The 137,382-nt window shown below is 36.3% G+C and overlaps 5 protein-coding genes across 13 annotated transcripts; 1 reads left to right on the plus strand and 4 right to left on the minus strand.

Moving 5' to 3' along the window:
* Nucleotides 1-13,567: 13,567 nt before the first annotated feature.
* Nucleotides 13,568-24,213, minus strand: inab (internexin neuronal intermediate filament protein, alpha b). Its single transcript, XM_058768101.1, has 4 exons — nt 23,687-24,213; nt 17,513-18,685; nt 16,599-16,723; nt 13,568-16,345 (listed from the first exon to the last, which is right to left on the minus strand). Exons 2-4 carry the CDS (start codon nt 18,548-18,550, stop codon nt 16,090-16,092), a joined length of 1,419 nt encoding a protein of 472 aa, XP_058624084.1. The 5' UTR covers nt 18,551-18,685; nt 23,687-24,213; the 3' UTR covers nt 13,568-16,089.
* On the plus strand, nt 23,103-50,581 carry nt5c2b (5'-nucleotidase, cytosolic IIb). Of its 3 annotated transcripts, none has more exons than XM_058767929.1 (19): nt 23,103-23,202; nt 25,234-25,357; nt 28,167-28,240; nt 34,704-34,821; nt 34,944-35,039; nt 35,145-35,236; nt 36,822-36,879; nt 37,530-37,623; nt 37,822-37,875; nt 37,974-38,057; nt 39,202-39,243; nt 39,335-39,442; nt 40,239-40,305; nt 41,178-41,348; nt 41,995-42,046; nt 43,224-43,430; nt 46,006-46,066; nt 46,462-46,638; nt 47,730-50,581. In XM_058767929.1, the coding sequence occupies exons 2-19, from the start codon at nt 25,254-25,256 to the stop codon at nt 47,964-47,966; spliced, it is 1,896 nt and encodes a 631-aa protein (XP_058623912.1). In that variant the 5' UTR covers nt 23,103-23,202; nt 25,234-25,253; the 3' UTR covers nt 47,967-50,581. The 3 variants fall into 3 exon arrangements, with proteins under 3 accessions (XP_058623912.1, XP_058623827.1, XP_058623984.1); XM_058767844.1 differs by having other exon boundaries at nt 23,136-23,328; XM_058768001.1 differs by lacking the exon at nt 43,224-43,430 and having other exon boundaries at nt 23,137-23,328.
* A 2,649-nt stretch (nt 50,582-53,230) lies between these two features.
* On the minus strand, nt 53,231-94,038 carry cnnm2b (cyclin and CBS domain divalent metal cation transport mediator 2b). Of its 3 annotated transcripts, XM_058791107.1 has the most exons (8): nt 92,374-94,034; nt 63,752-63,895; nt 61,564-61,701; nt 59,339-59,508; nt 58,974-59,067; nt 56,970-57,032; nt 55,206-55,384; nt 53,231-53,901 (listed from the first exon to the last, which is right to left on the minus strand). In XM_058791107.1, exons 1-8 carry the CDS (start codon nt 93,857-93,859, stop codon nt 53,689-53,691), a joined length of 2,487 nt encoding a protein of 828 aa, XP_058647090.1. In that variant the 5' UTR covers nt 93,860-94,034; the 3' UTR covers nt 53,231-53,688. The 3 variants fall into 3 exon arrangements, with proteins under 3 accessions (XP_058647090.1, XP_058647099.1, XP_058647109.1); XM_058791116.1 differs by lacking the exon at nt 56,970-57,032 and having other exon boundaries at nt 92,374-94,033; XM_058791126.1 differs by lacking the exons at nt 53,231-53,901; nt 55,206-55,384; nt 56,970-57,032; ... (2 more) ...; nt 61,564-61,701; nt 63,752-63,895 and adding an exon at nt 70,322-71,492 and having other exon boundaries at nt 92,374-94,038.
* A 1,431-nt stretch (nt 94,039-95,469) lies between these two features.
* On the minus strand, nt 95,470-105,559 carry as3mt (arsenite methyltransferase). The gene is made up of 11 exons (XM_058790714.1): nt 104,056-105,559; nt 103,806-103,842; nt 103,438-103,565; nt 102,787-102,937; nt 102,305-102,441; nt 102,107-102,176; nt 101,812-101,893; nt 100,956-101,087; nt 100,023-100,165; nt 99,100-99,231; nt 95,470-95,975 (listed from the first exon to the last, which is right to left on the minus strand). The coding sequence occupies exons 1-11, from the start codon at nt 104,079-104,081 to the stop codon at nt 95,871-95,873; spliced, it is 1,143 nt and encodes a 380-aa protein (XP_058646697.1). The 5' UTR covers nt 104,082-105,559; the 3' UTR covers nt 95,470-95,870.
* Nucleotides 105,560-106,205: 646 nt separating this feature from the next.
* Nucleotides 106,206-120,871, minus strand: wbp1lb (WW domain binding protein 1-like b). 5 transcript variants are annotated; one of them, XM_058786474.1, is made up of 5 exons: nt 120,560-120,871; nt 113,330-113,478; nt 111,941-112,040; nt 111,337-111,498; nt 106,206-109,146 (listed from the first exon to the last, which is right to left on the minus strand). In XM_058786474.1, exons 2-5 carry the CDS (start codon nt 113,357-113,359, stop codon nt 108,452-108,454), a joined length of 987 nt encoding a protein of 328 aa, XP_058642457.1. In that variant the 5' UTR covers nt 113,360-113,478; nt 120,560-120,871; the 3' UTR covers nt 106,206-108,451. The 5 variants fall into 5 exon arrangements, with proteins under 5 accessions (XP_058642457.1, XP_058642438.1, XP_058642447.1 ...); XM_058786455.1 differs by having other exon boundaries at nt 111,941-112,043; XM_058786464.1 differs by lacking the exon at nt 120,560-120,871 and adding an exon at nt 114,177-115,671 and having other exon boundaries at nt 111,941-112,043.
* Nucleotides 120,872-137,382: the final 16,511 nt, after the last annotated feature.

The raw sequence follows: 137,382 nt of genomic DNA on the forward strand, positions 1-137,382 counted from the left end.
AATAAGAAATGTTTTGTTACTGAGCAAATCTGAGTATTCAAGCAGAAGTACAGTATATAAGTAATGACTGAAAGTGCCTGTCAAAGTCAATGACGTCATTTGCATTAACCAATCAGGGGTGTGTTTTCTGGACAGCGATGGAACTCGCTGATTAATTACTATAGATGCATTGTTGGAAAAGCTATCCAGTTAGTCACAACTGATTCCCGAAACCATAGTAACATGGTCACACCTCTGTCATTTGAAACACATTGGTTCATCAATATTGGACTGTTATTAATTATGTGACGTGCAGATGGTTAATAACTTCTACTAATGTGCATTGATTCTTTATTTGATGTTTGATTCACTGCTGCATCCCACTTATGTCATACAACGGGATTCCCTTACGCATTTATGCACATGCACACTCTTTAAAAACATTGGTTGTTTGGTAAAATAATGAAAATATGTTTACATTAATACATTGATTGATTGCAATGATTGCTTACATGCTAAATAGATTGAAATCATACTAACAAGAAACAATTCCTCTAAACACAACTTTGTTGGAACTTCCAAAACACAGAATCGTTGATCTGTTGGTAACGACAGAACATGTGATCACAGCTGGTTAACGACGCTTAAGGAAACGCACCCGAGGTCAGATATGGAAATATCATGTCTCTATGGAAAGAATCAAAGAGAATATAGTGAAAGAATTCTGCTCACCACTTGAAAGACGTGTCTGCTTCTGCGAAGAACCGAGTGTAACATCTGACCTTTTCATCTAAGATGAAAAGGGCATAAGCAGATACCTCACTTATACAAACTGCTATACAATTAACATGAACTATATTAGAAATATTAACAAAGAAGCACTTCCTCATATAAGAAACGTTGCATTTGAATACACAAATCAACTAAAGACAAAGTTCCACCGGCATGTAATTGACAATGCCATTAAATGGTTGTTTCCTTTGCAAGCCTCTGCTCTGGGGACCTCAGAAGTCTTATGGCAGAGCTGCATATTGCTTATTTAATTACGTCTGGATCAGAGTAATGTGAAGAGTGGTTTCTGGGCTAATCAATATCTGTTTATGTTCACAGACGATTCTCCCAGCAGCCCTTCAGCTGCTGTCAGCAAATCAGCATTGGTGGCGAAGGAGACCTGGTGGGTGAGTTAAAGGTAGTGTGATGCTAGAACTGAACACGTGTGTGTGGGTCAGTTTTAACCAGCATTTGGTCCCCATAAGGATAGTAAAAACCTGAAATCACTTGCAGAGGATGTGGACATGCCAGCAGTTCGCTCAAAAACAAAAACAGCTTATATAATAGATATAATAAATAATGTTTAATGAAAATCTAAAAAGGTAGAAAATGGGATATAGAAAGTATCATTAGCTCAGTATAAAAACAGTGTAAATCAGAAAGTCCCACCATGATTGTAAAATACACATGTGCGCTTTTATGGAGGTTTTGGGCAGATTTATTATGCCTTTGCCTGCACATGTGAGCACACTTTGCACTTAAACATTATCTAATGCACCCACTTAAAATGGTGCCTAGAAGCAATTCTACTTTAAAAAATACTTCTCTGCATTGCTGAAATGTTTTTCTATGATCTGAAACCCTGTGAGCCAAGATAACAAGATATCTAGTGTAGCCAAACGGAGAATAAAATGAATCTTTTGCAGAGAAGGCAATCTCAAAATGCAATTAAATTCAATATATTTCTTTTAGTATATATATAAGTTCTTACATACAATTACTCATAAAAATAGTTCAGTGAAATTAAAAGTTGATTACTGTGGATTATTTTATCCAATTTTTGAATGTTCTATACATTTATGCTCTTTAAAGTATTAGAGGATTGTTAGCTTAGCAACATACTAATAGCAACGTCTGTTGCAAGCCAAGTCGATTCTCCCATTTAAAGCACTATTTGTGTAATGCACAGATTTGTGTGAAGAAATCCAAAATAATAGTAATCCAAAGATTAGTAATCATTTAGTAAGATTAGTAATCCACCCTTTTTTACTATAAAGAAACCTTTAATGCAATGGAAAGGTTCCATGCATGGATGTTAAACCATCATACCTTTATTTTTAAGAGTATATTCTGCCTCATATCATAAGCAATTCATATATTACTTCGTAACATCACAATTAAGAGCTTTAATTACCAATCTTGTGTCATTAATCATGTGTTTAAGCATCATGGGATGTGTCTGTATGTCTCCACAGCGTCCCACAGAGACAATTCAAATGTGTTTACTATGCAAACTTGAAAATTCACATTGTGACAGGACTAAGTTAATATTTAAAATTCACAGTGTCACACATGATAACAACAACATCCATCATTTTTTCCTGTTGATTTAAATATTAGATGACATGTCTGTGCCATGTTAAAGCAATAGTTAGCCCAAAAATGAAACATTTCTGAAAATGTGCATGTGATGTAATGTCAGATTTCTCCAAATCTGTTCCCAAGAGGAAACAAACTCATCTACATCTTGGATGGCCTGAGGGTGAGTATGTTTTCAGCAAATTGAGTATAGCATTCTGCCCACATATATATCCACTGCAGCAATAAAGTTTGAGGGATTCATGTGTGTCTATGAGCACCTGCAGTGAAGGGCTGCCGCTCTCCCCTCCCTCTCTGCTGCGGTGTGACATGTATGCATCACGGGTGGGATGTGCTGGTGTGTGCTAAACACTCTCTGCCCTGCTCCCTTCATGCATCACATCACATCCCCCAACCACACACACACACACACACACACACAATCACACATTTCACAGGGTGTGGCACTCCAACACTTTTGTCACCACATTACCATCTTAATCTCTGATCCTGTCTAGCCTATGTTGCTTTCCCAACCTTATCTTTGTCTCTGCCACATGTTTTCACCCTATTAGCATTCATAAATATTCTTCACATAATTTTTTTTTTTTTTAAATCCTTGGTAGAGGACATGGGGCTGAGCTGTACCACCCAAACAGCAATCAGGATTGTTTTTAAATCTAACATTTATTCAAATACACTGAAAATTGGTAACCTAAAATAATAGCATCTATATTAACTGGTTTTATTCAAGTCAACAATATTATTTAACATCACTGAATCAACAGAAATACCAACAAAACTAATTTGTGTGGGTTAGCTCTTTAAGGCAACAATTACAGTTGTTTTAATAATATTTATATACCATTCTAGTTTTTATTATCATTTTAAATTAGCAATTATTTTTACTTTTTTTTTTTGTTTAGTCCTTTTGATATGTGCCATTTTTATTTGTTTTTGTTATTTTAAAATATTATGTTTTTTAATTCATTTTAAAGTTTTCATTGATTTCCAGTTAATGCTTTTAGTGCTTGAACTTCAGTTAGTTGCCAAGGCAACCTTTTATATATTTTTTTATTTATTTTAGTTTAGTTTTATCTAATATTTATGTTTTATTTTATTTAAATTAACAAAAATGTTTTTAACAGTTTTAGTTGACAATAACCCTGCTTTACAATAAAAATTAAAAAATTGAAACATAGTTAATGCATATTATATTAAAAACTAATCATAAAAAGCAATATTTTACAGCTCATTTACTGATAGGTTATAGGTTACATTATTTATTCATCATACATTTAATAATGTAATAACTTATTGTTAACTTAATAATGTGAACATTCAAATGCAGTAGTAGGGAGAAATTAACATTAAGCAATATTGGTAAGTGCTGTAAAAGTATTGTTCAATGTTCTTTCATGTAAGCTATTGCAGTACTGTGTTATGGTGTCTGGTGGTTCTTTCCATTTTGTTATCTAAACTTCACCTGAAATTGTTTTGGATCATCAGACATGACATAATTATGGTGCCTTGATTGTCTGAAACTAGTTTCCTTTAGCAGTGCCGTCAGACTAAAATGCAGTCTGGTAAGCCATTGAGTGACTGGGCAGTGATGCAGTAAGGCAGCTGCCTTAGGTTTTGGACACAACCGACAACAAAGATATGACTCCTGATTTTTGCAGTGCGACATGTCAGTTTTAGTTAGTGTCTTACTGCACTTTTTTACTCTGCATTTCTGGTGTTTTATTAAGGTGTTCAGTTTTTCAATTGTCACCTTCCTGCAAGATGCTATTAGCAGAAGTAAAGGTGTGAGATTTCTCTGTATAGCTTAAAATATATGCAGCTTGAGGATATGGAGGCCATCTGTTGTGAGTGAATGTTTTCACTAAAGGACGCATCCACAACCATAGTGCATTTGAGGAGAGGTCACAAAGGAAAAGCTTGTTGTCTGGTGCCACTGCAGCCAAAATAATGAGCCTCCTCTGAATAGACAAGTACCTTTGAAAGCCATTATCTAAAAGGCTTGACTGTCAAAGGCTTGTTTCAACAACACGCAAAGCTTGAATAGTTTGGAGAGAGAAGAAAACTTGCAAATCTCTCTAGAATTGCAGCATGAATGTGAAGTACAATTTCTGTTGGTTGAAAATGTTGCTGCAAGGAATGTCAGATCTAAACTCTACATCCATTTTTTTTCCACCAAAAAGTCCTACTGGGGCATCTTTGAATTTTTTTTAGATGGCTCATATAATTATAATATACATACTAACACACACACACAATTTAAAAAAGTATTATTATTATTATTTTTTATTTTTTTTTAATTGTGTGTGTGTGTGTGTGTGTGTGTGTGTGTGTGTATATACATATAATAAAAAAATAAGTATTAATAGCATTATTGAAATTTAGCACATCTTTGAAATTTCTGTGGATGACTTTACAAAAAAAAAAAGAAATTATATAAAATATAAATACAAATGCAAATGATAATCATTGATATGTATTTTCATTTATTGCATTATTTTTAGTCATATTGTTTTTTACATAATTACACAAAAATGAACATGTTAAAATAATACACCTAATCATAATACATATTAAAATGTATTATAAAATGACTTTGAAAAGACCTATGATGATGACTGAGAAAGTAGGAAAATCCTATAGACCCTTAACATTCACATAACAAAGTGTAGCATCTCTTGTGACCATTCTTTTGTATTTGGCTCTGTGTGTGTGTGTGTGTGTGTGTGCAGTATTTTGTGAGGCATCAAGTAGACTGGTGTCAATGTCTCTCTGTATACAGTCGCTGTGTCTGTCTCACTCTGTTGTGTCTGTTCTATTTTTAGCCTATACTTCTCTCTCACGTTCACACACACACACACACACAGCCAATCCAGAAAAAAAGACAGCATCATCGTGCATTCTTCCAAAGCAAAGTGCATTTCCACATTTCCAATACGTTTCCTTCATAACTCCCAGTATCATTGAACAATAGCTTTGTTTCACCTCAGTTTTCTCAGTATTTTTGCATACAACAGATATTTCTGTTCAAGAACTCTCCTGCCCTCTCTCCCCAGGATACCCATAAGCTGATGACTCATGGTAGACTCCATACAGCCTCATTACACTGTATTCAGTGATTTCCCTCAGGAAAGCCCTGCAGGTTACTAATGCTGATGAGAACTCAGTTCAGCTGCATCATGGGGCCTGTATTATTTATCATCCATAAGGATGCTATATAACCCTCATTTTGTGTTCCAGTCATTTTGACCTGGAGAGGATTTCCTTTTTTCCCAAAAATGCTAGTTAAAGGGAATAGTTCACTCAAAAATAAAAAATACCCCATGATTTAATCACCCTCAAGCCATCCTAGGTGTACACGACTTTCTTCTTTCAGATGAACACAGTAGGAGTTCTATTAAAAAAAAAAAATGTCCTGGCTCTTCCAAGCTTTATAAAGGCAGTGAATGCTGGTCAAGATTTTGAAGGCCAAAAAAGTGCACCCATTCATCATGAAAAGTGCTCCACATGGCTCCGGGGGATGAATAAAGCCCTCATGAAGTGAAGCAATGTGTTTGTGTAAGAATAATTTCCATATTTATTTAAAAATGTATAAACCATAATCTCTAGCTTCCGCTAACTGTCGTACGTGAGTTCACAATAGAGTGGCATTCCAGCAGATAACAGGACGCAGGTGTTACACTTGTGGTGTTCCTGGGGTCGGTTGCATAAACTGCTTATACTGTATGTAAGGGATAATCAACGGCTAGCTGTGCATTAAACGATTTGAAAGCATGACGTGGAGGTGAAGAACCACCCGACGCACAGTGTGCATTCAAATCGTTTAATGCACAGCTAGCTGTTGATTATCCTGTTTATGCCATGGTCATTTGCCAGCATTCACATATTAAAGATGTTAATATTTGCGCTGCAATATTTGACCGGAACGATAAAAATGACGGTTATTTTCTTCTGTATTACTATTCAACTGTAACTGTATGTTACTATGGTTACCAATGTTTATAGGAAGCGCATTGATATAGAACTTGATTAAACTGACCTGGAACTACCTGTGCAGTTCAACGAATTTAATCAACACCTGCCAGCCAATCAGAATCAAGTATTCAGACAGACCATGGCATAAACTATATTATACTGCTTAGACTAGTCTTGGTCTATTTTGAATCTGTAAAAAAAAAAAAAGACTGATTAATATTTGGCTTACTGCTAGTTGGTCAAACTACTTTTTAGTGGCTATGTTTAGGCAACAGGAAAAAAATGACTGGCCTACAAAAAAAAAAAAAAAAAGAAATTGCTAATGAATTTTAAATAAATTTGCTATTATTGCCAAATATGGGATTCAGTTTCTTTGGCAACTTGTTTTCTTTCAGTTAGCACAAGTTTTGTATTGTCCGCAACCGATCAGTCCTAAAAAAAGAAGCTGACAAAAAGATTGAATCCAAGATTTGTTCATAATATAGCATAATGAAAGATTTACAAGCAATCATTTTTATACCAGTTTTTTTTACCAGGTACACCAAATTAGGATTTTCAGCACAGAATAAGGTCTAAACTAACCAGATTCGATCTGGGTTTTTTTTCATTTGAAAATTGAAAAGATTGTTTAATGTACAATAATAGCAATAGTATCCACTCTGTGGTCTACAGAAAATAGCTTGTAGGATTAAAACACGTCCATTTCCCTCGTCCTATTTTTAAGATCCATTTCTAACCACATTTGAAGGGGTTTTAGGGGTGACACTGGAACGCATCACTGGAAGCACTTTAAGTGACTATGATGTACTTATTGAGAACAATTGAAAGTCTTATTTTGTGCAGAACTTCAGGCTGTTCTTTCATCTGTCGCTTTATAAATCCATTTTCTGTTGATTACTCAGTGTCTGTAGGGTGGGCTTGTGAAGTGTGCGTGCGGCTTCCCACAAGCATCTCTCAGTGCTGCAAGGGCACAGTGGGTTGTGGCTTGGCAACAGTATCCACGGCAACAGCTGCTGCAGCAGGCCGATTAACACTTTACCTGCAGGTAGCATCACTGACCTTCTGTTTCATCTCTCTGTCATTTTGAGGGACATTTATAAAGATCAAATTGATTGGTTCAGTGAGCCTGTGGACATGACTGAAGAACTGATAAAGTCAGCTCTTATTTAATGACTGATGTTTTAGATTGTGTCTTATCGTATAGACAGTTACTTTTTTTTTTTTTTTTTTGATATAAGTGGTGATTAGATTAGGTGGCATCAGCTGGATTGTTATCAGCAGCCTTTTTCCTTAAGAACTTCAAGAACAGATTGCCATTATGTGCAAAATGTAATAATAAAATCTCTTTTGTTTGAGAAAATTGTTCTGACCATGTGCAAGATGACCGCTCTGTGATAGGAGAAGGTCATGGTGAGGACACCACTGAGATTTTCCCTCTGTTGCCTCATCCAGTCATTGTCCTTCCACCAGGAGAAAAACATGAATAATTCAGCAGTGTCTGTGTGCATATGCATGCTTGATTATGTTAAAGGGACAGTTCATCCAAAAATGAAAATCCTGTCATTATTTACTCACCCTCACGTCGTTCCATACCTGTACAATATCCCTTTTTTATGTGGAACACAAAGGAAGATATTTTGAAGAATGTTGATATCCAAACAGTTTTGGTGACTGTTGACTTCCATTGTATTTTTGTCCACACAATAAAAGTCAAAAGGAACCGAAACTTCATGTCATACCAAACCTACGTGTTATTTTCTGTGGAGCCCAACATTTTTTTTATTTTTTTTTAAGAATCTCTCTCACAAGAATTTTTCTCACACAGTGATGACCACAGTGAAACAAAGACCAAAAAAGCACCATAAAAGCGTGACTTTTATACCACTTGTGCGCTATAGTCCAGGTTTTTCTTACAGGATAGGTTTATATAATGACAATCATACAAAAGGCATTATTATCTGATCATCTTCTCTGACTTTTATACCACTTGTGCTCTATAGTCCAGGTTTTTCATACAGGTTTGTGTAATGACAGTCATATAAAAGGCATTATTCTCTGATCATCTTCTCCTCTACTGCAGCTCTTAAATTACATATGCGGAGTAGATTGGACATCAACAACATCATGGGCTGGTTTCACAGACAGGGCTTAGACTAAACCAGGATTAGGCCATAGTTCAATTAGGACATTTAAGTAACGGAGTGTCTATTTACACTAAGCGCAAATAGCCCGCCTTGCTGACAAAGGCTATATATACACTAACTCTGCCCACCAACGTGTGATTGGGTTAGTCAACACTGTAAAAAGACGTTTGTTCAACATCAGTTTCAGTGGCGTTGATGGTAAGGCTCGTGCTTTTTGATGCGATCGACCCGAATTCGAACCCGCCTTTTGCCGAACTTTCTCCCTTTTCAAATCTCATACCGCATCGGAAAGGCATTTATTTTCAATAAAAATTAAGGAAATAATCAAAAAGTTGAAAATAAATATCGGGTTAGGTATAGGTGTAGGGAGGGCTTTATTGTCCCAATAAGGTGGCATCCATTTATTAGCCTAATTTGAATTAAAACTATAATTTACACTCAATACGTTATTATTGTGTACTGTTTTTGTAATGTAGGCTACTACAATACTGAGGTGCAGATAATTGCTGACGAGACGTGAGACGTGCAGATCCATGTGCAAGCTTTTATTTAAAGCCATGGTCATAAATACAGGCAGGGTCGAGCAATGGCAAACAGGTCTATCATAAGTAAGGCAAAGTGTAATCCAAAACGGGCCTGGGTCGGTCGACAGCGAACAGTATCCAAAGGGGCTTGACGAGAGAGGTTATCAGAAAACGAAGCAATAGTCCAGGCAGGGGAAAACACAATCCAAAACAGGCAGGGCAAGACTAGGAAAACGATCAGGGGCTCTGTAGAGTAACTACAGCTAGGGGAGCGGTAAACGCATACAATACTCGGCAGCGAGGGAAAGAAAGTCCAGGGTTTAAGTAGGGATCAGGTGTGCTTGTGATAGTGCCATCAGCTGTGTGTGCAATCAGTGCAATGGATGATGGGAAATTGAGTCCAGTGTGATGTGTGCTGTGAGAGTCAGTGTGGTGAGCAGCTTTTCGTGTTTTGGACCCACTTCTGTTGCCTACTTGTGCGCCACTCGTAACAGAAGTGGGTCCAAATGCAGTTTAAGATCCTTTAATGATAATCCACAGATAAAATAGATCTGAAATACATGACTGAACCAAGAAGGGTTCACCAGAAACACAGGAGGTAACACTTAACAACAACTCTCCCAGACAATAGCAAACCGGGGCTTGATATACACAAACACAAGACCAAACGGGAAATGGAACACAGCTGAACCAGATAAACACTAATGAAAACACAGCATGATGGGAAATGGAGTCCATGACCAGAACAACAGGCAGAAACACAAAACAGAAATGCCCTCTAATGCCTCACAGTGGTGCCGGCAACTGGGCGTGACACTATTATTTGATCATTGTGTCTTGCTACACCTTGCTCCTGGATTATCTGTTTCTTGTTTGGATTTTTATTAAAAGACTCTGGTTTTGTGGACATTCCTTCGTGCGCTTTATTTAGCAAGCACACGTAACCGGTATACAGATGTAACTTATTTTTGAGGAATTTTTTGATGCATTTTCATTCCAGTTTTTTATGATTGTTAGATTTATAAAAGTAAGGTTAAACTGTTTTGTATGACCATGTAGATGTATTTTGTGTGAACTATAATAAAATTTAAGTCTTGCTAGTTTTTATAAATCCTGTCTTTATTTGAGGTATACATTACATGCTTCATAGTGAAAATGAGTTCTTTGTTGGTTTGCAGTTGCTATATTAATAAAAATGCTGTCATATCACATTTCTGGGGCTTTGTTTTATAGTTAAGTGCAAAAAATAATTCCAAAAATTCTAATTTTGTCCTGTGTCGTGCCCCATACATGTCACAAACTGTTTTGCACCCTGTGGATAGCTAAACATTTCAGATGCCATCTATTGCTGACTGAATAACAGAATTCCCTTTTTTATAGAACCATTTCCACTTGACAAATTAAGTGCAGGTAATCTAGGTATACCTGATCTAAATCTCTGTTTAACACACATGCATTCACACAACGTCTATCATTCTTTCTTTAGGGCATGTCTCTTATCTTGTGATGTCTGGCTGCTCATGTCAGTCTGGTCTCTACAGGATAGTTGAGGAGGTTATTTAGAGTCTATGTGCACTGAGGAGTGGATAACACGTCCAAGTGACTTCAAGTAAGTCCATTTCTACTTTATCTCTCTCACAGGAAGGAAAACTAAATAGAGATGTGTGTCCAAGATAAACAACTGTATGCCTGTCCATGCTGACACTATACAGTATGAAGTCAGTAATAGCATCAAAATTACAGTCTCTAATGATGTTAGTGTGGTAGAGACCAATGTACCAGATGATACAGAGAATGGCAATGGAATATGAGCTAAATAAAGTCTCTGTTTAGGCTTGAGGTGTGAGATGTGGCTCTCAATGCGCATTTGTCACAATGGGACGTTTACAGCTTGTTGGCAGCATTGCAGGGATATAAATCTTTGTATAACTGCAGTGTATGTTATTGCCCACACAGCACAGAGGTCCAGTCACGAGTGTTACCTATCACACACCATATGTGGGCTTGGTACAAGCAAAGGTTGGTTGTTGTGTGTGTGTTCACATACAACAGTAATGTAGCTTATTTCTGTGTGTCCTTTGTACAACAAAATTGTTTACAATTATTTTAGAATTCATATCATACAATATCTCTATTGCTTTTCACTGAGAGAGAAAAAAAAGCACAATGTAATTATCCTTGTCCTCTTGACTCCTGATCCCTAAAGACTCACATAAACTAGAACATGATGGATTATGGGGTCGCTGGATCCAGTGTTGCCAAGTCCGTGGTTTTCCCGTGGAATTGGGCTACTTTAACACTCTATCCGCGGGATGGTTTCATGTCCGTGGGTTGAAGTGATCCCAATAACGTGATATTTAGCCCCTGGAATGTGACTTTTATCAGGGGAACTCCACCAAAAATTTGTATTTTACCCCCCGGAATATGATTTTTACCGGGGGAATCCCCCCCCTGAAAAGTGATTGGGCTAGTTTTGGGCTAGTTTTGAGTAGAAATTGGGCGGGTTTTGTTATGAAAACCTGGCAACCCTGGCTGGATCACAACAGGCACAAAGTTGCTTCCTGCTGTGTTCTTACGTTCCATCCAAAAAAAGGGCACATTGTTCAGATTAACATTGTTAAGACATTTGCTAATACATTTTTAAGATCAAAAGTTGTATTTGTTATCATTAGTTAATACACTCTTAATTAACTTGAACCTGAATATTTTTACTAACATTTACAAAGTTTAATAAATGCTGTAAAAAATATATTTCTCATTGTTAGTTTATGTTACTTAATGCATTAACCAGTGTTAATGAGAGCTAAGTGTTACCATTTAGTTTAGCTTGATGTACAAAAACAACTAAACTAAAGCTGAAATAAAAATGAATAAAATCTATATAGACATGTATGTGATAAAATAAAATAACATAAATATTGATAAAACTAATAAAACTAACAAAAACACAAAACATTAAAAAAACTTTAACTAAAACTGAAATGAAATCAGAAAATCTACATATATAATATTATATCAGTGGTACTAAATCAACACTAATATACAAAATTATTAGCCCCCTATAAAATTGTAATTCTTTTTCAGATATTTCCCAAGCGATGTTTAACAGAGCAAGGGAATTTTAACACAGTATTTCTTATTATGTTTTTCATCTGGAGAAAGCCTTATTTATTTCAATTTGCCTGGAATAAAATAATGCTAAGGTAAATATTATTAGCCCCCTTAATAAATGATCCGTTTGATTGGCTACGGAACAAACCACTGTTGTCCAATGACTTGCCTAACTAACCTAACTTGACTAATTAACCAAATTAATCCTTTAAGCCTTTAAATTGCACTGTAAGATGAGGATTAGAATCTTGCAAACAACTAGTGAAATAATATGTACTGTCATTATGGCAAAGACAAAAGAAAATTAGTTTAGGCTGGAGAAAAAGAATTGCTAATGCTCACAAAGGAGGAGAAGCATATACACGTTCATCTAAGCTTTTTCAGGTGTCAAGAATTGGCGTGAGAAGTATTCTCAAGAAGTTTGAAGAGACCCGCACAGTGGAGAATAGAGGCAGGAAGCGAAAGATTTCAAAAACGTTGGAAAGAAAACTAGTGAGGGAGGTTTCTAAAGACCCAAGAACAACTGCAAAGACACTAGTGAATGATTTAGCTAGATTTGGGACTGATGTTTCAACAAAGACAGTCACTAGAGGCCTACACAGGAATGGACTGCGAGGTTGCCAACCAAGAAAAACTCCATTTCTGAAGAAGAGACACCTCCAAGCTAGACTGACGTTTGAAGGACAACCTGGAGAAAAATTGTGACCCTGGACCACAAAACCAGTCTTAAGTCGCATGGGTATATTTGTAGCAATAGCCAAAAATACAAATGGGTCAAAATTATTGATTTTTCTTAGAAGTAAAGATCATGTTATATGAAGATATTTTGTGAATTTGTTACCATAAATATATGAAAACTTAATTTTTGAATTTCTAAGGACTTCATTTGGACAACTTTAAAGGCGATTTTCTCAATATTTAGATTTTCACTGTTCGGTTTTACAGTACTTTGCATTAGCTGCTGGCTATATCAATAACATCACATCCACCACACATTGCAAATAGTGATAACCTGTACTTGTTACCTTAACGATCTTTTTCTACTTGATTCAACCTGTATTTCTTAACATATTTAGATTCAGTGATATTAAATAACAAGTTATGGAGAGTTATATAGGTTACCTTTTTTTTCAGTGCACTTAGGTCAAGAAATGTAAGACAGTAATATCTCATCACCTTTCAGGTAGACTGGAAAGTTGGCCAAATTGATTATTGCTCATATTTCAGGTGGCCTACCTTAATAGAAATGCATCAGCTGTTTAGTTTTAAACCACAAAATCTTCAAATATTATGGATATTGACAGTTAATGTCTTGAGTTCTACTGCAAAAGCAAATTAATTGTTATAATGCTTGATACAAAAAACATGTCTGTCATTAATTTGGTAACAGTTTCACCAGCCATTTTGGGAGAGATTTCAGAAATCACATTAAATTTAACAAGGACAGAAACATTAAGGTGGGCTTCATAATGTCAAGTCTTTATTGGTCATGTGCCATACAGCAGTAAGATAATGACTAAATAGAAATTACATCAACTACATTCAGCTCCTAAAGTTTTCAGTCATCCAGTACACAGTGGCCCCTACACACTAAATAGCAAACAAAGTCACATTCTTAGCAGAAATAACAGGTTAATGCACATCCTGCCAGATTCAGAAAGCTGCTGGTGGCTTAAGGCATTTTTTTTATAACCGAGAGCATTCATACATAAACAGTAGCATGTTTTAGATGGATTGTTTTATATTGGTGTAAAAGCAGTTTTTATGGTGGGATGTTGATTGCACATGCATTACAAAAGTTTGGCAGTGCAGGTTTGAAATTCTCCTTCTTCAAACTGCATTGTGTCACTATGCTTTCTGCAATCATCTTTCGCTCTCCCAAAACCGGCAGAGCAATCCCAAAATGTTCAGATTTACCAGGATACCAGGCCTAAGGAGCATCTGTGAGAACGTAAAGACAAAATTCCAGATTTGCCTGACATTCCCTCGCAGCTAAGCATGCCGATGTCACAGTGTTCATCGGAAAAATGAATTCCGATAGAGAAAGAAATCCATTCACTTCATTTCCCATCATATAGTACTTAAAGTGAGCCCAACTTTATCAATCTGTTCAAACTGTCTATAGAAAGAGTGCAGCAAGTCAGGCTTAACAAAGCCATGACATAGAGGCAAGTGGTATCAAAACCTGGCAGTGTAGCAGAAGTGTTATGAAGATATTTCACTAGCATTACCTTTTAATATACGTAAGTTAACCAAAGGGATTCATTGTTGACCCATGGTTAACGGAGGTTCACTGTGACAGTGCACTTCTTTGTATGAGAGTACACTAGATTCAAGTATGATGTTTAGGTGTTTGAGATGCATTGTGAATAGTTGTGCTAATGATAGCATTTCCACTCTGTAAATGTGCTTCAGGCATCCACAAGTAAAATGTTGAAATATTAATGCATTTTCTAACTTCTAAGTATATACTGTTACTTTTCTTAACAAATTCATAATATTTGTATCAGCCGCCCAAACGCAACCAATTCTGGACTCAGAAGCAGCAAGGTAAACTGAACTTAATGCTGGCTCAAACAAGCCCTTTCTTTCTATTTCTTGTTTCACACTCACACTATATTTCTATTGACCATGTTTTTACAATGTATTCCCAATCATTCCATATTCCTTCATTCTGACAGTTGATATGGATGAGATGCTGTTTACATACAATTAAGTGCCCTGACTCGATTGGCTATAAAGTATTTGTCAGAATTTGTATTAATCACAAGCATTTAGCAGCATGTGAAAGGCTTCAGCAGTACTGTGTAACATTTTGCTCTCAGTCTTGCCCATTGGCTGGTGAACTAATGCAGCCTTAAGTACTGAGAGGAATGGCAGGCACACCGCTATGAAAGTATAGGTAAACTTCTCTTGGACCCACATACAGTCACCATGCAAACAGCAGAAACACCTCATGCAGTGAGGACTTGCTATTAGGCTCAAATCCTTGTTGCTTTTTAAGGGCAAGTGGGTAGAATGTGTTTAAAAATGGAATCAAGAGCAGTCTTGGAGAGGAATTTGGCTGGGTGGAGTGTTTTCGAAACTATACATGTCTAGTTTCAGATTTTTATTCATTTAATTTTTGGCAAGAATGCATTATGAGCATGCTGAGAAGTTAACTGGAGATGCAATTCTGATGCAGATACTCCTAGATGCCATTATTACTAGGGCTGGCATGATTCAAAGACAACAATAACTGCTTTGTTTTCAGCTTATATTGTAAAACAGAAAATATTATTGCAAGTCAAGTTTTGTGCAGGCTTTGCACTGCAGCACAATAAGCTACCTTCACCAAAGCTAAACACACAGACATTTTGTTTAACGCAATGTGCTGAGAGAAGCCTGTTTTAGTGCAGTTAAAAGTGGCGATAAGACTCACAGTGCAGCCCTGGAAACAGAGAACATACAGTATGCATCGAAGAGTGTGTATTGAGTAGTAAGTGGTTTGCTACAGAAGGACTGCTGCCTGTGACTGAGTGGGAGGTGAACGATAACTATAAAGATAACGATATTAGCGTCCACACCAGCGAACGATATCGTCTGTTTATTTTATACACTCGCGCATCTGCCGCTTTAAATTCGCGAGCTTGTTATAGCAGGATGGATTCTGATTGGGTGTCAATGTTTTTATCGTTCATCAGCTGGAAAAAGTGCTTCTGAAAGTGATTCCAACAATATCGTTTCTCTGTGCTTTTATCGTTATAGTTGTGGTGTGGACTCTGCTATTCTTTAATATTGAGAACGATTTTTAGAACCGTATCTTTATCATTATCTTTATAGCTACTGTGCTTGGTGTGAACGGGGCTTTAGTGGAGAATAAGTTGAAATATGGTAGATTCCTCTCTGAGACCCCCTTTGTGGAGGGGGGTTGCTCGGGAAAAGGGAAAAGAGGGTAATGGAGAAGGCAGAGGGAGGAGAGGAAGAAAGAAAGAGGGTTGAGATGTTTAGTTTTTCTGGTTGGTGGGGTTCACGTCTCCAGAGTCGATCTTGTCACTCTTCTTGGAGTCGTCGGACTGGGACGAGCCTTTGCCGGGTTTGCTGCTCTGCTGATGTTTGTCGTCATCATCCTTGACCTCCTTCTTTCCACTAACGCTAGAGCTGCCGTACATACGGGACTGGTAGCTGTAGCTGGACATTGAGGCGGGGGTGGGGTAGCTTATCCCAGTGGTGATACGTGTCTCCTCCCCTTCCAACAGTTTCCTGAGATGGATAATAAATGAGAGGGTGAACAAAGAGAAGGTGGTGAGGCAGGGTGTGGTGGATTTGTGGTGTTAAACAGAATGAATAGAGAGAACAATGGAATACATTTCCATAACATTAGCTAATTCCATTAAAGCAGTTCTCGTGATTTTCATTTTAGTTAGTCAAGTCAGTTATGTTGACAAAGCATAGCCAAAATGCACATTTCACTACCATTCACCTTCACATATCAATAACAAACATTGTTTATTACCTGTAAGCAGCTATCTCTATGTCAAGCGCCATCTTGACATTCAGCAGGTCTTGGTACTCCCTAAGGTGACGGGCCATCTCACTCTTAGTCGCCCTCAGCTCATTCTCCATCTGCCCAATTGTATCCTGGGTGATGTTACATGATATAGTTATGATACAATCCTGCTGCATTTAGACTGAATTGTTTGATTTGACACTAGAAATGTTTCCATACACTCTTAAAAATAACGGATATTCGTAACAATGCAATAAAAGAGCCATTCTCTGTTCCCCAAAGAACAATTCTTATAAGAACCATTTTTTTCTTAATGTAAAGAACTAAAATCTAATAATCCTTAAAAATCTAAAGAACCCTCTTCCCACTATTAAGAATCTTTTGTGGAATGGAAAGTTTTCACGGATGTTAAAGGTTCTTCATGAAACCACTGATGCCAATGAAGAACTTTTATTTTTGAAACCCTGCACAAAGAAATAAAAAAAATAAAAAATAACATTTATTTTTGAAACCCTGAACAAAGAAAGCACTTACATTCATTATTTAGTGACATGTCATCATTATTTGATGGTAGCTGATTTATTAAAAGGTTTGGAAAACCTTATGAATAAAATATCGAATATAGCCTGTTCATTTAACTGTCAAAAAGTAATTTTAGCACCATGGACAGAGGAGCAGTAACATTCACAGTCGCTTGCTGTGGTCACGCCCATTTCACGGGGCTCTTTTGTCTGCTGTCTGGTTAACAGAAACACAAATTTCAAACACTAGTTATTATATTTTTAAACAAAATTGATATCGATTGGTTGTTTTAAGAAAACGCGGAAATTCTCAATAATTGTGATCATTTTAAAGAAGTGAATCTCTTTACCGACATCCATTCCTTTTTAACTTAGTTGATCAAAATTGAGGGAACCAACCTGGTAGCCCATGGCCTCAGCGTTGTGCCTGTCCTCCATCTCATTAATCTGCCTTTCCAGCGATTCGTTGGTGCCCTTTAGGCTCTCGATCTCGATGGTCTTGGATTGCAGCTGCCTCCTGAACTCGTTGAGCTCTTCCCTGCTGGCGCGAATGACCTCGTTGCTCTTGGTGGCCTGATCGCTGAGATCGGCGAACTTGGACTTGTACCACTCTTCGGCGGACTGCAAGTTCTTGTTCGCCATGACCTCGTACTGACCGCGGATCTCCTTGAGGGCGGAGGTGAGGTCGGGTTTGGCCACTTCCATCTCCACGGACACCTGGGCAGCCTGGATCATGTTCATGAGCTCAGTCACCTCCTCCTCGTGCACCTTTCTCATAAAGTTGATCTCGTCCAGAAGGGCTTCGACCTTCTTCTCCAGGTCTAGGCGCACCATGGTGGCGTTGTCCACGTCCTTCTTGAAAGCTCTAAGCGTTTGCTCAGCCTCCTCGCGCATTCTCATCTCCTCCTCGAACTTCTCCTGGAGTTTCTGGAGGTCTTCCTCAATGTTGTCGCGCTCGAACATCATCTGGTTCTTCTCCGCGTTAAGTTCCTCGAGCTGGGAGCGCAGTTCTCGGATCTCCTGCTGGTAGAGCTCGGCCAGACGGGACGGTTCTGTCTGGCGCTGGCGCAGGGTCACGAGCTCGGTTTCCAGCACTTTGTTGTGCTGCTCCAAATTGCGAACTTTCTCGATGAACATCGCGAAACGGTCATTGAGCCCTTGCATCTGCTCCTTCTCGTTGGTGCGGATGATTTTGAACTCATTATTAAGCGCTGTGCTCTGGGTGAAGTCGAAGCTTTCCAGAGTCAAGGATGAAGATGGGAAGGCAGATCGGGTGGTGCGCTTGTAGGAGCTTGGGGTGCTGGAGCGGGTCGTGGGCTGGGACTTAAAGCCGCTCCGGGAGCTGCTCAGCCGGGATGGAGAGGCTGAGTAGCGGGTGGAGTCCCCGAAGATCTTCCGGTAGGAAGAGGCGGAGTAGATGTCGGATCCGTAGCTCATCTTGGCGTTTTGAAGACAAGGAGCAGAACCCAGGCGGCGTCTCCTTTTATAGCAGGACTGTCCCAATCAATAATTTACCCGTGCTGCTCCTCGCATTCAACCTCCCTTACTGCAGATGTTTCAGATGGACAGACCCTGAAAAAAATACGACAAATAAGCTGATTTATAGGTTATTTTAACTTTTAAAGGCGCAAAGAGTGCTTTTTTCCCGTGGAAGGTGTTGTGTTCACTGGAGACTCGGGTCGGCAGCAGCGAGCGGATGGAACTGTCCTTTTTGGCGCAGTGCTGATGTCAGCAAAATATCATATCGTTTATTTACGCTCTCATACACCATCACGTCACATCTGTGAAAAATAGGCCTACCTACTGCCACCCCACCTTTCAAAATAACACACAACTCTGTCAAGAACACATGTCATTGTGATAAACTTTGTATTATTATTATTATTATCATTATTATTATTAGAAAAAGTTTTTGCTGTGATGGTGTTCAAATAAAATTAAGTGATGGTGTTACAAACATTACGTAGGCTATGGCAGTTATATTTCACAATTCTGCACATGTAGTGATTAAATTATACAGTTAAGTTATGTTAAATTTGCTATTAAGATCTGTTCATAAAAAATTGATTGTGTGAAATGCCAAAAGTGTAATGACGAGTTCATTAGGTTCAACTGCGATGGGTGGTGCAGGGAATTCTGGGAATGCTCCTTTTTCTGTAAATGTATAAACCAATGATTTGTAGCATTTTTTTTTTTTTTTTTTAATGGCCAATAGGTTAATATAAATCTTTATCTGTAAATGTGTAGGTAATTCATAGTTTGTATTACTGTGGAATTATTATTTTTTTATTTAGACTATTTACTACCAAATTATTAACATGTGTACAGTGTAGATAGTAATAATTTAATTTTGTCCGTTTTGAGTTATAAAAATATTAATGCAAAAGGAACTTAGGCTAGATTCTCACATATCAAACAAAATTCACAAACAGCCTATAGAATTATTTTTCTATAATCCGTGAATGTAATATAGTCATAATAATATGTTAATTTGACAAGACTGTAAAAGCTCTGTAAGATAGGGTTACACAGTAAATATAGGCCTATGTCTATGACAAGGGGACAGTTATACAGTGCTGCCATCTGTTGGGCGCTTCGAGATCCCAACAGATTGCAGGCAAACAAGCAAAGCAAGGTTTAGCCCAGCTGACGCTTGTGATACCTTTTCTTTTCTTTTCTTTTCTTTTCTTCCTTATTTATTTATTTTTATTTTATAGTTTTTCTCTTTTTTTTTGATACAATATGAGAACAAAAGTTTAGAACTGTCACTGTGGGGGTACCTTTTCAAAAGGTATATAAATACTTACAAATATGAATAAGTATACGTACTTTAAAGTACTAAATAATGGTACAAAAATGTACCTTTTAGCTTTTGTACCTATAATATACCACCCCAATGACAGCTTTGTACCATGAGGTACATTTTTAGTTTAATACACTCTAAAACATCCAAAATAACTGGTTTTACTAAAATAATAAATATATTATTTAATTTGATTAAACCAACCTCACATCATTTCACATCATTCATAAAATCAGACATTTTTGTGTAACAGCTTACTAAATGGAGACAGCGCAATTTACAGTTTAATGACATACAATACTCAAGAGCATTGAGGATTATATAAATATCTAAATATGTGGTGAACATATAATGCACAGGGCAGGTGGTGAAATGGTATTCTGTAAATGTGGTATAATCTGAGGAGCAGACATTGTGGCAGCAGGCAGAAAAGACAACAAGACCCACATCTTGGTGGTACTGTATAAACGGATAGCATTTGGATTGCTTTACATTTTGAAATCATATTCAAAAACCACTATGAAACACTAAATTGATAACTCAAACAACCATAATGTTAGATATTCTTTCATTAGTCAGCATTAGTTATCTATTTTAGTTAACATGAACTAACGATCAACAATGCTTCAACAGCATTTATTAATTTTAATTAATATGAATTTTTTACTATAACGTTTACTTTTTCCACTTTGGTGATATTTTCACATGAAAGATGTACATTTTCAAAACTATTGGTGCAAATATCCAAACTGATCACACTTGTAAGACTGCCATTGGTCAATCTTTCAAAACTCAAGTTATACAGAATTTCAGTCCACACAACCACTGTTTCAAAACACAGGATTATTGCAATATGTGATTAGAACATTTGGTTTAATCACCGAAACACAATAGTAGGCCTATAATCTACTTTAAATTTAGTACTTTTAACAATCAGTCATTTCACTAGCAAACAATGTGTAATACATGTTTCAAATCACCTTTGTTAGTGAATTAAAGATGTTTCAGTAATACAGATTACAGTTGTTACAAAATACACTCAAAGTATACCTAACTAACATAAACTCTATAATGTCTGTATAATAGTATCTATTCAGTGTGTTATCAAAAGGTGTGATGAAGGTATGACAGGGAACACTAGAACAGAGTATGCTACCGATACAGTAGATGTTCTCAATATGCAATATGACCGAATCTACTGACTTCTCAGATGAAGGGTGAGTTACGGTAATTTGACAGTCTTCACCCAAGCATCTCTGCTCAGTCTAGATTCACAGTCATTGTTTCTTCTCCTTTACTCTGTCTGGTTCAATGTTCACAAAATGCAAATGTTTTTTTCTCTCTCTCTAACTCTCTTTCTATCGCAAACACACACACACACACACACACGCATGCACGTGCGCACACACACACACATGCTTTGAATATTGTGGTTTTTATCTGAGAAAAATAGCTTAAGCTTTTAACGAGAATTCATGAATGAATTAATGAATGAGGCATTTATATAGCGCCCAAAGCAATTTACAATCATGTGGGGGGTCTCTCCTCAACCACCACCAGTGTGCAGCATCCACTTGGATGATGCGACGGCAGCCACAGGACAACGGCGCCAGTGCGCTCACCACACACCAGCTACAGGTGGAGAGGAGAGAGTGTCATAGAGCCAATCAAGTGGATGGGGATTATTGGGAAGCCATGATAGACAAGGGCCAGTGGAGGGAATTTGGCCAGGACACCGGGGTTACACCCCTACTCTTTACGATGAGTGTCATGGGATTTTTAATGACCACAGAGAGTCAGGACCTCGGTTTAACGTCTCATCCGAAAGACAGTCATTATCATTATATTGTTATCCATTTCAGAAACTCCAAACAAGTTCCATATGATCTATAGAATCTAGAAATCTATGGCTGTACCAATGATTCATTGACTAACAAGATCAGACAGGTTAAATGATGTGATAGGTTAAATAAAACACAGAAAAGAGATGCAAATGGAAAGTTTGATAGTAATAGCATTATGAAAGGCAATTACTGTGAATGAAAGTTTTATGTAGATAAAACATGATGTTTAGTGAAAATTAAATGAAAATGATTTTGTGTTTTGCAATAATATAATCAAAAATATGCTGAAATGTTTGAAAAGAGTGCATTTTTTGATGGTCTTAAATTAGTACTAAGAGTTTTGAAAATGTATCACTTGCTTGTGAAAACTGTAGGTCTATGAAAAGCTGTATTTTTATTACAGTTTTTTTTTTCAACTGCTTACACACAAAAACGTTACTCATCACAGTTTCTGAAACCTGACACTCAAACACCAGAACTACACACTGAATCCGCAAAACTAATTCTCAGCCTTTGACTTTCATAAAACGTTTTGCAAAACACAACTCACAATTCTCTAACACACAAAAATCTAACAGGAACTGATATTATCGCAAAGGTGTTTGCAAATGTTTGCTTTTGAGATGTGTTTGTGATATTTTGTGCTTCATTATTCAAGCGATGTGAGGCATTTTGCATTTTGTGTGTGCAATTCTTGGATTTGTGTGTAAAGTTTTAAAAAAGTTTAAAGTGTAAAGTTTTTTTTTTTGTTTTGTTTTTTTAAAGAGGCAAAGTTTTGGAAATGTGTGTAAACAGTTGAAAAAAACTGTAACCAGCATTAACAAAGATGAAAAAATATTGTATTGATCATTATTAGTTAATTTTAGCTAGTTCATAAACCAATGTTAACAAATGAGACCGAAATTTGTCAACAAGTGTTACCTAAATTTCTATAGTTCTAAAATTAGTCATGAAATAATGAACAATATTTTTAACACAATCTTGGTTAATGTTAATTTCTAAATAATTCTTTAGTTCATAACAGTTCAACATACAATGTTCAATTTGTATGTTCAATTGAATGTTCAATTATATATTTTATTTCTTTTTTACACATTTCTTCTCTAAACTTTTCCCCGGACCCCAGTTTGAAAACTCCTTATATGTTCAACAGGCTACATTGGTCAAAATGCTGGAACATGTTTGTTAGTTCATTTTAACTGTTGCATTAACTAATGTTAACAAATACTGCAATACCTTATGGCAAAGTCCTATAAACAATGAGCTGTCAGTAGACCAACCATCTTCAAGAGGCATGACACATTTCTCCGTCTCTGATGTCATGACAGGTTTTGCTCCACCTCCTCTGGATGTAGCCACATCGGAAGCGCCGCCTCGTCCTGCCCCTCAACAACTGCTTACAGCACGGTTATGAAAAGACGAGCTTTTGATTCACGTTAACAGTAAGACTTGCTGCTTCACTTGAGTAGCTACTGCAGTGCATTCAGTCTTATTGATATCTGATATATTGATACTGTATACAAAGCGCTGCCTGTGCACTTGAGCTTTTGTGTACTGACGGAAGCAAGGTAAGTGAGCGAATATGGTTGAACTTACAGTTGTTGTTGTTGTTGTTAGTGTCAGTGGTTTGTTTGTTTGCTTGTCTCTTTGCCTGTGTTCAGCTTGAATAGATTGGTGATGTTTGATGTTTTGCGCGAAGCTCACAGTGATATTTATCAATGCGCTGTGTTCAGCCAGGCTCTGACGAACTCCAGTGAAAATATATTTTACACTAGCGTAAATAAAAAAGATAGCCTACCAGGCGCAATACTGAACACCGTGGATGCTTAATGCTAATACATCCTTTACATATCAAAACTGTCTAAAAATGCTTGATTGTCAAGCTCTGTTTCAGCCATTTTCGTGGGAAATTCTGTTGCTGCTTACCAGCGAGCTCTTCTACCGTCTTCGAGGCTTTGTCCTTGTTTTTCAACAGCTGAATGTAACTTTTTGTGGTTATGACCTGGAAAAGGCATCTAAATAGAGCAAGTCAACAAATTAGTTCAGTTTATAGGAGTACGTTTTAGTCACAAGCGTTTAGTCTCTTACTGCTGCTGTCATTAAGTTATTGCGAGGAGGCAATGGCTTGTAAGATTTTGAAGCTAAATGTGGTTCAAACCATGTTTAGGTATTAGTTAATATCTAATTTCCACTGTTTGTTAAGTGTGTATAGTGTTAAATATTGCTAAATATAGAGATACATGCTGAAAAGTTACCAAAACCCATCAACCTTCAACTTCTCCCATGATAGCTGAACATCCTGCCAATATAAACAAAGATATTTTTTTTTTGTGTGTGTGTGTGTGTGTGTGTGTGTCTATTTGGTGTTCAAGGACCAAATGCACTCAAAAGAAAGAAAACCCTTTTCTCTTTCTGGTTTTCCCAAAAATTTATATGCAAATCAGCCTGACAGACCACAGTGAGTGAACCATTATATCTGCCTGCTTGGGGTATTTATTTGCGTATTAAATGAAAGCATTGTTTTGTTTTGTTTCTTTTGCAAGGAGGCCTGTTTTTTTCTGGTGTTTGTCCTAGGGGGCATGTCTGAATATTTCAAAAAGAGTGAGCGTGTTTTTTTATATTATTATTATTATTATTATATTACAGAAGAGAATGATGTCAGCACTGCCTGAAGTTCTTTTCAAACTCTACTGTCTCACATCCCCTTTTCCCTCAGCATACCGATCATAAAATAGACGGCTGGTGGGAAAATCTCCTTCCTTTGCCCTTAAGGTCTCCAGCTTGTTTGTGCAAGTCAGCCTTTGTGAAGGCCACTGGCCCCAGTTTGCTGACTCAAGCTTTTATGCTGCATGTCATTCATCTTGCTTCAATAGTTTGGATGGTGCTTACATTTTTTTGTAAGGTGTAATTTAACTTCTTTCAAGAGGAAGAGAGGTTTTTCTGTTTTCTGGTTGCTTGCCTTTATTTTGTTCACATACTTGAACCATTTCCACACCAGAAACCAAGTATTTCAAACACAGAGGTTGTTTGAGTTGGAAAGCTCATTTGGAACGCATAGTATCTTTACCAGGAGTTGTGAAAATGTAATAGAGGACTTAATGTTTGTCAAACATTTCAGTCAGCAGTACGAAATTGGTTTCAAAATGCCTGGGTGGGCTTTTCTTGGATGAGAAACAATCAGACAAAGTGTTTAAAGACTATCTGTTTAAATTACTCAGATAATCATATCAAGTTGTTACGTTTGTCTTTCTTGATTCTGATGCAATTAGATTAGAGGTTGGCACATAAACAGGCAGCAGTTGTGTATTGGCTTGTTTAGTAGGTGATAAAATCTACAGAAAATTACTAATCCAATCTAGGAAATCTGAGTGCATTCATACTTTAATGGTGCCACTTAAAAAACATTAATCAAGGTTTTTCTGTTTCTTTCTCTTTTCTCAAAGTATTTAAGAGATTTTTCAATCTTTTTACAGATTCACAACTGAGAGATTTAATGATGACGACGTCATGGAGCGATCGACTTCAGGACTATGCAGATCTCCCGGCAAACATGGATGGCCTGGCGATGAAGAAATACAGGAGAGAGGCCTATCATAGGTATAGAATAAATTGACTGTATAATGACTGTTTTTGGGTGGCTTAGAAAGATATATTTGTCAGTTAGAATACAGAGACATCATCTCCTTAAAAGGAAATTGCATTTTGTGCTTAATCTTTAATTATTTCTATTTAGATAAAGTGTCATTTGTTTGCAGTCCACTGATTTTAAAAGAGCCGATTGAGTCTGAGTTTATAATAGTTTTCACTGAGCACACCATACTCCATGTTTTTACATTTTATGAGTCACGTTAAGAATGTAAGCAACTCTGTCAGGAAAAGATCCTATTATTTAGACAGCAGCTCCTCTGGTAAATTGGGATTTTAAATTAAAATAAAGAATGGAGTTCCTAATTATAGGCCAAACCCTGCAGCGATGTTTCAAACTACATAGAAAAAAACGGGCACATGGAACATGTGATTAGGGAATATAGAGGAGCTTGTGCAACCCCACAAGTATGGAATTTGCCATGCAGTGGCATTATGCAATCTTCAGTAGATAAGAGGTGTGCCATTCGGTTCTTCTCAATAATCTGCCCCTGTAGCACACCGTCACTTGTGGCATTAATCCAACCAAAGGTCACGTCTGAAATAGAGCGTAGTTTACTCTTCCTGCTATACGTGAACTTTGCCTTTACATTTCTCTGTGCTGAAGCCAAAAGTTCACTGCCTTGTTCCATTACCTAGATAAGTGGGTTTAGATAAGGAAAAGTAAATGTGAGCGTCATGGCAGGGATTCCACTCTCTGTTCAGTCTATTTGAGGTCCAAAGTCAGTGGTGTTATCTGGTGTGTAAGATATGCAGTGAAAAATTTGCTAACTCTGTGGAACGTAGTGGTGAAGCTGTAAAAAATAGAAGAAAAAAAAGAATATGGTCTTGATGTACATTAATGACCACAAAATCTGTGACTCTCATTGCTGTGTAGAAAAAAAAAAATCATGTTTCTTTTAAGTAAGTCTGTTTTTGCGACGTTCATCTTAGTATCACTCCCACCCAGACTATTTATGTACTGTTGGCAAAAAGCAAGAAACTGAAAACTATCACTCTGATGATCAAGAACTAAGGTGGAATTCATCCAACTTGTCAATATCTTCTATATCTTTTATTAATGACACAAAATCTGTGACCTTTATCGCTGTAGAGAACAATCAAAGTCCTTTTTACGTGGCAGCCATTTTGGTATACAAGGCTACATGGGACTGAAAACTTCCAATCTGTTTATGAAGATGGCATTTCAACTAGTGATACACAATTTCCGCAACCAAAATTAATCAGGTAAAAAAAAAAAAGACAATATTTGTCCAAAATAGTTTTGGAGGGTGATGATTGACCAAAAGGATGCTAAAACAGCAATATGTTAAGTTTATTCAGCTGAAATATCAAGAGACAGCTCGTTGTTGAACTTAATTTAGTTTATGACCTGAAAACATGACACCCAATACAGCATACCAATTCAATTACCCAATTACTCAATTAACCAAATTGAACTACCCAAATATATTATTTTCGGTTTCGATTTCTGTGTTTTGGTTAATTATTCATTTTGATAAGTCCCTATTTTCAACAAAACATTGGTAAACAAATATTATTATTAAGTAGACAAGCTCAAACTCACGCGTGTTTATAAAGTTTTATAATACTTTTAGCTGAAAGGTGGGACTTCCCATTTCTTCCATTCACCATATTTCTTCCATTTATTTTTATACGAGAGGTTTGTCTCCTCCCCTTTATAGTGTCTCTGGTACAGTATAAGTAGCCTATTACAGAATAGTGCAACAATGAGGATCCATTGGAGATACGAGAGTAATCTGTTTACCAGCTGTCTCTAACTAGTGATGCACACTCTGTTGTCTGAGCCGCTGCACCTGCCTGGTTCTTCCTGCTGTTGTTGATTGTTCTAGATGTCTTTGAAGGGAAGCAAACAACCCCTAACTCAACAACTGGCACAACAACAGAGAATGCTATAGAACTGGCACAATCATTTTTGCAACAAGTCAGAAATTCAATGACAAGAAAGCAGAGAGAGGGGGCTATTGTTTGCTGTGGGGTAACAGGGTGAACAGAGAAATGGGCTTGACAGACCAGCTAGAGCAGTGACATCCACTCAGAATGCAGTGCGCGGGTTCTACTTGGAAAAGTGAATCATGGGATGTAGTCCAGTGTTATGCCACCACAAGGTAGGGTTGATCAAAATAACTTTATTTTGGTAGTAATGATTTTCTTTTTAAAGTTTTGTCAATTTTTATAGGGTTGCAAATGCGTTTAATACTGTTCTGACATCTCTGATTAGCATTTCCACTTTTTATCTTTGTTTTATGTAATAAAAATATACTACATTACATGTATTCAGCTGCTGTTTGAAAGTTTAAAAACGCTATTTTATGTTGTTGATATTGTTTCTGGCTGCAACATAAACTTTGAATCTCTTGTAAAACTATGGATGCAATAGCAGTGCAAATATCTGTCAGTTATTGTTATTGTGGTTTATCTGTGTCAGTGTGAGATTATATGCATACACAGGGAGTGATTCAGAATTTCCTTTGTATTCATATCCCGACATTAGATATCATGGCTTGTGGACTAAAGCATAGAGCTGTCAGTGTTCAAAATAAATTCAGATCACTCTTAGCATGTTGGCCCAGGGATGGGACTTTATTTATTGCCGGGAATGCCATACTGTAGGTTTTTTTTTTTTTGTAAATTTTGTTTTCTGAACGCGAGCCATTTTATTTTATTTAATTTCTCAAAATTGAGAATTGCAGACTATTGCCATCAAACACACCTCTGACTGTTTCACCTTCTTCCCCAGAGTGTTTGTGAACAGAAGTCTGGCCATGGAGAAGATTAAATGCTTCGGCTTTGACATGGACTACACTTTAGCAGGTAAGTTGTTTCCTACTTCCTTTGATTATGCTTAAATGTTCACAGTCCCCTTTGCTTCTACAACCCTAGGAATGTACCAATTTCTAACAAAAAAAACAAACATAATATTTGTCCTTATGTTTGGGCGTCTCTTAGAGCCAGTAACACTCTTGCTTAGAATCTCAGGGTAAACATTAGAATTCTTACAGTAGAATTCTTGGGTATATTTAGCCACTCCTCGTCTGGTTTTGGAATCTGGAAAATTGAGGTGATGTCTCGTATACACAAACTGCCTCATTTTATATGATCTAAATCCTAGAGTTTGTCTTTGGCTAGGGGCTTAGTTTGTTGGAACGACCATCAAAATAAACAAGTAACCTTATTTACAGCTTAATTTATTTATGACATTTAGGTCAGCCAAGAACCTGAAATAAGAGAGGGTTTGATTCTTATGGTGCAACAGTTTAACATGGATCAGATGCATTGGGTTTCTGAAATCCCTTTGCTTTCTGTTATTGGTCCCAGGGACTCAGCTGCTAGTGGTGGATGGAGGTCCTCACTAAATCCGGGCTGTGGGCCCTGCGAAAGTAGATCAGCTCTTTGACAGTTAGAATGGATGACTCTTTAGATGTGGATAGCGTGTATCGTAGCCAGCAGCTAATATGGCTTAAGCTAAATTCTGAGGCTGCTCAGCTGTTGACATCCTCCACATTACAGCCGGCTGTAACCAAGTGCAAATGTTTACAAGTACGAAGCTATATTGTTTCTTATCCTCTGATCAAGTTGCAACCACAGTTTAGAGGTCCTCAAAGATCCACAATCAATAAGAGGAAACAGACACAAATGCTTACAATCTTACAATATGTCATTCTTGATAGATAGCAAAAATGAAAATTTTGTCATCATTTACTCCCTCTCATGACTTCATAAAAAAGGTATAATAAATAAAAAGGTATAATAAATTACACACAATTCTTTAATTCTTAGCAATCTTTTATTTATTCCGAAATTACGGTATGTTATGCTCATAAGACTCTCAAGACAAATTTTTACTTTTCACTCTTGGTGGAGACCAATTTTCTTTTTCTGTGGCTCTAAAATAGAATATTAATAGATGTTAGCATTTATTGTTGATATTAAATCCAGGCTTTGAGATCAAGAATGCATTAAATCAAACCATGCAGGGTTTTAAGACCACTTTCCAAGCCCTGATTAATATTTCCTGTTGCTTATTGAGTCCATTCCATAACCAAATCCCCATTGTGATTGGGACCAGCGTGCCAGATAATACCCTGCACGTGGAAAGAGCTGTTGCACAAACTCTCCATCTAAGCTTGGTGTTGACAGCTCTTCAACCTGACAGTCCATTAAATCACTGATGAAATCCGCCACCTCTGCATTCTTTGTATAGACCAGAGGGTTTTTCACAGGACAGAGAAAAAAACCGCTGTTTAAATGGCGGAGCAATTTCAGAACACTTCAGATTTTTAATCAGTTTAGTAAATTAAAGACAGTCTTTAAGGGTGCATCTGCAAAACCTGACAGAATAATCCAAAGTCAACCAGAGCCTTAATGCAGCTAAAGCATGTTAGTCAGGGAGAGCTTGATAAATGGACTGAGGGGTTGGGGGAGTTTGTGTACCTTGCAAGATGATACAAATTTTATTTTCTTGCTGAAGGTAACCTGATCTATGAACTCCAGCCTGACATCATGCCCTCGTTCTGAACACACATGTAATAATCTGTCCAGGAGTGTATAGTGAAAGAAACATGAATCTACATGGCCTTGGTGGCTCTATGCTGACACACAGGTCAATGCAAATAGTCGTGAAAAATACGTTTTCTTCACTATTGACTAATAATCAGTTTGCCTCAATGTAATAGAGTGGACAAGTAGAACGCTTGTTTGTGTCATGTATACAGAAGATTAATGCATAATTTAGCTGGTGTCATCTTACTGCCTTCAGTAATACTGGAGATGAAAGCTCTCTGGCGTCAGTTTAAATTGGTGATGATGAAGATTCGATCTTGCCCATGGAAACTCATATCCCTGTTGAAAAGGGAATTTACTGGTCTTAGCTGATCACCAGGAAAGGTTTTGGTCACAGACCAGATAAACCAGCTGAACAACAGCTTTGCCAGGTTAGCAAACCATGTTTGGTTTAGGGCAGGGTTCCCAGTAGGGGTGTGCGATATTGACAAAAAATGATATCTCAATATTTATTGGAATTTTGTTTTATTTTTATATGGTAATTAAGCTATATTTTCCTGAGTGTGTATTCGTGCTTGTACCTTGGCTGGTTTAGAGCTGTCATGGATAAATATATATGACACTAAAGCCGCTAGTAGGTGACAGCAAGTCCGTGTTTTAATGAGTGATTAATTGAATCGTTCATTCAAACGACTCATTCAAACGAATAAGTCACTGAATCAATGACTCAAACAATTTGTTCAAAAACAGATTAATTCAGGAACGAATTTTAAATTCCTATTACTTAAAGTGCCCCTATTATGGATTTTTGAAAATTACCTTTCAAGCAGTGTGTAACGCAGCTTTAAGTGAATGAAAACATCCTGCAAAGTTTTAAATCTGAAAGTTCACCGTGTATAAAGTTATTGTCTCTCAAAAGAAAGAGTTGACTCTGAATCATTGAAATGAGTCGTTTTTAAAACAAATCCCAAGCCTTTCCTGTTGACGTCAACATGAAACAGCCCGCCCACTTGTTGCACCTGCAGATCTGGGTAAACTTGATTTTCAAGTTGGTCTGAATGAAAATGCAAATTAATTCTTTGCCACTAGGTGCTGCTTTTGGAGCGTAAAAAGCTCACATACCCTGCTTTAAATGAAATCGACCAATCGCCTTATATTAGCGTCACGCAAAGGAGGGGTTTGAAAAAATGAATCGTTGAGCGAATCGTTTGGGAGTCGTTGAGCAAATAAGGTAAAAATAAATGCATATTATAAGAAAGTGAAAGTGTTTTTTGACCTTGCATGCATGTCAACCTGTTGTTGGGGACTCCCAAAACCAAAATACGAACCTTTCATAACCCATAATAGGGGTACTTTAACTATATCATATCTTGTAAATATAACAAAGCAAAAACCCATACAGGGATATTTTTTCTTTCAAACCTTGAATTATAATAGCTCTCTAACTGCATTCTAATAGGCTTCATCACACAGTAAATGCTTTTGGACTCTCAAGATGTGTTTTTATTTGTTTTTTGCAAAATGAGTGAACGATAAATATTGCACAGCCCTAGTTCCCAGGGTTTGAAAACTACTGAGGAAGCTAAGGAATAACTGCGATTATTTAATAAAAGGTTATAATGTAATTAAAGAACGAAATAGTCTGTTGCACTGCGTGTTTCAGAGTGAAGAGCGGCACTGTTTTCATTTACACTTTTGCAGTTTGCCATGTTTTTGCTCGATAAATGCCACTTCTCACAAACTTTTAGCTTAATGTGCATTTGTGCTCTATAGGTTCACTTAATTAACATTCATATTTACATAATTTTTAACATGTTTGTGCAAAGAAGTTTGCAGCATTTAACCAATTTCCTACCAAAATAAACGCTTGAGGATTTGAACGTTTGAAGACGTTTGAATTGGGAAGTGTTAGATGGTTTTTGTAAAGAGTGAACCCAAATGTGAACACCCTAAAAGTAACTATTTACATTAGCATTAAGTATGTTGTTGAATTATTGAAATCTCAAATGCCACTTCAAGTAGATATTTTAAGTATAAGGAGTATTTTCCCAGCTTATTTATTTAAGCTTATTTTTATGTATAAGGAGAAACGGATTTCATAATGTTAACTAGCTGTTGGCTAATAGTTGATCAAATCTTTCTGAGGCTCCTTTACTTCACTTGAACTGTAAATACATTAATGGTCATGTTAACTGAGGTTTGACCTGTATTTCACAGCAATGCATACCTGTCTTTTTGTCAATATGTTTGTAAACTAATTTCACCTCTCAAACCTTTACCTATTCTTAATGTAGGCCATATAATGGGGTATAGATTTTCTGTCTGCAAGCCTCAGTAAAACTGCCAAAAATATTTTCTTTTCACCCTAGCAGGAGTATGCTAGCTCAAGGCCAACATTGTCCAAGGTCAACACTGGTGTATGCAGTTAAGCAAAGAGTGATGATGGGAATAGTGACTGAGAGGGAAAAAGAGGCTCAAAATAGGTTTCACTGTAGCTTCGTGGAACATCGTGGAGAGGAGAGAGAGACAGAAAGGGAAGGGGCAGTTGAGTTTGTGTACAGCTGCTATCTGGGTGGAAGAATCTGGCCTGAGTTAGTGACTCTGTTGGGGTTTGCTTGCCTTTATGTGCCTGTACTTCTGGCCATGGCTCTGTGGGGAATTCATTTCTATCCGCCTCCCCCTCCACAGCCTGTCTATCATACATCTGTAGAGACACAAGCCTACAACAGGCCATGAAACTCACTGGAGGCAATCCTCCAACACAAGTCTCATGTAACTCAAAGATTGGTAAATTGTGAAGTCATTTAGATGGAACTGAAAAAACTAGGCTTTGGTAGGCTGTATGGATTAGTAAAATACCAAAGAAATTAGTAGCTGTGGAAAAAATAGAAAAACTCTTTACACTGTTGCGGCTTATACAAAATAACACAGCATTTTGGTCAAAGGTCAACAAAGGTCTTTGACAGTGTGGAACCATTGCTATTTTTTCTGTTATATCAAATGTCTCACAGCTGTCAATGACTATCAAGGAATTTATTTATTTGTTTATTGAGAGTAATGGCTTTGAAAGAGAGAGACTGCACAAAGTAGAACAATTGCAGATACAAAGGTGTTCTCAAGTACCATAACAGAATAAAGCTAGTCCTTTTAGTGAACTTATCTTTACAAACAATGTTCAGACTTGTACAAACACAAGCCTATTACAGAAAAACAACATTCCGGCAAAAAAACAAGCAGGTTGTTGTGGTCAAACATGTCTCAGCCTTCATTAGCAATGGATCTAGGAGTTCACCCTGAGGCACTCCTCTTCTTCTCATTCCATACTCTCAAGAGATCCTACTGGGTTTCTGCCCTTTGACCTGCCACCTCATCAACAACAAGCATAACACATTTCCAGCTCTTCCACAACAACATGTGATGTGAGCTTAAGCGTGTCGTTATACAGTTTAGTAACCCCCATCTTTGCTGAAGCCGTTGTTCTATACATGTCTGTCTAATTTTAATTTCTTCTTCAGTTGGGTGTCAGGATGGAACAACAGATTTTGTGGTTAGGGTCTCACGAAATGCCTTTTGTTGCTGAAATACCACCCAAATCCCTTTGCAGAGGCTTGGGATCTAATTGGGTTTAAATCTTTTAGGGCAAGTGGGTCTGGTTTCATATTGGATTAGATCACGGAGCATACATGGCCCTGCTAAGCCTTTGTAATGTGAATGTTCTGGTACCCTTTGCTCGCTCTGTGAAAGGACAAGGTTGGGGTCGACACGGATCACAGAGCGCTCCCAGAGTGTCTTTAAATACAACACTTACGCCGCCATGTATGCATCTTTACATTTTATTTTGGGTCAGTTGCTATTGAGATCCCTTCCAGAATAAACTTAGCTTGAAGGGATTTTACAGTAATTTCAGCCAAAAATTTTAATCATTGCGCCAACAGTTTGTAAATGGGAGAATTGTTTGGGCAACAAATATTTTAGCATGTAACAAAATATAGAACCCTGCACATTTTGAGGAAAATAAGGTACAAAACTCTGGGAGGGTACCTTTCGAAAAGGTACTAATATACACCTTTAAAGTACTAATATGTACCATTTAATTGTAAACTTAAAATGTACCTTTTAGGTTTAGTGTTTAGGAGTGTACTTGGCATGCAGGGAAACATGGGGGATCACAAAGGGGATTCTTGTTTTAGTTAAAGCTGCAGTCCGTAACTTTTGGCGCTCTAGCGGTTAATAAACGGAACTGCGTGAGTCTTGCGGAAGAACATTGTAGCTGGAGCTACTTCTCTCTGTTTATCTCTATGACGAGTCACGCAGGCTCTGGGCTACTCCGCAGCGGTGCCTACCCGAACCAGTCTAAAATAGTCCGAATATAAACACTTATTATAGGTGTACCAAAGTGATTCAGGACAAGCCAAAAACACGGTTTGGAAAATGGATTCATGGTGCACTCGCTTATTGTTTAAATTTTGAACACAAAAAGGTTACGGACTACAGCTACAATGGCCATGTTGCAGTAATTTATTCCCTTTTATACTAATTCAAAAGCCACAACTGAGGTAAATTAAACCTAAAGAACTAATTAGTAAAAAGGGGCCACAATGAAACTAAAACGAGGGAACTAATTAGAACAATGTGGCCACAACTGAACTAAAATGGGGAACAAAATGTTAATTTTATAAGACCCTACATGATCTAACAGATGTAATTTTATAGTAGTCTGTTTATTTTAATTGTTCTGTTCAATATATCTTACTGAATATCTCTCTATCAATAGTATACAAGTCACCTGAATACGAATCTTTGGGCTTTGATCTGACTGTGGAGCGGCTGGTCTCCATCGGCTACCCGCAGGAACTGCTCGGATTTGTTTATGACCCCACTTTCCCTACAAGGTAATGAACTCTCATTGACAGACCATATTTGAGACAGTTGTCAGTACCAAGACTATCATTTTATATTATGTTTATAGGATAAATAACACATTTAACCCTTTATTTCCTTTTTGTATTTACAGAGGTCTGGTGTTTGACACCATGTATGGCAACCTCCTGAAGGTAGATGCTTATGGAAACATCCTGGTCTGTGTCCATGGCTTTAACTTCCTGCGAGGGTGAGTAATCCCGGCCACCATCAAGCCCTGCCTGGATGGTCTTGGTCACTGAACTCTGATGAAACCTATGGAGTATGCTCATAATGTTCCTGTGTTCCCTGCCAGCCCTGACACCCGAGAGCTCTATCCCAACAAGTTTATCCAGCGTGATGACACAGAACGCTTCTACATCCTCAACACACTCTTTAACCTTCCAGGTAGGCACTTAATCACTGTCCTACATAGCCCTGTCACTGCCTGCCATTCAGAGACGCATTGACAGTGACTTTTTTGATTCGTAATACTTACGTATGAGGAGTAACTATCTGAGAATCTTTGTTCTAAAATTGACTAACTGCCCTAATGTATATATTCATCAGAAACAGGTTCCAATTGTATTTGTGTGCAGTTATTCTCCGGATTTTGTATTTTTTGTATATTTTTTGGTATATTGTAGAAAAGAGTGAGTAATGATGTGATTAATTCAGAGATTCATTTTGGTTTGAAATTTAAGGTCATATTTGCAACACATTAATTACATTTAAAGCAGTTTTTTTTTCCATTCATAATTTGAAATGTAACTTTTAATAAACTGTTACGATCCAACTGAACTTGATCCATAATCATTAAGCAATATGAGAACATATGGAAAAAAGCAGCTTTGCTATTTCGTTTAGAAAAAAGGCCATGTTTTTGGAATGACATTAGGTGAGTAGATATGACCAGAATTTTCCATTTAAAGCAAATTGTGACTTGAACTGATCAAATGACGTGAGAGTTTTAGACAAATACCTTCTTACCTGCAATAAGTGCATTGTTTTCAAGAATAAATAGCTAATGTTCTGTTGCTTTTTCAAATGCACTTTCATCAAAAATGCTTGTGATTGCTGTCAGGCTGCATTTATTTGCTCAAAATATAGTGAAAATAGTCATATTGTGTTAAATATTATTACAATTTAAAATAACTGTTCTCTATTTGATTATATTTTAAAATGTAATTAATTCCTGATGTGAAGTGGAACTTTCAGCAGCCATTACTCCAATCTTCAGTGCCACATGGTCCTTCAGAAATCATTATACTATTTTGATTTGCTGCTCAATAAACATTTATTATTATTACCAATGTTGAAAATAGATTTTGCAGATTAATGTTTTTGTGGAAACCGTAATAATTTTTTGTATTATTATTATTATTCTTTTTTTTTTAGAATTCTTTAAATTAATTGAAAGTACTAAAGCACAGCATTTATTTAAAGTGGACATTTTTTTTCAATGTTTTTTTACTGTCATTGGTCTTTCAAATAAATTGTAAAAAATTCTTACTGACCCCAAATATTTGAACAGTTGTATATAATTGAATTTATATACAAAAATAATCTGGATCTGAGAACAACTTTCACACTCTCCTTCTTTCTATATCTGTTTCTCTCTCTCTCTCTCTCTCTCTCTCTCTCAATTCAATTCAATTCAGATTAGCTTTATTGGCATGACTGTGTAACATCACAATGTTGCCAAAGCAATACATGCATTATACAGATAAATAAAATCATGGGGAAACACATATACATGTCCATATTATACATGTAGGTAAAAAAAAAATAATAATAATAAAATAAATAAATAAATGATTAAATGAATACAGAGAGCAGTTATAAATGGAAAGGAGGGATCAGCCTTTGTCCCTCATTGATGGCAGGAGGACACATACTGTGCTGCCAGGTGGATACATTTTTCCTTTTCTCCCAGAATATAACAGAATTTGTCTAAGTTACTCTCTCTCTCTCTCTCTCTCTCTCTTCACAGAAACATACCTTTTAGCCTGCCTGGTTGACTTCTTCTCAAACTGTGACCGATATTCAAGGTAGGAGTTCCAGTGACTATGATTCTGTTACTCTGTTGCCTTGGACACTGCATACAGCCATACCACTGATTCAGTATCAGTAAATCAGTATAATTTACTGGGTGAGGACTATTTGAAGCTCTCTATATCAGTTCACCAGCAAACACGTTATGTCTTGATAAGAAAATCCTAATACAGCATAAAAAAATTTACAACGATGCTATAAAACAGGATGACACAAGCAGATTGTAGTCTGTGGTTGGATTCATGTTCGTGCATGACATAATTTATCATCCGTTTACTGTAACTGGCTAATGACTAACCATAATGCATGTAAAATAAAAAGTTTCAATTTATAACTTTTAAATGGCATGGAAATAATTCTACTCATCCTCTGAAAAAAAAAAAAAAAAAAAAAACAGCCAGACCTATTTAGTCTAGATAAAATCTGTTAAAACGTAATAGTCTGTGATTTGTGTTTTGGTATGGATGCATGTCCTCTGAAACACCTGTTGGTCCTTTTAGGGGGAGAGAGCTTTCCTGTTTGGCTCGGACAACCTCAAACAAGGGAAGACTGTCCCATTTAAACATGTCTGACTGTCGATAAAGTGTGTCAGAGCTGGAGCTCAGCCTCTTACTCTGCTGTCCCTTTGTTCTTTTTAAACCTTTAGCTGTGAAACAGGCTTTAAGGATGGAGACCTCTTCATGTCCTTCAAGAGCATGTTCCAAGATGTCCGAGATGCTGTAGACTGGGTACATTTTAAGGTAAAAAGGTTCTCTGTTTCTCTTTCTGTCAGAGAAATCTGCCAAAGGAACATTGCTGTGTACATTAATAGCAGGAAGCTATGATTAACTGTGAAATGGATGTAAATGCTACAGGTAGGTACTGGATTCCTGATTTAAGTGTTTTAGATGTGTATCATAAACTTGCTCTGTTGTTAAAGGTTTTATTTATTTTCTCAGGGAACGTTGAAGGAGAAAACCGTGGAAAACCTGGAGAAGTATGTTGTGAAAGATGTAAGTATTTCTTTTAATTTCTGAAGTTACTGACATGCCTTGTTGTGTTTGTGTTGTATTTCTGAGAATAACTGATTTTTTTAAATTATTATTTAAAGGCCAAGTTGCCATTGCTGCTGAGCCGCATGAATGAAGTTTCTAAAGTTTTCTTAGCCACCAACAGTGACTACAAATACACAGACGTGAGTTTACTGATGCAAATACATACATAAGATTTGTTTCAGGACTAGCTGCATATTGAGAACATGAATCATGAACATGAAACATGATCCAGAGATTTGGATCGCTTTACACTGGCTGATTTGCGTAAGCGAACAGTTCAGCACTCCAATAACATACCACACACAAAGGTTGGTTATGATAATAAATTTTAATAGACCTTAATCAGGGTTGACAGATTATGTAATTCTTACACCAACAGCTTTCAAAACTCTTGGTCTACTGAAAGGTTTCATAAGCTGAATAATCAGTCTCTTGTTAAATAATCCATTAAATACATTGTACTTCTGTCCCTAAGCCTTGTTTTCATTCCTGTCAAATTTTAAATATGGTGCTACACTCAACTAACTTTTTTATCAAAATTTCTGGCTTTTATTTTTTTGTTGTTAAAAATAGCAATTTACTAAAAATAAATTAAAAAAACTACTAAATTTATTTATTAATTATTATAATTTTTATAGCTTTGTATAATTTTTGAAGATGATTATTTAATTTTCTTTCTAGAAAATACACTTTTAAAATGTCCTTATTTTCATATTTTCACATCTTCTAACCCTGGTTCATAAATAAAAATGACAGTTGTTTGTTGGGAACAAAATAAAATAAGAAATACAGTGTCCGCTTGCATTACAATTTTTAGCTTTTAGCAGTTTGAGAAATCTTTTTTTTTTTTTTTTTTTACCCACAAATAGCAATATCTATCCAATACAGTTTTTAGAGCTTCTTTTTTCATTTCAATTATTTTTTTCTTGTCTACAAAACACACTTTTAAACTTTGAGAGCTAAAAAATAATAATTGTTGAAAAAATAAGAGTTTTTTTCTTGGGTGCATATTAAAATGCGAAAAACTGTACACTTACATCTTGATTTTAAGTTTTTAGCAATTTGCTAAATTTAATTTATTAAATCATTTACTAAATAAATCTAAATCTAAGTAAGCAGCATAGTTAAGCTATGATTTCTGAACAGTTTGTGCCTTTAAAAATCCCTTTGTATGCAGCTCACTAGGTTTTAAATCGGAGCAATAGACAATTGCACACACAACTGTTTTTTTTAAAACTTGGACACATACAAACCATCATCTTTGTGTTTTGATTTGTTTTACAGAAAATTATGACATACTTGTTTGACTTCCCCCATGGCCCAAAGGTATTGACATTGTTTTTCCAGCCTGTCATTAAACCTTTCAAAAGAGTTTCCTGTCATATAGTGTTGCTCATAATAATGTTTTATTTCATAGCATGGCACTCCACACCGTCCATGGCAGTCATACTTCGACCTCATCCTAGTGGATGCTCGAAAGCCTTTATTTTTTGGAGAGGGAACTGTTCTAAGACAGGTGGATACGGTGAGTACATCAAACGAAAAGCTCTACTATTACAAAAACAGAAGCAGAATCTCAAAGTCAGCAGGTGCAGTATTGCACATTCTGGAACATTTTATCCTGCTGAACAACACGGTCAAACAGAAGGTTAGTTAGCGCTGAGTATTGAGCGTTTATACTGATGTCTGCTGAGCACTATAGAACTAATTAGAGAGGAAAATTCCCTTTTCAGTGTAAAGCAGCTAAACAGTTCACTGAACAGTTTTGCCATTTCTAAGAAAGATATTTTAGAGCTAAAACCTGTCTGTAACCCCACAATCCAGTTTAACCTCCAAGATGCAAAACGAGCAGTGCAAAATGCAAAATTGCTCTAAGTTCTTGTTTTGTGGGTGGATTTGAACCTTTCCTTGATTTGCATAGTTAATTTAGTGAGACGGACAGGCACAATTTATTCTTTGTGAGTTGTTATTTATTTGTGCTGGCAAAAATAGCCAACAGTAATGATGTTTGTCAGTGTTTCTCAACATTTTTGACTCCAAGACCCCCATCATTTAAGACAATATTCAATATAGGCCACCAGAGATTTGTTTGGTATTTCTACACAATAAAATATTTTAGAGCTTTCTTGACTTTTTATTATTATTATTATTATTTTAAATTGCACAACCTTTCATGTTTTTACTTATTTTAAAGCTTGTTTTTCCTATTTTTTTCCATCTTGTGGGCCCTGGAGCCCTGTACCCCTGGTTGAGAACCACTGAAGTACATGGAATGAATATACAGACAGTCTGATTATTAATCAATATATTCTCTGTCACAGACTACAGGGCGGCTGAAAATAGGAACATACACTGGACCTTTACAACATGGCATTGTTTACTCTGGAGGTACTGGAAATTATTGAATAAAGATGCAAATGACACACTCGTATGGACACACACACACACACACACACACACGGATGTATCTCCTCAAGGCCTTGAAACACAGATCACAAGGACATCTGGTTTACTATACTTTGTACACGTGCAGTGATAAATCGTGTGATAGTCACTTAGTCCAGTAATACTCGCATTAGTTAACATGAAAAATACTTCTGAAGCACTGAATAATCTTAGTTAATGTTCATTTCAACATTTGCTGATATATTATTAAAATAAAAAGTTCTCTTAACATTATTTAATAAAGCTGAGCTGACATGAACTAACAATAAAGACTTGTATTTTTATTAACTAACTTTAACAAAGGTTAAAGTTGCATTTTATTTTACAGAATGTGTACTTACCAAAGAAAGCACTGGGTAATGAAAGGTAATTACATGGGTTAAGGTTAGGTTTAGGTTCATGGCTAGTGCCTAGATATTACCCAGTTATTGTAAAGTGACTGTAAAGTGCTTCCGATATTTATAATTACTGTAACAAATGAATTGATCCTTGTTAGTTGATGCATCAAACTAGAATGAATATGATTAGTGTAACGTGTTAACCTTAGTTCTGGTTCACTAAAATCAGCAATAGCATTGATATTCATAATAAAACAAGTCATACTGATTTAAGTTGTGTTATGATAAATATTTAACATCTCGTATTGCTGTTGCTTGGACATCAAGGCTGAAAGAACAAAAGCATAACGTCACATTGGAAGAGCAAATATTGTAATAAAAGGAGTTCATTATGCAGCTTTTTCTGTATATTGAGTATGCCCTATGTATATGTGAAAATCAGTTATTTCTGACAAATTTGTTTTCATCTCCGCCCAGGTTCTTCAGACATTGTGTGTGACCTGCTTGGAGCAAAAGGGAAGGATATTTTGTACATTGGGGATCACATTTTTGGAGATATTCTTAAGTCCAAGAAGCGTCAGGGTTGGCGGACGTTCCTGGTGATTCCTGAATTGGCTCAGGAGCTGCATGTGTGGACGGACAAAAGCTGTGAGTGTTGCCATATATCAGTAAAATCAGCCATTGGCCTGTTTCACACTGCACGTAAGCAGCACACATTTATTTTGGGTGCCCATAATAACAGGTTACAGCATTGTTGCTGTAAGCACACTGGTGATGCATAACTGCCTGCAAGTAGGTGCTGAACTCTGCTGAAAATATGGTGAATATTCTGTGTAAACCTATTCATCAATGCAGTCTTCTGCAACATAGGCTTTTATAGCAGTTTATGGTGTTCCATGTAGATTTATTACCATTTAGATGTAAATGTAATCCATTTTCACATATAAATTATATTTTATTATCACCAGTTTTGTAATAATTATAAATGGCCAATATCCAATAACCATTTTATAAAGTATGGGCATTACTACAGGAAATATTACTGTTGTAACCTATAACTTACTTTATATTCTGGATAGAGCTGCAGTTCTGTCACTGAAAGCACAATACTGTATGTGCCTGCTGTCACAGTTACGCTTGTGTGTGTAGTATGAAAAAGGCCACCTTGTGAGAATCTCAGTAAAGAAACGAATGCTCACACAGAGAAAGAATGAGATGAGTTGTCACACTTGAAAGGCTAAGGAAAAGAGATGTGAAACCCAATCATGACAGGGTTCTGCCCTCTCATTCACAGCTCTGTTCGAGGAACTGCAGGGCTTGGACATTTTCTTGGCAGAACTATACAAGTGAGTAAAGCTGCCTCTGTTCCTTCCTCAGCACAGGTGTGTGTGTGTGTGTGTACAGTATGTGTGTGTACATTCAGAATTAAAAATGCACTCCCTTTTATCTCATTGGCCATGCCCTGCTAGGTTTTGGCATGAAGTGGACTTGGCTGAATTGCAATTGTAAAAAAATCAAGTCACACAGCCATCAATACAGATTTACCATTCACAAAATGTCCATCATGCTGTTTTTAGATGACTTTATAAAAATAAATGTTGACTTCACAGTTTGAATATTGACTATAATAAAGGTTCAGCAGTAAAATATGGTTTTACGGAGTAAACAATACGGTCACAATACGGAGTAGTTATCTCATAATATATCAGGGTAATAATTCCTAGAATTGTCTGACTGTATAATTGTCAATTCTGATGTTTTAATAATGCAAGATTAATCTGAAAATAAAACGCATACAGTGCAGTTTTAAAATAGCTAGTACAGAGCCGGATAACTAATGCATAATGTCCTGCATGATAAACTAATAAAACTAAATATAAAAAAGTCATTTCCATATAGACTGTTATGTGTTATATTGTGGTTTTGTTTGTTCATTTTATTTGTCATTCAAATTACACCAATTCATATTGGCGTTAATAGTGTTGACATAGAAATGCATAATTCTGAGTCAGAGTAGACTACGTGAACAGCTCTGAGTAGATTTTTTGAGTCATCCAGTAATTACAGCAATTATACACCATAACACACATTAATAGTATTCACTAAATTAGAGGATTCTGGGAGTTTCCTTCTGTCATAATGAACAACAAAAGTTTTTAATTAAAAAATAGTATAAGGTTCTATAGTTTTTTTTTTTTTTTTTTTAAATACTGATAATTAATATAATCTAATGTTTCTAGAAATAATCCATTTGTTGTGTGTGTAATAATGTATATGGGAAATTAGTGACAAGTTACATCACTTACACTTACAGCGGCTGTATTCATTTAATTTCATTTTCATGCTCCCTTTATTTAACGATTTTCATTGTATTTCTACATAAGTTCAAATTGGTGCAATAGGTGATTTTCTTCCGAAACATTTTTTGTTATGCTGGTTGAAAGTCTCTTCATGATTGCTATCCCGATAGCAATCATTAAGTGGTCTAAATGTATTTATCTGTATTTATATATTCTGTGGAAGGCGTAGGACCAAGAAATGTTGGTCCAATCAAAACGCTCGGTCCGAGCGTTTTATTTGTCTCTCCTACCTGCCTGTCAACGTATGTATTTGCATACCTCTGCGCACCCGGTTCGCGCAGACAGGATACGTCATCAGCGCGATCACGCACACTATTGCAGACAGAGCCAGAATGGCAGGCAAACATCAACAACCCGATCTTCTTTCCTGGTATTGTAGTACTTTTACTAACTGTGCTATAAAGTTTTCTCACCGGTGAATGACGCATGATGTAGCCCAGCGGTTCCCAATTCCTGTCCTCGCGCCCCTGTCTCTGTGTATTTTGCATGTTTCGCTTAGTTAACACACCTGAATCAGATAACCAATATTAATATAATGTACCACATGCATCAGAGGGATGTAATCCCAGAGTAAAGTAAAGCCACTACAGATCTTTTTCTATCTGCTGAATATAAGCTTTTCCATATTCCAAGCTTGCCTGATGCACTGCGGACAGAGTCATGCATCACATGCATGTGCGAGTCATGAAATTGATAAAAATAAATCTAGGAATTGTTTGATTGTTAGATTTTAAATCAGCAGGGTTGAGGCATCAAAAGTAACTAAGCTGTTTTATGGAAAGTAACTGTAATATTATTACTGAAATCTTATTAGTAAGTAGTTACACTACTAATTACTGCAAAAAAGTAATATTATTACAGTAACTAAATTACTAGTAACTAGTTGCTGCCCAACACTGGACATAATATACCTCTGTAAATAAATACGATTTAAATTGACGTTTCGCACATGTCCACTTCGCAGGGCACTTACGGTTGAATAGATCAAACGCCGCACGTGATAATAGATACATATGCAGGGTTTCCGCGGGGTCTTAAAAAGTCTTAAATTTAGTTGTATCAAATTTAAAGCCTTAAAAAGTCTTAAAATTGTACAAGAAAGTCTTAATTATGATTTCAAGAGGTCTTAAATTTGGAGATGGAAAGACCAGAATTGCGATATGGGTGAATGTGACGATTAAACTTCAAAAGGCTATGATTTAATTAAATAAACATGAGCGCTGCTGGTTCAAAGTCCGGTGCTGCGCTGCTTTGTGTACTGCCTTTACTGGGAAACCGTTATATTTCTGCCAAACATGACACCTGCTGGCAGAGAATGAATCAGTTAACATAGGTTAAACTAGTGCACGTATGAGTGCCTTCTTTCACTGCACGATTCAGTCTATTATTAAAATGCGTTTAGAATGATCACATAATTGAAGATACTGAAGCAGAAAATGTATAGCCTGTATTTATATAATTTCATATAGTTAATATCACACGAAGAGTGTTGTTTTTTTTCTCCAAATGTCAGCATGATTACAAATGTGATATTGATTTTATGCAACAGTTCAATAAACAAGAAGTTAAGTTTTAGACACCATATTTCCTGCTTTTGCTCTATTTTGCCAACAAAAATCATTCCAAACGCAGCACTGTTTTGCGTCTCTGAGCAACAGGATGGTGTTTCGTTCCTGAATGAATCAACTGTTTAAATGATTCGGTGCAATCGCAATGACTCACTTATTAACAGTGACTTGCTGCCACCTGCTGGCGGATTTAATTTAACATTTAAAGTATCTTTATTTTCAAACATCAGTTTTCAACGTTTTATGTTTTAAATATCAAAACATTATTTATGCATTTGTAACTGCAGGTTAGCATTCTATGTCCCTCTGAGCTGCATTAAACAGTGTGTAAATACTTTTAAATGCTACTTCAGATGCATTGCAAAGATACATTTTGTTGAAACTGATTTAATTTGCTTGGTAACAGCCCAAATGCAAGAATTTGACTCAAAAGATGATGCACACTTTTAGGAAAAATGGCTTAAAGGTAAAAATGCCCATAAAACTTATTGGAAAAGATTAATTTCTATCACTGCTGTGAACTGACCACACAGAATATGAAGAATATCAAAAAAATTCAGGAGTCAGCTGTCCACGGTAATCTTTAAGATACCAGCACAATAACACACTCAGCAAAATATCATTATCGATAAAATCCCAGAAAATATCAAGATATAGTTTTTTGCCAATATCGCATACCCCTAATTCCTGTTATTTAATCTATATAATAATTTATTGATAATAATTGTTTAAATCAATATAATAATTCATACTTTTCTTAAAAATGGTTTAAAGACTGAAATGTAAAGTTTATCATTTTATAAAACTTTTTGTTTTTGTGAAAACCTGTATCTGAATTGTACATTATGCTTTTTACAGTCATTTTACAGTTTAATATGGTACTATAGACATTGTCCTACCCTGCTCATATGGTATTAATTTTATTTGTGCATGTCTTTAAAAAAACCCTGATATGAAATGTGAAAGGTGAGGTGAGGTGGGGGGCGCGAGGACTGGAATTGGGAACCGCTGATGTAGTAATGAGCGTATGCGTTCAGGAGGCGTGGCTTTGGACGGCGATTGCAGGGAGGATGGGACGTTCGCTTTCAGTGCTATCAGGCTAAAGTTAGCATTTTCCAAGGTCTCCTAGTGCACCTTTAAAGTCAAATTTAAGAATTAAATTAGAATATAAAAGGGTTTCACAGTTTGCTCAATTCTGAGCCCGCTGTACAGGGTACAGATTGAGAGAATTCACCTGTTGATAAGCAAAGAGTTTAACTCAGTGACCTCTCCATGTCTGACTCCAGCTGATGTCTGTCCCTTCTCCCTCTTCACTTCTTTTTCATTTTAAATCCATCAAATCTGCTTTTCTCTCACTCGCATTCTTTCTTCCTTTAGGCATTTGGACAGCAGCAGCAATGAGAGACCAGATATCAGTGCCATCCAGAGAAGAATGAAGGTACACACACTAAATCACACACTTGCATTCCTAACATTTCAGTTATGTCTGATTTTACTAGATGTGGGAAAAACTAGATTTTACTAGAGTTTACAGTATGGAGTTTGAAGTTTAGAAATATTCTGGGTTAGTTTATTTTTATGAACAGCATATGTGACATGCTCTCGAGAAATGTGTTTACAGTAAATAAGCTTGTAATGGTAGCTTATAAGTCTTTTAAATTTAGTTCCATGGTAATCAACAGCCCTCCACATATGCTGTACATAACATTAAAAGGCTACTAGAGTGATGTTATACTGTGTATTAAATGTTACAGGGTTATTAGTGTCAACTAAAACTAAAACCAACACCTTAAAAAAGTAACATGTTGATTTAGTGATTTTCTCTGTCATCAGAAAGTGACTCATGACATGGACATGTGCTACGGGATGATGGGAAGTCTGTTCCGCAGCGGCTCTCGGCAGACTCTGTTTGCGTCTCAGGTGATGCGTTACGCTGACCTGTATGCTGCCTCATTCATCAACCTGCTCTACTACCCCTTCAGCTACCTGTTCAGAGCCGCTCACGTGCTGGTGAGGACACACACCCATAAACACAGGGCTGGACTGATACAAATACCAGTGCAAGTTCACAATAGCTGATACCAATTTCAAAATATTATAGAAACAATTCATGTATTTAAAAGGTTAAATATAAATGGGTTTCACTTTATTTTAAGGTGTCCTTGTTACAGTGTAATTATACATTTAAGTACTGAGTAATATTAATTAACTACATGTGCTTACTGTATGGTTAGGGTTAGGATGAGGGTTTGGTTAAGGGTCACTCGCATGTAATTATGCAAAATGTATTGTTATTATAATAGTAAATACATGTAACTTGTGTAACAAGGACACCTTAAAATATTTATTTTATTTTTAAAATGTTATATTTCTCAATCAGTTAAACATGGCTAGACATGTTGATATTTTAAATACAATGATTTAATACAAAACATGGCTAGATATATTGATATTTTTCAATGCAGTGATTTTTATTCCTGTTTCACCAGACTGACAGTTTATGTTAATATCTTTTGGCATTTTAACCATGAATATGCATTTAAGTTTGTTTTTTTTTGGTTAGAATTTAATTCCTTTATTCAGTGAGGATGCATCAAACAGTGACAAGACTTTTACATTATTACAATCATTTTCTGTTCTTTTGAACATTCTGTTAATCAAAAAAAAAAAAAACTTTTCCACAAAAATATTAGAATGATTTATGAAGGATCATGTGACACTGAAGACTGGCTGCTGAAAATTTGACTGCATCACAGGAATACATTACATTTTTACTATATATTCACAAAAAAAAAAGGTTTATTTTAAATTGTTATAATATTCCACAATATTACTGATTTTACTGTATTTTGATCACATAAATGCAGCCCTGGTGAGCATAAGAGACTTCTTTCACAAACAAAAACAAGAGCCAAATTGAGTACTCAGTACTAACAAAAGAGTAGTGTTGGTACATTATTTTAAAATGAGTACCAAAATACTACCTACAGGATACACACCCACATTTGTCCTGTTCACTTGGTTCTCTCTTCTGTGCCAAGCGCCCTATTTAACATACCTGTTTACATATTTGTTTCTGTCTCCTCTTCTCTATGTCCCAGATGCCCCATGAGTCCACAGTGGAGCACACTCACGTAGACACAGAGACTGAGTCTCCTCTGGCCACACGCAACCGCCACTGTGTGGACTGCAAGGACATCGACTGTAAAAGAAACCAGCTCACACGCTCCATCAGCGAAATCAAACCGCCCCACCTGTTCGCTCATCCGCCGCAGGAAATCACACACTGCCACGACGAAGACGACGACGAAGAGGAGGAGGAAGAGGAGGAAGAGTAGATGTTTTTGACCTATTCTAGGGTAAAGATCTGTAGGGTGATGGTGATAGAGTGATGAGGATATCGTGTGAGGTGGATGTATGAAGTAGACCATAATTGCCAAACCAAGCTCAAAAAGCTTACCAGACTTCAGTTCACCCAAACTGACAGTTTCCTCCATTAAAGAAAGCTAAACTAATACATAAGTTTGTTAAAAAAAAAAAAAAAAATGGGATCTGGAATTGTTTATCAGTCACTATAAAAGCACATAATGTCATGATAAACATCCAATGGAAACAGTGGAAGGGATACTTACTTTACTGTGAACTGATGGTAAAACTCATGAGTTTACATGCATCATTCAGGCGGCATGCTGGCAAAGACTCAGAAAATGAAAACCTGTTAGGACAAGTGGTTATTGGATCCTTACAGATACAAATTATAGTCATATCTTACTATTGTTTTACTGTTTTTATCAGTAACTTTTCAAGTAGCCAGTCCATTCACTCAGATTAGCTTGGTTACTACCTCCTGCAAAGACTGTTGCTTTAAAAAAAAAAACTCTTGTGTGTGTGTTAAAGCTGTGTATGTTGGCAGGGTGTTTGTGTTGAAGTCCTGCGTGTGTTGGGAATCTGAATGAAGCACAGAAAACCGAAGCACGGTTCATGACGTGAGCATGGAAGTGCAGCCAACACAAGAATCCAGTTACTTGGCAACAGCATGCAGCTGCTTTTTTTAGAGGTTTGTTGTTAACCTCTTGGTTTTCATCTTTTTTATTGCAGACGTTTTGGTTAGCGCTAATGCTATAGAGTAGCAAACAGATGCCTCGTGTATTAGGGCGCAAAATGAGTCCAAACACACACAGAGACATCATGTCAGTACCTGCTCTAATTTTGGCAACCATGTCACATTGAACAATGACATACTGTATTTTTATACTCTTATATAAGCGAAACAGAACGCTCTAATTTTGTCTCAAACATTGCGTGCCATTAATATCTGCCTCACATAAGAAAACTATTCAAATATCATACAGTAAGTGACCTTGATATGCAAAAAAATATTTATAAAACTTGTGTTTTATGGCCTGAGCTGCTGAAAAAGTCACTGAGAGAAAAAGTACAATGAAGTAAACAGCTGGACATTGTGAAGCTGATAGGTTGAGAAAGAAAGTGCTGTTGCTTTGGTAAATGTTTTAATGGAAATTAATGTAGTCCTGGATAATGTTTGAACTCTGTTGATGGTTTACTCTCATGTGGACCAAACGGTGTTGAGAAATTGTGTTCGATTTAGCTTCAAGGGTCCCGTTAGAGACTTTTAGGTGTCTCCACAGCAAGTATGTGGAGTTTTTAAAGAAATAAACATTATTTTTGAGTATAATGGTGGTTCACGGTTTAGAGAGGAAGCGGTTTTAGCTGTGGGAAGTGTTTCAAGTGCATGAAACATGTAGATTAGGACGGTTAGTGTGACTTTTATATGCATTACTCAAAGATAGTATGTAGGATCTGATTGAATAAAGCTACCCAATCCATAGCGCAACATGTATTACTCATATGCATATTGTAACTGTATGTTGTTTTTTAATTTATGAGAATGTAGTTTTGTTTTTTTCCATGGGTCTGACTGTCAGTTTTTAAAAGGGATGACGGTTTCTAGGTTTTCAAAAGTCTGTTTTCAAGGAATCAGTTAAAAAGATATTTTTAAACATACAGTGCATATTTCATGTCAGTTTTTGGTTTAAAATTAACTGGACATCCTAAAATGGGGCAGCTCTTTCAAAATATACTTGTTCTTGGTTCTTTAGAGACCACAGTATAGAGAAAGTGTCTTTTTATGTCCTAAAAAAGATCCAGTATCTCTCTTTCCTCTGTTTTCATTAGCTTTTTATATAAAAACTCAGTTGGGTGTGTGTATATATGCATATGTGTATATATGCATAATAAATATAATATGCATAATAAAGCCAGCTCCCTGGACATGGATTAAAACTAGTCCTGGGCTAATTTGCACTAGTGTTGGCAGTTGTCCTTTTTAGTTGTCTATGCAAGGGAAACTGGCTTAGATTATATTTAAAAATAATATAATAGAAAATGCATCGAGTTTGAACAGTATTCGTCCAATTTTCCCAGTAGTGTATCCTAGATACATCTTTAACGGGTGAAGGTCTCATCCGTATAGTCATAGGTAGCATTGCATATATCTCTGTTTGAACCAGTGTTTTCATATTATATTTTGGCATAGTTTACAGTATACAGCAGTAGCGTGCCAATAACTTACTAATATACTGAATATCTGTTCCTTTCTGTTTTTTTTACCTTTTTCCTAATTTCAGATTTTTATTTTTTTTTTAATTCATGTTTAATACAAACGCTATTTTTTTGTGACTTTTATTAGTTTTCAGTTTAGCAAAAGGAAAGGTGCAAAACTGTTCCGTCTGTAAAAGAGATCTAGCAAAATAGACATGGCATTTATTAATCCAATTTTTTGTTTTGTTTTTTGTTCTTTGTTTAGGGCATGTGATTTCATGTCTCCGATTTCATTGTTCCTTGAATTATGATAGTTTCTGATTTATAGAGTTCTAAACTTATACATATGGGAAATTGAATTGCAATGTCAAATAAAAATAATTTTCCATAACTATTGGTCTCCTGTCTTGTTTACTTTTAATTAGCATTTAACTATATTTATACGCCATATCAGGTTTTGTGTTTTAGAATAAAGAAGAACATGGCATCCTAACTAGCCTAAACCAGGACAGTATGCTGGCCATTCAGATTTCTGATTTCCACAGTGAGTTTTGTCATTTGTCTAAAATACCGCTTCATATGTGTATGCTGCATATTACAACATAAATATGTTGGAACATGATGTGAAACATTCAAACAAACCAGTTTCTTGAGCAACATGAGCCGTACACTATCCTAACCAGTCCTGACAGATCAGCCTTTTCAAACTGAAAGCAAAAATGTGATGTAACAATCACAGTAAGTCAGAATATATTTGATATTTAATATGCAGATAAAATAATGGACAGTTACCAGTGTGATGTGATGACCGAAATATCCTGTTGTCAGGACAAAAAAAAAAAAAAAAAAATGCGAATAGTAGATTTTTATGAAAGAACAACACAAAGAACACAGTACCACAGTGAAACTGATGAATGTTTAATAGCACTTTCTAGAACCGTTTTTCTCCCTAGGGTTTACATTTTAGTTGCAAAGTAGCTACAATTCATTAACAAAGCAAATTAGAAAAAAAATGTAAAAAGCCAGAACCTGTATTTAAACCCACAAGAGCATCTGTCTAGGAAAAAAAAAAAAAAAAGTTGGCTTTAATTGACTAAATAAAGCCCAACATTCTCTGATCTCACCTCTTAAGTAAAATCTTTGGTATAAAGAGCATCAGTTTTAAGATTTCAACCTTGTCAAGGTTTAGGCTAAATTGTTAGACCGTAGTGCCAAGCAGTGGCTGCCTGTGGTACTGACCCATGTATAAATAATGCAAGTAATGCTTTACTGTTGTTTATCTATTGTGATTCAAATAAGCATTTGAACACATGAAAACATCTAGGGCAATATCTTAAAAGCTGCCTGAATCAGATTTACCACAAAGTCTGACATTGTAGAAACAGGGTCACGCAGCTGCCACCTATAACAACATATAGCAATAGTTATAGGAATAAGTTGTATGCTGTTTGATGATCTTGGCAGTTGGGTCAAAAAAAAAAGAAAAAAAAAGTATGGCAAGGGAGAAAATATAAGTAGTTTATAATTCATAATCCCCCACCCCAGATAAAAATTTACTGAAAATGTACTTACCCTCATGCTATCCAATATGTAGATGAGTTTGTTTCTTCCCGAGAACAGATTTGGAGAAATGAAGATTTACATCAAATGGATCCTCTGCAGTGAATGGGTGCCGTCAGAATTAGAATCCAAACAGCTGATAAAAACATCACAATAATCCACAAGTATGTCCACATCCACAATTATCCACATCTTGTGAACTGCAAAGCTGCGTGTTTGTAAGAAACAAATCCATCAAGATGTTTTTACTTTAAACCACTGCTTCTGGCCAAAATATTAGTTTATAATCCATAATATTGCTGTCTCCAGTAAAATTCACCCCCCATTGTACTCTCACATCAAAATCCACCAACATATTTGCTTAGAGCTGTAAAGAGTGCTTGATCTGTGCATATTTCTCTCCTGATTCAGACAATAATTTTTTTTTTTTACTGCAGAAAGCAATATTATATTATACGAATAATATTTTGGACTCTCATTCTGACGGCACCCATTCACTGCAGAGAATCCATTGGACAATTTCTTTAAATCGGTTTCCATAAAGAAATAAACTCATCTACATCCTTGGATGGCCTGAGGGTAAGTATATTTTCAGCAAATGTTCATTGTGAGTGTATAATTTTAAATACATATGCATAGCAGGAGTTTCCAGCATTCATATAAATAAAAATTAAAGTCAACATTATATACATAAAGGTGATACACACAAGTACAGCCATTTAAATACTATGACACCTTTCTTAGAGATGCATGGTGGGTAGAACAATGTAATGTAGTAGTTGTTTTAATGATGTGATATTCAGTTAGGAATCGCACGGATGCATATTGATTCTCCCTTGCATAAAGTCCTGACAGGTCTGTCGTTTAATTTAAATAAGACTGCCTTCAGCTTTAAATGTTAAGTTATTGTGCCTTTGATAGAATTAAAATTTTAAAGCAGACAAAAAGGACCTGTTCATCCTTGAAAGTGAATCCAAAATATCTCAGAACAAATATACAAATGTGATACAATACATGCATACAAATAGAACTATAATTTACAATACAGTAATCATGATAAATCATCTTTTAAATAAAATGTGTGTTCATTGCACTTGTTAAAAAATTAATATGATTTTTTTAAAGGCAATATAGTGATTCATTTTTTAAAAAGGTGTAAAAGGTACTATGGGATATACCAGATTTAGAACAATAAAAATAACCATTTCTGAAATATACATGTAAAAGACCCTCACCGGTACATATACAATGATGCATTTTTAACTATTTATATATATATATATATATATATATATATATATATATATATATATATATATATATATATATATATATATATATATATATATATATATATATATATATATATATATATATATATATATATATATATATATATATATATATATATATATATATATATATATATATATATATAGCATGTGCATGATATCAGTGACACTCATAGAGGCACACACATACACATGCACAATTTACAGACTGGTGTTTGCATGTGCCGACAATTATATCCTCAGACATGCACGTATGTACAAACGCATACAAAATAAATAAATATGTGAGTAGAATGCTCTTGGTTCACGTTTTCCTTCAAAGCAGTATTTGGAACAGTCTTCGTTTTACCCTATCACAGCATCTGCCTGGAGTATTTCTTTTGTGTTTGTGAAGCTGGAGTGTAGCTGGAGGGGCTCGTCAGAGCACAAAAACGTCCATCCTCCAAACTCTTTGGTCTGGGGGACATAAACGTGGTTTATCTGAATGAATGGGACCAGACCGGGTCACTGGAGTATCCCATTTTGCCTTGGGTCAGCCCAAGCTCAGGTCCTTGTAGTAGTACTGCACTACCAGAGTGGAGTGGTTTGGGGTGGGGAGCAGCTCCAGGGTTCTGCTATCCGCTTTGCTCCACCACCCCACTGAGGGCTAGATGGCCCCCTCGCTGTGGCCTGTGTGGTTCGTCTTGTTGTGGGCCACGCAGTTCTGTGTCTGGTTGAACAGAGTGGTGGTTTCATCGGTCACTCCATCATGGAGGTCTGTCAAAGTCATTTCGATTTTGGTGTACTCGCTTTCTGAGGACTGTGGCGTCTTGTCCATGCGTGACGCCATGACGGCGTTCTGATACTGCTGGCGCGTTACCTGTCAATAACACAGAAAAGGGGGTTACAAAAAAAAGAAGAATTTAGATTGTACATTCTACAATGTAGCCATTCTCGCAATGCATTTTTCCCTCTTTTGCAAAGTCATAGAAATACTATTATGGATTTTTTTTCATTTGCTATTGGGACAGTTGGAAACGCAAAAGTTATATTTGTTGTAGTTTCCATTCACCACTATAGAAGTTTACCGAACTATGATGACTTGCACTTTTGAGGTCCATTGGAAATTGGTCTTTTATTTTGGAATTTCAAAATGATCTGTTCATCATCCACTCTTCTCTTTTATCCTCAAAAAGAAACATGCCCACATAAAGTGTTTGCTGTATATCAGACTGAAATTATAAAGGGCCTTATTAAAAATAAACTACATTGTGCCTCTGTAAAGCCACTTTATGCCATGTTTCTGATCCAACTAAGCATTTAAATATCGTCTTACTAAGATATTATTTGGAGATATAGAGTGACAACTGATATTTATATCATTTTAAGCAAGCAGTCTGGATTAAAACAGCAGAAGTAAATGAGAATGTGTCACCCTCGTCTACTTGTGATCCTATCAACCAAAGTGCATCTTAATACCAGGTGTAAACAGGGCCTACAGTATGTTTCCATAGCACGAAAGGTTCAATAGAGGGGAAGGATTCTTCAGATTATTAAAGTGTTCTACACACTAAGAAAAAAAAAATAAATTTTCATTGAAAGGTTCTTTGGGGAGCCTAAAATGGTTCTTTCATGCAATCGCTGTGAAAACCCTCTTATGGAACGTTCATTCCATTGCCACACAAGAACCCATGTGTCCATCTGCCACAGACCCCTACCCAGTCCATATCTATCCCAGTGCTAACACTCAAATCCACATTTGTCTTTGAGCCAAAGCCATTGGTTTGTAACTGAGCCACAGTCCATGTTCACCACTCAGCCATAGCCACAGTCTGCCACTGGACTACAGCCATTGGGCCACAGTATAGACCTGGAGTCCTCAACTCTGGACCTCAAGATCCAGTTTCCTGCAGAGTTTAGTTCCTGACTGGATTAAACACACCTACCTACAACTTTGATCAGCTTGTTCAGGTGATGAAAGTGGATCTTGAGGTCCAGAGTTGAGGAGCCATGGTTTAAAGTCTGAACCCCAAGCCACACAATGGGTGCCACAATGGTATCAAAAATGTGCAATTAATGGCTTCTGTAGAATTACATGATTTTGTTTTGGGTATTTCGGTTGTAATGACAAGAAAATGTGCAGAAACTGCAAGTGAGCTGGCATGTTTATGCAATTCTGTTTACCTTGATATACTGTATGTCTGACAAAGCTCTGACAGAATAGTCCGGCACATATATCTGCAGGAAGGCATTGAGCTGGTGGTTACTGCTGCCCAGTGACGGTGTGATAGCTTCAATCCGCTCGCTACGATTTAACGAGTCAGAATGGTTCAGTCCAAATGACCGAGGGGGGGATTTGTTTTCTACACAGGAAAAAGAAAAGCATCATTTTATTAATTATGAAAAACAAACACATACAATGAGGGGTGCAGAAATGATCTCGAAAGGCAATGTAAAACTTATCCCCCTTGCTCATGAATATTAATTATCCGACTTGTTTGACTAGCCTGATGTAGCAACAATGTTTCAACCAGTGGCGGGACTATCTGTTTGTCTGTGTTTCGAATCTGTTTAAAAGTACACCATTTGGTTCAAAAGTTTGGGGTCTTTTTTTAAAGTAATACTTTAATTTATACTTTTATTCAGCAAGTATGCACTTAATTAATCAAAAGTGACAGTAAATACATTTATAATGTTACACACACACACAGTTATTCTGAAGTGTCTATTCATCAAAGAATCCTGAAAAAATTGTGTCATGGCTTCCACAAAAATATGAACTGTTTTCAACATTGATAATAAAATGTTTCTTGAGCTACAAATCAGCATATTCAAATATATTCACATAGAAAACAGATAGAATAATATTTCACAATAGTACTGTATTTTTGATCAGATAAATGCATTTGGTGAGCATAATGGACTTCTTTCAAAAATATTCAAAAATCGCACCACTATGACTCAAAATATTTGAACAGTAGTGTATGTTTGTAGATATTCATGGCTTTTTTAGTATACTAAATCCTTCAGTGACTAGACCCTCAAATCTAACTTTATAGAGACACTAAGTAGCACATGGTATATTATTATTTTATAATAGCTTGTAACAGCTTTTTAGAACTCAATAATAGTGTCGCTAGTTATGAAGGGGGTGTTTCATGTATGTAAAGTGTTGCCGCTGGCAAGAGTATGATAAAAAGCCTAAGAGCTTTCAAAGTGAAGACTGGCTTTGTTTTTAATTAAACACAGCTTATGTTTTCCACTTCATAAAGAGGGGGGAAATTTACAAGTGCACACACACAAACATTCTCTTAACTCGCACACACTAACGCTTGCTAACAGACATTTAATTTTGCCCACTTGCACACTTCAGCACATACATTTGTTCTTTCTTTCTTGCTCTTACACATAAACACGCATACGCATGTATACACACACTGGTTTCAAAAGCGGGGGTGTGTTAATGCCACAATTTGGTTGGAATGTATGTAATCCGTGTTTGGATGTGTGAGCGGAGTGAGGGAGCCACCGCGTCTTTAGTTCAAGGCTCCAATGCTGGCCTGAAGGGGCCCAACTATGAACCCTACATGCTGGTAGTCAGCATGAGGTATGTGAGAACAGGGAACAGTATGCGTGTGCATGTGTGTGTGTGTGTGTGTGTGTGTGTGTGTGGGCGACTATGTACAGAGGTGTGTATGTGTGTGTGTGTATGGCCTCGCTGTCGCCCTTTACTCCAGGAGGCCTGTGAAGTAAGAATGTGTGGGAGGGATTCTGTGGGTTTACTGTAACATACGGCACGGTTTACAATGAGTCACAGACAGATGTCTGACCTTCACATTGTTTGATTAGTCAGTCACAAACGATTCAGTCATTGCTTCAACTGGACAATAAGCATCGAAACTGAATTTAGGACAATATGACTTGTCAAGTTTGTTGGTTTAACTATACCTGGAGATCCAGCAACAGACTCAGCCCTACTGACCACAAAGGTACGAGACAGGGAGAGAGGAACTGCAGAGAAGAATAAAGAGTAGGAGGAAGAGGAAAGCATCAAAAAAGGTGGGAAACAAAACTAAAAGGTAGAACTGAAGGGAAAAGGACTGAAAGATGAAGGATCAGAGAAAAATCACTAAATACCACTTATTTTAATCTGAAAAAATAATAAGGCACTCTTAAGTTTTACTGTAGGCCCATGTTGTCACCACCAGAGGTCACCTATGTTCTGTGGTATTCCCTAAACTAGCACATGGTTACACTTTGGTAGAAGATTCAACTCCTGCAAATTTCGGATTGATCTAAAACTGTTCATAATCATTTGAAAACACTCCAGCATCATTTCAAAATAATCAGTGGATGCTTCTCCCCAAAGACTTTCATGTATTTTTATGTTCTGTCTGATAAATGAAATATTATGGTTTCTATTGTAACTTTTATAATAACTAGTATATAATATAACTATGATTTATAATAGCAAAAAGTCAGCAGTCGCAGGACTACTGGAGCTATTTTATATCATGTCAACATATTTTGGCAGCATATAAGTATATATATTTTTTTTTTCGTTTTTGTTGTTTAATATAATGAAAATTGGTTTATTATATGGATAATCAAGTGTTTATTTAAAAAAAAAATTATAATGCTGGCATCATTCTATAAACATTAGCTTATAAAAACTGTAAAAACATTATAAAATGCACAAGATGGGCCACATTTGATATAGAAATACAGCAAGTTGCTTGACAATATAGAGTATGTCTAATAAACTATAATAGTTAGCAAAATAATTGTTTATTATAATTAATAGCAACAACAATTCCATCCATCCAGTCACACCACTTTTTTTTATTCTTAAAAAGCATTAAAAAAAAGACATATCTCACTCTGTATTGCTGGTGATTACTTTTAAAAAGATACAAGACCAATGACAATCCTAAATTCTCTTGCCATCTGACCTCTGGAATGAGACCTCCTGAAATATGCTGTTATTTTTTGGAATGTCGGAATCACAATCTTCATACAATAATGCCTGACTGGGAATAGTGCAAAGTATGTTGAAGATCTACAGGAAGCGGAGCCTCATTCTTGCACCTTTGACATACTATTTTCAAAGTATGTATCCCCGCATACTTTCTGGACTAATACAGCCTACAACCTTCTGCACTATTGCAGGGTATGTGGGTGTATCATGTGGTATCAAGATAATTTTGCATTGCAGTATTATTTCTTAAAGGAACAGTTCACTTAAAAATTTAAATTTGCTGAAAATGTACCCATCCAGAATGTACATAGTTAAGCTTGTTGCTCACCAATGGATCCTCTGAAGTGAATGGGTGCCATCAGAATGAAAATCCAAACAGGTGATAAAAACAGTAATCCACATGACTCCAGTCCAGATGCTAAAAACTGTGTTTGTAAGAAACAAATTAATCATAAAAGTTGTTTTAACTTCAAACCATTGCTTTTGGCAAAAATACGAGCTTCCTCCAATGAAAAAGTCCAACCTCTCTTGTCCTCTCACATCAAAATCCACCAACATATTTGTTTAGAACTGTTTTGAACTTGTAAATGAACTTGATCTGTGCATATTTATCTCCTGATTCAAACAACAAAAGCAATATTATGGATAGATGACTTCAACTGGATGCAAGGATATAAAGTTTAAAATATCTTAATTATGGTTTTGTTTCAAACACACAGCTTTTCATGTGCATTACTTGTGGATTATTGTGATGTTTTTATCAGCTGTGTTTGGACTCACATTCTGACGGCACCCATTTACTGCAGAGGATCCATTAGTGAGGAAGTGATGTAATGCTAAATTTCTCCAAATTTAGTTCCACGAAGAAACAAACTCATCTAAATCTTGGATGGCCTGAGGATGAGTACATTTTCATTTTTGGGTGAACTATTTCTTTAAAACAAAAAAAGATATTTGTATTTAGTTTTGCTTACCTGGAGAAGCGGTGAGAGCCATCATCCCATACGAGGAGAAAGCTCCAGCTTCAAACTTCATTCCCTCCTTCCCTGCCTCCACTTCCACCTTCCCCTTAGAGAACAGATTACATTGAAAACCAGACGTTCAATATAGCTAGGAACTGCTTTTAAGCAACTTCAAGTAGATTTTTAGTTTCGGTTTTTCCCTTTAGAAGGAAGGTTGTCTTTCGCAATACTCACTACAATATTTTTCTTTCACATAGGGACATTAGTTGAAACGTTTCATACAGAGCGTGTTAAATACTTGCGAAAATCCCAGCTTGTTCTAGGCTAATAAGCTCAATCCCTTCTCTCTATACCCTGGACCAAACAACCAAGCTGACCTGAAGAATGAGGATGAAATAGTCCACAGGCTTGTTGCGGTGGAAGAGGTAATGTTCAATGGCCTTCTTATTCTTCTCATTATATTTGAGCTCCTGGATGACATTGGGGTGCTTGAGGAGACGTAGAAGGATCTTCTCGGACATCTGGCTTGGACTAAATGCTTCTACTTCTGTAAAGCAAAAGGAGAAATGATCATCATCTTTCTGCTCCTGTGGGTTGTTTGCCCTTGAAAATGTTAACTCGGGGCCATTTTAAACCATGGGTAAAGGTAATATCACATTTCCTGGTTTCAAAACATCACACTTTTATTAGTAAACCTCGGGATAATGGTATTCTAGCATTTTTTGGACAGATAATAAGTTTCAATAACCGCTTATCCATCTGTGAAAATATTGCCTTGTGAATCTTCTAAAACATACAGAGCAAACTTTTTATTATTATTATTATTATTCCACTTAATGTCTTCAATTGTGTGCATGAATGTTTCTGTGAATATTTAATGATGTATGCAGTGTTTTGTCCATTATGATGGTTGTCTGTTGCTAAATAACTCATTGTAACATTGTTCTGTTTATAAGTATCTGTGTAATCTGGCAGCTGGTCCCTCCTTGACCAGGAAACGCTAATAGTATTGTATTTGTTAATCAATGATTAGCGTAAGCCACAACGGGAAAGTTCTCACCAAATCCTGGTATTAGGTTTAAAGGGGAACTCCAGTCAGAACATGTTTGGCATGCCCTTTTTGTCTCTATTATACACAACCACCCTTGGGACCTTTTAGCAGCGGCTTGATCGACAGTAAAGCAAAGGGAAATGACTCGTAGGAGATTGTGCCAAATGCCTGAACAATTCGGCAAGAATGCAAGAATCAGCAGTTATACAAAAATACAATGTACATTACCATTAATACGTTTTCGCCTATGCTCTTCAAGCCTGCATTTATTTGATCAAAAATACAGTAAAAACATTATGAATGTTGAAAACAGTTGTGCTGCTTCATATTTGTGTGGAAATGATAGATAGATAGATAGATAGATAGATAGATAGATAGATAGATAGATAGATAGATAGATAGATAGATAGATAGATAGATAGATAGATAGATAGATAGATAGATAGATAGATAGATAGATAGATAGATAGATAGATAGATAGATAGATATAACCACTACAAAAGCGGCACCTAGTGGCAAAGAATGAATTTGCATTTTCATTCAGACTAACACGAAAAGACTAACAAGTGGGCGGGCAATATGCTAATGTTTCATGTTGACATCAACAGGAAACGGCTTGGGATTCATTTAAAACGACTCGTTTCAATGATTCAGAGTCGACTGTTTCTTTTGAGAGACAATGACTTTACACACGCTGCACTTTCAGATTTAAAACTGTGCAGGATATTTTCATTCACTTAGAGCTGTTACACACTGCATGAAAAGTAAGTTGCAAAAATCCATAATAGGGGCACTTTAAATAGTGGATAATAAGAAAAGTTTATTGAGCAGCAAATCAGCATATTAGAATGATTTCTGAAGGATCATGTGACACTGAAGACTGGAGTAAGGATGCTGAAAATTCAGCTTTGCATCGCAAGAATTAATTACATTTTACCATATATTACAATAGAAAACACTGTAATAATATTTTTCAGTATTACTGTTTTTACTGTATTTCTATTGTATAAATGCAGCCTTTGTGAAGAGACCGACCCTACCAACCCTATCAACTTTTGAACTGTAGCGTATGTTATTTATCTAATATGATATTTCATGTTTAATCAAATTGTTTCCACAGCCTGGCTTTTGAAAAAAAAAAATATCTATCAAAGCAGAACAGCAACATAACCTTTGACAAAACAAAACCATAACAACAATCCTTCTGTGGCTTCTACACAAAACCTTTTTCCTTTCTTAGAGAAACACACATTATGAAACTGAAAAGTGAAAGAGAAAGCTCTCTTGCCAGTTTCAAAGATGTTTTTAATTCTTTCTCTCAGCTGTTTGCTCAAAGACATTCTTTTATAAGCTAACCCAAACAAGCTGCCCCTCTTTAAATGCAAAACCTTAGAATGCAAACAAAACAAAAATAAATAAAGCACATCAACATCATAGCACAACTTTCACCAAAACCCAGAGGCCAAGCTCCTCCTCTTTGTGAGCAGCCTAACCATACTACAGTCACAGGACACACTGGGGTAAATCAAGCAGCAATGCAGAACACTTGCCTGTTGCTAGGAAACGTAGAGTAGCCAGTAGAAGCTGAGGTGATATTTTAACCTTCATTTCATTGTCCATGTGCTTGAAAGCCGAGAAATCCTGCTTCCTCTCTCGATGGGTGATTTTCTTTTTTGTTTTGTTGTCGGCTGTTGGAAAAGTGGGATGACGGGAAGAAAGTTCAATGCTGTGTAAAACGCCGTTCCTCGTATGTTTGCAAATGTATATTTACAATGATACCTAAAAAAGTTTCTGGTATGTTAAGTGAAACTTAAAAGCAGAGGTGTAAAAAGTACTCAAAAATTTTACTCAAGTGAAAGTACAAATACTGAGTGAAAATTGTACTCAATTAAAAGTACAAGTATCTGGCCAAAAACATACTTGAGTAAAAGTAAAAAAGTACAACTTTAAATTATACTCAAGTATTAAAAAAGTAGAAGTACTTTCTTTTCTGACAGAAATTCAGAAGTTTGGTTAAAGGGAGAAAACGAAACAAAATGCAACGCTACAGGTCAAACACGTATATCTAGTGCAACAACAACAATTAAAATGCAGCACAGCGGAACACCGGAGAAAAAAATACAGGGAAAGGGATTAAAAGGAAACTCCATCCTTTCCACACTCATGCCATCCCATGTGACTTTCATTTATCAGATGAACACAAACTAAGAGTTTTAGGGAAAAAAAATAACGTGTATGGGACATCCAAAAATGACACTTCAAAAACTACACAAAGTGAATATGACAGTAACGCATGCAACCCCTGTTAATGAATCAGTGTCTTCTTAAGTGAAATGATAGGCATATGTAAGAAGGATACAAATAGGCCTACTAATATTTTAAGCTTGACTGTCGTGTTCACTTTGTGTGGGTTCTGAAGTGGTTCTGTTTTGCATTATCTGGACTAAAAATCTTTGCTTGTGTTCATCTGAAGAAAGTCATAAACATCTGGGATGACATGAGGGTCAGTAAATGATGAGAGAATTATAATTTTTGGGTGAACTATCCCTTTGAAGAGCAAGATGTGATGCAGAGGCTAGGAACATATTCCACACAGAATACTACAATGTGTTGAATTAATGAGGAGAGTCATAGAATTAAAACATACAACACTAACGTTTTGAAAGGCCACTTTTTTGCGTGTTGTCTATTCAACGTCACTGTCTGACAGGATAATTAATCTTTTCATTATTTATTTGGGGCTTTTAGAGGGTTTTTTTTCTCAGCAAATATTGATAAATAATTATTTGTTACTAATTAGATTAATTAATGAGCAAATCATGTAATTATTAAGATTTAAAAAAAAAAAAAAAAAAAATTGACAGTCCTGATTCCAACTCAATGTGTCATATAAATGACATATTATAAATACAACTTATCCACTACCTGGTGAGAACGTCACTAAACATGAATTACAATTCATTTAACAAACAATGCTTATTTAAACACTTTTGGAGATTTTTAATTAATTAAGAAAATATTTCCACAAAAATATTAATGGTATTTAAATTCTCATCACTGATTTTATTTGCACTCAATCTTGTGCATTCAGCCAATATATTACACAGCTAATGGCTCTATCAAAACAGAACAAATAACGAATAAACATTTTTTGGGAAAATGCAACTTTGCTACCTCAATATGCTTCCTCGGATTTGATGGTGAACTTTTGAAGTCAGACATTTACCTGATGAAAGTCATAAATGAAGTAGAAATATGTGTGCTTGATGCATGAAACAATGATCATTGGTTCTCACGTCAAGCACGCACGTTTGAGCTTCCGTTTACCATATTTAATGTGCATAAGATCAAATAAAAATATAATGTACTTTTCAAGATGAAATAAAATTGTAAGGAGTAAAAAGTACAGTTTTTTTCTTCAGAAATGTAATCAAGTAAAAGTACAAGTAGTCAGTTTAAATTGCACTTGAATAAAGTACAAATCCCCTAAAATAATACTTAAGTAAAGTAATCAAGTAAAATTACTCAAGTATTTTACACCTCTGCTTAAAAGTGAAAGCTAAAAGAAATTTCACTTCTTAAAACCATGCCATAGCAAGAGACCGGGGAAATTGTGAGGTAGTTTAACATTAACATGAGTTATTGTATAACTCATTCATACGACATCAGACACTTTATTTTACAATGTATCATTTAAACTGCTTTGTAAAGAAAACACAAGACTTTCATGGCACATACTATATAAGTCTGTCTCATCCAGGATTTCAGACTTGATGATTTCTTCAATGACGTCCTCTAGGGTGACAATGCCAAGCACTTCATAGAACGGGTCGCCTTCTCCTTCGTTGTTAACCCGCTGGACTATTGCCAGGTGAGATTTACCTAGGAAGTAATAGAGTTGTTTAGATGTCGGTTTAGACGCGAATCATTCTGGTTTTAAAGATGTAAACTGTTTACATATAAAAATAAAAAAAACACATTATGGTTTGCAAACATAAAGGAACTGTAATACATGACATATATCGCCCTTTATTAATAGTGATATTGCCTTATATGTTACTAAGGCAATATAGAATTTTCTTTTATAATGTAAAATATTATAATTCTCTGTGTAGATGAAGATTTAAGTTTATAACATATTAAAAATCCCCCTATTAAAATATGTATATGCGCATATGTTAATATTCATATGATGATTTTTATATGGTATTGTATGTGGCAACCATATGTGTCAACAATATATATTTTATTTATATATGAAACTTTGTTAAAACATCTTATATACACAAATCTGTATGTTTTTGTAATATTGTTTTTTTTTTTATATAATACATGTCTATCTTTTATATTTCCTTATGTAACATTAACATTAATTGCGGGTTTTAGGGTGAATATGCATGTACATGATATATATCTCCAAAATGTATTACAAATTTTTACTTCATATGGCAACATATTTCATATACTGTATGGATATATATGTTACATTTGTGTATGGGTAAAAAGCAGTGGTGGAAAGAGTACTGAAAATTTGTACTTAAGTACAAGTACTGTTACATTGCTGAAATAATACTCAATTACAAGTAAAAGTACTGGCGTCAAAACAGTACTTAAGTAAAAGTACAAAGCACTCTTCTCAAAAACTACTCCGAGTACTAGTTACTAGTTACTTTTTAGCCGGCGATATTTAATGATTTACCAAAAAATATCCATTCATATCAAAGATAGCTGCTTTGAACAAAACCCACTTTTATCTTATTGACAAAGTATGTGAATGTGATAGTGGTCACAATACAGGAATTTCTGACTTCAATATCTTGAAAAATATCAATATTAAGGTCCCCATGAACCAGAAGTTGCAACTGACTTCAGTGTTGTGATGCATTTTCAAGTGAAACAGAATATTGAATTAAGGGCGGGGATTTATTGTGGTGCACCTCCACTCCACCTCTTGCTCATAGCAGATTCACAGTTAAGTGGTTAAGAATATCTGCTTGTTACGTCTGACATCACGCTTCACTGCTTCTGGGTCCTAACGCTCTGCCAGACGCCCCAAGACAACAATAAACTGTGCTAATATACACCCACGATGTCAGGTAATACTGAAAAATTATAATCCTAACCTTATCTCCATACTGAAATCCCAAATGACCAGACAGTGATTCAGCTAAAATATTAGTGTCTGAGACACTGTGAGAACGGACACTGTAGTGTGCACAGCAGATTTTTATATGCTTAGCTTAAATATGTAGTATTAATTAAATAGTGCTCATAAATGGCTGTTGAGAAAGTACTCTCAAGTGAAACGAGTAGAGGCTTGGACCCGGAAACAGCAGTCCTTGAGTCTTGACTTAACAAGAGGATTCTCCCCAAGCTGTCAAACTGATGTCAGAGCGAGAACGCCATTCCAGAGCGGAAACAAATTTTCAGTTTTCCGGTGTATTGACTTGCACGGTAGTAGGGTCATTTTGGATTTAAAATTTTAAGGCAACCAGCTTCAGCAGATTTTTGAGTTTTCTCAACTTGCCGTTTTAAGTTTATACAACAAAAATTTGAGAATCTCCCAAAAAAATAAGTTGAGCAAACTCAAAAATCTGCTGAAGCTGGTTGCCTTAAAATTGTAAGTTGGCTCAACTTTTTAATTTTTTTTTTTTTTTTACAGTGCAGTCAATAATAAAATTATAAAACAAATGACCTCAAATTTAGTTGAGGTATTCGAAATATGACAAGACTTAATTCTTTTAAGCAGTGATTTAAGAGCCATTTATGTTGTTTATTTTGATAAATGGATGGCTTTGACCTGTAATGTCTATATGTAGTGATGAAGTTACACAGACTAGGATATTTATATGTACAAATCATACAAATATCCCATTCCGAAACATTTCTAGCATAAACTGACATTGTAAAGAAATTAGAGTTCCGTCTTTGATTGAAGACTTTCTGGTGCATTTCACTTACAGGCAATAACATTTCCAGTAGCATTTTCATCGGTCAGGTGTGGATCTATTCTGAATGGATGATAACTTTTGACAAATAGTACTTTCTACTTTAAACGCTCGGAGAGATCGCGATTGCACACAGTCTAAGTGCGCACAAGCAATATCGGAGAGAAGACAGGCAGTTAATTTGTATAAGTCAGGCCTATTTGAGAGCTCGCATCCAGTTTTCTGCGATTACATGACTTTGTTCTCATGTACAATAAAGAGTTTGCCACATTTGTGCGCGAATATTTAAAATTATACGGAATACCTGCAATCCCGCGCGGACACCTGTAATTGACAGGAGGCGGATGTCAAACTCGCTGTCGGAGAGGAAAGAGCGAGACGCAGCTTGTATCAGTGTATATACGGTAGATAGCCTACTGTGGAAAATGAGTAATGGAACCGTGTCAGATATTTCATTATCAAATATAGATATGTATGATAACACTACCATGTAGTTTGTTTCTCCAAACTTTGAGTCCATAAATTATGCTGAGCTCCCTCACTGTCCGATCAGCTCTTCACCTGCTGCAGCGGCGGCTTTTCCTGGTTCAAATATCAGGGCTTTTATTGGTTCGTTTACGATCGGATATCTTTATTGGCTACTGAAGTGCCGTCAAAGGTTTGAATATCAATAGGGATGGGCGATACCTCATTTTATTTTCGATCCGATACCGATATTTTCAAGCCCAGTATTGTCGATACCGATACAAATACCTCTAAACTAAACTAAACTGATCTTTTAAATTATTAAAAGAATATTATCAGTAATTATACTCACTTAATATTAGATTATACTTGATACTATACTCACTTTTTTGTTTACACTGTCAGAAATAAAATATACTATAATTGTATTTTAGCCCTTTACTGGGGCAGTAACCTCAAAGGTGCAACTATACCCCTAAAAGGGAGCATATTAGTACCATACAAGTATGCATGCTTTAAGGGTAGATAAGTTACAAAGGTGCACCTTTGAGGGTACCTCATGAAAAATAAACATGGTACTAAAATGTATTATTACCATGGTAAATTTGTGGCTACTGCAGTTTTACTACAAATGCTGTGGTAAACTGTGGTTCCTGTAATAAAACCATGGTGTATTTTTGTAAAAGGCTGCCAGGCTGTTGTACCCCTAAAGGTGAAACTTTATCATTTTTCTTTTCTGACAAATTTATTAACAGCAATTACAGAACATAACACAATCCATTTGAACTTTTAACAACCAGTTTAAATAAATTTACTTAAACTTAAAATAAATATTACATGTACACAAAAGTTTGGGGTCAGTAAGATTTTGTAATATTTTTTTTCTCATGCTCACTAAGGCTGCATTTATTTGAACAAAAATACAGTAAAAACTGCAATACTGTGAAATATAACAATTAAAAATAACTATTTTCTATTTTAATATATTTTCAAATGTAATTTAAAATGCATCTGTGATCAAAGCTGAATTTTCAGCATTATTACTCCAGTCTTAAATGTCACATGATCCTTCAGAAATAATTCTAATATCATTTTCTGCTCAAGAAACATTTCTGATTATTATTGCTGCTTCATATTTGTGTGGAAACCGTGATGCATTTTTCAGAATTAATTTTATATATAGTAACAATGTTATGTAATGTAATGTAATAATGTGGCAATGGTTTCTTAAGATCTACTTATGATTCTGATGCTTTTGGGAAACGCAGCCCAATTTGAACAAGCACTGTGAGCCATGCGTCAGCAGTGAACGCTGTCTGTGATTGATTGGTTCTGTCTTTCAACATTTGCGTGTGTTCCGATGAGCAGGAGAAATGGTTCTATCCAACACAATTATTTGCTAATATAGTTTATTTTTCCACTTAGAAGCTTATTTTATGCACCGAATTTCTTGATAAATAAATAAAATTAATGGTTAAAAAAAATCAGTAGTATCGAAAGTATCGATCCGCCCATCCCTAAATATCAATTCAAATTGTGGGCGTACTCTGTAACAAACTATGAATGCTATGCTAAATTTGTACTTAAGTACAAGTAAAAGTACAGCTTTAAAAATATACTCAAAAAATTACAAGTACCTGAAAAAACTACTTAGCCTAATTACAGTAACGTGAGTAGTTGTAATTCCTTACCTCCACCACTGGTAAAAAGGAATATTGTTTTATAACTGTATCGAAATGTAATCAAGCTTAAAGGTATGGTTAAAGGTACTCAAAAATAAAATTGTCATAATTTACTCTAACCCACTTCATGTCATTTCAAACCTGCATCACTTTATTTTATGTTCAGATAACAAAATAACACTGGACCCGATTTCCTTTCAAAACGCTGAGGTATTTTATTGTGTTCCACAGAAGAAAGTCAATCAAACAGGTTTGGAACAACATGAGGGGGGAGTAAATGATGACACACTTCTCATTTTTGGCCACACACACAGATCCTACAGTGTGTAACGGCTGTTGGCAGTCTGATAATGGTATTAGCATCAAAATGTTTGACAGCAGCAACAACCTTACTGTGGTTTCTACACCAAATCTTAACAAATCCTACACTTACTAGTTATTTCATTACACTCTGTACCTGTACAATCAACACTCTACGGTGTCTCAGAGCGTCTCTGGCATGAAGCCACGCTCTCTTTACTAAGTTCAAAAGTCAGACCCTGTTTCCCAAAACACTGAAGTGTTTTGTCTTTGATATTGAAGGTCTAGAGGTCTACAGTAACTGGGTTCAGACTCAAAACATTGTCTATTGTGTCTTTGAACAAAAGTAGTCCAGTCTTGGTGAGAAATCTCCACTGGAGTGGACAAACGTGTCATAAGCCTTGTGCTTTCTAAAAAAGAAGAAGGATCGAACAAGCTCCTGTTTCTGATAATTGGTGTTTATTTCAGCTAAATAAACACTGAAAGCCGGTAAAAGGACAAGGGTGAAGCTTTAATACATATTCCAAAGACAAAAGCGCAAACTCTTTTTGTGTATACCGTCAAGCAAAACACCAAACAAATTCTTCGCCTTTTCTCAGCTTGTGAACTTTTAGAAGGAATTTTCCAGAGAGCCAGGCTAATATTAGCCCTGAAATGAAGTTTCCATTCCACTTGGGCAATATTCTCACCAAAGCGACTGCTGGGTGATCTGATCTGTCTCAGAGCTGGTCGTTTACATGCAGATGGCCATTTGCTGAAATACTAGGAAGCCTGGGACGCACTTGTGGCAAACCCCATGACAACACACAAACAATGATTGGGTATAAATCTCTGCTTAAGGAGTGTGGCATTAACTTGAGTGTGTGTATCTTCTTTTCCTTATTTTGCCTCTACAATGACTTCAGTGAACATAAAGCATGTAGCATGGGAGAAGTGTACTTTATGTTTGCAATCTTATATTTTTTACATCACCAAAGTTTGGAATTAATGAAATTATTAAAAATAAATGCAGTGTCTTATTATCCTATAAGGAAATTTAACATATGGCATATACCCATAGAACAACATATATTTTCCACAAAAGTACATTCTCTGGGCTGATGAAGATGTAAGTTCATAGCATATATAAAATCCCCTTAGTAAATTAAATTTGTATATGTACATATGTTAATAAAATCGAAATGATGATATTTGTATGGTATTATATATATCAGCATTTATTTATATATGCATTATACATGAAAAATAAATAAATAAAATCAAATAAAAAAATACATAAACACATATTTAGTCCATACAAATATATTTGTTAATATATGAAACAACTCCAATTTCTAATTGGTTTCTAATGTTTTTGCTTCATATGTGTTAAATTTAATACACATATATAACATTTGCATATGGGTTAGATCAATAACTAGGGATGCATCAAAATTAAAATTCTTGGCCGAAGCCGAACATGGTTTTTCGCCAATTTTTTCCACCATTGCATAAATTAAATACCCAAATAAAACCCAAGTTTTGTCTTGCTTTTCAAAGAAAAAAAACAAAAAACAAAAACAATTGCAAAACAACAATTTAAAAATATTTACTTAACACTGAACATTTTTTAACATTCTAGCAGACATTATACCAACAAAACAATTTAACTTAAAATGAATAAGTTAGTAAAATATTTTTGGGGTAATTTTTGAGACCCCCTTCTTGAATCAGGCATGTATTTTTTACTGTACAGATAAATGCAGCCTTGCTGAGCAGAAGAGAATTCTTTGAAACCCTTAGAAAATATTTCAGATCCCACAGATAAAAATCTATTATAGATTTCAACACTATGTGTGAATGTTATAATAAATGTGTTAATATAGGCCTAGCTGTTGTAATTATTATCATTATTATTGTCTTATTTTTTTATTTTATTTTACAGAGCAACAGTAAAATTACAATACTAATGTTGATGGAGCTTTTATTTTGGCAGAAACCCCCAGGAAGTCTTCAGTGCTTCTTTTTGTTGACAACATGATTTATAAATGATTCTCATTAAGAATTTGGTAAGATGTTTGTCGCACGCATGTATCACATTGTCACATGCCTTTAAAAAATGTTACTGAGCAGCTGACGAATAACACGGTTTCAGCGCAGATTTTCCTCGCGCTTTAGACTTTGGACCCTGGCGCCGTGAGCTTGTGCAGCGCTGTTTGAATACATGCAATTCATGCGTGTATTAGAAAACAAAGTTCTGCAGTTCATTTACTTACTGTTTAAGGCCATTTCGCAATTTCAATCATCGTAACAGTAACCAGCAACAGCCACCTTTCCTCTTTTCATCGAAGACATGTGATGCAATACTAAACAGTCTCTCGCAGTCGGTGCTTGTAATGATTTGTGTATCTTTCTTGGATGGTTTTAAATGCTTCCACACTGCCGACATATTTACTGCATTAGTGCGCGCTTCTATTTGATTGAGTCATGTCATTGTTCGGTACAATTTACAATTCTACAATTCTTTTCGCTTATTTTTTTGCTATTTTCGGCCAAATAATTTTGGTCGCCGAACATTCGGTGCATCCCTACCAATAACCTCTTGTCTGATCTAGATTCTTGTCCAAACAACCCATCTGCACAACACTATAATCTAAATCAACAAATCTCATTCAAGGTCAGAACACTAAACAACTAAATCTAAAAAGGAACCCGAGTTACACTAGTTCTTAAGGGTGAGTATGTGATATGTGACAATGAAGTTACTTGATAGCAAGGGTTACCAGTGTTACCACAGAAAACAACTCCACAAGACAGTGTTTTAATAACATCAGTCAACCCTTTGTATGCAAGTGGAAATGAATCACCCTTGAAGAGAGGACGTAAGGGCAAGGGTCAAGGGGTAGTAGAAGCCACAAGACTAAATAAATAAGTGCTCAAGCATTAAATCTCTGCACAAAAAGAGGGGTTTATTCAGGCCACAGTGGAAAAAAACATGTTTACTTTATGTATTTTCCCTCATAGGTTCCCTTGAGTACACCATATCTCACCCCTTCAAGGAAACAAGGATATTAGCTTCTCCTCTGTTCTCTGCGGGGATTATTTCTATCCCAAGGTAGAGAAAAAAAGAAAAGATTACAATTTGATTTCATTATTTGAGAAGTCACAGCTTGAATAAAAGGAAACTCACTGATTTGAAGCTACTACCATTTTTAGAAACAGTGCATTTTAGAATTCTGAGGATTGGTATGCTTTTCCAGAAAATCTCTGCAGGGGTTTCTAATGAATATTTGTTTAAATAAATCGAAGACAAGAAAACAGACACAGTCATTATATACACAATTCCATCGGATGCCAATTCCATAATTTCTGCTGCAAAATTTATACACAGCAGATTTAATATTGCTTTGATGCTTATTACATTGTTCATTCTGAAGGTGCGTAACATTAGCAAAATTTCATGGGCAAAAAGGTTGCTTGTTAATGGTGTAGGGATTTGTAAAGCATTGCTCACACAGAAGTCACTTTCAAATATATATTTTTTAATTTTTTTTAACTTTTTTATTTTTTCAAATATTTTTTAATTTCAAATGTATACCTCAATTGCAAGTTCATATCCAGCAAATGCAATTCCTCATAACTGTGACTTTATATCTTATGATTTATTTCAATCTTTATCTCAGAATTACCTGTTTTATTTCTTACTCTGAGGCAGAAACAGGCTTTTATAATATGTGTGCTTTGTATACAGCGGTGGACAGTATTGAGGCATTTTTACCTCATTACTGTACTTAGGTACATTTTCAAGTATTGTATAATACAAAGACTATTTTTATTTTGGGAAACTTTCACTTCACTACATTCCAAAGCATAATATTGTACTTTTTACTCCACTACATTTCTTAAAATCATATTGTTCTTTGTTTTTTGAACTGAAGAAATTGCCACCCTGATTTGTGATGTCCAATTCGTGCACAATCTTATTCTTTCAAATGAACCTGATGAACTGACTCACATAAATATGATCCAATATCAGCGGTTCTTGAGTCAACAACTCACTGATTCAACTATCTGCTTAAAATCAGCCAAAAACTAGGATATTGTCAGAGCTTGAATGTGCATGCAACTGATTCCACAAAAAGTAAGTTACTAATGCTGATTTTAATATACTAATTTTTATTATTGATTACTGTAAATGAACACCATACTTAGATCATGACAGTCAGTTATTTGTGAACTAAATCTAAAAAAAGAGCAAGGAGTTTAAGCCCATTGAAATGCTTGAATGTGGACATGTCTGCATTTGTGTCACAGTCTGTATACAGGGTAGGCTATTTTTGGTCAAAACAATGCATCTTCACTGCTGTAGCATTTTTAGTTGCAGTAGTTTTTCCTTGTAATACTATCAAGGTACTTTGTAGCACTTTTACTGGTGTAGTATTTTATTAGGGTATCTGACAATTTATCCATCGCATCCCACTCACTGTAGCACTCACTGTAAAATCTCCAATTAACACTCATCCTAACTGTACATTAAGCATCAGACAACCTAATTCACAAAGATGATTACTGAATCAATATAGGTAAATGCAACATCGTGCTAAATTTACATTTTTACTTCATTCATGGTTACATTAGTTTGCATTCATCTTTATCTTCAGCACTATCGTCGTCAAGGTCATCTACATTCTCATAAGACAATATTACACAAATATTGTGTAAAATTTGTTACAGATAATAGCTCAGCAGTAATGAGTGGATGAGATGGCTCCACAACCTTTCATGAGAACGTCTATTGCTCCCCCTCAGCTCTTCTGAGACTCGCTGTGTGCTCTTTTCCACCATTTCCAGTTTAAGTCTTGGAATGCAGTTTGTCATATTTTTCCATAGCGTAATTCCCACCATAAATAGTCACGTAAGGCAACAGGGACACTGTCTCAGACAGACAGCAATCAGCCTTCTCAGAAAATATTTTAGTTTTGACAACTACTGGGACCATGGTAATGAGCAGTGGGACATCACAGAATAAGTGACATGTTTCATAAGAGGACTTTGTGTATTGCTATCCAAATGTTTGACCCTAGGTTGTATTTAGAACTTTGTAGCCGTAGCCTATAAATAGCTCAAATCTATAGAATAGATTTAAATAAATGACAAAAATATCTGGGTGACAAATCACATATCTATAACTGTAACTAATATATAATATATATATATATATATATATATATATATATATATATATATATATATATATATATATATATATATATATATATAAATAAATATGGGTCATTGACGTATGGATTTTTGACAGGCAAATTTTAAAATACAAAAAATAATATATTTTGTAGTTGTTCAAACATTAAGAATGTTGTGTACACAAATTCATATTAAAATTGTAAAATTAAGTGATTTTATTGTTTTTCATCTAGATGAATCGGCCGTAGCCATAAAAAATGTCATGTGGTGCGACCATGATTTATATTAAAATTTATTAATTTCCTTAACATGCCAAACATTTTTAGATGTTCTCAGTAATTAAAGGTGTTTAGAAAAAGTATTTGCGTTTCTTTTGAGATTTTGTAAATAATGATCTCATTTTTGTTGCCTTCTTAAATGTAGTTAGCAGATTTATTTTTTCTGTAAATTGCATAAAACTGATAAAAAAATATTTTAAAAATACCATTCACTTAAGCATACTGTAGCAGTGATTCATATTTCAGCCACAGAAATTTGATAAATGTAGTAATTTAATAAAGTTATTGGTCGCACCACATGATGAGTGGTCGCTCCAAATGACACAAAGACCTTATATAATTAAAAATCTATTTAAAGAAACGTGTGAAAAGTGCAGCACATGGCATTAACTGCAGTCATTTTTGAGACCCAGTTATTTCTAAACTTTGTCCAATCTTGGCAGCTCAATTGACCCTTCACTGGGAGTTTGATTAATAGGCAATCTGAGCAATCATAATGCCAAATCTGCCATTTTTGTCCAACCAACAAACCAGACAGGAGAGTAGATTAACGTCGATGGACTTGAACTTGAAAAATAGTGTGTATTGACATCTTTTCACAGTTGAAACAAGATACCTTCTGATGTTCATTCATGTTTATTTTGTGCTATAACTAGTAAGAGATGATCGGTTCACATGCCGCTTGAACTGAGGTGCTACAGCGATCTCTCACAACACATTAAAGAGCCACAAAACAGTATTTGTTGTTTGAATTTCTTAAAAAAAAAAAAAAGACAAAATTTGCACTCTGAGACTTTGTTCAATACCGAAAGTACCCGGCTCTGTTTTGTATGTCGACGCGTTGTCAGTGTCTTCCTTGCTCTGTGATGTATTTTTCACTGCATGAGAACATGGTTTGATGGACGTAGCAATAGTAACTAAGGGCGGGTCTTTGCGAAGGGTCAATTTAGAGTGGCGGGAGGTTGCTGCCTATTAACATTCTGCCTATGGCGAGCATTTATTTTACTTTGCTTGGCAGTGGAATCTGGTAAAATAGATTAAAATAGTTATTAATAAATATAATAAATTACTAATTACCATACTAATTACCAAACTAAAATTACATGCTCTAAATTATTATTTTTTGGTATTTTTTCTCATATTGTACAAAGATTAAACAAACCGCCTAAAATGAACCAAATTGCATAAAAATCTATTCCAAATTATACTAAAATAAAGTATTTTGTATAAATAAACCATTAATAGAATATAAAAAAATTTTTTTTTTAAAAACTGCCAATCTGGGACATATATCTATAATGTAAAACACTGCAGTGGTCGCACCACATGATATTTGGTCGCACCACATGACATTTTCAAATTCAGTCAAAATTTACAAGCACAGAATTAGCCATCTAAACAAAACTAGTTAGCTTCCCATGAAAGGTCACTATGAAATTTATAATAAAAATAAATGCTTGTAGAAATAACTTAATATTCATTGTTTTTTTGAGGTCATACCACATGATATCCAAATATGGTAACTACATACCAGCCATTATTTTTTTTTCCCCAAATTTGAGAGTTACAAACCTTCTATGGGTCCTTGGCAAATTGGTATATGATGCAACGTCCTGTCTTTGAATAGATTTCAACATAAAAGTCCCAAAATGGTAGTTTATTGATGGTCGCACCACATGATATTTCATAAAATGGAGATTATCGGATTATAAGTTTGTTTGAATATTATGATGAAACAAATACAAATGCTTTGCAATTTTATACAGGATTACAAAATACTTTTGAAATCATGCCAAATAGTGCAGAAAATTAAACTGAATAAATTTAGGGTAATTTCAAAGATGTTTCCAAAACAACAGTTATGGCCGGACGTTCAGACCACATGATGTTTTGACACTTTGAATAACAGAAAAATTACAACTAATGTTTTCTTTTTTTTCCAAAGTTAAAGTTGGTACATGGGTGGTTGACATATCAATGTGTCCTATGGTGTGACGGAAAAATGTAAAAAAAAAAAAACATTTTTCTCATGTTATTTGTATGTTAAGTTTTTTTGCTATGTCACACCATAGGACACAGTCCAATTTTTATTTGTCAACTACCCACATATGTGGGAGAGGTACTTCTTATATATGGCATCTTTTTTTTGTATTTAAACCGATTTTTAACTGAAAAAATGCAATTCGACAGAAAATGTAGGTGTCACGTCATTGACCCATATATATATATATATATATATATATATATATATATATATATATATATATATATATATATATATATATACACATATATATATATATATATATATACACATATATACACACACACACACACACACACACACACACACATACAGTATATATCGTTGATAGTTTTGATATTTTTGGATGGTATAAATTGGGGAAAAAAAAAAAAAAAAAAAAAAAAAAAAAAGAGTATGGCATATTTTTTTATTATTTTGTAGAAAGGTTTTAAGCATTTAAAATCAGAAAAACAAGAATTAGTAAAACTGTTTCATGCCCATTAATATTTGCTTTTGTCTGCTAAATCGAAGTCATGTGCTGCTACAAATATGCAGAAAAATAGAACTATGATATCATCGAATGTGTGTCAAGGTCGGTATGATATCACTGACTGACAGACAAGGTCAGTAAATAATAATCTTAAAATATGAGGCAATTTGACCATTTTATGACAAGGCAAAGTTAGTTCAGATTGCAAAATAACATGTGGTGCAACTACCCAAATTTTCATGATATTTATGAATTAATAATCATGATATTGTTAAAAAAAACACTTTAACCTTAAAATAATAAAATAGACAAATATTCTTAAGCTAGATTTTCTAAAGATTATTTCTTTATCATCAACACTTTTCTTGCCCTCAAGATACACTAAAACTCACACACTGATTAGATTTATTTAAAATGAGGGATCACAGGCCACAATAAACGCTGATTCATTAAAAAGGTTCAACATACAGTAGTAGTAGAGAAATATTTAAGCATCTTGCACATTCAGAAAAACCACAGCTAGAAGAAACTAGAGTTACTCTGGTATTAATGTGCCCTGGAGCAAGACTCCCAACCTCTGGCTATTCCAATGGGGACTGTCCTGCAACTGGTATACTGCTGTTCTGGATGAAAAAAAGCATCTTCTAACTTAACAAAAAAATAAAAAATAATAAAAACACTGAAACTAATGTGCTGTTGATTACTAATCAAAAACTAATGCTACGTTAAGTAACATACTAAGCTGTAAACCGAATCCAATTCAAACTCTAAAATTTTTTTTTTTTTTTAAATCAAAACAAACTCTTTAACCCCCAGAAACGCTGAAGAAATCAGGTCAAGTCTACTATAGATTCTTTTTTTAAGTAATTTTAAAGTCCCAGTACAAACCCCCACAGTGACTATGAACTCCAGCCAAAACAACCTCCAGATAACACTGCTGCAAATCAGCCTATTTTCTAAATATAAGCTCCTCAGAGCATGTCACTAAACTTTTTCCTTTCTTCCTGACAAATACAAATGGACTTCAAATAAAGACTGATATCATCTGAAGAAAACAAATTTAGCAATTTCATCTCATGGCTTTGTTGATGTAAACCAAACTACAACAGAGTGCAACAGTCAGTTTACTTGCTACACTGACCTCCAAGGACCTTTGTTAAAAATGACTCATTTCTTCTCTTTGTAAATAAACCAACCAACATCTTTGTTTCAGTTCACAATGAAAACCAGTGATCTGTCTGTGAGCATTGTGTTACTGGAGCTTGAGCTCCGGGTTAATGCTGCTTACAGATTCAGCATCATTAAGGGGCCATTTGAGCACAGACAGACACAGTCACAAGACCTCTCCACTATTTTAAACACCAACCTGGTATTGTTAACCAGCAAGCAGTGCACTACACAGTGAATGAGTTTCTTTCAGCAAATATTTTAGATAATGCTTGATTCAGTATATTTCTACTCAACATTTTTCGGACTGATCAACAAAAAAGCAGCAATGCCATACTATTGTTACAGAGGAGATAACACTAACAAAGCAACATTTTCAAAAAACACTGGATGGATTCATCAGTTGCATTTCACTACATAGAAAAAACAATACTACCCCCTTAACATTTTATCACCATGGGTTTGACTCCCTCATTCCATTCCCAGGATTTGCAGGACTTTGGATGGGCTAATTCAGGAAGCAACATCCTAATAGGTGTCCTTGGAGCACTTATCTAGTGGCAGTCTGTCGGAATGATGCACTATAAGGAGGTACAGATAAAACTGGCAAAGTGAATGAAGATGATGCAAAGTTGCTACAAATAATATTTACAAACTCTATTTAGTATGCTGTGTGGATTATTGAACTTGAAAAGTGAGTTATTCCTTTGCTGTGGTGCATTTACCCACAGACAAAATTCTTAAATAACTGAAAGATACAACTCCTCGTACAGCATTTTAGCATTCTGTGTGTTTGAAACCCATAAAATTATTTTCTTAAAAGGGACATTGACACTACATCAGAAAAGAAAATTGTGTCATCCATTGTCATTTCACTTCCATGCCATTCCCAATTTGTAATATATTTAATATATTTAAATTACATTTACTAAGTATATTTCAAATATATTAACATATTTACTGACATAGTTGGAGTACTAATTGTGCACATTTCTTAACACTAAGCCTTATTTAAATGTCACAAATTGACGAGGACTGTATGATCTTTGAATAATATCGGCCTTTAAATGCATATTTAAAGTGTGCCTAAGTATACTTGCTATAGTTCCACTTTAGCACAATCAAATATACTTCAGTATGTCTTTAGTTGGACTTCAGCACTACTTCTGCACAATTAAAGTAAATTAAGTACAAAATTAGTTGTTCCAATTTAGCAGACTTTAAGTATACCAGTTTAGTATACTAAAAGTACAACCGCATGTTATTTTTATTTAGCACAAAAATCTGTAAATATATTTACAGTGGTGTGAAAAAGTTTTTGCCTGTTCCGTTTTTTTGGGGGTTTTTTTTGCATATGTATCACACTTGAATGATTCAGATCAAACTTTTAATTTTACACAAAGATATCCCGAGTAAATACAAAATGCAGTTTTGAAATAATGATTTCATTTATAAAGGTAAAAAAAGCTGTCCAAACCTGCCTGACACTACGTGAAAAAGTAATTGCCCCCTAAATCTAATAACTGGTTGTGGTTTGCAGCAACAACTGCAAAAACTGGCAATGAGTCTTTCACAACGCTGTGGAGGAATTTTGGCCCACTCTTCCTTGCAGAATTGTTTTAATTCAGTCACATTGGAGGGTTTGAGAGCATGAATGGACTGTTTAAGGCCATGCCACATATTTAAGTCCGGACTTTGATTTGGCCACTCCAAAACCTTAATTTTGTTTTTCTTGAGCCATTCAGAGGTGGACTTGCTGGTTTGTTTGGGATCATTGTCCTACTACACAACCCAAGTGCGTTTGAGCTTGAGGTCACAAACTGATGGCCGGACATTCTCCTTCAGGATTTTCTGATAGAGTGCAGAATTCATGGTTCCATCAATTATGGCAAGTCGTCCAGGTCCTGAAGCTGCAAAGCAGCCCCAGACCATCACACTACCACCACCATGCTTGATTTTTATGAAATGCTGTGTTGGTTTTACTCCAGATGTAACGGGACACACACCTTCCAAAAAGTTCAACTTTTGTCTCATCAGTCCACAGAATATTTGCCCAAAAGTCTTGGGGATAATCAAGATTTTTTTTGGCAAATTTGAGACGAGCCTTTGTGTTCTTTTTGGTCAGCAATGGCTTTTGCCTTGAAACTCTTCCATGGATGCTGTTTTTGCCCAGTCTCTTTCTTGTTGTTGAATCATGAACACTGACCTTATTTGAGGCAAGTGAGGCCTGCAGTTCTTTAGATGTTGTTCTGGGTTCTTTTATGACCTCCTGGATGAGTCGTTGTTGCGCTCTTGGAGTAATTTTGGAAGGCTGGCCACTCTTCGCCACTGTTCCAAGTTTTCTCCATTTGTGGATAATAGCTCTGACCGTGGTTCGCTGGAGTCCAAAAGCCTTAGAAATGGCTTTATAACCCTTTCCAGACTGATACATGTTTCTCATCGGTTCTTGAATTACTTTAGATCGCGGCATGATGTGTTGCTCTTTAAGCATGCTTCACTTTGTCAGACAGATTCTATTTAAGTGATTTCTTGATTCAACAGGTCTGGCAGTAATCAGGATTGGGTGTGACTAGTGAAATTTAACTCAGCTTTCTAAAATAATGTGGTTAATCACAGTTCTTTCATGATTTAACAGGAATTGCAATTAATTTTTCACGCAGGGCCAGGAAGGTCTGGACAGCTTTTTCCGCTTAATAAATGAAATCATCATTTAAAAACTTCATTTTGTACTTACTTGCATTATCTTTGTGTAATATTGAAATTTGCTTGATGATCTGAATCTTTTAAGTGTGGCAAATAATAAAAAAAAATTAAAATTAAAATTAAAAAAACAGGAAGGGGGCAAAAACCTTTTCACGGCACTGTATAGTATACTTAGCATGAAATGTATTTCAAATATATTTTAGTATATTTATTTTTCATGTCTTTCATTGCTCTGCTAAAAAGCAATTCTCCAGCTTCAATCAATCAATTTTTAAAACCATGGTCAGCTATTACACTGATCATGCAACTTCAATACACAAACAGATAACTTGTGTTAGAAATTAAGTATTTTTGAGTGATTTGTTACAAAAACTTCTCATGAGAGTCATTTATTCGTGAATTAACTTGGTTGTGTTGGTTGTGTTTGTTGTTGCATACAGGCAGTGAGAATAACACAAACAGAAAGATGTCTTGTCTGTTTATTTCACTTACTCTCTCATCACATTCAGTTCGAACTGCAAGCTCACAACTCTACTAAAACTGTTGTTTTGCTGTGGCGATATACATTCAGTAGGGACACTGCCAATGAAGCCAAGATATAGATCAGGAAACTGTCAGAGTTACTGTTCAGTCTGCATATTAACACTAGATAACAGAACTAAACATTCTGAATATCATTAAGTTTCAGCATTTATTTATTTTTAATTGGAATCGGTTCTGAATAAGGACCAGTTCCCAACCTTAGTTCTCACGTCATCATGTCATTGTGTTGTATGCGTCATACTTTACAATTTTATCTTAAGAATATAAAATAGATCATGCAAAACTATGTAACATGATTTCACTATAACAGAACGCAAGCCACAGAAAAGCAACAAAGTGGAGAAGACATCTGAAGGTATCCGTGATGGACAGAACACTGTCGCTCTCTCTTTCCATCAACTACACAGCAAAGACGACAAACTTCAGCACTGACATACCATTCATCCACATAAACAAAATGACAACTGCTCAACAAATGTCTGCTCTGTATTAGATACATCCTTGTCGCAAGACAAACCCAGCCATGGAAAAAAGTGTAAATGTAAGTGTAAGTGTAACCATCACTGACCCCTGTGATGAAATGTGCAGCATAATTCCTTACGCCTCAACTAGAGGTGGGCGATGTACCAGTAGACACAATTAACTGGTAGAAATTTGTCAACTAGTAGAGACTTCACGGTTACATGCTCACATGATGTTGCTGTGCTACATGGTCACAAAAACATTGTTTGCACACGTTTTTAAGCGATGCTGTTTAAAAACGTGATTTTAAGCCACTGAAATGCAATCAGCAGTGAAAGAGAACTCAGTTCACTACATGTGCACATGAAGACGGTGCTCAGGGTGCTGCTTTATAGTAGGGATGCATCGATCCGATACTCAATATCGGTATCGGCTCCGATACTGCCATTTTCTGCCGGATCAGGTGTCGATCAGACGAGACCGATCCAAAACCGATATTGTGTGTATGCTATTCTGTGTTATTGTTAAGCAATATAAAGCACCATAAAGTTTTTGTGCACGATATGTTAAGTGTTCTGAAGCTGTTCTATAGTTTAATGTGAAGAATTGTGACTCCATGTTGCTTCAAGCACATCATTCTGCGCACGGGATGCGCATAAGCGCTTTGTGCAACTCTGTATTGGAGCCATACCCTTTCTTATTATACTTTCGCACAATGAAAGATTATTAATAGTCTTTTTTTGTTCTGTTCTATCTATCACATGTTGCTGCCTACATTACTGTGCTATGCATTTAAAAGAAATGTCTTTTAATTTGATAGTATATAATATATATATATTTAGGCTAATTGTTTTTCATGAATGCATTTTACAACAATACAAAGAGCAATAGATGTGTAACATTTTACCAGATTTAGTCCTACACTTATTAACTTTTATTTGTTCTCCACTAAATAATGTTGTTTCACTAAATGTTTAGTTTAATGTTTTATCAAATTATTGTGCAGCCATGATTTTTCTAGAATTACCTTTGCTGCTGAATTATCCACTAACCTAGTTTATAATAGTATTTTTTGTCATAAATTATGATGATATATTTTTTCATTTGTTATTTTTCATTAAAATGAAGTTGTCTATATTTAGCAAATTTTAACACACACAAGAGTGATAATCAGGTCAACACAAAGAAGTATAGAAATTCTACATTGATTAAAAAAAAGCATGCGCTGGTATCGGATCTGAATCGCCGATACTCAGAATTTTAGGTATCAAATCGGTTTTGAAAATATGGTATCGTTGCATCCCTACTTTATAGGCCTTGAATGGTTAAATACACACACTTGTACGTGTCAAAATACCCGTCTTTGCAAGTATCCTTGTAAACACATCAATTAAGATCTTATGTGAAAGCAAACATCTGAGATAGAAAACAAGCGTAACAGTATATTGGATCCGGGCAGCTCTTAAAGTGACAGCAGTCTAACGTTCCTGCTGTCTGCCATTCATGTTAATCAAACAACAAAAGAGAGAAAATCTCTAACTGCTCTTGAGTAAATCACTTTTGTAATTTTAATAAGAAGAAATATTTAATTTACACAGTGAAGAATATGAAGTGTTTTTATACATTTGATTACTTTATACAATTATGTAACATTTCTTATTTATTTGTCCTACTGTAGTTTTTTTTATCCTATAGCTAAATAGTTTCTTATTCTTATTTAATCGCTGACTGTTTACTTGTCGTCAGTGAGCTGTGCCAATATGTGCCAAGTTTTCATACTTGGTTTTCATTTTTAACTTCTATTCACTTATACATGTAGTTCTGTCCCACTTTTTGTGTTCACAATTTTTATGTGTGTATGTGTGGTTCAGGTATACCCTATGTTAAAGAAGGTAATATCCAAAATCCTTGTGGGACATTTTTGGACCACATGAGGGAAACAGCTTATAAATCATATAGAATTAAGTTTTGTGTGAGGGATAGGTTTAGGTGTATGGTAAGGTAAGGTGACAGAAAATACAGTTTGTACACTATAAAAACCATTATGTCTGTGTGTGTGTGTGTGTGTGTGTGTCACAGCACTATTTAGGTGACCTGATAAAAGCTGAAAGGTAATGAAACATTTAATTATCGGTTACCAATTAAACACCTAAATATACACTGTTCAAAATAAATCACACTGATTTTAATTTAATGTTGAAAAAAATAGACTTGGACATGTTATTTGTTAACAACCTACAGTGTGTTTTTTTTCATGTTTTTTTTTTTGTAGTGGTTAGAGTTGTAATATTTTTAATAATGTTGGGGACCATTTTCATGATCTTGCCTCGGCCTTTATAACTACAGGCAAGAACTGGCTGTAAATATAATAAATGCAAAAGTCATCCTACCACAACTATGCATTTTTGGACCTCATATGATAAACTGCTTAATGTGAGTTATTTAAGTTTAGTCATGTCTTTAGCTGACACTAGCGCTGTATTTTATAAACCTCCATGGCAGCACCCGTTTTGGCATGGCTGTTTTTCCTCTCACTAAGAGAGTGAACTGCTTACTGCAATCAGTGATGCCAGCCCAGAGCTCCACTGGTTGGAAGACTTCCATGCCAGAGCATTAGGCAAGGGTTTGTGTCGCTTGTAATTTACGACATTGAAGGAAACGGGCAAAAGGACAATATGGGGGGAGGGGGCATGGCACGGAAGGCTTGGGAATGCCAGGGGGCAGTTTTGAAACCCAAGTGGGTTCTGCGGCTCTGAATGTGTTGTGAAGTAGATGGTAGAGAGAAAGAGGGAGAAAGGCAGAGGAACGAGAGTTAATGCTTGAAAGAGAAGTGTTATGCTGAATTCGCTTGATCTTTAATTACAGTAAAGAAGGTGAGCTGGATCCAAATTTTCTTGCCAAGCATTTAAGTACAAGGGCAGAATTGAAGCTGAAGCTTAAAGGGAGTCTCAAAAGACTGCATTAGTGACATAATAATATTCCTCTGATCTTCGCAAAGATTAATGATATGTGAAAACTAAAATAAAATTGTTTAAAAATCTCAAAATAGCTACACAAAATCCTTATAACCTAAAACCCTAGCACTTTGAACAATTTGTCCAATTTGTCTCCCAAAATATTAGTCTTTTTACAAATTCTAACATCCAAAAATGTATTTCTGGAAAGCACGTTTCCATTTTTGTATTTGTTTGTTTGATTCTGAAGGGTTTCCAGTTTCCAAGCGGAGACAGATTAATGAGTGAGGATACGAGCAGATGTCTGAATCAGAGAACAATCTGATTGCATAATAGTCAGGAAACATAAAAGACCATTACTCAGCACTCAGTGTTTGATTTGACAAAGACTCAACCTAACTCTATTAGAAATGATTTTGCCAATAAACTTCTAAATAAAGATTTTTTTTTGAAACACTCATCCATTGAGTGCAACATCAATATAAGCTTGTTATCTTTGCTGAACTGAGCAAGTCACAGCAGAAGCTAGAAATGTTAGATCAGACGGACTTTGTGGAGGTACTCTTGCTGCACTGGCACTACTCAATTGTTTTACTAATCGGTTTTAAGGCCATTTCATGTTCATGTACCAGAATTTGAGGAATGTAGGCCATTTGAAAAGCCACGTCTTAGCATGCGCTTTGCGCTGCACACATGGAATGACAATGGAGTAAATGCTCACTAACATTTAACCCTGACAGAACTGTCTACTAATGCCGATAGCCTGACAAAATCAAAATAATGCATCACAACAGCACTTCAGTTCTTTCTTATTTAATTCTAGCACTCATATTCTGAGTATATGAATTTAGCAGTCAAAACCTTTTAAACATACCATATACATACATATATTATACTTACAAACACACACACAATTTCACACTAATGTCATTCAAATGTTATTAATGTAACGTTTTTTTAGGGTTTTTTTACAATTTCATTTAAAAAAAATTAAATCTTATTAAAAATGTAAATAATGTAGCAAATCACAAATAATGGTACAAATAACAAATCAAAACTACAAATCACATAAATGGTGCTTTAAAGGTATAGTTCAGCCAAAAATGGAAATATCATTCCAAATCATTCCAAAATTGTAAGATCTTTGTTCATCTTCAGAACGCAAATTAAGATATTTTTGATGAAATCCAAGAGCTTTCTGACCCTGCAACTGACACATTCAAGGCCCAGAAAGTTAATAAGGACATCGTTAAAATAGTCCATGTGACATCAGTGGTTCAACCGTAATTTTATGAAGCTACGAGAAGATTTTTTTGTGCGTAAAGAAAACAAAAATAACTTCATTCAACAATTTCTTCTCTTCCGTATCAGTCTTTGCTGAGCGTTCCCAAGAGCCGGCGTTCTGACTTGGAACGCAGATGTGCTGTACCTTGTTTATAAACATAGAAAGACGCACACTGTACATAAAACAGTCTTCCTAAACATGTCTAAAGATTTTGACAGAGAGGATGACTTGCAATTTTTTGCCCGACCTTACTTATTTGAACCAGAATATACAGATGATGATGGTCGTTCTACGTCAGAACGCCAGCTCCTGCATCAGCAGCATAACATGCATGCATCGTTGCACTTTCGTGAACGTGGGTCGAAAACTGACACAAAGAGAAGAAATTTCTGAATTAAAGTTCATTTTGTTTTCAAAAAGTATTCACATAGCTTCATAAAATTACAGTTGAACTCCTGATGTCACAAGGAGTATCTTAACGTTAATGTCCTTACTAGGGATGCACGATTAATCAAATGCGATTGTCATGCACATCTTGTCATTAAAGCCGGTTCTGTGATTAGTAGTAAATCTCCATCACCTGCTTTCCGATGGAGCAGCATTTACTACACAGAGTTTTCTATAGCAGATGATATAATCGTATGATTATGAAATCGAATAAATCTTTTGCAATAATGACAGCTGTTTGCGTAGCTTCTCAATGAACTAAGGCTCTGTGTATTAAATGCTGCTCCATCTGAAAGCACATGAAAATACCACATTTAATAACATGTTTTTACTCCAAACTCACTTCATAACGTCAGTCGAGTGTTTGAAATAAATTCTTCTGTGAGATGATGTGACCTCTTATTCAGAATAAGGCACGCAACATATTTCATAGTATTCTAAGCAGTGATAAAGGCTATGTCGATTAGAATTGCATTATAGATATACTTTATTATGAAAATTATAATAATAAGAACTCAGATAAAACCATATATTGCCGTAGTCGTGTGTTTAAAGCATATAAATCATCTGTTTATTCAGCAACCGCTATAGGCATTTCCTGGGTTTCTTCTGCGGGCCGTATTTGGAGTTTCTGCGCAAGAGCGCCCTCTGGCCTTCAGATGGAGATTTACTGCTGATCACAGAACCGTGCTTCACTGAAAAATACGCATGACAATCGCAGCTTCTGCCTAATTACGATTTATCGTGCAGCCCTAGTCCTTACTACCTTTCTGGGCCTCAAATGTGTTAGGATCCTTGCTGTCTATGGAGGGTCAGAAAGCTCTCGGATTTCATCAAACATACCTTCATTTGTGTTCCGAAGATGAATGGAGATCTTACGGGTTTGGAACGATATGAGGGTAATCAATGCAGATTTTTCAATTTTGGGTGAACTATCCCTTTAAGTTGTTATATATCCGTCATACTGCCCAGCCGTAATGTAACAGAAGAAATTATGGGCCTTGACATACATCCAGTGGGACCAGTGCAATGCGGCGCCAGGTGCGACGCAAGTGTTTTTTTGCTAATTTCAGCCTGACGCAGTTATCATTTTCATGTCCTGCGCCACATTGTTTAAATAGCAAATGCATTTGCACCCATTTGTGCGCTCATGGGCATGCTGGCCTGAAAACGAGTTGTGTGTTCAGGCGCATTGTTGGCGCTTTGCTATTTTGAGGCAACTGAAATAGACTGCGCCATTGACCAACTAAAACCTGGTCTAAAGTCAATGGTGCAGTATTTTTTATTTAAAGAGCGCGTTAGTAATATGTGCCTATAGGAGGATCCACAATGCGCATACACTCTGCATATTACAAACACAGGGACGCGCTGCAGCATACAAACATGCCAAATATTAAAAATGAAAGGTTTACAATGCCTACATGACATAATGGATAGTCATTGCATGTATGAATTAGGCTACCTATTTGCTCGTGCAGGAGCAGCTCTGTTTCCACTCTGGAGACATGTTCAGTCTTTGCGCTTGCAAATTCCACCGTGTAAAAAGCAAATCTGCCATGGCGCGAGAGCAACTGGCTCTTAAAAGGAATAGGAGATGAGACTATGATTGGTTTATTGCAGGTTATGCCCAAAACACACCCATTACTCATTAAGAGAATAGGGACAACCCTTTTAGGCCATGTGCCAGGTGCGCCAACCGTTTTTCCCGTCATTAAACTAGCGAAAGTGGATTCATACATGCCCTAAGTGCACCTGCGCCATGCGCTTCAGACCATGCACTTAGATCATTAAAATAGGGCCCATAATATGTAATAGTGTCATGATTTAGTTTGATGCATGATGCAGATCTCACGATACTGTGAACAAAGCCAAAATATAATGTTTTTTTTATCATTACTTCTAACACGTATGGTAAACAGTTAACAAAAAGTACTGTTCATTAAATGCAAAATTTAGTATTACATCGAGGTGAACTTGAATAAGCTTGGACTTGTTCTCTAATGCATTGCCCTGTTCTCTAATGCACAGGGCAATGATGAATTAGCAATTCTGCTTAGATAAAAATACAGAATTACATTAGATACAAATGCTTGCTCTCTGTCCCTGACTACAATTTGTTGATAATAATTAATACACATGGAAGCTCAAATGTGTGACTTTTCGAGTTTATCATATTTGATGTTGAATTAAAACTGCTTTAACTGCCTTAAAACTGAAGGGTGAACTGTACACACTATGTTTTGTTGCTATCCATGATACATATTATTGCATTTCTGTATTGCAATATATTGATATAACATATTGTTACACCCCTAGTAATGCAGTATATCTGTAAGAGTCTAAGTGTGAAACTATAGTGTTTTCAAAGGGGGATCCCACACACTGCATACAGCACAGCTCCTGCCAATATGACGCCACATAATCCCTACAAGCAGAAGCAAGTCTTACCAAGAATACGCTCCAGCATCTCAGCAGAAATCATTGGTCAATTGCTTATCAGATGCTTATCAAACTCGAAGATGCAGGATGCCACAAAAATGAATCTGATTTCATTCAAGAGAAAGTTGTTTGGATTAAATATAATAGTAAAAGAAGCAGGGATGTCCTCTATTATGATATATAATGCAGCCTTAACTAGGCCAAGTGACTTGAAAAAGAATTCCCATGTTAAAACAAGGAGGAAAGGAGGTTGCTGAATCTGAATTAAGCATAGATTGGCCTACATTAGCAAGTGGATTGATTCAATACGTGCAAGAACTCATGTGAAGGCCAACCACCTTCAGTGGCTCTGCATTACAAAAATACAGCAATTGCTGTACTGTAAATGAATTATAGTGGATTATGACATCTATTGATGTCACCACCGATAACGTGCCCAGTGATAAGTAGGCTGATTTTTATCTTTTTATGGAGAACTGGACATTTGTGATATATTTTGAATATATAACAGCATAAATATGTGATAAGATGAAGTCAGTCTTTATTATAGATAGCCATAATGATAGAAACATAATTGCAAAAAAAATGCTGATACAGATGAGCGTGGAGTCTCTCGCTAAGAAAGAACTGAAGGCCAAGAGTTCATCTGCATGATTTAAGACGATAACAGATCTTCCTATCGCACATAAATTAACGGATTGATCACCTCAAGCAGGTGATAACGATGCTGGTACTGAACTAAGTCATAAGGGTTAGTGAGTTCAGGAGAATTAGGCTCTAATTTCATGACCTTTGTCTTTATGTACTTTGTTCTGTCTGTTTGCAGTGAAAATGGTTTCTACATCCTTCTGCAGCTGAATGAGTTTGATGAGGCAAGTGCTACAAAGAAGACAGTATTGTGTTCCTGTACTAGATTAAGCACTAAAGGAATTGACAGAATGCTTGATGAAATTTGATAAAACAAGACTAATGCATCAAAAGTGCTCGTTGATCGGGATGCGGCTGTGCATACATGTGCGCAGTGTTTAAATGTAAGCACGCACTAAACGAACATACCTGACTCCTTACTTAGATCCTCTATTGCAGCTTGTCAGAGGTGCAAAAAGAGGTGCAAGTATAAATAGCATTATACATTATTTGTACTTGGTGTAAGCAGTATTTATTGCTTTTGGTACTTTCTCTGCCTAGATGTTGTCTTTTGCTTAAACCCTTGTGAGGGTGAAATGTTGTTTTTTTTTACTGTGAAACTCAAAAGAAGAGTGAACTTTTCCTTCTCAATTTCGAATAAACTTTGATTCTTAAACTTTAAAAGTTCTCATGTATTATATACACTTTAGTGTTAGACTGCTTACAATAAAGATTTTCCTTTTTTACCTGACTGTTTAGTGTTTTTCAGACTGTTAATTTTTTAGCTAACTGTATGATAATCAATGGGAGTCAGTTGGACCCTGAGACAAAAGTTGTAACAAAATGTGTACAGTCTTTCTAAATCACATCTAACAATACTGATTTTTCAATGCTATCTCATGACCAATTCACAAAACGTACAATTTCATACAATTTAGCCACCTCATGACATATGTATGAATTGCCGAGAGATCGGGCTGGATTTTTATTTTTAGGCTGGCTAGTTGGGCCAATAGTTTTTACTTGCCCTGTCAACTCACTGGCCTGACCCCAAAATATTGAAGCTTTGTTTTGTTTTTTAAGAAAGGCATTTTTATAATTGGTCACATTGATCCTGGGCCAGCAGGCCATCCTTATAGCCTTTAATTTATCTAAATATTTTATCACAATTTCCCACAAATACAAAAAAAACAATATTAGGAAATATTCCTACAAATAAACATCATGTACTAGCATACACACTCGACTCAACATTTAAGAATCTTTGCAGCAACAAATGCCTCCTGAACTACACCACTTTGGGTTTAGCCCAGATGATGAACAATGCCATTCTCATTAAACACAAAACTGCTGTTTGGCAGGGGTCCCTTTATGACACTAATTATTTCAATCATAAAGGAACTAGTCTGTAGCTCCAGGAATTTTAAGGCTGACCTTCAAGGTCATGATTGCAGTCAGAAGCCCTTCTCATTTGGACCCCCAATTAGTTGACCATTACAAGACAACTGAGTCAATTTTCCTCTGTCAGAACTGAGTAGCATCTACCTCATGTTTCAAAGTTTTCATGTAAGTCAGCAGCAGAAATAATAAAAAAGCAACTTTTGCCACTCAAAAAGCAACATCAAAGAGAAACAAATTACAGTTTGAAGGTGTGCTTGGCAGGAGTGATGTATTTTGTTCCTACTTTGGATGGCTGTGCAGCTCCACAAGAGGCATTAGATTAATTAACACTGACTTACAATACAAAGTACTTTGAACTGAGAGAGTGCTCGAACCACAGCCAGATTGACGTGAAACTTTGTGCCCACTCCCCTAATCAGTCACTAGAATACCAACAGCCAATGGTGAGTTTCCTCTGGAGAGCAGCCAAGAACAAAAGAGTCACAATCATAGCCAAGGTTGCTAAAATTCTTATAATGTCCAAGTATTCTTGACTTTTCCAAGAACAGTCAAAAAAAAAAAAAAAAAAAATTTGAAATTTGAAAATGATATATGATATGATATGATCAAGTTCACTAATACAGTTCACTTTGATATGGTTTAACTTTAAATAAAACAGACTTGCATAGGTGGTCATGCTGTCATAAAACCTACTTCTAATGCAAAATTATAATGTAAGTGGTTCTTAAGTTTATTCTGTCCATTACAGTCTGATTCACTCCAAACAACTGCAAATTTACTCTTATGTTCTACGTTTGGGGGAACATGCTGTTAAATGCAGTTTCCCTTATTTCCTTTACAACAAAATAATGACCTTTTAATACTATTTTATAAATTATTTTTCGACTACTTAGAAAATGTGCATCAAGATTCTCACCATTTTACCTACATAACACAAAATACAGACTGTTGAAGTGGCATGTTATTTCATGCATTATGAAGTATTACACCTAATAACCCCCCCCGAGTCATCCTTTAGCAACTGTGAGTACACCTGCAGTGTATTTCCATTGCATCACTACATTCTCACCTCTGCCGCAAGCATTAACCCTTAGCTATGTGAGGGCACATCAAGATACCGCACTTAGTGCAAGCACTTCCCTGCAGTCAGGCATATTATAATGTGTTTGCAGGGTCCTGGGGGCAGCAAGTGAGGGTCAAATAAAGCTCCAAATAGTTTTAAATAGTGTAGGAACACTCGAGAAGGAGCAAACAATGGGTATGGAGAGGAAGCATTTAGCAAATTCTGAAATGGATAAACTAGACCCTGTCTAAAGTTCACATTATTTCAAATTACTACAAATTATTTCCATGAGTTTGACATAATTTGAAATTCAATTCAAAATGTCTAAAAAATGCAATGTATATATTACTGTAAGTTGTAGGCTAGGCTACTGTATGTTTGGCACCACTGATTTTCCTCAAAACGTTAAGGCAACATTTAAACGTTACGTTTTATCCCAATTTTAGGCGGTTTAAATTATAACAGGTGATAAAAGTGGGAAGACAGGAGATTTGAAAGGATAGCAAGGGATGAACATGACGATGGGGGACATATCATATGTGTACTCACGGTATTGCATTACTATTTTAATCAGTAAACCTAAATATAAGAGTACCTTTCCTTATCGAACTGAAAGAATGAACTACGTAGGTTGCCTGCCAAATCAATGTTTAGATATCTGAATATACATAAATTGGTCAAAAAAAGGTCAAATTCATTGAAATCTAACTATTTTAGTCGTGCGTAATAGCCGGTGCGTAAAAGGCACGCGACTGCTTTGAAATATGACAAGATGCACAACTAGTCTCGTTTTCAAATAACAATAAAACTTTTATGCAACGTTGCCTAATTATAGCCTAGTAAGAAAACACTCAGTGCAACCAACATTGTCAGCCCGCGCAAATCAAAGACTCTCTCACCTTTCTTGAACTCCTCCAGCATAGCGTCGAGTTTGGTGTCGTTGAAGACGAAATGTAAGGGATGGCTGTAGAACTTGGTTATCGTCTTCAGCGGGGTGCAGTCGTCGGGATCCACAAACGCAAGGTCCTTGACGAACAGCAGGTCCACGATGTTTGACCTGTCACCCTCGAACACCGGAATGCGTGTGTAGCCGCTCTCCATGATCTCGCTCATGGTGTTGAAATCGAGCGTGGCGTCTCCGGCGATCATGAAGCAATCGCGCAACGGGGTCATGACATCTTCCACGGTCTTAGTCCTGAGCTCCAGCGCGCCCTGAATGATGTTCAACTCCTCTTTCACCAAGTCATTATAGGGATCCGTGACCCTCAACATCTCCAAGAGCTTCTCTCGGTTGTACACCGTGCCAATCTCCTGTCCGAGGAGATAGTCGAGCAGTTTACTTACCGGATAGGACGCGGGGAAAGTGAGCAGCATGAAGAATTTGGTCAAGAAGATTGTATTCGCACCCACAGCAAGACCGTGTCGTGAACATATCGCTTGAGGCACAATCTCTCCAAATATGACGATGCCGATGGTGGACATCACTACAGCTATCAATCCAGAACCGGCGATATCATCCAACAGGATGGTCAAGGTGGTGTTGACCAGAACATTCCCCAGAAGAAGCGAGCAAAGCAGGTAGTTCCCCTGGCTCCTGACGGGCTCGATCTTCCTGGCGTAGTTCTTCTCCTTCTCCGTCCCGCAGTTCTGGACGATCTGCAGCTCCATGGGATCCAGCGCCATCAGACCCAAGTTCAAGCCGCTGAACATGCCCGAGAGGCAGAGCAACATGGAAATGAAGATGACCTGGAGCCAGAAAGGGAGCAGGAACTTCTTCTCCTCCACCACGATCACTTTGGTGTCCTCTCCATCGTGATAGATCCACGTGTTCTCCGTCCACGGGTCGTGCGCGCCCGCCGCAGCAGGTGTGGAGGTGGCGATGCACAGGTAGTACGCTTTGCTCCTCTCCGTCTTTCGCAGAGGCTTGACCTCGATCTCCACGATGCCAGACGTCTTGCGGTTTAGAATGATGTTGGGCAGGATGAGTATGTCGGAAGTCCTGATGCCACAGGGGTGCGAGCCCGACGTGTCCTCCTGACTCTTGTTGTCCCCTGAGGAGCTGTCGATGGTGCCAATCACTCGGCTCCTCTCGTGCTCCGTGAAGGCGATTTTGGACCACGTCTCGTTGTTGATGTTTTGCCCGTACACCCTCAATCTCACCACAGACCTCTCGCTGACCCGCAGATAGCCCCTGTCCATGAAGGAAATGTCGTCCGTGTCCTCCAGTCTCAGCCCGATGATGACTGTCTCCTCTCCCCCTCCTTCCTTGCCACTTGTGGGAGTAATTAAATAACTGCTTGCAGTTAAGAAAATCAGAGTAAAGGCTCGGACCCGGCTAAGTGACGCCATTTTTTGAGGGGGTACTGGAACCGACGGTTCTGCCATGTTGATAATGGACAGCCTCTTGAATGAAAGGGCTTTTAAAAATCAGAGCCAATCCGGCTTCATCTCCGCTGCGCGTCGCCTTGACTTGTGCATCAGGTCTCGCTGAGTCCCGCTACGCGGCTGAAACTGATCACACTCCAGCGAGAGCAGCGCGAACTCGTGCCTCCGCTGATGTTTCGCTGACAGGCGAGCGGAGCAGCCAATCCAGAGGCGCAGCTGGGCGGGGGGCGGGGCTTGCGCTGCGCGAACAGCCAATGAGCTCCGTAAATAGTCGCACTTAATGCAAATGAGCGCAAACAGAAGTTTCCTCGTGACTGTTTTTGGGGTTTTGAGAGGGATCTTTGCTGACAGCATCTTTGAATAGTGCCAAGATACACTCACGAAATGTAGTAAATAACTAACAAGATTAGAGAGTGTTTCTTCAACGGGATATACGACCTGTGGACTTCTGGAAAATCAAATTAAATCACACGTTTCACTAGTTTCATTGATCTAGCTACTTACAATGTACAAAAGTGGATACAAGCATCTGTCTAAATGTGTCTGATGGCACTCTATGGTGCAAATGACACTGGGGAATTTTAATTATATATATATATATATATATCCTAAATTACATCACCTGAATAGTTTGGGTCACAATATAGTTTCACAAGATTTAACTATATCCTATATCGTTAATAAATAAATAAATAAAAGGAAAGTAGGGGTAAGAATGGGAAGTGGGATGCACACTTCTAGACATCTAGGGACTCAGGGACCCACTTGTCCAAAAAAATGTGCATAGCCCACTGCACCACATATCATGCAAGAAGTCATGTATTTATGTTGGATTTTAATAGCTTGAAATTGAATGTTTGGGTCTGTGACAAGGGTAAAACAAAATCTTTACATAATAAAAATAAAATATATATATATTTTTTTTCTACATTTATTTATGACAAAGGCATAACATGACCTTCCTATACTATAACAATTTTAAAAAAGTTCTTTATCAACCCGAGACATAAGTGTTCATAGTTGAACCCAGAAACTCAGCCCTCATGCAGTCATCCTAAAGAAATCAAATTAACAAAGCTATACATTTATTGTGACTACACAAAAACATATAATAAGTAACTATGTACCTTACATAGATAAGGCAGGGATTAGAGGGATCTTATAAGAAATGCAAGACGTGCAAAACCTACGAAAGGATGTAAAAAATAATCGTGGAGTCATATCTCCATATAGTGAACATTTTATCATTATCAGGGATCAGAGATCAGTCCAGACCAAAGGAAAGTTGATTGATCATGAATTATATTTCACAATCCTACTCTCTCAACAGGCAGTGAAAATTCACGTTCACTAAATTAGAGAGAATAAATAAATCTATGTTGAAAAACACATTTTGTAGAAGCTTCCATAAGTTCATGTAACCTCAAATTCTGTCCTTTTTCAAAAAGAACACAGAACGGGTTGATGAGCTCCCCTTCCCACCTGAAGGTCCTGTTGTGAAATTTTAAGAGCTGGGGCTAGATTACATTTGATAAAAGTTGATTTGCATGTCACTATCATTAAATTATTTATTTAAAAGTACATCACAGCTGATAGTAATACCCAGGCAGTCAGCTCAAACATATTTTTATTACAGCAATGGAAAAAGTGATTTGATTACAAAAGTTCAATAAACCATATGTGTTTTCAGTTAACTTGGCAATACAATAAAGATTACAATAAAGATTACACCTGGCAGGTGAATGCTTTAGATTATGCAACTATATAGTCCTGTGTGAGTTACTGGTCAATGCTATACATTTATCAGTATGATTACAGATGTATTTAAAACATTACTAGACTGATTGATTTCTTTTTGTTTTTCTGTGTTGCCTTTCACAAATTATATGTAATACTATATTACGGTATATACAGAAATATAGAATTTTTACAAAATCACGGTCACAATTAACAACAAATGTGTTCTTTTCAAGTCAAAATCAAACAATACTGCTTTTACATTTGCTGGGATTTACTGGCAGCATGATTGCTGGTCTCCACAGCATCCCCCAGTGGAAGGAGTTACGCTTGCACTGCCCAACTGCTGGACCAGCTCAAAGGGATTCACTGACACTGCCTGGAGAGAGAGGAAGATTCTCAATGGTTCGAAGTATAGTATATTCATAATTTACATCATTTTGGTATTCACCGACACTTGATTTATTACGCAGGTGCATCCTATTACATCATAGGCATGGTCAAATTCATTGCATTCAGGAACTGAATAAGATGATGGAATCAATTTTGAATCAAAACTTACGGGCAGATCTCTTTGATCAACACAACCAGAGTTGTCTATAACAAGGGTTTTCAAACAATAATGTGTGTGTGTACACTGCCTGGCCAAAAAAATAAGCAAATATGTAAGATTGAATCATTATTGCAGTGATTTAAGTTTTTTTGCATGTTGTATGTTTAACACTAACTGATGCAGTGTGTAGCTTTTTATTTCTCAAAAAACATATGGGAAGATGTACCCATGTACATATTCCAGGATAACAATGGCAAGAGTCATCAGGCTCAATTTGTGAAAGACTGGCCACCACAGAGTCCTGACCTTTTTGGGATGTGCTGGAGTCGCATGTCAGACTGCCTTTAACTTTGATTTTATTGTGCATTCGTTGTGGCATAGTTTCAACAACGTCATGCGATAACACAGCATTTATTTCCATCAAGAGTCGGATTAAATTTTGGCTGAGATCTTGTATTGACAATGGGAGAGTCAAACCACTGTCTAAAAAGTTGACTCCAGCACATCCTAAATACTTTCAATAGGGTTAAGCTGAGGATTTTGTGGTGGCCAAATTATTCACAGAGATGCAAACAGGTAATGGGGAAAAAAGGTGAGAACATTACGTGGATCGGGAACATGCTCCACACGAAATTTATTTTAAAGATATTTGCTTTACATGCATTTTTGTAGTTACTTTAAAGTATTTTTTTAAAAACTAATTTTTCACAAAATAAAAAAATTAATATCTTGTTGCAACATTTTACAAAAATCAAGATTGAATATATTTGTTCAAAATCCCATGTTATAAAAGATGAAGTGCTATGCAGGCTATTTAAGACGATATTGGCTAATTAGATGGCAATGCTGACCAACATGAAAATTGTTTTCCCTCTCTCTTCAGGACCGCCCGCTCCCGCAACCTGCGTGTTCCACTCCCGCCCGCGCCCGCCCGCAATGTTTGTGTCCACTCCCGCCCGCTCCCGCGGACTTTCTCTCAGAGCTTGTAAAAAAATGTTGGCTACACAAATACTCAAATATTCGTTCAACTTATCATCCAGAATAGCAGGATTTAAACATGATTGCGTTTAAATAAGATGAATTAATGCTAAACCAAAGCACCACACCTGACAAAAACATTGGGTATTTTTTTTTATTAGCGTTATTAAACATTAACCATTAAAACAAAAGCACAAATAGCAGTACCTCAGTTTTTAAAAGTAGCCTACTGCTTGATACAGCAGCACCAAACGATTTACTAAACAAACAGTTTAAAGGTCATTTCACACCCAGTCCGAAATTTTCGCACGTTAAAAAAGAAATACACATTATGTCACACACTGCCTCCAAAACTTTCGTCCTTCATAAAAATTTTTTTTAAATCGGATCAGGTTCGAGTTTCTGCTTTTTCACATCCATAGCATGCATTTTGATAGGATAGGATGAGGAATACGAAAAATCGGAAAAACGCACGCAAAAATTTCAGACTCAAGTGTGCAATCACCTTAACTGTTAACAAACAGTTTAAGTATGCTAAATAAGCCAAAGCAAAATATGAAATAATTTTAACTTAAGTAAATAAACACATAGATATAACTTAGAAAATAGGTATGTCGCCTCAGGGCAGAGGTGCCAGATTTATGTCCTTGTGCACATTTATGGCAACTTACGAAGTTTAACTCTTTCCCATTTTTTTTCAGTGACAATTCAGAATTGTTTCCAGATGTCCGACTTGCCTTGCTTTGCTATTGTCATGTAAACAGCAGCTTTAATTTTCTTCTCAACTTAATGTGTTGACCATTTCTATTACACACCAAATCCCACCGTTCCCTGCGGGTCTACCGCCCACTCCCGCCCGCAGCAGAGGTAAAACCGCCCGCTCCCGCGAGATTTGCGTTGGGTCCCGCCGGAGCCCAAACCCAATGCAGCCCTCTAGCGTACACCGTGTCTACACCGGACGCGACAGTATGTGTGGGGCGGAGCTGTCAAAATAGGGAGATAATAAGAGAGCCTTTTGGGGTAGGGGCGTGTTTGTTTTGGTGATTTCAAATATCAACATTGGCTACCAGAAATCGCTTACCCCACCTTACCCCAACATGTCATAAACAAGTTAATCACTACAATAATGATCCAATCCTTAACTCTTCAGTATTTGCTTTTTTTTTTTTTTTTTTGGCCAGCCAGATCTCAATAAATACATTGTGTGTATACTTAACTAAAGTATTTTTCACATTATAATACATAGTATTTTTTTTTATACTTGAAGATATATAGCTGTATTTATCTGGGTCCGTCACATTTTGTGGGGGCCAGGGTATCAATAGGTTTGAAAAACTCTGGTCTAAAACAACACACACAGCATCAATCTGGATGCAATGCTTCCTTATTATATTATAATATAAAAAAAAGATTTGAAGTATAAAGCACTTACATGCCTCTGATATATAGCTATGAGACTATATTTATAGGCTTTTTGTGTAAAGGTAAAAATCAGCTGAAGCATGTCAAGAATATTTTTAGATCTAAAAGCGTTAAGAGTAAAACCAAAACTATATCTTTAGGTCAGCATTTCTAAAATTGTGCTTCAGTGTTGTTGTAAGTAGTTCTAAATAATCCTTCCTTGTGTTTGAAGGGACTGAATCACCACTAGCACTGATAAGATGCCATTCTTTGTTTGAAAGGGAGGGCAATCCTCTGTGGCCAAGGCTTTTTGGTACAGATGGATAACCTTGTGTGTCTGTGGCTGATCGGACTAAAGCAACTTAAGAGGTCCAATGAGAAATATTTTGAATGCAAGTAGTTATTTTGAAAGCTGATTAGTCTAAAATTGCAACAAAAACTGATTTTACAACTAAAACTTAATTGGACCATTATGCACAGGCGTGATATACTATTAAGTGCATTACTGAATATAGACAGAGACTAAGAAAACGAGGAATGTTAACACACTGGTAGGAAATGAGTCACTTACCTTGGGTTTGGCCCAGCATCCTCCAGAGCCGGAAGTTTTCAGCCCCTGATGCTGAAATGTGAATTCTCCAGAAAATCTGGAGTTGCTCAAGATGCTGGCCACATCACCATCCACCTCCATCTCTTTATCCACCTAGAGAAGCACATTAAAGTGTCATGATCATGCTTGTTCACAACATACACAACTGTTTAAAGGTTTGGGGTCAGTAAAAATTTAACGTCTTTAACATCTCTTCTGATTACCAAGTCTTAATTTATTGGTCCAAGAAAAAGAAAAAAACAGTTCTATTGTAAAGCATTTTAAAATGTAATTTATTCTTATAATGCAGCTGAATTTTCAGCAGCCATTACTCCAGTCTTACATGATGCTTCAGAAATCATTCTAATATGCTGATTTGCTGTTCAAGAAATATTTACTATTATTATAAGTGTTAAAAACAGTTCTGTTGCTTCATATTTTTGTGGAAATCATAACACTTTTTTCAGAATTCTTTGAAGTTCAAAATAAACTTTTTTTTATATCTGAAATAGAAATAACATTATAAATGGCTTTACTATTACTTTGATCGATATAATGCATCCTTTTTCTTAAGAAAAACAATCCTACTGACCCCAAACGTTTCATTAGCAGTATGTGTTAGGACTTTTATGTAACATTTAACGTAATTCCCTGCACAACATACATATGCAGATCATTTTAATATAACCATGTAACCAACAGACAAAGCAACAACAACAACAAAAAACAGAAACAAAAGGTATAGTTAGTCATGATTCAAATACAGCTAAGCCATATGGATGTTATTCTATACATTACTGTTAATTTATTCAAAAACATTAATTATAACTATTAGGACAAATTAGGGGGAAATGTGCTGGACCTTATATGCATTATGAGCTCTGTTGAAGGATGTAGCTACACACCTTAAAGGTATACTGGGCATCAAACTCAAAACGTTCCTCCAGACCTGTAATTTCTCCATTGTACATGACCAGACAGGACTTCTTCTCTGAACCTTTTGATAACTTGAAGAGCCGGTATGTGGCTGACACAAATCTGTAGTCTCCTAAACAAATAAACTTACACAGTTATGAGAATTACATTTAAAAATAAATAAATGATGGAAAAAAAAAAATCCTCTCAATGTTCAACTGATCAATGCATCAGGTTTTTTTTGTTTGTTTGTTTTTTTAAATACAATTCTAAACTAGGAACCACTTTCAAATTAGCAACGCAGGCTTGGGCTTTTTTTCGGTGGCGGAAACTAAGTAGGTCTACACACAAGAATTTTTTAAGGTACAAAAACCCACATATGGTACATATGTGGTAACTGTGGTATAAAAGCAGTAATTTCCTCCAGACCATTGAGTGTTTTTGGACTGAAAATCAGCATGGCTGTGATTCAGCCATGGTGTTGTCCTTTACTCATCCTCATGTCATTCCAAACCTGTATGACCTTTTTTCTTCTATGGTACATAAAAGATGATATTTTAAGATGATATTTTCCCCCCCATACAGTGCAAGTCAATAGTCACTAAAACGATTTGGTTACCAACATTATTCAAAATATTTTCTTTTGTGTTCAGCAGAAGAATAAAATTTATACAGGTTTGGAAATTAATTGTAATTTTTGGATTTAATTATACTTATAATAATGTTAACACTGGAAACTCATACACAAATTGACCAAAAAAATCTGCTCAGTTTTGCTCTGCCAATAACATAAGTTTCAGAAAATCAAACACTGATTTTCTTTTTCTCTTTGCAGCAAACACAGACAAGTGGAATTAGTTCAATATAGTCTAGTGCTAACTATTACCATTAGAAGGTGGCATATTTTAACCCAAACATCTCACCAAGCAGTTTCTCTAGTTCCTTGTTGCCCACAGTGATGATACTAGCAGTAACCAGTCTGGGTTTACAGAACCCAACCTCTTCAGCCAGTCGTATCAGGTCTTCCCACCATAATGCTCCACTGAGGCATTCACCTGATCAGTACATGCAAAGAAGCTTGTATCAGTGTCATTTTATTATATGTGACATTTAACACAAGAAAAGTTAAACTTGCAACATTTAGAAAGCAGGGTTTCTGCAGGTTTTATGATGTTACATTTAAGACCAAGAAAAGAAAGTGTAAGGAATGAATTTAAGAGAACACAATACATCAAGTTCTGTAAATGTAAATGTCTAGGCAGCACAATGAATTGTATTAGCTGTTGTATTATACGTTTTAAAATACAAAAGTTACTTTCTGATTTGTTTTACAAGAAAATAAGCTTAAAGCTGGAATAACTCTGATCTAAGCCACTAGAGTATGGAAATAACAAAAAGTGATGTTCTTTCTCAGTATTACTGTCTTATATTTCAATGCAAATGTTTAAAGATGATTAAATCAAGATCAAGGCATAAACTCAATTAATTGTGTCCAGTTCCTCAGAAAACAAGACTTCATATCTTCTTTAGCCAATAAATGCATCTTGATTTAAAGATGTTTAGATATTTGTATTGGAAAACATTCAACGAGACAAAAACATTCATTTTTAGCAATATATGCAATGCTGGGACTTAATGAATTAAAGACCATCCGCTCTGATTTAAGACCCTTTAAAGCCTTAATTTGTAGAAGGGAAATTAGGACATTTTAAGAGATTTTCTAAAGACTTTAAGGAAGAAAACAGGCTAATTTGGACAAAACGTTATGTTCTTTCCTACCCCATAATACTTTGTTGGCCTTGAGGTCTTCAGGGATTCTAGCATCACTATAAACATCACTAAAGTACAGTTCCCCTCCATCCTAATGACAGAGCAAATCAACATCCTTTTTGTTTGTTATTGAGCTAAAGGCACAAAAGATATCCATTATTCAAAAGATATTCATATTTAAAATATTCAAAGTAAGATGTTAACATGTTCTAGGCTATTATTATAGCATCTGAGAGTCAGGGTTGGAAAAAATCAGATCTAAAAAATAAAGAATTCAACTGAATTCAGCATGAAATCGAAGTACCTTCAGTACACGGTAAGCCTCCCTCAGGACACTGGCTTTATCAGGTGACAGGTTCACCACACAGTTTGATCTTTTGAAATAAAAGAACAAAAACTGCCAATAAATTGCTTGTTTATGCTAAAAAGTAACTAACAGTTAGAATTTAGAAGTAATTTGTCTTCACAAATGGGCTACTATTATGAAACTGTGAAAGCTTACATGATGATATCACATGATTTCTCCTCCAGACCTGCTTCTGCCAAAGCCTCAATGTAGCCTTGAACAAAATTCACATTTGGCTTTTTATAACCAAATCTTTGCGTGTGGTAGTCAATGTATTTCCTTGCCACCTCAAGCTGTAAAACAAAGACATCTGAGCAGTTCACATACACCGTTTCTGCCATTATGTCAAATGCATTTAGGATAGTACATAAAAAAATATATATTTATTAGTGCTGTCGATCAATTACAGTATTTAATGACTAATTATTAGTCTCACGTTTTGTTTAAAAAACAAACAACACAACTGTATATTTTGTAAATAATGTGTATTATAAAAGGGTTTGCTTTTTGTAATTGAGCAGAACTGAAATATCAGCAAAACAGAAGTACACGTTTACTAATCTGCCATATAAAATAACCTGTAGCAAAAGCCTGTATTGCAGCATTACAGTATTATCTAAAACCTGAAATGAATTTACCTGATCTTCAGTCATGTCGATGCCTGTGACATGTCCCTTCTCTCCTACAAGCTGGCTGAGCATGTAGCAGTCCCGTCCACTCCCACATCCAAGATCAAGCACCATGCAGCACTCCAGACACTCAGGGACCACCAGACCACAGCCATAGTACCTGAGAGGAGGGACACAAGTTACTCTGCCACCAAGGGGTCAGTACTGAATCATCAATATGTAAAACGGCAAAGAATTTTAAATGTCAGCAGAAGTATCATCAGAATAAAGCAATATAACTTGTATTCATAATCAATCTTATATCAATCACTGGCTACATTTTTAGATATGATATATCATATATTTTAGATGCAGTATATCATCAGGGGAAGTGACCCTATTAAGCCCACTGAAATCAAAATATTAATTTATTATGATTATTCCTTATTAATGAGAGGAGCTTTCCAATAAAGTAGGTGTTTAGGTACCGCTTTAATTCATAGCAATATATAGATTTATGTAAAGACTTTTCCTTTTGAAAGAAATGATCCAAGTGCACATACACACCGTGAACACACACCCGGAGCAGTGGGCAGCCAATGTCACTATGTTTTACTCAAAGACATCTTACATGTGTATGTATTATCTAATTCATCACAACATTCATCGAATAAACCTCACTTTGCAACGACATCTGGATGGATCTCAGCTATGACTTTTCTCACGTATGCAGGAACTGGCTTGGCAGACTGAACACAGGCATTGCTTTTCAGATCAGAAGACTTCTTCAGTGTCTTTCCATAGTATTCCTGTATTAAAGATTCATTATTTTACACCATTGTGAGCATTAAACGTGTTTAACACAATCCAGCAATTAAAATATTAATGTTATTATGGTGACTAGGTGTATTGGCTGCGACGTGGGATATAGAAAATAACAACAGGCATTGATGAAATTACTTTCCTTTTGTTATACAAGATCACTTTAAATTATACAACCCTTAAAAGTCAACTCAGTTCCGTTTTTTAAAAGTTTGAGAAAAACATACCTTCACGTCATTGTAGACACTTGCAACTGCAGTGTTACTGTGAACAATAATAAGAAATTGTACTGAGAATACTTGACTTTGTTTTGCCTATATGTTGGGCGACTCCAGTCGCTACGTAACGTAATAATCTGTTATTACAAAATGAAAGCAGTTACTTTTCCAGCTTGAGTCATGTTGCAGATCATATGTAAAATATTCGAATACCGAGCAACAATAAATAAACAATAAAAACAAGTTTTACAAGTTTTACCTGGCTGCTGTAGGTCCGTCTGCCATGATTAAACGCTGAACGAGTATGTGTTGTGTTCTAGCCACTGATATAAATACAGATCAGTGGTTCTAGCCTTTCTCGACTTCCGTAACGCATCCAGCCAATCAGCGATCGATATGCTGCAGCCCACGGAACTCACATAAATGCCGCGGTCATGATCACTACTCGATCCGTACCGGAAACATGATCATGATCATGCATAAAGTACTGCAGTAAATGAACAATAAGATATAATATAATAAAGAATATTACTATGGTATTATTTACACAAAGTCGAGTTTCAGATGTTTCAGATTAATATGTTTAACAACCGTATTGATTAAAAAAAAATTAAGGGTTACTCCTGATAATTCTTTGAAGTTGACAGTTTTATGTGCGATTACTTATTTTATTTTATTATTATTATTTTAAATGTTAATGCTAATTTTTTATCTATTTGTTTTTCTGTTTATATATCTTTTTTATTTATTATTTAGGTATTTATTGTGTTTTGTATTATGGTTGTATATGTATTTTACTGCTTTATGTATATGTATTTTATCAACTTGGGTCGCATGTTGTTCTTTTGAACAGTGTTTCTGATGTATCCCCTTGTGAGTGTTATGCTAAAAAAAAATATATATATATTTACAAAACTACAGTTTGGCTACTTAAAATAAAGTTTAAAGTCGATCTGGATCAAATTATTGTCTAGTTAATAGCCGTTGTCACATTTAGGCTATTCAACATGGTACTAATATGGGTTGTTATAACGTTTAAAGCAAGATGAAGGTACGAAGCATAAGAAGTTGTGTTTCGTTCTTGCTTCTGATTTCAAACACCACGAGCAAGTGTCATTCGACTGAGAGTTTTAAATCATTGCATTAGCTGTTGGACCTTCTGAACGAATCTTCCCTTCACTAAACGAAGCGGTGTCGAAGCGACACTGACTGAACAAAACATCTCGTTCGTAAACAAACTAAATGTACTGTGACATCTCCTTCTTGAACCAAGAACTGCTGACCGACAGTGATTTAAGTAAGGAATAATTGACGACGGGCTGTTGGATTATTAGAAAAATAATGCGCACCCGAGGTGGTGGAGTGGCCGTTACACCTGAGGTGTGCATTATTTTTCTAATAATTAAACGGACCGAAGTCAATTATTCCGCTTATACTACGGTTTCCACACCTCAAGACATCGATCAGATGATATATTTCAAGGCATTCGTCCAGTATTTCTACTTAAATCGCTGTTGTGAGTAGGATTATTTCTTCCGCATATCAGCCAACGCCTCCGTTGCTAATTCCAAAACGCCATTTTAAACCTAGTAAATTAACTGAGGCTTTAGCCGTTGATAGCAGATTAATGCAGTTAATATACTTAATAACTAAATTATGAGAGAGAGAGAGAGAGAGAGAGAGATTACCTCTGTGCGTCTCTCAATAGTGTTCGGCAGCAACGTCTCTAGTTATAGTGAAACTTAGTTCCTTTTGTTCACGAACAGCGCCGTTGTTTTTAAGCTGTTTTTAAGTTTTTAAGCATCATTAGGGCGATGTATGTTAGTGTGTGTGCAAACTGTAACTGTTATGTATGTGCGGTCTGTGAGGGAGAGAGAGCGGGAGAGATAGAGTATGCTTTCCGTACATAATTTTCACTGCACTACATTTCATGAATAAAAGTTGTTTGTTTTACCTTTAATACTTAAGAACATTAAACATGTAGCACTTTTTTGTAGCCTACTCAAGTAAATCTTTGAATTACTTTTACTTGAGTAAAAGTAAGAAAGTAATAGATTTCTAATGTAATTAAGTATTAAATTAAATTTAATATGAAACAGTGCAGTAAAAAGTACAATATTATGCTTTGGAATGTTGTGATGTGAAGTTTTCTAAAGAAAAACACTCTGATAAAGTACTTGAAAAGTACTTTTAAAGCAGAGTAAAAATAATTCAATAGGCCTGTCCGCCTCTGAATGCACTGGAACCAGTTCAAAAAGATCCGTTCACTGCACTATTCAAAAAAAAAAAAAAAAGCCACTGAACGGATCTTGTTAGTGAACCGATTCAAAGATTCGAGTCACTGGAATGAATCAGGATCCCTACCGCTTAAAAAAAAACACACGTAACAAAACAAAACACTTACACATGTTGTTTTGATTGGCCTTTAATGGACAGTGTCACGATTAGTTTTTTTGCATAACACAAGATAAACAGATAAAAATATGAACTGCGCCAGAACTCAAATGATTACATAGATTGTTAGATAAAACAGCTGCAGACTGTACAATATAAAATCATATTTTAAGTCTTATGTGTGATGCATCAGAGCATTTAAGACTTTGAAAATCAGCATCTTGTTAATATATCAGAGAAAGAGATTGATTAGGTATCTGTCTCCAAGCTAGCTCTAATAATAATAATAATAGATTGTCATCACAGAGACACCAGTAAGAGCAGCAAATCTCTTTACTAATAACATTCATTAGGGCAGTAAAATAAATTAATTTGTTAACATGGAGAGCTTTGAAAGAGTGCTTCAGTGGTCAACTTGAAACTGAAGCTACTTTGGTGCAGAAATACAAAAATAAATCATTTTATAATTACATATATGGCTCATTAGTTTGCATGTGAATATAAAATCAAGGCACAGCTTTTGAGCATTCATGAGCTTTTTTATAAAACTATATTCTATGAGGCTAATGTTCAAGATGATACTTGACAACTGGCATGTGAAACCGTATTTAGAGTGGTTGTAACAGTGCAAAAATTATATAAAAGGCACTTGAAAACAAAAATCATGTTACCACCATACAGCTTAATCAAATCTGTACCCATATGTGTCATCTAACATCAAGTTCAACAAGATATGCTTTACACATAGATTTATGTATATTATCATTATAAAACATCAAAATGTTTCTGTCTTTGGAGTTCACTTGAATATGTTCCAGCGAAAAAACAAAGTTTTTTTACTTGGTAGCTTATATCAATGACTAAACAAGAACTGACTTTACGCAGTAAATGCTTGTGTACTAAAGACACCTCCCTTTGGCAAGGCTTTTATCCCTACAAATTCAAAGGAATATACATTATGAAGTGTTTGCTTGCAATCAAAAACTGATTAGTAGTAATAAAGCAGCATTTATAAGCTCCAAGCCTAATTCTAACATCTGCCCCTTGTCATAATCTGTATAGCCTACTTTGGCTATAAAACTCAGAGCATACAGCAGCCAAAAAGACGGCAATATAAACAGACAAAATGTGAATTAAGACTGTATGTAAATACTTTGTATTTGAAATGAATAATCATGAATAGGATTCATTCAGAAGAACGTGATTGTGCAAAACAAAAACTTAATACACACCAATAAGATTTGTCCCATCATATTAGGGAAAGTCAACATGGATATTAAAAGCATATGCTGTTTTTTGGTGTTCAGACAGTTTTTAGATTGCTCTTTGACTGTCCTGAGACACTGCGAGTTCAGCACACTAGTGTTTACGTATTTAGAACCTCGGTCCTAAGACTCCACAGTTAAAGTCTGGTCACATTAGTAAAATTTGAGCGAGGTTTCGAAGGTAAAAATGGTCCACAATGCATGAAGCAATGCTCACACAGAAGTCGATTTCAAACCAAGCAGCTTTCTGTTGGTGAATGCAACAAATTCACATTACCAACTTGAACATGAATCTGCGAAACTCCTGTTCACACGGATTGCAATTAATCTGAAATCAGAGTAAATGTGGTCGCACCTGGAGGATGTCTTATTATGCATACAAGTCATGTCAGAAAGATGGAAACTATGGATATTCCATACAAAGTTTCTGAGTTCCGGACGTATTGACGGTAAATGTGTTGAAATTTGTTTTCTTTTTCATTTACAATAAAACTAGCTATGTTGCATGTACAAAGGTATTGTACAATTACGATAGACTATGATTCAATTTACAGCACCTTTATACATTAAATAAAACTATTTTAAAAAGTAAAAAGAAACCTTATGTGCAGTCTTTATTTATCATTTTGTGGATTGTTGTGTGTGTAGAAAAGTTACCTCACCATCTTTCTCCAACCACATCTGATGTCATAATTATGACGACTCAACTCGTGAATATGAATCTCCTGGGAATACCTGAACACACCATTACAGCACCACATGTATCGTGTAGTGGAGCAAGTAGAGCCCTTCCTTGTGCACTTTTGAGCTTTTTAACCGCATTAAAGATGCTCTTTACATAAAACAAAGATACAGAGAACATCCAATTGTTTCCATAACATACTTATAAGCAAATGTATATATTGTGTGATTACTCAGCACTGCACACTGCAGCTTTCCTGTACACCTGTCCTCCTCTCACTTTTTTTTTTTCCCAGTAATGTCATGCATTTAGCTTTACGATTCTGTGTTACTATGTTGTGGACCCTCTTGTTCATTAATAGTATGCAAATAGAGGCAGACCAGATGAGGTTGTGATTGGGACACTGGCGATGCTCCACGCTCCACCCTGTTTTCTGGGGACAGAAGTCCCTGATTTTCCTCTCCGTAGGAACGAAGGCCACATTCCTCGCAGAAATCCTCTGAGTCCTCCTGGTCCTCCTCGCTCAAAAGCCCCTCGAATTCTTTGGGCTCATGGCTCTCCAAGCCTCGTCCACAAACACACACCTCAATCCCAGAATCCCCCGTGAATCTGCGGTGTCTTCCCAGAATCCTCTCTTTCTCGTCAGGTATCACCACATTCCTGAGCGGCTCCTTCCCGCACTTGTTCTGCTTCTCCATGCTGGGAGGCTGCTGAGAGCTCTGTGCGGATCTGCCCCGCTCTAACTCCATCTCGCCCTTGCCATCTTCTTTCTGGTGGTACCCATTAGAGGTGTGGATCTCCTCTAGGCTGGGTCTGGAACAAAGCGTGTCGGATGCAGGGGGCACTGGAGTGGTCTGTCTGGGTGTGCAGTGTGCATCCTGCTGGTCAGTGGTTAAAGGGCTGGTGTAGGCCGGAGGGCTGGCGTTTAAGGCACTATATGGAGGAGGGGGTGTAGCGGGCCGATGCACTGCCTCCTCGTACTCTGGAAGGAGATAGTTGGGTAGGAATCCTGAAAGAAAAAGAATGGTGAGAAAATGTCTGAGAACAGCAAGGAGAATTTGAAGCATTCAAAATTCAGACTTTATTTTGGTTGAAGAGATACAGTTGTAACCATTTTAAAGGGATATGCTCATGTTGTTCCAAAACTGACAACATTTGATGTCAATTTCGACTTCATTTATCTTATGTGGCCTTATGCAGAAAACAATATTTTGAAGAGTTTTCAACTGTTTTTGACCATTCAGATTTTATTTTTAAGTGAAATATCACTTTAACAAGACAATGTATAGCACTTCTTTTTTTTAATATGCACTATTTTTAACAGACTGTGTTAATCCACAAAACCCAAAATGCCAAGTTTATCAGCTCATTACATCCACAATCAGTGTGACTCATCAGATTTTGTTAGCTGTCCTTGATCCATGGCTGATGGAAACAGATTGCACTTTACAGAATGTTCAGTTTTGTACTAATAGCTTTAAATCAAGTATTAGGGTACTTAGTACAGTACAGTAAAAAGCTGAATGGTCTCCAATCAGGAGGTCTACTATTCTCAGACCAAGAAAATGCAGTTAATTAACAGCCAAATAAAGCTCTATATCTCTTCTATGGGGCAGGTAATGTATGTTCTGCTAGGTTCATTGTGTACACTTCAGTTTCAGGGACTGAAAACTATTGTAAGCAAGCATTTTTATGGCACTATCTCAAGATTTAATAATAAAATGCCATAAAATGATAAAGCAAAATAACTCAACAATAACAACTGATGTAGTTATCATCATGTGATGTGCTCACAACACAGATTAGATTAACACTACGTCTGTACAGTACAGTGCACTCTGACTCCCTCAAATGTGTGTCTATATTTATCCATTCCATTTTATTCAATTTATCAATTTTGTGCACTTGTGTTGTTTGCCTTTTTTTTGATCACAGCCAACAAGAATTTCCACTGAGAACAGGAATACTGATATTATTAATAATGCAATTAGTTGTCCACACAGTCCTTAAGGTTTGATTTCAGTCAGCTTAATGCTGTAAAAGGACTATTGACTATAATACTATTTTTACTATTAGAAATTAACTTAATATTAACTAGTGCTGTCAAATGATTAAATCGCGATTAATCCAAAATAAAAGATTTTGTTTACATAATATATATGTGTGTGTGTGTGCTGTGTATATTCATTATGTATATATGAATACACACACATGCATGTATATATTTAAGAAAAATCTGAAACGTTTATATATTAAATATATTTATATATAAGTTAATATAAATATATACATGTAAATGCATCTAAATATTTTCAAAATATATGCTGTATGTGTGTGTCTTTACATATACATAATAAATATACACACATATATTATGTAAACAAAAACTTTTATTTTGGATGTGATTAATCGCGATTAATCATTTGACAGCACTAATATTAACCAAATGTGTTGCTGGTTTGGCTCGGTACTGTAATATAATCTTGACAAACAAGGGTTAAAGATTGGAGAGAAGACAGCAGCTGTATTTGCATGCCTATTGTCTACACAGAAAATAACTGCCAGGGGGCATTTTCAAGGTGCTCGACATGTGAACCGGCATGCCTTAAATAAGGACTTTGATCAAACCTTGCCATCCCATGGCATAAAAAAAAAAAAAAACTCAAACTAAATGTTTGATAAGACTGTGTTTCACACGTGCTCTCACTGAGGGTAAACAAACAAAAGGCAGCAGGTGCAGAGTAGGAGGTGTAGGTGTATATGAATCGTCTCATCTTTCAGCAAAACCAGGTCAAGCCCATCAAATAAATCTTTCTGAGAAAACCTTTCACTCTCAATACAAACACATATTAAGATTATATACTGAGATATACTGATATAGAATGTATGTGATTAATTTAAAGTTACATTATGTAATTAGATTAAATGTTTTTGCCCCAATTTGTACAAATCATTTTATTGCTGCTCTACACAAGCACTGATAAAATCAACATAATCTAGCAAATTAAATATTTCTTCTACATAGTATACATATATATAAAAAAGCATCTATTTCCAAATTACTCTGAATAAGATTGACTTTCAAGTCAATCTTAATTTATTAGATTATTTTAGTTTCCAGGGTTGAAGAATGAAGAAATGCTAAATAAATAAATGTAGCTAAAAACAAAAAAACTTTAAATAAGAAGGATGACATTACTGTAGTAGAAGGGCAGTGAGGTGTAGTTGTGAACCTCTCTGTAGGCAATGAGGTTGATTTCATGCTGTCGTTGTTGTTGTTGCAGTCTGTGTTTGGTGCGACGATGATGACAAACGCAGCAGCAGCTCAGGATGAAGATGATGGCCCACACCAGCCAGAACCCTGAAGAAAAATAAACCACAAAGAAATAATGCCACACACAAACCAGCAAAATATTTAAAATATGTCTTTGTACTCTATACTGCTACTTAAATCCTGACTAATTCCTCTTAGACTAAAACCACAGCTAATGCGCAAATGGTCACACCCTCTGCATAAGGATTTGCGAGTCTCATTTTTACTCCACACTTTGCAGAAGGTCAAGCATCGTAAGCTTTTCTCCTCGTTTTGGCATATATTTTGTTTAGTTCTTCTGAGCCTTGGTCTTATTTATTCAATCAGAAGAAATGTCACATCTGATTCAACTTTGATCTGATTTTTGGAAGTTTAATTTCATCATTCTGTATCAAGCAGTTCCTTCTTTGCCATTCTAGGGTAAATATGACCGAGCCTTTATGAGTTCTTATTAAACATTGTAATCTTATAATAAACACAATGTACTTACACCAGAGTTCATAGTAGTAGCTGCAGCACTGCGACTCCCCACAACAGTGTCCCGTCTCACACACGTAGCTTTTATTATTCACACCCTCACAGTGAAGAACCTGCTGAGGAAAAAAACAGGATACAAGATAAATGTTTTGTGGATTCACCATTTATCTCATGAACAGCAAATCGTAAAGGAACAGTTCACCCTAAAATGAATATTTGTTGAAAATGTGCTCACCCTCAGGCCATTCAAGATGTAGATGAATATGTTTCTTCATGGGAACAGATTTAAAGAAATTTAGCATTATATGACTTACTCATCGTTGGATCCTCTGCAGTGAATGGGTGCCGTCAGAATGAGAGTCCAAAAAACAGCTGATAAAAACATCACAGTAATCCACAAGTAATCCTCTCGACTCCAGTCCAACAATTAACGTCTTGAGAAGTGAAAAGCTGAGACATTTTTAACTTCAAACCAATGCTTCAAACTAAGATACAAGTTCTCTATAATACTGTTTTCTCACTGCAGAGGATCCATTGGTGAGAAAGTGATGTAAAGCTAAATTTCTCCAAATCTGTTCCAATGAAGAAACAAATTCTTTAAACATATTGGATGGCCCGAGGGAAAGTAATTGATCAGCAAATTTTCCTTTTTGGGTTAACTATTCCTTAAACTAGTGATAAACTATTCACTCTAAAACACAATGCTATGGTGCAATCTGTGTTTATATATGTGTGAAATAAAGCAACAAATTTGTCAGGTAAATCTCTGAATCAAACAAACATTTTACCAGAAAAGTGGGGCAATGACAAATAGGAATGTCCAGAAATTAACAAAAATTAAATGAAACCTGATGTATCAGAACATTTTTATACCATTCTTGAAAAATGTCATGTGGAGTCAATTTCAAAACATATTTTCCTTACACCTTAAATACATTAATTAAAAAAAAAAGGTTTTAAATACATTATTCAATATAAAAAAACATTTTACAAATATCTTTGCAACGCATGATGTTTACAACCTGAAATAACCTCGTTAGATCTGGGAATAAAAGCATCATGTCGGTGAACAAAGCACTGGCTTCAAAATCCAAAAAGACTTTTCATGTCAAATCCAAACATAAAAGAACAAAAGCTGTCTGAACATTTCATATTTGATAGAGTCACATTGTCAATGTTGTGCACAGCAAAATCTAACAATTACCTAACCTTTTGAATCAGCTTTCTTTCTCTTTCTAAAGTAAATCCAGTTACACATTAAGCACACCCAGTTGCCATCAAGAAAATAAAGCCTACAGCTAGATCAGAACAAAACAAGCAGAAACCTTCAAAAGGCATGTTTGTTTCATTTCATGAATCAGTTAATGATTAAATAAGAAAGTTAGGTGATCCAGTTCTCTACCATTCTTGTCTCCTTCAGCAGTATAGACATGATACTCCACAGTCCTTCAGCAGCCTTGTGAAAGTCCTTTCAGCACAACAGTCATGATACACAGGAGAGGAACAGGGGTGCACACACACACACACTTCACTCAAGGGCCAGGGATTGGTCTACGGAAAATTACAGGCAGCAGAGGAGTGTAAGGAGGGCTGCGTTATAATGAGATGCTCCCTCAATACGGGAGTAGACAGCTCAAAATAACATGAAGAGGTAACAAAAAAGACATCGCCCAGTGTCATACACAGTTTTGTCCTGTCTCTGTTAGATCCTATAAAGTACTTAAACTTCCTTCGCTTTTTTTTGCTGTTTAGCCTGCCTATAAATGTAAGGAAAATAAATGTAAAGGGCTGCTATACAGTAAATAATAAGGATGGACTAAGAAACAAAACAAACATTTGCGTTACTTGAAATAAAAGTTCACAGATACAATAAAATATAAAACAATAATAAAATATACAAAACTTTGGGCAACATTTCTCATTTTCATTTAGTTTAAATTCATGAACTAAAATAACTAAACTAAAAATTAATACAAAATAATAAAATCTATTTTTTTTTTTTTTTTTACAAAGGCTACATTAAAATCACTCATGTTACATTTGAAAAAAAATATAAAACATTATCCAAGCAAATTAAACAAGCTTATACTAGTTATGAAGGTACTGTTGTTCATACACAAGAAGTGCATTGAAACCTGGACACACAAAAGCTGTTGCTGTGGTAACAAACAACAATACCATGCACACTTGCTTGACTAACATTTATTTAAGGAATTATGTTTATAATAGGCTATTGAGTTTGTACTTACTGGTCCTGCACTGCCTATTGATTTAGCTTACTTTAATAAATATGTCAATATTGGCTAATGCTAGGGGTTTTATCGTGGGCGATAAAAATGTCTCCACGATCTCCTTTTGAAGAAATATCGTAGTATCGTGCTACAGCGCATATTCTCCGTACAACACGACATACAGCGGTAGAGTTACTCTGACAGGACACTGCACTTATTCGCGATCGCAAAAGTACATTATTTGCATACAAGCCTTGCGGGTTAAATATTTCATGCGCATACACCCGAAGCGCGCGCACTAAAAAGCCTGTTAAACAGCGCCTGGTTACTGAACTAAGTCATCTTTTGCGCTAATGTTGTCAAAACACACAAGGTTTACACACGGACTCAGTTGGTTGTCTCTAAAAAGAAAAGTAAATAGTTGAGAGAAAAACGGATGCGTGTCTGTATATTAGACGCGTGCAGGTCTTAAAGGGACAGAACTAAACATGCTGCCGACTGTCATCATAAGGCAGGGGTCTTCAACTAAAACGGCTCGAGGTCCAGTAATGAACCCTCCCCACCAACCGAGGTCCGAACAATTATATTTAAAAAACAATTGATGTTTTTTTGCCAGGCCAGGGTATCTGCAGGATATTTAAGCTTAATTTCAAGACTTTTAAAGACCTTTTTTTAAGACCTGAACAAAGTATTATATTAATTAAATAACATATAAATATATTTTACTGCCTTAATTGTTTACATTTTATAACACATTATCTTCAGCATATTTGCTGCTTAAAAACATGGGTTGATTTTAACATTGGCCTTTGACAACAGCAGACCTATGGGCTGATTGAAAATGGAAAATCATTCTCTTCCAGCAGGTGGCGCTTTGGGAATGGCAGTACACAAAGCCCAAGTGCAGCGCTCATATTTATTCAATAAATAGCCTTTTTTAAGTTTAATCGCAATTCTTGTCTTTCAGTCCCCACATTTAATACCTCCTGAAATCATAATTAAGACTTTCTTGTAACATTTAAGATTTTTAAGGACCCGTCAACTTTCCTAATTTTTGAAAATGCCATTGTTTTTCACCCACTGAAAGTTTCAGCTGTCTGTGTGCAGCGGGCCACTCTCTGCTCTCATCACTGCTCGCACGACTGCACCCAAACGGCTCTAGAGCTGACCTTGATCTGCTAGATATAAATTTGATTTACTAGAAATTAGCGTTTGGTATTTATTTCATTATGTCAAAAGCCTTCTCGAACCGGAGTGCACTACTGTAAAGACTATAAAAGCTGCACCAGTTGAAATAGAAGCTAGATATGTAGGTCCGGGTCCAGATGGGACGGCTTCTGGGTCCGGACCCGGACCGCGCGGTCCACCTGTTAGTGACCTATGTCATAAGGGATAGTTCACCCTAAAATTTAATTTCTGTCATTATTTACTCACTCACATGTTGTCCCAAACCTGTATTAATTTCTTTCTTGTGCTGAACACAAAAGAAGATATTTTGAAGAATGTGGGTAACCAAACAGTTGCTGGTCCACATTGAATTCGACAGTATAGGAAAAAATACTACGGAAGTCACTGTAGATCAGCAACTGTTTGGTTTTCCACTTTCTTCAAAATAGCATTTATGTTCAGCAGAAGAAAGAAACGCACTCAGGTTTAAAACTACTTTTAAGTAAATGATAGTATAAATATAAAACACTATGACAGAATTTTTATTTTTGGGTGAACTACTCATTTAACGTTAATAAAACAACAAAATACAAAGAGAAAAATCACTCACTACTGTTGACTGAAAAACTTCAATAGTTCAGTTTTTTTTTATATTTGTTCATTCAATTTCTTGAATGCTCCTGCTAAATACACCTATTGTACCTGAAAATAAAGCACTGTTTGTTTTATTTGTATATTATGTGCATCATTGTTCTTATTTTTTTAATAAGAAAGATAAAATTATGACAAAGATTTTTATCTTTGCCCACTTTGGCCTAAATATCCGCCATTCTTTTTTTTTCTTTTTCTTTAGAAATAGAGAATAGAGAAATTAATTTGGCTGTAATGCTCAGACAGCTTGCAAAATAGTAAAACCAACATGACAAAGAATAGTGATAAAATTATGAATCGTGATATTTCAAAAAAAAAAATGGTGATATATTTTTTCCATATCGCCCACCCCTAGCTAACGCTGATTAAAGCAACACTTGAGTTTAATGTACAATTATCATAATGCAATGCAAGCACATCCCCAGTAAAACCTGTTTTTAATTAATATATATATATATATATATATATATATATATATATATAATTGAAATAAATAGATACATATATTTTTTAAATTATTTTAAATATGGTTTTGGCAGTTAAATTCCACAGAATTTATGGTGAAACTACATTCATATAAATTCTGAATATATTTAACAAAACATAAATATCATTATATCATATCATTTTTAAATGATGCAAATTAAGGTATTTTGTTACATGTTATGTGTTAATTTAGTAATGGTGATTTGCCTCTGTGTGGGGAACATTGGTTAATGAATATGTCAGTTCACATTGTTTATGTAAAGCACAAATTTGATAAACTTTACATCAGCATGACCATCTATTTTACATCTTATATTATAATGATGTATCAGTATAGTCAGCACATTAAAAGTAGTAGATTTAAGTAGTTCATTTAAGTTGTTAAATGAACTATAAAATATACAGGCACCAAAATGTCTTCCCATAATGCTCAAAACATTGCCAAAATATTGTTTTGAGACAGACTTTCCAGCCACCCCCGCTGCCAGTTTTTACCACACAGTTTACACAACACAGCCATTACTAAGCTGTCCACCACAAACCATAGCCATAGAAGTCCAGATTCAAGACCAAAGTAGACACAGAATTCCAGAAATGTCTCCATTCTGCTGAGAAGGTCAAGTGTAGCCCCATGACCCTGTGCCACATCCTTGAGAACATTCTTTTCAAGGACCGTCACAGCACTTTGAGTGTTTCATTTATCATTAACCACAAATATCCACAATTAACCAATGCTGACTCTGCAACATGAGACTGGACTGTTTCTGGATATTATTAAGCACACAGTGACCCAAAAAATTATTTGGAAGCCAAACACAATGAATCACATTCCACTGAATACTAAATATCAAGCCATGTGGAATCTGAAAATAAATGACGCAAGACCTTTTCTCAGAACCAATTCTGCTTTTCTGACCCATTTTTGCAATTACTCTCAACCAAATGGTGTCAAGGTCATTTTAAGTCAATGTATGAAGTCTCAAGTTCACACAAGTGTCCTAGCAGAGTAACCACACAGACACACTCTTGAAAATCAAGCTTCCAAAAGGGGGTTTTCGCAGTGATGCCACAGAAGAAGCATTTTGGATTCTCCAAATGAAAAATAATTCAGAAAAATAATAGTAATTCATAGTACTTTTTTAATAATAGTACCTAATAGTACTATTATAATAGTTTTCATATAATAGTACTTTTGTTTCTTAGTGTGAATTAGTCATTAGAAAAAGCTTTTTCCACTATAAAGAACCTTGGTACACTTTATTTTAGGGTCTCTTAACTAGTTTCTTATTAGCATGCATATTACTAGAATATTAGCCATTTATTAGTGGTAATTAAGCACATATTAATGCCTTTTTCTACATGACCTTATTCTACATCCCTAATTCTACCCAATACCTAAACTTAACAACTACCTTACTAACTATTAATGAGCAGCAAATTAGGAATTTATTGAGGGAAAAGTTGTAGTTAATAGTGAATAAGTGTTCCCTGTTCTAAAGTGTTACCAGAACCTTTTGTGCAATGGAAAGAGTCCATTGATGTTAAAGGTTCTTTATGGAAACATGAATGCCAATAAGAAAACTTTATTTTAAGAGTGGAGATCATCACATAACCATATGAACACATATTTTCTCATTCAGGTAGTACACCTCCTTTTTTCTTTCTTTCATGGTTTTGCCTGAAAATGTGCCTTCTTTCAAATAAATGGCATTTCGTTTTATGTATTATTTTTACTTTTTTTTTTAAGTTTCCGAAAACATCCGAGTAACATTTGAGAGTGGCACATAGACCTTGGCAAATTGAACTAATTCTTTGCAGCTGTGGACACTCTGTCCATATCCGGTTTCGGTGCCAGAAAACATTATATTAGAAACTAATTCAAGTTTAATAGGTTATAATGAGAAGCTGCTGAAAGCAGCAGATAATGTTGGCCTGTCTAATAACGATACTTGACTAGTTTTCCACAGTCTTAGTGAGAAGTGGGGTATCAGTGACAGCATATGATATGGTAATCTGAACTGGCTATGGCCACTTAACAGCAGTTGATTAACTTGGCCACCAGTGTGTAATATTAATCCAAGCTTTAATTCTCTTCAGCAATGTCAAATATCTCAATAAATAACGCAAGATATGAATACTAACACTGAGTCAGCTAAAACTCAGAGTCTTTTGGGTAAACATGAGCTTTTAATTCTTATTTGGAGGGAGGAACAAAAGCACACGGTATTACACAATACACTCCTCAGCAGAATTCTGAGGAGTGAGGTTTATCTTCAGGATATGTGGTCATCTGATTGAACTACAGACAGTCTGTAGTTAAACTACTTCAGTATTGTCATTATCTTGTGAGTGATTTACAGGTTTTGTGGGGTGTTTTTATTGTACCACGTTTTAATATGATTGAACATCTATAGCCTATTAAGTTTCAAGGAACCGCATAGCAACTACAGCAATTCTATATGCTGACTATTCTTATGTAGTACAAAAGCCATTTTATATGTACCCACCACTTTTTGTGAAAGCCAATTTTGTTATACCACTTCATAAACCAGTTTGGAAGCATCTTTAATTATAAAGAAGTTTTTTTTTTGTTTTGTTTTTGGGTGTATTGTTCTCTCCTGCACAGACACATGCCAGCCAATCACTTTTTCTTGACTTTGCATTTACTGTATGCACTGAGAAAACCCCTAGACTGACAGCTAACTCAAGCTCTAAAGTGATACCCATGTAAAAAGACAAATTAAAATTTTTAAAAACAACTTGACAAAACTTGAATGACAAAGAGGATCAGCAACCTCTACCTATAAGAACGTCAAACCGATACAGGCCTACAAGACCATCAGAACATGCTCATGTCCTTTTGGAACGACTCTTCGCTTTCACTAAAAGTGTCCTAACATGTTTCTTTTTGAACTTCAATTACATACAATAATTAAATTAAATTACAATTTGGACCTCAGAACCAGTAAATGACAAAAAAAAAAAAAAAAAAACAGTATCTCTATACACAACACAGTCTACATAATTGTTTATGTAATTATGCAAACTATAGGGCCTACTGTATTAATATTCTGTTTATCCCACTCTATAAAATGTGAATTACATCACAACATGGAGAAAAAAAAAAACTTTAATATGAAGGAGATCTATTTGTACTAAATGGAATAGAAAATGTTTTAGACACCTTGCTACTATTAATATATATATATGCATATATTTGAATAAAACTGAGTATGGCACAAACTTAAGTTTGCTGTAACAGAAAACACAACCTACGTTGTACTAACTCTGAGCAGGAGGAAAAATTCCTCCGCCAATCAGGAGGAAAATAAATCACTCAGCACATTTTATTGATGAATTCACTTCTTTGAACTACAGACAGAGAGATTAGCACTGTCTTCACTAGTGATAACAAAATCCATAGACCTTTGTAAAGGAGAAACTTGTGACAGATGTAGCCTGTTTACGTTTGTAGATCTGTGACTGCTTCAATCTGACTGACCGACTTGAATCAACAGTTATATTGAACTTATATTGTTATTTTGCACTCAGTCACACTGATTCATATTCACAACATAAACTATTGATAGTTTATTCTAATTTAAATTTAGCACATTTAACATTGAAATGTGTGACAGTTTAATTGTTAGCAACTGTTAACACTGTAAACTTTTGTTTACTGAACTTGGCCCAGATTTACTCTTAGGCTGTGTCTCAAAACGTAGGTAAATGTCTATCTAGACAGCATTTTGGCCATCATGTTACGTCCAAAAATGCTGTCAAGTAAGCAACCAACTACGATTTGAGACACAGTCCCACACTTCCGTGACCTGACGCAAGACTATTGGTTAAGCACGCAAGACTTGTAACAAACAGATGTATCAGATTGCAAAAGAAATAAAACTCAAGTTGAACGCTGTTAAGAACTTAAACAGTCAGCATGCGCTACGCGTTCTGTGGATAAAAGATGCAAAATGTTCAATCGCCGAGTCAACAAGTGGCAGAGCCTGCAGCATGCATTCAAAGCAAAGCCCAACAGTATAAATAAAGTCTGACAAAAACAACTGGCAGAAGACACTGAACAAGTCTTTTCTCACCTCATAGACAGTGGCATCGGTGGGGTTGGCAGATCCGGCGATATATAAAAACAAGCCCATTTTAAACAGGCTGATAGGACATTACAATGTCTCAGTGTTGACTTTGGTCACAGCGCAAGAGTTGTAAATACACGTATTGTTCGTTAATCGTACGAACGCGTAAAAGGCTCTCGCTCATGCGCCGCCCGTCTTCTGCTGTTATTGGGACATGAGGGGAGGCACAGCAGTGGAGCAGCAGCATGAGCTCCGTGCCACTGGTTGCCCCCAGCTATTACACAAGCGAGTCCCTGCGAACTGCAGTTCAGACTCAGCTGGGTGTGGCGTAGTCACATCCTACGCCATGTGCGCAACGTGATGATGGGACAAATTGTGCTTCGATCCGCCCACCGAGGTAGCGTTCAGAGCAGTAGTGAATCATCTCAGTGACTCGACTCATTTGAATCAGTTTACGAAAAAGAATCACTCACTGAGACGTTCATTGACCCATTCTACAGATTACATCGAAACGCCAATAGGGGGCGACAAGGTGTTTGTTTATTTATTTTAAATTTGTGACCATGGACCACAAAACCAGTCAAAACTAGACTAGATTTATCACCTGAAAGCTGAATAAATAAGCTTTCCATTGATGTATGGTTTGTTAGGATAGGACAGTATTTGGTCGAGATAAAACTATTTGACAATTTGGAATCTGAGGGTGCAAAAATGAATAAATAAATAAAATCTAAATAATGAGAAAATCGCCTTTAAAGTTGTCCAAATGAAGTCCTTAGCAATGCATATTACTAATCAAAAAATAAGTTTTGATATATTTGTGGTGGGAAATTTACCAAATATCTTTACTTAATACCCTAATGATTTTTGGCATAATAGAAAAATGTATCATTTTGAACCATTTAATGTATTGTCAGCTATTGCTACAAACATACCAGTGCGACTTGAGACTGGTTTTGTGGTCCAGGGTCACATCTGCAAGAGCTGAAGTACTCCAACAATAACACGACAGATAATTAGAAGGCCAGGGTATACAGAACATTTTTTTTGTGTGTGTGTTTAAAAATAAAATGCTGGACAGAAAGGTTTTTTTTTTTTTCAGTTTGTTTAAAAATGCTGGATGTTTTTAAAACTTATTTCATGGGAGGATATTTACCGGTTGGGTGAGGCGGTCATAGCGGTGCTTTATCGTGAATAAAACACAGCTGTTGACCAATCAGAAGCGAGGACTGGAACTAACCGTTTTATAATAAGAGATTTTTCGCACTTAAATCATGTTAACATGCATATTGATTATGCCTTGTGTCTATATTAATGAGTCTATATGAGTATTTTAACAATAATGGATTGGCCATATTAACTTCCATTGTAAGTGCCTAGATCTATAGATCAGTGGCTGTAACCCATATTTTTGCTAAAAGGGGGAACTTTGTTTGTGTGTTTCTGTGTGTCAGGATGCTGGAGTCTCATAGGCGCTCGAAACCCGCGGGTCAAAACCTTACAGTCTATGGTCAAAACACGGCGTGCAACGTAAACACAGTCAAAGCGTGGGTTAACCACTGATCTATAAAATATTCTCTATTATAGATCAGTTTTTACAACTTTTATAAAACAAAAGTTTTCTAGAAAGTGTAACCTATTGAATGAAATATACAATTAATCAAATGCCATTAAATATGAAGAGTCTTTTAATAATATATAATGCTTGTTAACTGTGTCCTCTCACCCAGGGTTTGGTAAATAGGCCAATTATAACAATTAACTAGCATCTATCTGTTAACTTAAAATTGAAACTAAATGATAAAACTAACCCGAGATCAGACACAACCACTATAAGCCACTACTACTTGTCTTGACTATATTTGGATATGACAAGGCATCGACCAGTCATTTTATCAGATTGTCCCCTTCACAGGCCACGCCCACTCGCGTTTAGTCGCTTTGCGCCTGCATGCGTGTGCTTCTGCGCGGACTTCGGAAGGGTTCAGTATCGGGGAGGAATGGGTTAGGTTTTTTCTTTTTCTTTTTCTTTTATTATTGCCTAGGCCGTCCCAGTTCGCGTCGTGTGTTCGTTCGGGGCACTGACTGCATATTGTTTTGTAAACGAGGTACGGTGTAATGGAGAATTCACACAAAGAAACATTCGTTGAAAGATGAAGCAGCCAACTGTACTGAATCTGACAGCAGCTGTAAACCGTGAGTAAACAACTTCATAATGCTTTGTCTTGTTTTGTATGGATAATGTTTTTAAACACTTATTCATGTGGCGTTAGTTAGATCTGTAAGAGAGCTCATTACATTATAGTGGATGATACTTTTTCCTATCGAATGACGTTAGACAATCGCCACCCCTTAAAAATTGATAATATTGGACATAGGGTCAGAATGAGGGTTGAAAATAACGATGAGGGTTTCAAAAATCAAAGACCTCAAGGAACGTTAAGTTATTGCAATAAAAAAAAAAAATCCGAGTCATGAAAGTTTAAAAAATGCGATTCTCGTCAACCAATCAGCATCGCGCGCGAGAGAGGCCATTTTTGACGTGTTCTAAACAGGTTCTAAATCCTCTGTGTGACGTAACGCGTTAGGCCCGATCACAGAAAGAACTGTAACAACCTTAATTTAATTAATTAGTTATGGTAAAATAATATGTTAATGCACCGCCCCGCACCTAGACCTGTACGTCATCTTATATTTCATACAGTTGACTAACTTACATGATGCAGGGCAACAACTACGTAGTCCATAAATGCAGTTATGAGCTCCCAAAGTTCAAGATATTAGGTCAAAAAAATGCCGCTGTATGAATTTTTCTCATATTTATATTTTGTCCCCAATATCATGCAAAAGTGATTTCATACAGCAGTAAAGTAAACAAGAAGTTAATATTGTGTTATATTTTGAACAGAATATTGTTTGTTTTTGCTCAGTTTGCCGACTTTAAATATTACCTATTAAAACCACATCACAAGCATTGTACATTTCCAAGCACACAAAAACGCAATTGCTGAATGAATCTGCGTTTTGAAGGAATTGGGGGTAACCAATGATTCGATTACCCATTCATAAAGATTTACTTCATTCCTGACTGAATCAGCCAAGTTTATAAATGACTCAATTTATTCATTGAGACATTTTACTGCCACCTACTGGCCGTTTTGGTTTCTTTTTACAGTGTAATTTCATTTAAAAAAATTATATTTACGTATTATAAAAAATTTATATTAATAAAAAACTGATGAGGTCACTCAAAAAAAAAAAAAAAAATATCGATTTCATGCTTTTCTCATATCTTATGTTAAGCTAACAGACTTGTTATAGCACTTGCGTATAATTGCTTCTGTTGTCCTGGATAAAAGCATCTGCTAAATGACTAAATGTAATGTAAATATCTTTTGTGGGTAAATACTCAATTTGATGTGCGATTAATATGTGATCAATTAGATTAATTAATTGCCACACTGTGTAATTGGAGTAAAAAATTTAAACGATTGACAGCCCTAGTAGAAATACTCCAAACTCAATGGTCTTCAGTGATTTACTGATAATAAGATGCATAATACAAAAGCAGGACGTCCTATCAGAAGCCATCATCTCAGAGAGTTGGTAGTCTTTTGCATCACAGCTTCATCCCAGAGTTTGAAGCACCTCAGTGGGTGACGGATAAACCTCTGTGTTCAGTTTCCTGTGGGATCGCTGTCTTGGATGGTGATGTTGAGTGGTGTCCCTCCACACCTATCTATGGGAAGGAATCGGGGCGTCAGGTGGTGTGACGCTCTCACTCACCCTTGCTCAGCTGAGTCACTCTTACCATAGCGAATACCTGCTTTATATCTCTCACTGACAGTGAAGATCAATAGTGAATGCTTCGCTCGGTGGGTGACGGTTGGGGTCTGATTCAGCTTCTCGCGGGAGACTGACACCTGTTTGGGAGGTGTTGTGCTGAACTTGGTGGAGCTAGAAGGAGGTCAAAGCCTCATGTGCTGTGACGCACGAGAAATAACAATAATAACAGTGTTTTTACAAATAAGCTGTGGTGCAGTGACTACCAATGGGAGAAAAGAAAGTGGTCCTCCACCTGATACAGCTGGATACAGAAAAACAAGACAAATAATAAGAACTAATAAAGAATAAGAATAATAGAGAAAACTAATATAATTTAGGCTAATAGTACTAGTAGTAAATAATACATGTGTGAGGGTTCTGCACCGGCAGCTTTTTCTGTGTTGTCTTTGTTTCATGTTTCTTTGTTTGTCTTGTGTCTTAATACATTGCTTTGTCAATCACTCATCTTGTCCAAATACCCACACGTGCGGTCTTTGCACTTGACCACTTATATGACGTATTTCCTGTATTTGGCCCAAGTGTCCAAGTGAGGATGAAGACCACAAGTGTGTAGAACTTTTCATTACCTGATGGGACACACTTAGTGTTGTAAAATGCAAGTGTTTACATAGGTTTATATTTTTATTTTAAATACTTTGCATTTTAAAATCAACTTCTAAATTGTCTGTTCACTAGTCCCTATGACACAATTTAATTTGTGGTGCTTCTAATTAAGCAATGAAAAGCAGTTGCAAATGTTGTACAAAATATCACCACTACTCATCTTGGCACCAATAAAATGTGCAACTCTGTTTTTCTACCAAATTACATGTAATAATATCTAATTATTGTATTAATATTTAACTTGCATTGGAAAGGTTTCCATGAGCTCTCGGCAAAAATCTCACGATTTATTCCAAAACATGATGCATGATGGGATACAGTAAGCCTCAAATAGCGCTCTGGAGTGGTATTCGAGAGAGTGTGCTTTAAGGGCATTGCGCGTAGGCGTTTTTAAGACTTAGGACAGTCTTGCGCACTTACTTCCTGTCACATGCACACACTCTCAAGTGGCTAAGACTGCAAGTGTGGGTTTTTGGACAAGGCATCTGTTTGTGTCTGCCATGTGTTCCTTTGGTCCCACCTCCTTTCGTCCCTTGGTCACACCCTCTTGTTTAACCCTTGTCTTGTTCTCATTTCATTAATTGTGCTCACCTGGCCCTCGTGTACTTTCCTCTCTTTATATTGTGCTGTTTTTTCCTCTTGTGTTGGCTGGTTCATCTTGTGCCATAGAGACAGTTGATTACTTGCTGCTCTGTATTTCAGGCTTGCGCTGTTATTTGCTGTAATTCTTTATTCTTGCTGTAGTTTTTGCTCTTGATTTCTCTCTTTTGTTTTTGGTTTTGATCTTCAGTTATCTTGCCTATATTTTATAGTGTTGTTTTGTGGTCTTGAGTGTGTCTTGTTGTGTGTTCGTGTGTGTTCCCTCCAGTCCTGCTCTATGAGCCTGACGCCTGTTTCACACATACTCTGTTTGCAGTGTGTGTGCAGTCCACGTGTTTTACGTATGCGGTGCAGAAGCAGCACGGACTCATTTTGCTTTCACACTGGACACGTTTGCAGTCCGCTCCTGATCTGCGGCTGTTAATCACAAACAACATTTATCCATTATTTTGATTTCAAATCCAAACATTGAAAATGCTTTTTCAGCATCGTGATCCTCTTTTATCACAGTACAGTAATACAATCTTTCATAGACACATTCACGTTTAAAGTTAATAAATAAACAATGTATTATTCATTGCATTTGACTTCTAGATTTGTGTATTAAGTTACTCAAGCAAGTGTCAACACGTTTTAACGCAACATATAGCTTAGCCTACTTTTTATGTAAGAAAACTATCACAAATATTTTAAATTAAATCTGACAGAAACATTCATCTCTAGTGCCTTTCCTTTGCATTTAAATCTTTATTTCAAGTAATCCTGTGGGTCTTAAAGACCTTTGTTTTTCTACCTCCACAAGTGCATCTATTATGTTGCCTTGTTTATCTAAAAGTGCACTTTTCCTTGTTTTAAACCTAGCCGAAAAAGCCATGTGTTGACTGTGAAACACAGTAGACTTTATATCTATTTATTGTGAAATTACTACATTTCCGTGTCAATCCATGTTAATTTTTACCGCGAACAATGTGCTGTCACTTTAATTATGTGTGTGCAGCACAGCAAAAATAGACTCGGTGTGGAAACTATCGCTGCACTGCTGCAGACGGACCGCAACCGCATCCGGTGTGAACGCTCTAATCCGTTAACATGGGTGTCCTATCAGAAGCCATCATCTCAAAGAATTGGTAGTCTTTGCATCACAGCTTCACTCATCCCAGAGTTTGAAGCACCTCAGTGGGTGACGGATAAACCTCTGTGTTCAGTTTCCTGTGGGATCGCTGTCTTGGATGGTGATGTTGAGTGGTGTCCCTCCACACCTATCTATGGGAAGGAATCGGGGCGTCAGGTGGTGTGACGCTCTCACTCACCCTTGCTCAGCTGAGTCACTCTTACCATAGCGAATACCTGCTTTATATCTCTCACTGACAGTGAAGATCAATAGTGAATGCTTCGCTCGGTGGGTGACGGTTGGGGTCTGATTCAGCTTCTCGCGGGAGACTGACACCTGTTTGGGAGGTGTTGTGCTGAACTTGGTGGAGCTAGAAGGAGGTCAAAGCCTCCTGTGCTGTGACGCACGAGAAATAACTATAATAACAGTGTATTCACAAATAAGCTGTGATGCAGCGACTACCAATGGGAGAAAAGAAAGTGGTCCTCCACCTGATACAGCTGGATACAGAAAAACAAGACAAATAATAAGAACTAATAAAGAATAAGAATAATAGAGAAAACTAATATAATTTAGGCTAATAGTACTAGTAGTAAATAATACATGTGTGAGGGTTCTGCACCGGCAGCTTTTTCTGTGTTGTCTTTGTTTCATGTTTCTTTGTTTGTCTTGTGTCTTAATACATTGCTTTGTCAATCACTCATCTTGTCCAAATACTCACACGTGCGGTCTTTGCACTTGACCACTTATATGACGTATTTCCTGTATTTGGCCCAAGTGTCCAAGTGAGGATGAAGACCACAAGTGTGTAGAACTTTTCATTACCTGATGGGACACACTTAGTGTTGTAAAAATGCAAGTGTTTACATAGGTTTATATTTTTATTTTAAATACTTTGCATTTTAAAATCAACTTCTAAATTGTCTGTTCACTAGTCCCTATGACACAATTTAATTTGTGGTGCTTCTAATTAAGCAATGAAAAGCAGTTGCAAATGTTGTACAAAATATCACCACTACTCATCTTGGCACCAATAAAATGTGCAACTCTGTTTTTCTACCAAATTACATGTAATAATATCTAATTATTGTATTAATATTTAACTTGCATTGGAAAGGTTTCCATGAGCTCTCGGCAAAAATCTCACGATTTATTCCAAAACATGATGCATGATGGGATACAGTAAGCCTCAAATAGCGCTCTGGAGTGGTATTCGAGAGAGTGTGCTTTAAGGGCATTGCGCGTAGGCGTTTTTAAGACTTAGGACAGTCTTGCGCACTTACTTCCTGTCACATGCACACACTCTCAAGTGGCTAAGACTGCAAGTGTGGGTTTTTGGACAAGGCATCTGTTTGTGTCTGCCATGTGTTCCTTTGGTCCCACCTCCTTTCGTCCCTTGGTCACACCCTCTTGTTTAACCCTTGTCTTGTTCTCATTTCATTAATTGTGCTCACCTGGCCCTCGTGTACTTTCCTCTCTTTATATTGTGCTGTTTTTTCCTCTTGTGTTGGCTGGTTCATCTTGTGCCATAGAGACAGTTGATTACTTGCTGCTCTGTATTTCAGGCTTGCGCTGTTATTTGCTGTAATTCTTTATTCTTGCTGTAGTTTTTGCTCTTGATTTCTCTCTTTTGTTTTTGGTTTTGATCTTCAGTTATCTTGCCTATATTTTATAGTGTTGTTTTGTGGTCTTGAGTGTGTCTTGTTGTGTGTTCGTGTGTGTTCCTCCAGTCCTGCTCTATGAGCCTGACGCCTGTTTCACACATACTCTGTTTGCAGTGTGTGTGCAGTCCACGTGTTTTACGTATGCGGTGCAGAAGCAGCACGGATTCATTTTGCTTTCACACTGGACGCGTTTGCAGTCCGCTCCTGATCTGCGGCTGTTAATCACAAACAACATTTATCCATTATTTTGATTTCAAATCCAAACATTGAAAATGCTTTTTCAGCATCGTGATCCTCTTTTATCACAGTACAGTAATACAATCTTTCATAGACACATTCACGTTTAAAGTTAATAAATAAACAATGTATTATTCATTGCATTTGACTTCTAGATTTGTGTATTAAGTTACTCAAGCAAGTGTCAACACGTTTTAACGCAACATATAGCTTAGCCTACTTTTTATGTAAGAAAACTATCACAAATATTTTAAATTAAATCTGACAGAAACATTCATCTCTAGTGCCTTTCCTTTGCATTTAAATCTTTATTTCAAGTAATCCTGTGGGTCTTAAAGACCTTTGTTTTTCTACCTCCACAAGTGCATCTATTATGTTGCCTTGTTTATCTAAAAGTGCACTTTTCCTTGTTTTAAACCTAGCCGAAAAAGCCATGTGTTGACTGTGAAACACAGTAGACTTTATATCTATTTATTGTGAAATTACTACATTTCCGTGTCAATCCATGTTAATTTTTACCGCGAACAATGTGCTGTCACTTTAATTATGTGTGTGCAGCACAGCAAAAATAGACTCGGTGTGGAAACTATCGCTGCACTGCTGCAGACGGACCGCAACCGCATCCGGTGTGAACGCTCTAATCCGTTAACATGGGTGTCCTATCAGAAGCCATCATCTCAAAGAATTGGTAGTCTTTGCATCACAGCTTCACTCATCCCAGAGTTTGAAGCACCTCAGTGGGTGACGGATAAACCTCTGTGTTCAGTTTCCTGTGGGATCGCTGTCTTGGATGGTGATGTTGAGTGGTGTCCCTCCACACCTATCTATGGGAAGGAATCGGGGCGTCAGGTGGTGTGACGCTCTCACTCACCCTTGCTCAGCTGAGTCACTCTTACCATAGCGAATACCTGCTTTATATCTCTCACTGACAGTGAAGATCAATAGTGAATGCTTCGCTCGGTGGGTGACGGTTGGGGTCTGATTCAGCTTCTCGCGGGAGACTGACACCTGTTTGGGAGGTGTTGTGCTGAACTTGGTGGAGCTAGAAGGAGGTCAAAGCCTCATGTGCTGTGACACATGAGAAATAACAATAATAACAGTGTTTTTACAAATAAGCTGTGGTGCAGTGACTACCAATGGGAGAAAAGAAAGTGGTCCTCCACCTGATACAGCTGGATACAGAAAAACTTAATACAAATAATACGAACTAATAAAGAATAAGAATATTTGAGAAAACTAATATAATAATAATTTAATAGTAGTAACTAGTACATGTGAGGGTTCTGCACCGGCAGCTTTTTCTGTGTTGTCTTTTGTTTCATGTTTCTTTGTTTGTCTTGTGTCTTAACACATTGCTTTGTCCTTGTTTGTGTCTGCCATGTGTTGCTTTGGTCCCACCTCCTTTCTTCCCTTGGTCACACCCTCTTGTTTAACCCTCGTCTTGTTCTCATTTCATTAATTGTGCTCACCTGGCCCTCGTGTACTTTCCTCTCTTTATATTGTGCTGTCTTTTCCTCTTGTATTGGCTGGTTCGTCTTGTGCCATAGAGACAGACTTGCTGCTCTGTTTTCCAGTCTTGTGCTGTTATTTGCTGTAATTCTTTATTCTTGCTCTATTGTTTTTGGTTTTGATCTTCAGTCACAGTATCTTGCCTATGTTTTCTTTAATTGTTCATCAGTCTTGTTTCTAGTCTTGTTCTTGCTTGGATTTGATACTGTTAGTCTAAACTTAGATATTTCATGTTACTTATTTGTTTCAATTGTTTAGCTTTTTCCCCTTTTATTACATCATGTTGTTTGTCTTTGTGTTGTGCTGAGTAGTGTTGTTTTGTGGTCTTGAGTGTGTCTTGTTGTGTGTTCCCTCCAGTCCTGCTCTATCAGCCTGACGTGGCGCCTGTTTCACATATACTCCATTTGTAGTGCTTGTGCAGTTATCCATTATTTTGATTTCTAATCCAAATGGCTATCACAAATATTTTACATTAAAACTGACAGAAACAGTCGCCTCTCAAATCTTTATTTCAAGTAATTCCGTGAGTCTTAAAGAACTCCACAAGTGCATCTATTGTGTTGCCTTGTTTATCTAAAAGTGCACTTTTCCTGGTTTTAAACCTAACCAAAAAGTCATGTGTTGACTGTGTAACACAGTAGACTTTATATTTATTTATTGTGAAATCACTACACTTGCGTGTCAATCCATATGAATCTTTACCTCGAACAATGTGCTATTACTTTAAGTGTGTGTAGCACAGCAAAAATAGACACTGTGTTGAAACAATCGCTGCACTGCTGCAGACGCACCGCTGGACCGCAACCACGTACAGCATGAAGGCTCTAATCTGTTAACATGGCTGCGAAAAGAAAAAATGCACTATGTGTGTCTGATAGGACGTCCTATCAGAAGCCATCATCTCAGAGAATTTGTAGTCTTTGCCTCACAGAACCCAAAGCATATTTATTGACAGCTGGATATGCAGATATCGGAAATTGTACATTGGAAGGCACAGCAGATGAATAAATCAGGCAAGAAAACACAACACAGCAGGTGTGGACAATGATGGGATGAACAGGGAAGTAAATAAGCTGATAAACTGAGGCAGGTAAACCAAACTGACTGTGAAGTGTTCATATAAACTGTCTTGTTCAGTAGTGAGCAGGATACAGACAGAAATCACTGGAGACTCAGTGGTGAGTATAGAAGATCATTGGAGACTTGAAGGTGAATATAGGAGATAGGGCTGCAACGATTAGTCGACATTATCGACAACGTCGACAATAAAAATAGTCAACAAATATTTTAGTTGTTTGATCTCATATGACCTAATGAAAGAGCCTGCAATAATGGAGTTTGTCCAGTGTGGCGCTGTAGCGCAAGACAGTAATTCAGCCCTCCTGGATGCAATTCAAGAGAAGACGGCGCTTCAGCGCAAACGCACACAGCCAACGAACCTGAAGCTGCTGAGCGGCGTTTCACACAGCTGACAGCAGTGTGAAAGCATCAGTTAAAAACGCATCGGATTACAGCGACGTGGATGTTTGCATGAGCTCTGCAGTAAAGTCCAGTCACGTTACGTTTATTTATATAGTACTTCATGCAATATCTTTAAATCAAGCAGCTTTACAGTATTAAACATGAAAATTTTCGATTTCAGTTAGAATTACAACTTGATTTTCTGTTATAAAGCAGCTCTCCAGTGTGGCGCTAGCTAGTGATAGTGGGGGGGAGGGAATTATTTAATTAAAGTGATAGTTTGGTTTGCAAAGATCAAAGCTTGATCTTGTCAGGGAAAAACACAGATTCACTTGCCGGTTCAACTCAAAATATTTATTAAAGTCTCAAAACACAAAACTCGGCCGGGGCAGAGGGCCGGGAGCCACAATTCAGGCCAGAGAATGGGGACAGGAAGAAGGGATCAGTCCAATCAAGCCTCCAGTCACTCCACGAGGCAGAGAGGATAATGTGTAGGGAGATCAGCGCCCACAGTCCCAGCATCGGTGTTGGCGCAACGTCAGAGTGGGGAGAGAACAGCGCACAGAGTCCCAGAGTCAGTGCTGACGTGACGTCAGAGTGGGGAGAGAACAGCGCACAGAGTCCCAGAGTCAGTGCTGACGTGACGTCAGAGTGGGGAGAGAACAGCACACAGAGTCCCAGCGTCAGTGCAGTGCAGTGAAGCCACAGAACACAGCTCCGGGAACTCCAGGACAGGAACTTGGGAACAGAGAATTGGAGAAACGAGAGGCAGAGAGGGGACAGACGAGAAATCAAACTGTAAGCACTAAATTGAACTTGGAGCCTGGGAAAACATGGCTAAATAGAAAGTAGGTCACGAGCAAAGCGTAGCGTGTTTACACCACAACGATCAGACACAAGACTACACACAAGGGGAGCTTAAATAGAGGGAGAATAGATGGATAACTAATCACAGGTGTGATGGCAGCTAAAGTAGTTAATGAGATAACGATGGGGAGGGGAATCACGAAGACAACGAGCACATGGCAAACTGTCAAAACAAAATCCACGTGATCAACAATAAACACGTACAAAAGACACACACAACTTGCTGATCAGACCGAAGTCATGACAGATCTAGCTCAGGACTGCTTTGATCATCATAACCCTATAAGGTATTTTAAGAGAGATTATTTTGTGAATAGAATAGTTTATCCAAAAATAAAACGTCTTATCACTTACCTTTATTTTGTTTCTTATCCATATGACTTACAAAAGGAGATGTTAGGCAGAATGATATGTCATTCAGTTAATTTTTCATATAGCTAATTACATGGTGAATGAGAGTTTCTCTGTCGGTCATTTATTTTGTGTGCCAAATATATATTTGCATAAATTGATTGTATAATTGATTGTAATTACATAATATGACTTTCAAAAGCTGAAGTGATTACACTTATATATTTGTTAGAATATGCATAACTCAACATTTTAACTAATTGCAAAAGCTGAATAATCAGTCAATGTCTACTGATTTATCAGTAAAATAATTGACGATTAGTCGATTAATCGTTCTAATAATCGTTAGATTAATTGATTATCAAAATAATTGTTTGTTGCAGCCCTAATAGGAGATCACTGGAGACTTGAAGGTGAGTATAGGAGATCACTGGAGACTCAGGTGAGTATAGGAGATCGCTGGAGACTCAGGTGAGTATAGGAGATCACTGGAGACTCAGAGGTGAGTATAGGAGATTGCTGGAGACTCAGGTGAGTATAGGAGATCACTGGAGACTTGAAGGTGAGTATAGGAGATCGCTGGAGACTCAGGTGAGTATAGGAGATCACTGGAGACTCAGAGGTGAGTATAGGAGATTGCTGGAGACTCAGGTGAGTATAGGAGATTGCTGGAGACTCAGGTGAGTATAGGAGATTGCTGGAGACTCAGGTGAGTATAGGAGATCGCTGGAGACTCAGAGGTGAGTATAGGAGATCGCTGGAGACTCAGGTGAGTATAGGAGATCACTGGACACTCAGAGGTGAGTATAGGAGATCGCTGGAGACTTGAAGGTGAGTATAGGAGATCACTGGAGACTCAGAGGTGAGTATAGGAGATTGCTGGAGACTCAGGTGAGTATAGGAGATCGCTGGAGACTCAGGTGAGTATAGGAGATCGCTGGAGACTCAGGTGAGTATAGGAGATCACTGGAGACTCAGAGGTGAGTATAGGAGATCGCTGGAGACTCAGGTGAGTATAGGAGATCACTGGAGACTCAGGTGAGTATAGGAGATCGCTGGAGACTCAGGTGAGTATAGGAGATCACTGGAGACTTGAAGGTGAGTATAGGAGATCGCTGGAGACTCAGGTGAGTATAGGAGATCGCTGGAGACTCAGAGGTGAGTATAGGAGATTGCTGGAGACTCAGAGGTGAGTATAGGAGATTGCTGGAGACTCAGGTGAGTATAGGAGATCGCTGGAGACTCAGAGGTGAGTATAGGAGATCGCTGGAGACTCAGGTGAGTATAGGAGATCACTGGACACTCAGAGGTGAGTATAGGAGATTGCTGGAGACTCAGGTGAGTATAGGAGATCGCTGGAGACTCAGGTGAGTATAGAGATCGCTGGAGACTCAGGTGAGTATAGGAGATCGCTGGAGACTCAGGTGAGTATAGGAGATCGCTGGAGACTCAGGTGAGTATAGGAGATCGCTGGAGACTCAGGTGAGTATAGGAGATCGCTGGAGACTCAGGTGAGTATAGGAGATCGCTGGAGACTCAGGTGAGTATAGGAGATCGCTGGAGACTCAGAGGTGAGTATAGGAGATCGCTGGAGACTCAGGTGAGTATAGGAGATCGCTGGAGACTCAGAGGTGAGTATAGGAGATCGCTGGAGACTCAGAGGTGAGTATAGGAGATCGCTGGAGACTCCGAGGTGAGTATAGGAGATCGCTGGAGACTCAGAGGTGAGTATAGGAGATTGCTGGAGACTCAAATGTGAGAGATTACTGGAGACTTGAAGGAGAGTATAGGAGATATTTCAGCAGGCAACTATTTTTACAGCTACATGAGAGTGAGCTGGGCCAAAATACAAAAAGTAAGTTAAACATTCAATGTGATGGATATATTATTTGAAGATGTATGTATCATGTAATTGCCAAATAGTTATTTTAAAGTATATACATCCTGTAAAGGATGTAAGTTAAGTATACGGTGACATTACAGTACCTTTACAATACTTTACATACAGTACATTTAAAGTAAATGTATATTTTCTAGAAAAAACAATTCCAGAAACTAATTTTGAACTTTGTTTGATTTATTCTTTCTTACCAAGTTCTTAGAAATTTCAACCACTATCAATCACAACAATGTATATTACATATAAATCGTCAGTTTGTTGTTTTCCACACATGCACACAGACATTTCATACACGACATAGTCGTGAGATGCATAAGAAATCTTTAGACACGTGTAACAAACCATAATCCATAACGACAAAAATACTTTATTTAACCTTTTCTGATAAGAAGTGTGTGCTGCAAACACGAGCATTTTTGGCGATCATTTCTGTCCAGTCCACTCATTTTATCACGTTTAACCACAGCTGTCGTGGGTTTTTTTTTGTCAGGCAGTGGCAGCAGGTATGCGATTTTAAAATTTCAAATTGGAGCCTGTAGTACGTCAATTCTGGCACCCAACATCACAGCAAGATGATATTTTAAGCTCCTTATGTAGCCGAATCTGTGCTGGTTTGAAAAAAGGGTCTATAGGAGATCACTGGAGACTCAGAGGTGAGTATAGGAGATCATTGGTGACTTGGAATGGAATGGAATGGGTAAGATTTTGATGAAGGTAAAATCACTTGAGGATCATTTACAGTGAGACAGGAGCAATAGAAAAACAACTGACAGGATTAAAATTAACTTCTTTAGTTACACTACACTACACTATTTTAACATCATCTAGGAAATGAGTTTAATGTAACTGGAGCTTCAATTACCTGCTACCAAGATGCCACACAGTGCACACTATCGGCTCATATAGCACGATCTATTCAGCAGTAACTAATGACACATCACTCACATCATTGTACATTAAAACTCCTCTTTACAGAAATGCTTCAGTACAAAAATAAAAAATGCTGACAATTATTTAAAAAAAAATATCCTTCAGTTTGTGAAAAAAAACAAACACAAATCGAGTGTACATTAATTTACAATGGAAGCCTGTGCAGGGCAAGACTTTGCATTGGAATAAACGTCCAAATTCACACAGTTTCAAAAGTATAACCATAAAACGTATACATTGTATGTGTAAACACAAAACTTTATGATAAAATGGTTACTAACCATATGAGCAACATTATATATTTTTTAGTGGTGGGCCGTTATCGGCGTTAACGTGCTGCGTTAAACTGAGAGTCTTATCGGGCGATAAAAAAAATATCGCCGTTAATCTATTCTCAAAGTTGGGTTGGGAGCTGGGTCTATACTACGCAAGCTATGATGACTTTCACCTCGATATTTTAGCGCGGATGTATACCTAGCCGAATAGCACTGTAGGGGGCGAGAACGAGTCTTCGAACCTGTGTGTATGCGTGCTAACATGGATGCAGCTATGAAGCCGCCGGGTTTGCTTCAGGGAAAATGTATTTTTAAGAAGCTTCCCAATGAAGATCGGCAAGTCATTTCTGTCTCTACGTTACATGGTCGCGCTCTCTGTATCGCGCGCACAGCGGAGTTCCGCCCGGTGCGCACACACACACACACAAACAAGCGTGGCGCACACACAAGTGAGCACACTCCACTCCTATTTGTAAATATTAAGCAGCAAAACGTCTATTTAAATATGACTTCTGTGTGTCTCTGTGTTAATGTATGGCGCAGACGCACGGGTTTGTTCACTACTCATACAGAAGACCGCGTGACGCTTGCGGCGATATTAACGTCTGCCGTCTCACTAAATGAGGACATAAATACATGAACAACATCTCCAGAACTGCTCTGAGAGTCACTTCATGAGCATTCGAGCGTTTCATTTGAGAAAAACTATCCTCACGGCAACCTGTCAAAATAAAAGTTCGGTTTCACTTGAAGACATTGGGCAGAATGTAATAGGCTACTACTACTAAAACTATTAAAACCTTATCTTTAAGAAATAATCATACAATGTCTTCAATGTTATCAATATTAAATTCTTGATGACTGCTAGTTGTTTACTACTAGTAGTGAACTTATTCTGATCTACTTGGCAGAATTCAAATGAGCCATTTTAATCTAGATTAATCTAGATTAATTCCAAGATTACAGTGAGATTAATCTAGATTAAAAAAATTTATCTATGCCCACCACTAATATAAACTAAATTCAATTTAAGTTTTATATGTTTTCTAGGCAGAGTTTGGCCGCAGGTGGACAAAGATTCCCAAACTAATCGGCACTAGAACAGTTCTACAGGTGAAGAGCTAGGCAGTACTTCAGAAATAAGGTATGACTTTAGCGCATTTCCACATTACTATATGAAAATACATACGCGCTTGGTTCAGATGTGTGTAGTGCTTTAAAATTAATTCATATATATATATATATATATATATATATATATATATATATATATATATATATATATATATATAAGGAATAATTATAAATATAGACAACCAAGGGGTATTTTTAAAATCTAAATAAAAAATAAAAAAATAGACCTTAAAAAATATATTGCCACCTCTTCGTGTGTTCATAATTTTTGGGGTCATACCACTGAAAAGACCACCTGAACTAATTTAGCATGTTATGATATTTTTGATTGTAATGATAAT

Source organism: Onychostoma macrolepis, chromosome 01 (assembly GCF_012432095.1).
Source record: "Onychostoma macrolepis isolate SWU-2019 chromosome 01, ASM1243209v1, whole genome shotgun sequence".
NCBI lineage: Eukaryota > Metazoa > Chordata > Actinopteri > Cypriniformes > Cyprinidae > Onychostoma > Onychostoma macrolepis.

What these genes read in the sequence shown, in the direction of transcription:
- wbp1lb (XM_058786449.1), bottom strand. Translation starts at nt 120,619, where the DNA reads ATGGGCTTGTTTTTATATATCGCCGGATCTGCCAACCCCACCGATGCC. An exon ending in CCGATGCCACTGTCTATGAG is followed by an intron (nt 112,044 to 120,559) that starts GTGAGAAAAGAC and finishes TTTTTTCCTCAG; the next exon opens with CAGGTTCTTCACTGTGAGGG. An exon ending in CTACTACTATGAACTCTGGT is followed by an intron (nt 111,499 to 111,940) that starts GTAAGTACATTG and finishes ATTTTTCTTCAG; the next exon opens with GGTTCTGGCTGGTGTGGGCC.
- as3mt (XM_058790714.1), bottom strand. Translation starts at nt 104,081, where the DNA reads ATGGCAGACGGACCTACAGCAGCCAG. An exon ending in GTGTCTACAATGACGTGAAG is followed by an intron (nt 103,566 to 103,805) that starts GTATGTTTTTCT and finishes TCTTTAATACAG; the next exon opens with GAATACTATGGAAAGACACT. An exon ending in ATGCCCAGTATACCTTTAAG is followed by an intron (nt 99,232 to 100,022) that starts GTGTGTAGCTAC and finishes GTGCTTCTCTAG; the next exon opens with GTGGATAAAGAGATGGAGGT.
- inab (XM_058768101.1), bottom strand. Translation starts at nt 18,550, where the DNA reads ATGAGCTACGGATCCGACATCTACTCCGCCTCTTCCTACCGGAAGATC. An exon ending in CTGAGGCCATGGGCTACCAG is followed by an intron (nt 16,724 to 17,512) that starts GTTGGTTCCCTC and finishes AACATCACCCAG; the next exon opens with GATACAATTGGGCAGATGGA. An exon ending in ATAGAGATAGCTGCTTACAG is followed by an intron (nt 16,346 to 16,598) that starts GTAATAAACAAT and finishes TATCCATCTCAG; the next exon opens with GAAACTGTTGGAAGGGGAGG.
- cnnm2b (XM_058791107.1), bottom strand. Translation starts at nt 93,859, where the DNA reads ATGGCAGAACCGTCGGTTCCAGTACCCCCTCAAAAAATGGCGTCACTT. An exon ending in TCTACGTTTCCTAGCAACAG is followed by an intron (nt 59,509 to 61,563) that starts GCAAGTGTTCTG and finishes TTTGCTTTACAG; the next exon opens with AAGTAGAAGCATTTAGTCCA. An exon ending in ATTTCATCCTCATTCTTCAG is followed by an intron (nt 59,068 to 59,338) that starts GTCAGCTTGGTT and finishes CTGTTCTCTAAG; the next exon opens with GGGAAGGTGGAAGTGGAGGC.
- nt5c2b (XM_058767929.1), top strand. Translation starts at nt 25,254, where the DNA reads ATGATGACGACGTCATGGAGCGATCGACTTCAGGACTATGCAGATCTC. An exon ending in AGGAGAGAGGCCTATCATAG is followed by an intron (nt 25,358 to 28,166) that starts GTATAGAATAAA and finishes CTTCTTCCCCAG; the next exon opens with AGTGTTTGTGAACAGAAGTC. An exon ending in AACTGTGACCGATATTCAAG is followed by an intron (nt 36,880 to 37,529) that starts GTAGGAGTTCCA and finishes TTAAACCTTTAG; the next exon opens with CTGTGAAACAGGCTTTAAGG.